This window comes from Planococcus citri, chromosome 2 (assembly GCF_950023065.1).
Source record: "Planococcus citri chromosome 2, ihPlaCitr1.1, whole genome shotgun sequence".
In the NCBI taxonomy this organism is placed as follows: Eukaryota; Metazoa; Arthropoda; class Insecta; order Hemiptera; family Pseudococcidae; genus Planococcus; species Planococcus citri.
This window is the reverse complement of record NC_088678.1, coordinates 82,016,563-82,160,741: the sequence shown is the minus strand read 5'-3', so window position 1 is coordinate 82,160,741 and position 144,179 is coordinate 82,016,563. Positions and strand designations below refer to the sequence as shown.

Below are 144,179 nucleotides of genomic sequence, written 5' to 3'. Positions count from 1 at the left end.
GTACTATTTTACCAAATTACACAAAACCCATCGAGAAAAACGGTATTATTAGACAACAACGAGTACTTCGTGTTTTTGGCGCAATTCGAAATATTTGCTTCGAACAAAAAAAAAAGGAATGCGTAATATTTACTTTCAGCATTACTACTCGTATCAAGAGACACGTGGCTCGTATAATTTAATTGATCGCGGTTATTATCACCGCTAAATGTTGGCTCGCTTCTTCGATATCATATACGCGGACGCGCACATGCGATTTACTCATTAATATCGTCCAGATTATTTGCCGCGTATTTTTTTCGATTTTCGATGCACGCAAAAAGGCAATGAACTCGAGCACGAAGACGACAACAACGTAGTACAATACGTGGACATGACACTCGTATAGTACGAGTACTATACCTAGACCTACTAGTAGACCTGTTGCAATTTTTCAATCAGCCACCAAAATAACTCATTGAGTACATAAGTAGGTACATGTAGAGAGCATATAATATACTGATCATATTTCCAGCATTTAAGTAGAAGTATGCAAATAGATTTTTGTGCATACACTCATACAGGTACCTACATAATATGCACTGTTAATCGAGCCATAGTTTGTACCACGAGTCTCGTCGCATCGTAATATTTTGCGAAAAAACGACGAAAAAACGATAAGATGACGATAAAGCAAGGTGACGCGAAACCTTGGTCGTGGTCTCTTGTCGCAATGTTTGTCACCGCGATGCGATAAGGCGACAATCGACGGCATAAGTTTCGTTTCACATGGACGACAAACCATGTAATACATCTCGTCGTACAAGTACTCGTATAATACGTACACCTTAGATACAAATAGGTAAGTCTAAGTACATGTAATTTAGTCACAGATCTAAATAAACACATCTATTGCCAAATCGTGTTGTCATCGCTGTTTTAAAAATTAACCTCCGAACTGTTCTAAACCGCAGAAAATGACACGAAGCGAAGAATTATCGTCTTCGACACCTCGAATTTGTATTTGAATATGGCGGATTGGCGGTACCATGAGAGAGATAACACATGGCAATTTCGACGCTTCAATAACGTAACCTAATAAGGGGCACGAGTGCCAAAATGTCTGATCTACCTATGCGTGAGCGTTCTCGATAGTAAAATGATTGATATCCCTACGTAATTTTTTCGAAAATCGAGAATGGAATTCCTGAAAAGTATACGTTTTACACAATTCTAGAAATTATCACTAATCACATTTAAACGTATTAAACTCAATTTGCACAAACTTTAATGGCATTAAACCATCTTCAATCGACTCAACATGATGAAATCAAGATCCAAGGTGAATTTTAGATTTTCGAGTTCATTGGATAAAATGTTAATGCAATTTCGAGATGTCCAAAAACTTGTTGGAAGCTCTAAAACTGCTCAAAACAGATCGAAGCCATTCTGTACAGATTCGTCGGGTCCAAAATCTAGCTCATACCAAATTTGAGCTTTCTGAGTCAATTTGGTAACATTTTCAGGGTTCGTACTCAATTTTTTCCAAAAAAAAGTAAATTTTGGTAACCAAAAAAAGTCAAAAAAAAGTAACCAGACATGAGCATTGAGCAAAGCAATTTAACAAAGGAAAAAAACAAAAAATTTCAGTGAAAAATGTAAAAAAAAAACCAAAACTATTAACATTCTAATGAAAATATAATAATGAAAAATTCAGTTGAGACTTGGACTCAAAAGTAGGGCCTTTTTCCCAAATTTTTAATGATAAAGTGAGACTATCAATTATTGGTATATTTCAGACGTGGCAGATTTTGACAGTTTCAACAAAAGGCAGAGCATAATTAATTTGGAAAATTTTTGATAAAAAGCGAAACTTTGAGCAATTTATAGAAAAAATCAGGGTGTCCACTCATTTCTGGAAATGATTTTCCCTGACTTTTCCAGGTTTTCCGGACCATTTTCCCCCACTTTCTATGCATACCCCACACTTTAATAGAAGACATATTTGGGAGGGGGGGTGTAATTTTATTTCATAAACTTCTCTTTGAACTGGATACTTCTTCGGATATAAAAAAAAAACAGATCAACTTCGATAATCAACTTTTTAAATTAAAAATAAATAAATAAATAAATAAAACATGCATCAACTTTGGCCAATTTGTTACAATATTCATATGACTTATGAAAATTTTTCCTTTGTTTTTTTCTTGATTTTTGGAAGCCTAAAAATGTGAAATTTGTTTATTTCAAAATGAGAAACAAATTGGCCCGAGCGAAGTGAGAGCTAGAACATGACTTTTCCCTGACTTTTCCAGGTTTTCCAGTCTTGTGGACACCCTAAAAATTGACATTTTGGAAATTTTGTCAAAACAGCGACCATTTTTATCTAATAATTTTTGACAAAATAGCAAAACTTTTCAATTTTTTGCAAAAAAGTGAGATTTTCGGTCATTTTAGCATTTTTAAGTTTAAAAAAAGAATTATTTTAAAAACTTGGTAAAAGCGAGAATTTTTGCAAATTTTCAACAAAAAGTAAAACTTTTTGGAAATTACTGACCGCTGACGAGATAATGATACTTTTTTGCAACTTTTTGATTAAAAAAGTGCCCTTTTTTTAAAGTGTAGGCAAAAAGAGAGACGTTTACAATTTATAAAGACTCTGCTTCTTTGGCAATTTTTGGCAGTAAAGCAAGACTTTTGAGCAATTTTTGGAAAAAAAATAAGGAAACTTGGAAATTTCCACAAACAAGCAACAATTTTCATCGATTTTTGATTATTTTGACAAAATTTGAGCTTTTTACTTTTGGCAGAATGTTAAAATTCGACAATGTAAGGGAGTTTAGCTGAAATGACTACGGATGAGATATTTTACAGGTTCGCGGGGAAAATAATACATATTATGATCGCCTAAAATTGATGAAAATCAATTTTTAGGACCCTGTAAAGGATCTTAATGTATGATCCCACCTAAAATCTTGGATTGTGAGGGAAGGGTATTATAGCCTTGCTTTTTCTGTATGATGACAAGAAGCCAAATCGAAAGAGCATGCGGAAATACATCATTTGCCAAAATTGTAGGTGCTTGAAAGAATTTTTCGATTATGTATTAGTGAATTTTTGAAAGTCAAATTTGAGCCGATAATGGGAAAAAATCAGAATTCTACTAAATGGACCTTAAAATTTGAATTTGGAATGTACATGTGCAATTTTGGGTTTCCAAATAAAATTGGAGGGTGGAGGATGGTACAGGCATCTTACCGGGTCACTTTTATAGTGACTTGGTCACTTTTTTCTCAAAAAGTCACTTTTGGTTACTTTTTTCATCAAAAAGTCACTATTGGTCACTCTTCTTCTAAAAAAGTCACTTTTTTGATTTTTTTTCGTTTTTTAAACAAAAAAGATCGTTTTTCATCCAAATTATCTTGTTTTAAATTCATTTTCAAAGGATTTTTCTTTATTAAACATTTTAAACATTTTAAAAACACAAATCTTTACTTTTCGAAACATCAATTTTTAAAAGTTGCCCTCGCTTCGCTCGGGCTTGTTTTCTTTTCTTTTTGAAAATAAAGATGGAAATTTATTTTTCATGCCTCTCGAAATACAAATTTTCAAGAGCTTTCGCTTTCAATTAGGCCTGTCTTTATTCATTTTCAAAATCAACTTCCTTCAAAAAAAAACCATTCAAATTCTAAAATTTTAAAAATAAAAAAATGAACTAGGTACTCGTTCTCACATTTTTTTAAACGGATTTTTCGGTGTGGCCATGCGAGAGAATAAAGTAAATAGTTTTTAGGTGAGATATTGAACGTTCTTTTGGTTTTGTTTTTCGATTTTTTGCTCTCCTGAACGCTGGAATTAAAAAAAAATTGGTCACTTTTTTGGTCACTTTTTTCACTGATGAAAGTCACTAAAGTCACTATTTTTTAGAAAAATTTGGGTACGATGCCTGAGGATGGAGAGTAGACTAATTATATTTTTACTTTTTCGACCCCCTTGCACCCTCCCCCCCCCCCAAAATGGACATTCAAGAATTTTGATTGAAGGCCTGTGCCCACTCAAACCATTTTTTTGTTGTAGTAACTTCCAGATAAGATGTTTTCGAAGTTCGAGGAAAAAAATTCTGAAAAGGATTTTATGTGTGGTCTTATACCCAAAATCTTGGAATTGTGAGGGGAGTGAGGTGATATCATTTCTGATGATTTTTAAAAAAATCAAATTCTGACCAAAAGTGAAAAAAAATTCAGGGCTTGTTCTCGGAGTAATTTTTCATTACCTACTTTTTCAACATTTTAGCTGAAATTTTCTTTTTAAAAAAATGATCAAAAACTCAAATTTTCCAATTCTGAGTTGTACCTACTTTTTGAAAAAAATAGAAATGGTACAGTGAATAGTTTACAAAAGTATTCACATTTTTTTTTTTGAACTGGTAACACTGCCTTTGGCTGACTTGGCATTCGAATTGAGGTGTTGAATTTGCGTATACCATTTGGGGGGGGGAGGGGTAGGGTACTGAAGAAGATTAGAAAAATCAAAATAGGAATCAGTAATCGATAATAAATTGAAAGTTCCTAAAAAATCTTGGACCAAACTCCCCCTTTCTCCTCCAGTTTCACGAAATTATGATTTCGTGTCATCGCTATAGAGCTCTCTCCCTCCCCACATAGACCAAAAAGGCCTAAAATTTTGCAAGTACATTCAGAGGCTGTCGTAGATATGCCTCTTGCAGGGTTGAATTTTTCAAACTCCCTCCCCTTTTGCCCCTCTTCGCCACAAAAAGACGATTCATGTCTTTTACAAAATATGATTAAGTAAGTATAGGAAACAAAAAAAATTAAAACTTAAAAACCTGGAAAAACGAAACTAGGTACATAATATGTACAAGGGTTGGGGGCATTTTGAGACGCAGCCACAAACCTTTCAGTCTCGCAGAAAAATTAATTCTGATTTGAATAGTTTTTCGAATTGAAAATTGCACAAAAATACCTACTTCTAAGAAAAAAAATCAAAATTTCTTCGAGAACCCACCAATCAAAGCTCATAGCCTTGAAATTCATAATTCAATTCAACGCCAAACAAACCATTCGAACCCACGAATGAAAATATTCTCCTTTCTGATTTTCTTACAACAAAACAAACCATCTCGAAAAGCCAGAAAATCAATGATCGGCATCGATAAAACCATCACCATGGTCACAAATCAAGACGCCGAATAATATATCGAGTATCGACACAGCCTAGCAAAATAAAATAATCGTTTTTTCTCTTCTTTTATACGTAAACTATAATTTTTATTAAGCACATCCGTGAAAACGATCGCGACGGCAATCAATTAATCATAGTCATACTATCTCGAGCTCGACGAGACTGGACGCGAAGTGAGGCTCGCGTGAAAATGTTGAATGTGAACATTGGGACGAGGGGATGGGGGACCACCCACACACCCAAAAAAATCCGAGATTCTACATACGAGGCGACCGCAATATTTCTATATTGTTAATCGCTGCCATAGAATATACAAAATACTCGAATAATACGTCGATATTTAACGGGTAATTTGTACTCGTATAATCTCTCAAATGGATACTAATAATGCCTATATCTAAAGCTTACGCCTACGCCCATGTTTTACTATAAACTGACCGAGGCGAGCGCTGCATTTAGCATTATTTTCGGTAGCAATGAACGATTATTATGGCAGCAGGAAGACGAAAGCGCGATTTTTAGCGCGTCAAATTAATTAAAGCCGTTCGTGGCGATCGCGCAAACTGGTTGATACCGGGTTTTTGTAGTACTCCTAATGCAATGCTCATTGCTCGTAGAGTGTTGAAAAAATACACACACATCTACGCCAATCCAAGGGAGAGGATACGCAAATCATATGAAATCATCTCTCTAACTATACGACATTCAACACTGCTACGCGATAATCTCGAGTTAATTTTTAGCTATTTAGGGTATCGCAGAATCATCCCCAAATTCGAGATATTGCTCTATAATGCTCTTCAAAACAAATCTTCTTCTAATGAAGACCACAACATGTCGTAAAATCATAAATAAAGACTACACAGAGATCACTAAACTTGACCATTTGAAACCCGAGAATGCCCAATTTGATCATTTCCTCAAATTCTAAAATGAAATTTTGAATGAACGTCAATTTTTCCCAAAAATCTGTTTAACGATGAAGTTACACTCCTTCCCATAATAGGTATACTTACTTGATGAAATTTTTCAATTTTCATCAGTCAGATTCTTCTCGGGTCTCAAAGGGTTAAGGTGTTTCAAGAGTACGGGGGCATTGGGCAATTCGGATGTCAAACGAACAAAAAAATTAATAAAAATTTAATTCGATCGGCCAATTGCCATAAGGAATCCTTGAACAGGTCGTCGTCTAGGCCGCAGTAATAAATACACAGTTGACTATTCGGCTCTATAGCATATCAGCACACACAAGTACACATATAAATATGACCATATTGATCAAAACGACATAAATGGTCGAATTAAATTATTTCATAACCGTCGACGAGGTCATTTTCTATCAACCTATAAGATTACGCGTAAGTACGTACGTAGTAAGGTGAGTTTAAACTAACCCGTCTATTACGTTTAAAAATATGCTACTTTTCCAAGGGACCGAGGGATACATTCTGACCTCAGCGATTCGGCAGCATCGGCATTTCAACTATAAGCAAGCTCGCGGTAGAGTTAAAAGGGCGGTGAGCCAGGGCGCGGGGCGGGCGGCGACTATAGCGAATACGTGAAACAGTTTTTTACGTACCTTATATGACCGCTGGCGCTTTCGCCGGAGCTACTCTGCCTCGAATGAGACATCTTGCTGAGGTGACTGGCGCTGGACGAATTACGCGAATGACAAGCCGAATCGTTGTCTTCTTTCTTAGTCGTTTCTCCACTATCGTTTAGATTACAGCCTTCAATAATCACGTCGGAATTTTGTCCCACCGTCGACGAATCCGAGTTCAGACGGTCTGCAAAAGTTGAACAAAACATACTCATACGTTAGGTACACACCGACAGAACAGTATTTAGAAAAATTGTTCAAAGAAAATCACTGCAAAAAGTAACACGAGCAGTCGAACACTTCAGCAGGTATAATCATGAGGAAAATCGCAAAGCACGCGAAAATTTATATATTTTTTAAAACTTTTTTCTAAAAAATATTGGGTCGAACTGAAGTTTGGAGGCGCCAGATCATTAAAATAATTACTTTATCGTGATCAGCGTCCTCGAAAACCTAACAAACCATATGTCGCACGAATTTTTCAATTTTTGAGAACTATGGAGAGAGCAATGTGAGCTTTGGAAGGGACGAATCTAAAAACTAAGTTGAGATTCGTATTCAGCGCCTCAGAAAACCTAATAAACCATATATCACACGATTTTTTCAATTTTCGGAAAATTTGAGGAGAGGGGGCAATAAGGGGGCGGCGTTGGAGGGGCCGAATCAAAAAAATAAGTAGATATCCGTATTAAATGATCCCAAAAACCATTGAAACGATATGTCACACAGGGTGCCTAACAAAATTTCTCCGAAGAAATGCAGTACTTTTACAGTACCTTTTGCATTACCTTATTTTTTTTTATCCAGCTTACACCGACCCCCCCCAGAAAAAAAATTTTGAACCGGTTGGAATTTGTCGATAAAATTTTTACAAGTATTAATTTAACAAGTGTTGCCATCTTTTAAGGTACAAAATGAACATTTTTTTTTTTTTTTTTTTTTAATTTTCACCAATTAATTTATTTTGAGGTTTTTAAAAAATTTTAAATCAATGATTCTGAGAAAAAATACAGTACTTTTCAGGCAAAATGCAGTACTTTGCAGTACTTGCAGTACCGAGGATTTCAATGCAGTACTTTTACAGTACTTGCAGTACCTGCAGTACCTGTTAGACACCCTGTCACACGACCCTCGATTTCCTTTTACATCTTGACCAAAATTTTGAGGCTTCATAACACCCCCCTCCCCCCTGCCCTAATTCTCTGGGCTCACTATTTCCATCGCGATACTTCAATAGTGGAAATGGGAAAATATTAAAAATAGAGGCTTGCTACTATCAAAATTTGTCAAAATTTTGCAAATTGGGCTCTCCAAAAAAAAAGCTCAACTTCGAACTTTTAGAATTTTTTATTGGTTACTCTACTTTTGAGTTTTGTTTTCAACTCCTTAAAACGACGTGAAGAGACAATAGTAATTTTTCAAATTTCAACGACTTCGATCATCGATGCCAATTTAACAAATTTTTCTCACTTTTTTTCGCAATTTCTCATTTTTTTTCATATTTTTATTACTTATAATAATTTAAGCTCAATTTTGAAAAATTTTGAAAAATTTTTGCTCAATTCAAATATTACTTGCAGCAATTTTTGTGTGATTTTTGACAAATATTACACCAATTTTGATCCTTTTAAACTTTTTGGAATTTTAATACGACTATTTTCCTCCCATTTTTGTATCATTTTCGAGTAATTTGTACTGATTTTTCGCCAATTTGGGTAATTTTTTCGATAGTATTTTTCACAATACTGGACAAAATTTCAGCATTAGAAAAAAATCAACGAGTTTCTTCCAATAATACTTGATGGCTCGTTGACAGAATTATGATTAGTTTTCATGCTGTTTTTCTTCATTTTAAAGGCTGCTTTTATGCGAATTTTTATAAATTTTTCAGCAGTTTTTTCAAAATAAAGTTGATTGGTTTTTTTTTTTGGGGAGGGGGAGGGGGGCAATTTTTCCACACTTTTGTGATACTTGATATTTTTTTCCGATAATTTTTATGCAACTTTTTAGCAGTTTCAAAACAAATTTCACGAACTTTGCAGGATTTTGGTTTTCATTTTATAAACTTTTAACAGCTATTTTCAAATTTTATGCAAATTAGTTTAGTCATTTTCTCGCAAATTTAGCACTTTTTTGTAATCTTTTATCAACGTTTCCATCATTTGTGAACAATTTTAATCAATTTTTTCATAATGTAAGGTAATTTTAGAATTTTCAAGCAAACTCAGTTTTTGTTTTTTTTTTTTGTAATTTATTGCACTATTTTGTAATCTTTTATCGCCGTTTCCATCACCTTTAACGATTTTCAAGCGATTTTATTCAATATTCTGACAGTTTGAAAAAAAATTCTGTAAAACTTACTTAATCGAGTTTTACCACAATTTTATGAACTTTTACGCTACTTTTCAAATGCTCAGTTTTTTTTTGTTTGTAATTTTAGCACAATTTTGTAATATTTTTTCAACGTTTCCATAATTTTCAATAATTTATGACTATATGAGTGATTCTCTTTAATTTTTTGACAATCTTAGGGGATTTCTGAAAACGTTATCAATTTTTACGATATTTGTGGAGGGAGAAATATTCGGAAAACCCCAAAAACTACCATAAAATAAAAAATTAAATTTTTGATTTTGAAGTTTTTGATTTTTCACCAAGAGTTCAAAAATGGAAATTTTTGAATCTTGATTTCTTTGAAGATAAGAAAATATAGACTAATTCAAATCCTCTTTGGCCATCTGGATATCGGATTCATGCACTCTCGTTCTGTTGGAAAAATAGTGATGGAAATATTGGTGATGTCAAAATGATATCTCTCGCGATTCTATAACTAGCTCATCGAGATCTCAGGATCGGACAAATCACGGATGTAAAATGGGTTCCCTCCCCAATATTTACATATTTATAATACGTGGGGTTAAAGTTGGATTAATTGAAGCTTGACCTAAGATATGATTGAACTTTCGACCGAATGATATATTTATGGTAAAGTTGGAAATATTCATTGAATTCTCAAAGTCACGAAAGTTGAATAAAAGTCCAAGACAAATTCACATTTAGGACATTTATTCTTATACTTAAGGGATAAAACATAAACAAATAAAAAGGATCGCAACCCTGGGGAATTTTGGGAATACTTAAACTAGGAGCAACAAAAAGGAAAATAAATATTAAAAAAAGAAAAAAGAAAGGAAGACACCCTGAGCGATGCGTCTGTACTTAAAACTAAAATGCACGTCCTGAGCGATACGTCATTTTCAAACAAAAAAGAAAATAAAGAAAGACAATGTGAGCCAAGGTCTTGAAACTCAAATCTAAAGTTGGAATGTAAACCAAGGCAACTTGTTATTAAAACCTATCTCTGTGCATTTCAAAGAGTGATCTGAGACAGCTGAAGATTCACTAATTGACCCATAGAGACTTAACTTGAGAAACGATGTCATCGCAGATGATGACAAAGTCCGAGGCTGCAGACGCCAAAATTCATCAAAGTCCAATAAATCACAAACTGAAGGAAGCTAAAGCTGGAAACAGTAGGAACTACAGTTGGAAATATTGAGCTAAAGATGGATTTATTGGTCTCTTCTGGCGAATGGGCTCCAGCCCATTTGCGGAGATGGAAGTAAAGTTGGAACTATACTTAGCGGCGTCGATGTCTGCAGTCCTACCTAAATTGTCTCGGATCAGAGCTTATCATCGGCTAAGTGCGAAAGGGTGCCTCGTGCAACTTGTTACTTGATACCTGTGTAAAACTGCCTTTCCACACTGAGCGCCATCTATCAGTCCAAGTTCAAATCTGAAGGCATCTCCCATGATGGGAAGGGTGCCTTGAGGTAACATAACTTTTGGTTTGAACATTTGGACTGATAGATGGTGCTCAGAGTGGAAAGACCACTTTACACAGGTGTCAAGTAACAAATTTCACGAGGCACCTTTTCGCACTTAGCCGACGTTTTATAACTGCGCTTTTTACGAGAAATTGGGCGGGGGAATGTATGCAGTCAGTGGTGCACGCGCTCAACGCTTCTAGCAGCACTATCTTTCGCGGCTGGCGCTAGAATTACATCATGTTTGATTATACTCAGCGATATTCGTGTTGAACTAGTTTTCTATTGGTTGTTATCGCGAGAGTGGTGGACAGCTTGGCGCCACCACCTAAAAAACGATGATGTAATCGAGTATAATCGGCTATGTTCGATAATTTCTTGATTATAATTGGACGTAAGCGCCACCACCACTGAGTAGGAAGTTTAAATTGTCGCGGCTTAGTCACTGACGTCATAATTGGTCACTAAAATGATCGAAAATCTGTCGCTTAGGGGGTAGAAAAATATTCTGCTGCTATGGCAAATGAGAATTTTCCTCCCAATTAGGAGACAGGAAAATTTTCTCCCATTAAGGTGACTGAACTTTTCGTATATAAATTTCTCCCAGTGTAGGTGACAGATAAAAATATTTTTCTCCCACATGAGTGGGAGAACTGGGTGTATTTTTCTCCCACTACATATTTCAGTAATTTTTTCGCAAAATCATCTTTTTGGGTCATTTTTGTACAATTTCAGAACTATTCAAAAAAAAAGTTTTCACAATCTGTAAGGATTTTCAATTGATTTCATTCAAATTTTTGACAATTTTTTACGCAATTTGTGAGTATACAAAATTTTATTAAGTTTTAGTACTGTTTCGCCAATCTTTACAATATTTCAATAATTTTCATGCGAATTCAATTTTTTTTTGTAATTTTTGGATAATTTGGTCTCCAATTTCCTAGTACTTTATGTAAAATTTTACCAAGTTTTGAAACTGTTTCCTAAACTTTCAGCCTATTTTGATGATTTTCCTGCAAAAACTTTTTTTCGAAACTATCGTACTAATTCTGAAATCATCATTTTGATAACGGTTCACCACTTTTATTCACAATTTTGTTCAATTTCTCATGATGCAATCTTACAACTTTTTTTAGAAACTGAACATTGAGAACACGGGTCGATGTGATTTCAAAATTTGGTATTCAGGCTCGCTTTGGCGTTGAATTTGAAGATGGGTGGTTAAACGAAGATAACCTTGACCTAAATTTGTTCGAGTTGATTTTTTGGGAGGGATGAAAGGGGAGGGGCGAAAGTATAACATACTTGCATATTTTTTGTGGAGCTGAAAAAAGTAAAAATCCTGCAAAAAGGTCAAAATTTGTAGAAAAAATGAAAGACTAATTTTTGTGAAAGTTTCAGAATTTTTGGAACACTTCAACCCCCCCCCCTTCCCCCGAAGAACGATAATTTTGATTTTCGAGCACGTATGGGCATATTTCTCAGGTTGAAGGGGGGGGGGGGGTCGACTCAAACAAATATTTTGGTATGGTTTTACATCAAAACTAACATTTTGGGTGAATTTCGTTAAAATTGGAGAAAGTTCGGTATTCGCTATCTTATCCTCAAAGGTTCTTTTCATCGTATTTTCCACTCTAACGAAGAGAGGAGGGGGCGATTTGAACTACTCAGGGTGAAATCAGACTGGAAAAGCAAGTCTTCGGATACCTAAGACGATACAATATAGTAAATTGGTTCCAAAATTTCACAATACTTTGGAGAAAAACAAACTCGAAAAATTTAGTAGATAGCACAGAAAACTGTTTCCCTGAATCTGGCACATAGCATAGTATGGATGGCGTGACCAAAAGAATGTTGGAAAAACAAACGAAGAAAGTTCTGGCGCCAGCACTGCCATTCAGTTATGTCAGCACATATCACCACATTTCCTAGTATTTAAACTGAACGTACTGAATGGTGAACACTTATTATAACGTGTTTTACGTAGAATGAACGCCAAGTATCCAAAGCGCAGGTCAGGTACCTGGCAAAAGTTCGTAATAATCGCGTGATATGATGGTATTTTTTTTTACTACCGACGACGTGCATTACACAGCTCACACGCAATTTGCGACAAATACCTTCACCGGCAGGACTTCAGGAGTATAACATTGTATAATACACGTATTTTATACGTACACGTACGTGTATAAGCTAAATGTGCTAATAGAGTTACTAATCGAGTGACATGTGTTGCAATGCACATGCCAAACGAATGCAGTGTCTGCTCGTATTACAAATTACTCGTACAAACTTGAAACAACTAAAATCCGTAATAAAATAGTGCATAATAATCCACACTTCCTTCTCCAAGAGACTTAGTAGTACGTAGGTAGGTAGGTAAGGTAAGGTACTCGATTATAGGTCAAAGTAGAACTCCGAGTCGAACAACCCACGTGTTTGTTTTGATTTTCGTAAAAGTATCAATTTTTAGATATTAAAATGTACGTTATGCAAACTTACCAAAAAGTGGCGGCCTTTTCTTTGGTAAACTGCCAAAACCGGAACTACCACTGGCGATCGAACCGCCCGGAAAATCTTCGCGGTTCATTCTATCCGGCATAATGATGACGTCATTCTCGATCGGACTCGACGAATGCTTTTGCTTCAACGAAGGCGAAGGGCTGTACAAGATAGGAAATGAAAATATAAAATAACATTTCGTCGATTAATAATACTTAATTTACGAGATCGTATAAATGATCGACTATATACTAGTGAAAAAACTTACACTTTGAATAGTACGTCTCCGGATAACATATTCATATTGATGTTAATCCTTAGCATGGAATTATCTTGCCGATGCTTCGAGTCGTAACCTTCCAATAGACATCTTCTGGTTGTTTCTCCGCAACCGGCGAATTCGGCTAAATTTAAATCGGTGAAACCCAACTTTTGGAAAGATTTGCCACCTTTGAGTTCCTGCGAAAAGCAACGTAAATTTTGTTATAATCGACCTAAATATGTAGGATTATTTCGTCGGTATTAATGGCTAACTGGAGGCTACACATACATCATTCATAATAAATAGATATCATACTCGTAAGTATTCTCTAGAAACACCATTTCGACCAAATGTTAAATTGAATAACCCCGGTAATAATAGGTGAATTGGACCTTGGCCCGGATTTTGAAAATATCCACATGGTACTTTTAGGGCAAAAGAAAGAAATTTTAAAACTAAAAAAATTTCGGCTAGTAAAATAAAATCATTCAATTAAGGTGAAGGCAGATGAAAAAAATTTCAAATAAAAATTACAATTTTCAATGAAATAAACCAGTGAAAAAATGACAATTTCAGGTGGACAAATATGTGTCTATTTTTCGTAGAAAATCGAGAACATTTTTCATTTTAAAGGGAAAAAATTATATTTTTGCTGGAAAATGACAACACGAGAAACAAGCAAGGGACACATCCTGGTAAAAGGGTCTTCCGGATTGTATGAGTTGGAAACACTGTTGAGATACGTCGAAAATCGAGAGTAAAATTGATCTAAAAAAATCGTCACAATTCAATGAAGAAAAAAAATGAGAACATTGGAGAAAAAAACCATTTAGGTACAAAAAAAGACTTGAAATTTGTTAATGAAAAAGAGTTGCTTTTTTAAAGGAGAATGGGACCATCATTGATGAAAAAATGAGAAATTTTCATTTTAGAAAAAAAAACATGTTGTTTAGTAAAAAATTATCATTTTTCGTGAAAATAATAATTATGAAGAAACTTTTGGTGTCTCAGAACAAAATGCGTTATTTTTAGTAAAAAAAAATAAAATGAAAAGGTATCCATCTTAGCAAGAAAATATGATATTTAACAGGAAATTGCCAAGTTACTCGTATTTTCAACATTTTCATTTCAAAATTCAAAATCAGGTACTCATTGTCAGTTGAATTTTTTCTGAAATTAGATTTCTGTAATAAAATTAAATGGAGAAAACGTGCAATAAATTTGACGATGAATCATAATTTCACAATCCACGAATTTTCAAGTGGAGGGCTAAAAGTGGTCTTGAATTTTGAATTCTACATACGAGTCAGTTAGATTCAGAAATTCAATTCATAATTTTCTTTCGGAGGGGGAAAGGGCTAAAAAACTTCAAACGTTACAATGCCCAAAAGTGACAAAACCCTTTTTTTTAAAAAAAAATGACCCTTCTTAGGTGACCTTTGACTCAGTCTTCCGCGGGAGACGACCAACAAAATATACCGTAGATCAGCTGTTAGATACATCCTGTACTGAGGGCTTGTACCAGTCAATTCAAAAAAAAAAAAAAAAAAATCGATAACCAAAAAAGTGGACAAAAAGTAAGCAGAACATTAAATGTAAATAGAAAAAAATTACAAAAAAAAACTAGAATAATCACAACAAATTAAAATGTTCTGATTTCTCATTTTTTTTTTTTAGAAAACTTGAACTATTTTTAAAAAATTTTGGTAATAAAGGGAAAATTTTCGCAATTTTTGGCGAAAAGCAAAACGTTGACAATTTCAACAATAGGAAGGATTTTTTGGGAATTTCTGGCAAAAAGGGAGACTTACAATTTTAGAAAAAAAGTGAGACTTTGTGGAATTTTTTGCAAAAAAATAACACTTTTTAGCGATTTTGCTAAAAAACGACAATTTTTTGATAATTCTAGCAAAAAGTAGGACTTTTTGAAAATCATTGGTAAAAAAAGTGATATTTTAAAACAAGTATTTCTAGCAGAAATGCGACTTTTGATAATCTTTGGGAAAAAAGAGAAAATCTTCAACAATATTGCTGAAAAGCGAGAATTTGTATTTTTGCCAATGAGCAAAAATTCAACAATTTCAGCAAAAATCAGAAACTTTTGGGAATTGCTGGCGAGAAAATTTATCTTTCAAGTAAAAAAAACAAGACTCACAAGGGAACCTCTTGAGGTGTCCGCCTCCGATTTGAACGGGACCGCGATTTTTGGAAAGAGCATGTTCTAAAACCCCCAAATCCAAATTTTCAGCTGCCCAAGTTCATTTTTCGATTTTTGGCGAATTTTTGAAAATCCAAAATTGACTATTTTGGTGATCGATGCTTTTTTTAAAAAAGTACGTACTTGATCAATAAAAATGTTCAAAATAAGTCCTAAAACTGATATTGACCCCCCAAATCCAAATTTCGCCATTTCAAGCCATTCTGGAGCCTCCAGCGCGATTTTTCAATTTCTCCAGAATTTTGAATTTGCTCCAGAAGGCGTGAATATGAAGTTGGGCAGCTAAAAATAGAGTTGTGTGTTATACTAGAACTGTTAAACGAATTTATTCACATTTGAGCTGGTTCTGGAGCGGAAACCTCAAGAGTGGGTTTTTGACCAGCTTTTTTCATAATAATAATATCCAAAAATTAAAGGGAGGCCCAAAAAGGCTGGAAATGGCGAAATTCGCTCTCGTGTGGTTAATTAATGACGAAATACAGCGATTCGCGCAAATTTCAAAAATTTTCTCGCAAACGGGAAATTTTTGATTTTTGAATATTTTTATTTTGAAAAAAAGCTGGTCAAAAAACAACTCTTTGGGTGTCCGCTTCAGAATCGGCTCAAATGTGGATAAATTCGTTAAACAGGTCGAGTATAACACACAACTCTATTTTTAGCTGCCCAACTTCATATTCACGCCTTCTGGAGCCAATTCAAAATTCTGGAGAAATTGAAAAATCGCGCTGGAGGCTCCGGAATGGCTTAAAATGGCGAAATTTGGATTTGGGGGGTCAATATCAGTTTTAGGACTTATTTTGAACATTTTTATTGATCAAGTACGTACTTTTTAAAAAAAAAGCATCGATCACCAAAATAGTCGATTTTGGATTTTCAAAAATTCGCCAAAAATCGAAAAATGACCTTGGGCAGCTGAAAATTTAGATTTGGGGGTTTTAGAACAAATGCTCTTTCCAAAAATCGCGGTCCCGTTCAAATCGAAGGCGGACACCTCAAGAGGTTCCCATGTCAGTAATTTTTGACAATTTTATAGCTAAAAAAGTGAGACTTTTGAGACATTTCAATTGTTAAGAAGCCAGAATTTATGGTAATTTTCGGCAAAAAATACAATTTTTCAACAATTTTGGGCAAAAGTAAGAATTTTTGAAATTTTTGCAAAAAAAGTTTTTTGAAAAAAACAGAGTTTTTGTCAATTTTTGAAATAGCGAGCATTTATGACTGGTAAAAAGCAAGACTGACTATAAATTTTTGCGAAAGATAGAACTCAATACTGGCAAAAAAAAAATTATGCTTTTCCGTAATCTTTGTTGAAACAGCGAGCCTTTTTTCCTACAGTTTTCAATTTTTTAGAAAAAAGATTTGAGACTTTTTGGGATTTTCATCGAAAAAGCGTCAATTTTTAGCGAAAAGCGAAACTATTTCACAATTTTCACAAAAAGTGGAATTTTTGGCTTCAAAATTCATCTATGAAAACAGTAAATTTTTGAAAATTTGAAAAAAAAAGTAACTTCAGAAACCAAAACGTTAAACACAAAACTACTCAAAATTCAGTTCTTTTAATTCTCGACCATAACCAACCACTTCAATTTTTTTCTAAACATCAAAAATACTTTGTATTGAAATCAACATTTTGGCGAAAAATTCCTACTTGGAATGCTTATAAATGGTTCAGAAGGTAGAGAAAAATTGAAAAAAAAAAATCCATGGATTGGTCTTTGGTCCTTTATACGTCATCAAAATTTCAAAATTTTCAGTTAACATTTTCAATGAATAGGATTTTTCACGTGGAAAACACGATTTTTTCGCATGCAGGGCAAGGGACGGGGGATGGACGAAGTTTGTTTGGCTCTGAAATTCTTTTTCGGCCCCTCAAAGATGCCCTGTTGCAAACATTTTCAAAATCCGAATCAGATACCGATTCACCTATCATAACGCGGGAGTGGAGGGGCGAGGGAGGGGGCTGGGTACACCTTCATCCATAAAAAAAAACCGAATTATTGTTGCGAGAGAGGCCGAAAATAAAAAACAATCATTTTCCAAAATGTATTGGGCTAATTAGTTTCTCACGATTTTGTACCAAAGGAACCGTTCACGAAGGACTTGAAAATTTCATCGACCATTCTAAAACTTTCAAAAGCAAAACTAAAATCAAACTGGCCCACTTCGAGTTCAAATTCGAAACCTTATCATTTCCATCACGTTCTTTTCAACAAGCTTTTTCCACCCACTCAGAACTCACCCTGTACAACTTCCCAAAGAGAGAGATAATCTTTTCCCAGCTTATCGTACTCGTGCCAGACATACGTAAAGATAACTCTTACAATTCTTCATTAGAGGCCACAGCAAATACGCGAGTACAAAATATCGAGACAGGTAAGCATAAGCACGCTCGACCGAATTCAAAATTACTACAATATAATACCTATACACGTATCGATTATTTATTTCAAACAATAATAGCCACGCGACCAGGCGACCGGGAAAATAAATAAGGGATGGGCAAAGCAAGAGGCAATGTGTAGCAACAGACAGACGGAATTTAATCAAGAAAACCTGGTGGTATTCGTATATATTTTCCAAGAGACAACGATGACGCCAACAACAACAACAACGATGATATTAAAAACGATGCGAGTATTTTATAATAAATCAAAATTAGCAGCAAACCTAACGGTCAAGTCAAACCTTTTCGACGACGTGTAAAATGTAGCGAAAATGTCACAGATATATACGACTGAAAGAATACCACAGCGTCGCCAAAATTACTACAAAAACTCTCTCGATTGAGCTTTGTGCTGTAAAGCATGAAATTCTTTGAGTAGGTTACGTGTATTTTACAAAGCTCGCCTATATCAACACCGTTAATATTATATGCTGATAAAATGGCAGCAAAGTTTTTCGACGCCTTCGCGAGTACGATTAAAGATCGAGTTGGAGGTTTTTCGCTATGGCTAAAATTTCGTCTCATTTTTCGCTACTCTTTAGCTTCGGAATTAATTCGATTGAGCGAATCGTTACGGCGATATAAGGTTGTAAAACGAGTTCCGTTTGCCGTTGCTAAGCTAGTTAAAAACTTTGTCGTTTAGCGGGTAAATTTTCATTACGGTATTCGTTTTCGTACTTCCTCGAAATTAAATTTGGCGCAAGGTCAACGTTCTTGAAACTTTTCGCTCTGTACGTCATTTTTACGTATGCACATGGATACCTACTCGCTAGTGTACATGTCTCGACTCTCGAGTGTGATTTTTCAAAAATCAGATTTTTTATGTTCTACGTACCTTTGCGCATATGTAATCCGTACAGTTTCAATTAGCTTAATAATATTTTTCTGTTCACTTAGCCCAACGCATGAGACGAATTGCCTTCGAAGAAAATATCAATTTTTATGAAATTTCTACCGAAATACTGTATTCCAAATCCCACGCCATTTCTCGTACAAATATTACCAGAATACCAGAATGCTGCGTAATAAAAATGAAAACCAATCGTGCGAGACAAGCCGGCAATTGAGGCCCAGAGGGAGAGGGTGGATATAAAATGGGTACTAACTTTCAATCTTTCTAATTTGTTGGTAAAAAATTGACGAACCATGCACTAAAATCTAAACGAAGAGCACGCGTAGAATTTTGAACAAATAATTGTATGTAAGTATAGGTCTAACGAAGCAGGTATCTTGACCGAAGGGAAAAATTTTACATCGAAAGAGTACTACGTACTATAAGTAATTTACTAGCTATTTCGGTAGTTACGTTCACTTTTGAGATTATTGAAAAACTTTGTACCAAAAAAAAGGGTAGGTAAGTAACACGTCAAAATTTTACCAAACTGGGCTAGAAAGCTGAAATTTGATGAGTATTTTTGTGTTTTCGACCCTCGATATCGATTAGAAAATTTATTGAGCTATGTTAAGAGATTCTAGAGACTCCAATAGATATTCAGACATTCAAATTTCAGCAAAATTTTACCCCACCATGTTGGAAAGCCGAAAATGAGAGGCTAGACAAGTGGGTCAGTGACCTTGATAGGCAGATGGATGACTTGGAGAGGCTAGACAGGTAGATCAGTGACTTTGAGAGTCCAGGAACACGGGTCAATGACCCTGAGAGGCCACACAGGATGACAGACTACCCTGAGAAGCCAGACAGGCGGGTGAATATGAATAACTTCAAAAGATCAGACAGAAAACCAGACAGACAGATCAATGACCTTTGAAGGTCACACAGAAAGTCAAATAACCTTGAGAAGCCCGATAAAAAAGTTGATGACCTAAAGAGGTCAGACAGAAAGACTACCTCGAGACGCCTAACAGAAAGGTCAATGACCTTAGAACACCAGAATGACCGATTAGTCAGGTAGGTCAGTGACCTTGATATTCCAGAAACCTGGGTCAATGAGCCTTGATTGAGAAGCTGGCCGCACGGGTCAACGACTTTCAAAACACAAGTCAGAAACACTGGCAACCTTGAGAAGTCAAAAAGACAGGTCAACGACCTTGAGAGGCTAGACAGGAAGGAAGTCGACCTTGAGAAGACAAATGGTTTTATGACCTCGAAAGGTCAGACAGAAAGCCAGACAGCTTTGAGAAGCTGGAGAGACAGGTCAATGACTTCTCGGTAATGGGAGGTCTACCGAGGCCCTAGTTGACCGATGTGGTCATAAGTTGTAACGTGGGAGAGCATCCATTGTTGGTTCGCAAATTCGTTGCGACCTATTGCGTACTTAGCCACCAAAAATAATGCCTACAATTTCCCTAAGTTGTAAGGAGACCTGTACCGTACCTTTAGGCCCGGTCTGGATACTTAGGATGAGGCAATTTGTCCGTACCACTAGGCCCGTTCGAATTGCAAAGAGAGAGCGTAATATCTGTACATACCACTAGGCCTGTTCCGATATTGGAATGAGTGTGATAAGTCCGTACCACAGGGCCCGTTCAAATCACAAGGGATTCAGGAAAATATCCATCCGTACCACGTGGCCCGTTCGGATATGTAACTGAGAAAAAGGAGAACTCAGCAGCAACTATACCTGGACCAGCAGGCCTGTGTATAGGTAAGCAAAGTGCGGAGAGAGAAGGAATAAAGGCAACGCACCTGTACAACTACACACGTACCACGAGGCCCACGAGTAGTTGAATGGGTGTAAGAGAGAAGAGAGAGAAGCGAGAGAGAGAAAGAATGCGAGTCAAGAAAGCAACACCAAGTTAACAAGAGAGATGTTATTTGGTTGTAAATATTTACAAGACTAGTTTCTAAGCTGAATACAGCTTATATTTATATAAAAACCCTTATTTCTATTAACCAATAGAAAAGAAGCAAGCCTGTAACCTTTTTTCGATAACGTTGTTTTGTAATGTAGATTGTTCAACCAATCACATTACAGAAAACTGTATAAGAAAAAAGGTTCATTTTAGGTATACTGGCTAGTATTCTTCACCACGGTACTACTTTGTGATACATATACAAAAAGAGCGATTTTTAAATGTATATGTATCACTGTAGTATGTAGAGGGTGGATGTGAATGCATCAGACTCGCGAGAACCGCTTTTAGATACCTGGAATCAATGCGATTACAGATACCCCCACAGACTTAAATAGACGAGCCAGACCAGACGACCCTGGGGTAGTCCAAGAGACCGACAATGAACTTATTAGACCAGATAGATACCTAGACTTTAATAGGCTAGACGGGTAGGTCAGTGACCTTGAGAACCCAAACACACAGATCAATGACCTTTAACAGGTCAAAGAAGACATACAAACAGGTCAATGGTTTAATGACCTCGAAAGGCCAGACAGAAAGCCAGACAGCTTTGAGAAGCTGGACAGACAGGTCAATGACCTAAATATACAAGCCAGACCAGACAACCTTGGGAAGTCCAAGAGATCAACAATGACGTTAGGAGACCAGAAAGACAGACTTTAATAAGGCTAGACAGGTGGGTCAGTGACCTTCAGAGCACAAACACACGTGTAAATGACCTTTAACAAGTCAGAGAAGAAGACAGACATATGGGTCAATGACCTTAAAAGGCATGAACGGCAGATGAGCGACCTTTGGAGTCTAGACAGGTAGGTCAGTGATCTCTAGAGTGTATAGTAATAGTTCGATGACCTCTTAAGAGGCCGGACAGGCAGACATTCTGAAAAAATGAACAATTTTTGGCAAAATAAAGTGAGACTTTGACAATTTTTTCAAAAAAACAAAAAAAAATGCTTTTTGACAAGTACTGGCAAAAAGAAAAACTTTTGGAAAATTCTTTGCAAGAAACCACAATTTTTTAAAATTTTTTTTTGAAGTGAAAATTTTTTGCAATTTTGCTAAAAAGCAAGAATTTTTTCAAAAAATAAAAATTTGAAAATTTTAGCAAAAACCAGTAATTTATGGGAATCATTAACAAAACAATAATAATTTTTACATTTTTTTTTTCAAAAAATAACTTTTTTTTGGCTTTTTGAAACGAAAATTTTCTATCGCTAAAAAACTAGATTTTTTACCAAAAAGCACGGCTTTTGGAAAACTTTTGGAAAAAAGCAAAACTTTTTGGATTTTTTTTTTGCAAAAAAACCGAGAGTTTTCATCAATTTTTTAAGACTAAGTTTTGGTGAAAAGCGAAAGACTGAGAATTTCTGTTTTTTACAATTATTGGCAAAGCAATGATATCTAGTTTTTAGCAACATTTGGACAATTTTTAGAACAAAATGTGTAAAACTTCAAAAAAAAAAATTTTCCAAAAAAAAACAAAAAATTTTTGTCAATTTTTGAATTATGTGAGAATTTTTTGACAATTTTTGGTAAAAAGCAAGACTGACAATTTTAGTAAAAATCAGGACTTTAAGCAATAAAAAAAAAATGATGCTTTTTCGCAATATTTGTTGAAAAAGGGAGATATTTATTTTATTTTTTGTACAAAAAACAAAACTTTTTGACATTTTTTTTTGGGGGGGGGGACAGCGTCAGTTTTTAGTAAGAAAGGATACTATTTGACAATTTTGACAAAAGGTGAGAATTTTTGATACTTTTGAGGCAGAAAGTGAGACCTTGTCAATTTTAGCAAAAGACAAAGCTTTGTAACCGTAACGTTGAAAATTCAGTATTAAAACATTCTCAAATGACTCCCATCTCGTTACAAACTGAGTCGAATTCCCAATAAAAAGAGATACTGGCCATAAACGTTCTTCTGAAAAACACATTACCGTTTCAAACGAAAACAATTCACTATTTTACTGCACGGTTTTCCAAAATTTTCAAATTTAACAAAATTACAGTCTCTTCACAGTCTTCTTTAATGGCTTCGCAACAGATGCGATATTGATCTCGGAGCACGAAACATCATACAAGGGTATCCTAATTTGGTTTAAGGGTGTCCTATGGATGCATAGATAGATGACAAATGGCCATACTTCAGATTTGGCCATACTCGTACTTAACCTTGCATTACTGAGAATGCAAAAAGTTCAACGAAGGCATTACCCACACTTGAAAATTGAAGGGAATCATTCGACATTGTTGCGGAATCTTTCGCACAAAAAATTTGCAATTTATTTCGTCACTCGACATTGCAGCAATTCTTCCCATCCCACTTTCATTCTGTTCGTTCCCAAGAATTCGAAAAATTCACTCGAGAAATTTTCCACTTGACGGCGAATACTTTGATTTGAAACGAAAACGTAATTCGTAAATTTTTTCATCGGCTGAATGATGCCAATTTCAAAATCGCGTAAGTTTACAGTAAGTAAGTAAGTATACACAATTTTACATTCGAATCGAAAAACGAAAAAGAATGAAAATAAAAAAAATAAACGTAAACATTCGACGCAGCGAAACGAGCCATGGTATGGGAGACGTGCAGGACGCACATCTTTTCTCAACGTGACAACGACGACGACGACGTTCAGAGTCAGACGAAGATTTATACTGTAAATATACGATTTGCCTTCGTTTATTTACATTCGGACTCGCAAATAATCCATTTTCACGTATGCAACACTTATTCGCTTAACATTATAATCGTTTACTTAACTTCTTCCACATGAACAAGGAGTCGAAATTTTTTCATACTTGATCGTTTTTTTTCTTTCAACTACTCGCATTCGTCATTGTTCACCGATTAAGTCAATAAGTCAAGGAAAATTGTGTGCCTGAGCGATGAAGGTGAAAAATTCGAATTCAGTTTGTATAGTGAATCGAAATAACTCGCAAGAAAGGTATCTCAACTGGCACAGAAATTTTTGAATCAGACAAAGCTGGATCGAACGATCATGTGAAAATGTATCACCAGGGTGATTCCATGTCAACTCAATTTTTTTTTACAACATTTACCCACCCAGTAAGTAATAACCCCGCAATCAGTTTGGTCCCAGACCCCTCAGGGGGCGGGTGGGGGGCTTCCATTATTTTCACATTGTCTCGAGGTACTCAACTTCAGCAGCCCATTCCTCCAAAACTATGATACTTTGATCAAAACTGATTTCACAGTTCGAAAGGACATTGCATTTAGAACTTTTTAAGCATTTTGAAATTTTCAAAAGTTGAAAGTTTATTTTTCAAATTGAAAGTTCAAATTTCAAAATGGCGCTGTAAGTGGGAGCTACCATTTAAAATTTTGAAAAAATGTCCATAGACGAACCTTTTGATGCTTTTTCGAAATATTCAAGTTTCGAGATGGGATCTCTTAATGAAGGGGGAGCACCCCATCCCCAATTTTGGGCGAAACTTTCGAAAGAAAATCTGGGGCATGTGACATATCGAATTCCATGTTTTTGGTGACGCTGAATACGAATATGACGTCAGATTTTTGATGGGACCCCATCCATGGCCCCAGCATCTCCCCAAAGGGAGTAAAAGTTCAAAAAAGTGTTTTTGTTCGTGCGACACATGGAATAGTATGTTTTTGGTGACGCTGAACACGAATTTGGCGTCAGATTTTTGATAGGACTCCATCCACGGCCCCCAACAATTTTTTTTGACTTTTACCTATTGGAGGAGGTTCTGGAGGCCATGGGTGAGGTCGATTTAAAAAACTATGGCTATATTCGTGTTCAGCGATATCGAAAACATACTATTTCATGTGTCACACGAATGTAACCATGTTTTTGGGTACCCCCTTTGGGGAGGTGCTGGGGGCCGTGGACGGGTCCAATCAAAAATCTGACGTCATATTCGTGTTCAGCGTCACCAAAAACATACTATTCCATGTGTCGCACGAACAAAACACTTTTTTGAACTTTTACCCCTTTTGGGGAGGTGCTGGGGGCCATGGATGGGGTCCTATCAAAAATCAGAAGTCATATTCGTGTTCAGCGTCACCGAAAACATAGAATTTGATATGTCACATGCCCCAGATTTTCTTTCGAAAGTTTCGCCCAAAATTGGGGGTGAGGGTGCTCCCTCACCATTAAGAGATCCCATCTCGAAGCTTGAATATTTCGAAAAAGCATCAAAAGGTACATCTATGGAAATTTTTTCAAAATTTAAAATGGTACCTCCCACTTACAGCGCCATTTTGAAATTTGAACTTTCAATTTTTGAAAATTTCAAAATGATTAAAAAGTTCTAAATGCAATGTCCTTTCGAGCTGTGAAATCAGTTTTGATCAAAAAAATCATAGTTTTGGAGGAATGGGCTGCTGAAGTTGAGTACCTCGAGACAATGTGAAAATAATGGAAGCCCCTCCACCCCCTCCCCCCTGAGGGGGCTGGGACCAAACTGATTGCGGGGTTTATACTTACTGGGTGGGTATATGTTGTAAAAAAAATTTAAGCGAAATCGAAAGACATGACTCAAAATCGTTGGTTGAGTTGACATGGAATGACCCAGCAGCCAGAATTTCAGATGCTCGAGTGAATTTTTTGATTTTGGTGAATTTCTGAAAATCAAATTTGGGAAAATGAGAAAAAATCGAAATTTTACCTAACTAACCAAGAAAGCTAAAATTCAGCATGAACCCTATAATCAAAGAAGCACCAAAAAACCACGGGACCCCCCCTCCCTTATATCACTTCGTCACACCTCTGTTTACACCTGATACAATTTTCTCAAAGCATTATAAAAATGGGCTCACACTCTCAAAGAGGGATGGGGAGGGGCATTTCTTCGAAAAAATTCAAGTTGATAACTCGAGACCAAATCAAATCGAAAGAACATGCAAAGACACAAAAATTTCACGAGTTATTCGATAAGTTTTGAGTTTCGTTATCGATAATATAAATCGACTCCTTGGAGTATTGAATGATTGAAAACATCTTCAACCCTTTACAACGTTCGAGCAAATTTTGACATTTTCAGCCTTTTCCACAGACAGTTTCAAAATGGGCAAAGGTGAACAGTCCTATATATAGGCTTACAATAAAATTTGCAGTTGTATCAAAAAGTTGAAAAAACTTGGTTATACTTTTGATAAATTGTTTTCAGTAAAAAGTTGACGTAGGTATAAATGCGTGCAATTTTCAAATAGAATAACTTTCAAATTCAACTTTCCGCTCATATAACTGATAACGTTCATCAACAAAAAAAGTATAAGAAAAAAAAAATCGATGTTGACGCCGATTGATACTCGCAACTAAAGGCACACAGGCAGGTCGTTCTATTCGTGTTTTTTTTCCTCTTCATTTCAAGCATCTTTTGAATTGCCATACAGAGCAATTTATTTTTCAATTTACTTCGTCTCTCGAGCTCGACTGAGCTGTAAACACGCTTTGAGAATGAGGTTTGCCAATGATGACGACGACGACGTTTAAAAAGTACCTACATATCTCCACCACATCGTCGTGGAAAATTCCAACCTGTCGACGACGTGTACGCATATTTTCATCGACCTTTCTTTCATTCGCTCGTTTTGCGAGGCAATTTTCGATGCGGTGTTAAACCATAAAGATACACCTACGTGGAAAGTGATAAAGATTTTGAAGATATTCACGGTGAATGAAGCAACATTATACATACATGTGATACGTATACCTAATGCCTTTAACTCTATACGTTGAAAAATAAAAGGTCTCGTTACGTTGTGTTGGGGGGAGGGAGGGGGTTCTTCTTCATTCAACATGGCGTTTCTGTATTTGAAAATTTACCTACCAACTCGCTCGTTAACGTGATGTTTTTATAAAATTGAACAAAAATCTAGCAATTTCCTCGGAAGTGAGATTGAATAATATGAAAATCATATCGCGAGTACTACATACATTATAAAGCAGGCGTTTATTGCGTACATGTGGGCAGACAATGATTATCAATCTATCTATGAACGTATTCCTACGCTTTGTCGGCCTAATTACTCGTATATTATAGCAGATGTAGTATTTTTCGTGTTCGCTTTACTTACGACATTCCTTCATTGCTAGTGTTTACCGATTGATGTTTTTTGTATTTTATAAAATATTTAGTATTCGTCAGCAAAATAATTCTTTGTTCGGTTTCTAAGTGATGGCTATACCGATACTGATTGCAAAAAAATATCCCAGAATTTTGACAAAATTCAGTAGACACCTTCGTTTCAAGTTGAAAATCGCCCTGAAAATTTTTTAGACGCCCGGTGTTACTGGAAGGGAGATGTGGATCATCAAAGAAAGAGCATTTTCAGAAACTCGAAACACTAAAAAAAATGCTCACAAATCAATAAAAATATCTAAAAAAAAAATAGGTATGTACTTGGTATAATTCCAGTGAAATTTGGCAAAAATTGCACTAACCCCCTCCCCTCCCCCTCCAATCCCAAAAAACTATAATTAGGGCTTGTACGTATTTTTTTCGGTAGAACGTAATTTTAGTAACCTGAAAGTGACAAAAAAAAAATGATCAAACCATTTTAATGCTTTGCGTCTGAAAAGTGAGATTTTTAGACAAATAATTGAGTGAGTATTTTCGCGATTTCTGGAAAAACTTAAACTTTCAACAATTTCAGAAAAAAATTGGCTTTTTAGCTGTTTTTGGCAAAAAGCAACTTATTGCTTCATTAGGGACAATTTTTTGGAAAAAAGCGAGACTTTTTGGAATTTTTGGCAAAAAAGAACTTTTTAGCAATTTTGATGAAAATCGAGAATTTAAGAAGACATTTTTTTGCAAAAAGCTGGACTTTAGGAAATTTATGCAAAAAATGGTACTTTTTGGCAACTAGGAAAGAATTGAGAATTTTGCTAAAATACAAGCATTTGGGTCAAAAGTGATTATAGTGACTCTTGACAATTTTAGCAAAAAGCAAGACTGCTTGGCAAATTAAAAAATGAAATTTTATCACAATTTTTATCAGAAAATTTGAATTATTCTAATCATTTTAAAGATACTTTCTGTGGTTTTATAACATTTAGTCAAAGTTTACCAACATTTTATTAAAAATATTTTTATGTCATTTTTTAACGTGTCAACGACGTTCAATAAACTTTTACGCTAATTTTTACGAAAGTAGATGAACAACACCCCTTCTATTATTTTCCTCCCCATTTTTAATCATTTTTCACATTTTATTACAGACTCACTCACTACAAAAGGAAGTTGAATCATTTTGGAATTTTTTCATCCATTTCCTACAAAAATATTATCTCATTATTTTGTCACGGTTTTTTTTTCTAGTACCTCGAAAACTATTTAATCACAAAACTGGCATATTTCCAAACAGATGGCAAGATTGATGTAAAAATTGGTGGTGGTATAACATCGTTTTTATTTTTATTTTAATTTACTTTTTTTCTTTTACAGTAGATAATTGAAAAGATTTGTAAATTCGGACAGCTGTCTCAACATGCGGGAGAATTGATTAAGTGACTTGGTAACGACAAGAGACGAGTCGATCAACTATAGTGCTGCTCATTTGCAAATCTAAAAATACAAGACTGCCTCATACCAGTTTGATTTTTGTTCTAAAATGAAGAAATTATATCATTCAATTTCATTGATTTGAGACTGCAATGGTTAAAATTAACTATGTAGTTCGTTTACCTTACCTACAAATTTTATTCTTGACAAAATTGCATTTCGAAATTCAAGAATAATAAAACTCTAATTAACCGTTACCAAAATTAAACGAATCGAAACAAAATTCATCATAATAAAGTTCGTACTTTCTATAAATTTTGAATTCAGATTAACTAATAACGTGTCGCATACAAGTATTGATTAAACGATAAGATAAAAATTGCTATTGATTCGCACATCGGTCATTTTTCAACAAAATATGAATAATTCAGGTAAGTAAATTACTCGTATCTCATCATGGCAGTTCATTAAATCGAGCAAATTGACAATACCACTAAACTCATACCTTTGTGGTGAGACTTTTAGTGGTTGTAAGCTCGATTCAACTTTTGTAATTATTTTGTTTCAGTGCGATCGTTGTTCATCTACATTTTTGGGTTAATTCTATTGGCTGGATTAATCGTTGGAAATGATGGCGCAAAAAAGCAGTGCTTGGCTAAATGTGGAAAAATTTGCGATGATATGTGTACTGATACTGATGGTGGTAAAGTCATCAAAAGCTGTGTAACTAAATGTGGAATAATTTGTAAAATTGTATGTTCAGGAAAACCTCTCAAAAAACTTGCAGACATTGAATACCTGAAGTCCCACTTTCATATGTGAATAAACATGTTGATCGAAACGTATTTCCATTTTTTGAGGTGTTCAAAAAAAAAAAAATATTGAATATTTTTCGAGTTTTGAGTTTAGGACTTTTTTTTTGGAAGTAATCGGTAAAAATGAATTTTGAATACCAATGCGTGGAAATTTTCGTCCTTTAATGCCTTTTTTTTTCAACTAAAATACACATACGTCTGCCTCATACCAGTTTGATTGTTTGCTGTATTTTTTCGAAAATCCCCCCCCCCCCACCAATCAAATTGAGTTCAAAATGACCAAAATTGCACAAAAATGTGCAGCTATTGGATGATGTGTGGAGAAAAGTACATCAAAATTGACAATAATGTTTAACAAAATTATGTGAAAATCGTTAACATTGGAGACAAATCTGATAAAAAAAATTACTAGAAATCTAGGAACTTGCTCCAAGCACGAAAAAAACGAAGTGGTGTTTACAAGGCGAAGGAAGTAGGTTGAAAATTATAAACCTTCAAAATACACAATATGTAGGGCACATTTTGAACGTACATGCCAAATTTTAGCCTTTCAGCGATGGCACAAATGAAAAGCTAATGAAAAGGGGCAGGGGCGGTTGAAAAAGAGGAAACCTTCAAAAAGGCATATCTGAGGACATCCTTTGAAAAAAAGGCACGCTGAATCCAAGACTTTGAAATGAGTAAGGGCGAGGGCATTGTGCTCAAATTCAAAAGAGCCTTCGGCAATGTTGACACTTTGAAGTCAAGGGGCGCAAAAGTCGGGGATGTTGTAGAGATACACACCGAGGGAAACTACATCATATACGCCATTACAAAAGACAGATACCACAATAAACCAACAATTGAAGACTTTGTTTGTATAATGAAGGCGTCAGCCATGAAATGTACAGAACTAGGTATTGAGAAAATTACAGTCCCAAGGCTAGGATGGGGTCTGGATAAACTGGATCGGCCTCTAGTGCAGCAAGCTTTACTAGAGTACTTCAGAGATGGTCCAGTCACGCTGAGAGTCTGCACTCTTCCACCAGGGATGCAAATGTAAAACCTGACTGCGACAAAAGTAAACCCAAACAAGTCACATGTAAGTACAGTGGAGTCTCAATAACTCAAACTCTGTTAACTTGAAAACTCCGGTAACTCGAAGCTAAGTCTGTTTCCCTTCAACTCTCCATAAGACTTAATGAAATATTCACTTATTTACCTCAAAGTAAAGAGTCCAAAACCTCCTATAACTCGAAATGAAAATTTTGAAAAATATAGAAAAAACCTCTGTCAATCGAACGTTACCAACGTTTTGCCTCTATAACTCAAATTTCTTGTTGAAAAAACTTGTAAATTCAAATCTCATTGATGCAAACCTCTTTTACAAACACATCGGATTTACTTATTGTACATTTATGTCCATAAACATGTACATTTCACTCAAATATACAGGTATAATACATGTTTCCACTTCATTCCATGGTAAAAGAAAACCTTCATCTAATTCAAACTTTGTTAACTCAAAATATACCAAAAACAAACTTCCATAACTCGAACTCTGATAACTCCAAGTCAACTCTTTCTCCCTTCAGATTTGAGTTATTGAGACTCCACTGTATATAAAAAAGATAACTGTAAATAAATAAAATTGTTTGTGTAAGAGCTGGTCAGCGTTGAACAGATAATTATACAGAGACACTGTCCAGACTGAATTATAACCATGTTTGTACATAGGGTTTCAACTAAGATTGTAAATAGGCTAATCTATCATTCTTTCTTTTTTCTCTTCTCAAAATTAATAATCTCTTTTCTATTTTTCATTTCTATCTTAATTTATGCATCCAAAAACCAAATTGAAGCCTCAAGATACCTAAGCCAAAAATTTAAGGACTTTGGATAATCAAGAAAATCTCTTAACCCTTTCGCACCGGAGCAACTTTGAACAAATCTGCTGGGAACTTCTGGGACACATTCTTCCCGCAGGCTGGGTCCCATCAGTAAAGTGTCAGGAATCGATTGAGACCACTCGTAATTTTTTCGATCGTGTTATAGCAACAGTAGCAACACTGTGAATTATCTTTTCCGCAAAAACGCATTTTTCAGTAAAAATGTGAAATCTGAGCAACTAGTTGGCAGTAATTAAAAATTAATTGCAAACACAGGGAGTGATTGTGCCCGGCAACGAATTTATATTTGAAAATAGATAGAATAAACTACATTTTGAAGCGCAAGAAAAAATTAGGAGAACGCTATTCACTCGTAAGCAAAGCTAATTCATCAGGCGATCATTTGAATCAACCCTTAGGTTGGCTAAGAGCACTATTCACTCGTAAGTGAACTTCACACAATCCTAAGGGAGGACCTATCTACTTCGTAGATTCGCAAATGTCTGGCGAACTACCGCCTCGCCATTCCCTTTTTGGTAAATAAAAAAAACTTTAAGCACTGCACAGAGTACTGGTAAATCTTATATATTTGAAGAATAAAACAACAAAATATATAAGTCAAAACAAAGAAAAGAAAAGGCAAAAAAACGAAATACAAAAAGGAAACAAAAATAAATCTATGGACTATGGTCTCCTGGGATTATCCCATCGACACCCTACCAATCCTATACCCCTCGGTACCGGGGACGAGAATATCCGAGAGACAGGAGCACCCTCACTCAATACCTACCTACCGAAGTAACTAGGTACTAGGTTGTAATCCCTAAGCCGTAGCTAATGGCTAGGTATTACTTGAGCTGTACATGGACATGCCACTCGTAAGTGCATATACAGACTGAATTTTGACACACAGAGCACTCACGTCGTAAGCTATAGGTATAGCCTACGAGTCCCTACCTAACAACGTCCCTATACATGCCATAGCAGATAGGTACGCGGTCTGTTAGATAGGTGCACGGCTCTCTAAAGAAGCAAAAAACCCATTTTTAGTGTGCGTAGCACACTATTGGTTTCGCTTTGAGAAATGAAATTTCATTGTAACTGAATGTTCTCTTAAGCTATCCAACCATTTTTTATACCTATTGGACACCATTTGAGAATCATTAAGACGGAGGGTATAGATGTATTTTCATTCAATTCGGATGGGTAATTGCTGAGTAATTGCAATTTTAGTTCATTATTTTAATGCATAAATTCCTAAAAAATGGTAAAGGGGACTTATAAACCACCTGCCGCTCATTGTACCCTGCTATACCCCCAGCCTTATCCCTTCATCATTTTATAAACACCTGCGTTGCATTGTACCCTGTTACACCCCCAGTCTGCCAGCTGTGTATTTCAAGTGGGAGTGGCTTGGTGGGGTGGTTCCTTCTAATTTACTTGGTTACCTCCGGCAGTAAAACAAATTGGCAGTTCATTTTATGTGAAACCTTTGTGAAGTATACACCATTCCAGTTAGTATCCTACATAGCTTGTGTCTGTTAAGAATAGTGTTACCTATATTGTTCCTGTGTTGATTTAATGGTTGCAGCTTTTCAGTTCAAATAAACAGGTAATTATTACATCTTCATTATTGTTTTTATTATTATCATTTTTTATTTGGTTGAAAATTATAAATGCATTTTTTATTATCTACATATTTTTTTTTGAATTTTTATTTTTTTTTAGACTAGTTCAAATTGAGTTTCTAATCTGGTGTTATTATTTACTTTTTTTTTAAATTTTTGTTTTTGTTTTTTTTAGACTAGTTCAAATTGAGTTTTTAATCTGGTGCTTTTTTAATTCAAATTTATTTTTTTTTTGAAATTTTTATTTTTGTTTTTTTCAGGCTAGTTCAAATTCCTAATCTGGTGTTTATTATTCATTTTTTTTTTGAAATTTTTGATTTTTGTTTTTTTTGGACTAGTTCAAATTGAGTTTCTAATCTGGTGCTTTTTTAATTCAAATCTATTATTTTTTTTTGAAATTTTTTTTTTGTTTTTTTTAGACTAGTTCAAATTGAGTTTGACGCGCAAGAAAAAATAAATTAAATCTTTTGTCCTAAACAGACCTAATATACCATCTCTCACACGCATTTAAAACAACCCTTAGGTTGACTAAAGACAATCCCAAGGGAAGACCTAGCTATCTAGTAGCTTCGCGAATGTCTGGCGAATTACCGCCTCGCCATTCGCTTTTCGGTGAAATAAAAAAACGTAAGCACTTTTTAAGCACTGGTAAATCCCATATATTTCAGGAATAAAACAAGACAATATATGGGTTAAAACAAAGGAACAAAAAGGCAAAAAATAAGGAACAAAAAGCAAACAAAAATAGTTAACAATGAATGGGATTATCCCAGCGCTACCCTACCAGTCCTATACCCCTCGGTACCGGGCACGAAAGCATCCGAGAGACAGGAGCACCCTCACTCCATACCTACCCAAAAGGTGTAGGTACAAGGTCGGATTCCCTATTCCGTAGCTAGCGGATAGGTAACCCTATGAGCTATGTACTTGCACTCGTAAGCGAAGTACATAGACTGAATTTTGACACGTAGAGCCATCGCGTCGTTAGCCATAATTATAGCCAACGAATCCCTACCTAACAACGTCCCTATACATGCCGTAGCGGATAGGTACGCGGTCTGTTAGGTAGGTGCACTGCTCTAAATTCTAAAAGAAGTTACTTTTCTTCCCCCTTAGAGGAAATAAAAGTTTATTTTTTCTCGCACTACAAGTTTCTAATCTGGTGCTTTTTTAATTCAAATCTATTAATTTTTTTTGTTGAAATTTTCATTTGTTTTTTTTAGGATAGTTCAAATTGAGTTTCTAATCTGGTGCTTTTCACCTCAAATTTATTAATTATCTATTATTATTATTTTTTTTAAAATTTTCGTTTGTATTTTAGACTAGTTCAAATTGAGATTTTAATCTGGTGCTTTTTTAATTCAAATCTATTATATTTTTTTTTTGAAATTTTGGTTTTTTTGTTTTTTTGTGACTATTTGAAATTTTGAGTTTCTAATCTGGTGCTTTTTTGATTCAAATCCATTATTTTTTTTGAAATTTTTTTTTTTCAGGATAGTTCAAATTCAGTTTCTAATCTAGTGCTTACCTAATAGGTTAGAAATTTATCATTTTATTTATTTTTTTTAATTCAAATTTTATTTTTTTAGGCAATTGAGTTTTTAATCTGGTGCTTTTTAAATTCAAATCTAGGTATAATTTTTTTTTGAAATTTTCATTTGTTTTTTTCACTTTTTTAATTCAAATCTATTATTTTTTTTTAAATTTTCATTTGTTTTTTTCAGGCTAGTTCAAATTGAGTTTCTAATTGTGGCATAATAATTGAAGCCAATAAGTAGTGGCAAGTCAATATAATAGGTAGTAGCATAATATAGTCAATATATAGGGACAAATGAAGCCAACAAGTAGTGGCATACCTAATTGAAGCCAATAAGTAGTGGCAATGTAGAGGCAAAATTAAAGTCAATACATAGGGACAAATGAAGTCAACAAGTAGTGGCATACCTAATTGAAGCCGATAAGTAGTGGCGATGTACAGGCAAAATTAAAGTCAATACATAGGGACAAATGAAGCCAACAAGTAGTGGCATACCTAATTGAAGCCAATAAGTAGTGGCAATGTAGAGGCAAAATTAAAGTTAACACATAGGGACAAATGAAGCCAACAAGTAGTGGCATACCTAATTGAAGCCAATAAGTAGTGGCAATGTAGAGGCAAAATTAAAGTCAATACATAGGGACAAATGAAGCCAACAAGTAGTGGCATACCTAATTGAAGCCAATAAGTAGTGGCAATGTAGAGGCAAAATTAAAGTCAATACATAGGCACAAATGAAGCCAAAAAAAATGAATGGCAAAAAAATGTACTTTGATAAAGAAAACTGAAAAAAACCCAAACTGAAAACCAAAATAAATTCTATCAGTTTAGGTTTCGGTTTTACTCACACTGCTTCATTATTTTTGTTATGGTTTTTTACGGTTTTTAAAAAAACCTATGAAATTTCGGTTTTTGTTTTCAGTTAGGATTTGAAAATGGCTAAAATTATGGATCTTGTTTCCTATTTGAGGTTGTTTATTAAAAAAACTTTCATTAGGTTGCTTTCAAGTTTTTCGGATTTCAGTTACAGTTTTTGTTTTTTTGTGGTTATGGTTAGCACCCCTGTATGCATCGGTGAAATATTCTTTGAATTGGTATATTATGTTGATGAAAAATAAACAAACTTTTTCGAAATTATAACATCAAATTTGATATTTATTACGCAGAAATTATACTTTTTTTTTTGAAACAGTTAAACAGGTAAAAGAATTTGCAGATAAAATAATTACAACTATTAATTTTCAGAAAAATGAAGAAATCCTGCTGTACCTACATGGTACGTGGCGTATGGATGACGCCCTCCGTGAGTGGGAGTATTCCCCATCATCCGACCTGTATTAAAAGTAAAGTTAAAAACTTGAAAAAAAAATTAGTTATTAAAATTGGGAAAAAAAAAGAGCTGGAGAATATTTTCATGTTTATGGCACTCAAGTAAACTGTTTTCTTCATGAACATTATTATATTAACAATACAAAATAAATAAAAGAAATATGGTAATTTTTTTTTTTTAAATTGATTGGCAAAAACTCTCTTGTAATCAGCGAATAGCTGATGGCTTGTTTTGCTATAAATTCCAAAAACCTCATTTTCTTTAAAAATTATTGTTCAAAAATCTTATTATTTTCTGTTTTTTGCTAAAATTTAATTCTTATACTGAAGAATGAAGATGAAATTATTGTTCCTAGTACTAGCTTCTTTGCTAATATATTTTACTAAATTTTTGTTTGTGTTTAGAATACAAAGGTTGTTTTTTTCTGTTTATAATTTTTGTTTTTCATATTTTATTCAGTTTTCACAAATAATATATGTATTTACTTTTGTTCACATTTAGCATTAAATAATTATTCTCAGTTTTGTTTTCACATCTTATTCAGTGTTTACAAGTACCAATATGATTATTTTTTGTAAACTATCAGTTAAAACTGTACAACTGTATACAGCTACGCACACTTTGCAGCTAAGCTGTGCTTAGCTGTCTAGTTATTTCTCCTAGAAGAAATAAAAATGTACTTTTTCTCGCCTTACAATTTTGGTATGAAAAAAATTAATGTTGATTAATTTTTGAGGGAGCAAATTCAAAAACAAAAATGTGAATAAGTTTTATTCAATAATTTTTTGATACTTTTGAGCTGTTGGGTGTTATTTTTTCAAGAAATCAAAAAAAGGACGATTTCAGTCTGTCAGGAATGTTTTTCTGCATATTACGTCCCATCAAATTTGATGCATTACTCACAGAGAAATCCTCAGTTAAAGGAAATTGCTGTCTCAATTTTGGTAAAATTTCATAAAAATGTCAATTTTTGAAATTTTGAGATTTTATTAGCAAAAAATTGTTTTTTTTTTAATTTTTTCACATTTGCATCTAAAATACAAATTTTTCACATGACTTTTTGCATACTGAAATGATATTATTGGTATTGCCCCACTTGTCCCAACAATTTTTGCAAATTTCAAACACTGACGGGACAAAATCCACAGCTGGGACATACATGTTCCCACCTCAATATCTCGAGTGTGAGTTGAGGAAAAAATCTGTAACAAACTTATGTTGCTTAGAAATGTCCAAGGAACGATTTAATGTAAAAAAATTGGAGGTGGGATGCAAAACCAATATTTGGCGCGAAGGGTTAAAACAACTGTAAAGTACATATAATAGGTATGTTTAACATAAGAGCAATCTATACATGAGGGCAGTTGGTGAGAAGCCAAAAGCCAGTGCACTGACTGCCCCACAAATGTCCCTATAAATCTTGCAGCAATAACTAGGGGCCCTAACTTGTTAGGATCACCACTAGACAAAATCACTACCCCTTAGAACTTCACTCCGAGACGGGTTGGGGGCTCAGTCGTGATTTAAACAGGCATGCTTGCAAACAAAATCTGGGAAGTAACAACTGGGCCTTAAGCAACCGCCACGCCTAGGGGTTATGGGTCGCGGTGGACAATCCGTCTCACCTCCCCCTTCTCACCCTGCTTAAGCTTGGGGTGAAGCTGTACATTTACTTAGAATAGTTAGTATTACTCTAGTAACCCTAAACTTAAGATTGATTTTCTTTTAATGAATATAAACCCTCAGTGCCTAGTGCAACCGAGGTTTAATTTTTTTTTTAAATCTTTTGTCAATATCTCCCCCCTGGGAGGCCAACAAATTTTGAAAAAATTCACGTGACTAGACTCGAGTCTCCTCTATACATTTTGAAAAAATTCAAAATTTTTTGTTCAAAACTCGTTGAAGTATAATTTTTATCCCGAAAAAACGTTTTTTCGCCATTGCGAGGCAGGGGGCTGGGTGGGGGAAATTTTTTTGGATCCGACATTTCAATGTTTCGTCAAAATTTCGAGAATCCGAGGACACGAGAATTTCACCCATTCCACCCTGGAGCACTCTTTCTTCACTATACGGAACAACGAAGAAATATTAAGTAGTCAACGAGAACAATGCCCCGCAATAAAATTAAATCACTGGAATTCCGTTCTGCTGCGCAAAATAACCCTATAGCGAGACAATTTCAATACTGCGTGAGCTTTTTCGCATCATTTACTACATCGATCGTTGGAAATTAACTCGTATTTACTTCGGTAAGCCGACGAGATGATCAAAATACGCGCAGATAATTCGCTTTTCATATATTCATCCCTGTATACGTAATCTGACGACAAATCCATCCACCTACGTTAAGGCTGAGCTGACGCGAAGAAAAACTCGTCGTCACCCCTTTACAAAGGCGTAAAAGCACACCGGGGAGCGTATTTACAATACTTGCCGAAAGAGAACGAGAGTTTTGTAGCTGTTGAAAGTTGACGCATACGCGGGCGGCGCAGCGTCGTCGGCGTCGGCGGAATTATACGTTCACGATCGGTTCATAGTTGTCATGTTGGTCGGTGAGTACAATGTTTTTTAAAGAAAAAAAATTCATCATCGGGCGTCGAAACACCTACGACACGTTTGGTTGCTGGTTCGGATAATTTCACGTTCGCTCGACGACTCGATTGTTTTTGGAAAAATTACGCTGACGTAATGGTCGACGAAGCAAAGCAAAATATCGTTTAACCCACATTTTTTCTGTTTAAAAAATATCAAGCGCAACCGCACCGTGTGCTTTGAAAGTGTTTCTGTTTACCGATGCTGATAATTTTCGTATGTGCGAAGGTCGTAAAACTTCAAATTGATCATTTTGTTGGAATTACGACCATTTTGAAAAGTACGAAGAAGGGAAGGGCAGAGGAGAGGATGGGAGGGAGGGGTCAAAGCGTTTATTGAAATCGGCGCTTACGAACATGACTTTTGAGACATCTTATGATTTTTAATAATCTGCAGTATGAATAAAACAATCGAGAAAAAATCCAAATACACTCACCTTTCTGACTGATATCCTCACAAAGCACGGCTCGAGAACTCCGGTAGAAGCGTTAGCGCTCATTTTACAAATAAATTCGAATTTCGCTTCCCATCTGACCATATGCTCTCGAACTTCTTCCCTGTATAACATACAAAACGTGTATTAATACAACAGTTGACAGTATTATTACGCTAATTAGTGAATATTTTGTACGATTACACGGATTACGATGATCGAAGTACAAACTAACAAAAAAAATACGAGCTTGGAGTATGATTGGGGGAGGGTGGGTTGAAATTCCGAATCCCCAATTTTATATTCTGTGCTGCGTCTGAACACGTTGTTGGTATGCAGATTATCGAAATACATTTCTTTCAACATTCAACGGTACACGTACGTAAACATTAAATACGTAGACGTAGATATCACGTAATGTATGTACCTTATGATACCCTGATATCCCTGATATGTGAAATACTGCACGATTCTAACTGCATCGTACCCTAATACAGATATCATACTTGCATTAGACTCACGTGCTAAGATGGGATTAATTTGAATATCTTTCCAGTGAGAATAAAAATTATTCCGAATTCGTGAGTTTATTTTCGTATAACATTTTAAAAAAATACCCACTCAGTTTTTGGGATCAAAAAAATACTCATTTTTTTCGAAAAACAGTACATACCTATCTTTGGTAACCAAAAAAGTTCGAAAAAGTCACCAAAAAAGTTACAAAATACGAGGGCAAAACATTGAAATGCATAAAGAATCGACAAAAAAAGAAAAAAAAATGTGAACATTACAAAATTGAAATTAAAAATTGAACTGCATTGCTTACTTATCCAAAGGGTGTAATAATCTAATAAGTAATTAAAAACAGCCCCCCCCCCGTGAAACTTGTCAATTTTTAGCAGCTAAGAGAGAATTTTTGTAATTTTGAGCGAAACAGCAAATTTTTGGCTAAAAACGAAACATAACAATTAGCAAAAGAAAGAGAATTTTGGCGATTTCGGGCAAAAAAAACTACATACAAAAAATAGGGACCTGCTTGGGATTATTTTGGCAGCAAAGTCCGGCATATGATAATAGGAGCGACTTTTTGAAAATTCCTGAAGCCTCCAGCAGATTTTTGAAACTTTAAATTTTCACAAAATTTCATCAAATGGAGATGGAAAGCTGAAATTTACTCTACACTCCAATTTTAACACCCTGAGAAAACGACTTCTGGTAGATTTCAAGCCATTTTAGTGCCTCCAACGACTTTTTTGAAAATCACTGGAGGCTCCAGTAGATTTCTGAAACTTGAAATTTCCCCAAAATTTCATCAAACTAAGATGGAGAGTCGAAATTCATTCTGCAAACTAATTTCAATACGCTAAGAAGTTGACTGCTGGTGAATTTCAAGTCGTTTTGGCGCCTCCAGCAACTCTTTGAAAGGTTGTATGACGTTTTTTTGAAAAATTGAAATTTCCTAAAAGTAGCTGGAAGCTTCAAAACCATTTGAAACCACCATGAAGCCTGCGAAGTAAATTTCAGCTTGACAACTCCATTTGATAAATTAATGTTGGGGAAATTTCAAGTTTCAAGAATCTACTGGAGGCTCCAGTAATTTTCAAAAAAGTCGCTGGAGGCTCCAGAACGACTTGAAATTCACCTGCAGTACTTCGTAGCGTATTGAAATTATTTTTCAGAATAAATTTTAGCTTTACAACTCCAATTTGATGGAATTTTGTGGGAAATTTCGAGTTTCAAAAATTTGATGGAGGCTCCAGTAATTTTCAAAAAAGTCGCTGGAGGCTATAAAATCACTTTTGAATCCACCTGAAGTCGTCTTCAGAGGATGTTAAAATTAGAGTGTAGAGTAAATTTCAGCTTCCCATCTCCATTTGATGAAATTTTGAGAACATTTAAAGATTCAAAAATCCGCTGGAGGCTCCAGTAATTTTCAAAAAAGTCGCTGGAGGCTCTAAAATGACTTGAAATCCGCCAGAAGTCGTATTCAGAGGGTGTTAAAATTGGAGTGTAGAGTAAATTTCAGCTTTCCATTTCCATTTGATGAAATTTTGTGAAAATTTAAAGTTTCAAAAATCTGCTAGAGGCTTCAGGAATTTTCAATAAGTCGCTGGAGGATCCAAAACGACTTGAAATTCACCTGCAGTACTTCGTAGCGTATTGAAATTAGTTTTTAGAATGAATTTTAGCTTTACAACTCCAATTTGATGGAATTTTGTGGGAATTTCGAGTTTCAAAAATCTGCTGGAGGCTTCAGAACTGCTCAAAACGGGTTGAAACGGTTGTACTGTATATCCCAAATTTCAGCTTTCTTGGTCAATGTGGTAACATTTTGATTTTTTCCTCATTTTTGGCCCATATTCGATTTTTAAAAATTCACCAAAAATCGGAAAACCCACTTTAGCACTTGAAATTTTGACAGGTGATAAATTTTTGCATGATCTTTCGATCTACCTTTGTAAAGTTTGTAAAATTTCGTGCAAGTCCTATGTTAAAACGCAAAATCTGCGATTTCGGCTGACCTGTCAATCAAAATGGCCGTCATTTTGTAAGTAAGGCCAACTTTTTTTTGGGCAAGTTTGCTTTAAAATGTTCCTTAGGATGTCCCCTTTAAGAAAAAAGTTGTCCCGGAGGATCGGCGGGGGGGGGGGAGGTGCAATTACTCCTATTATCATATGCTGGACTATATAGCACTTTTTCTGAAAGCAAAAATTTTCATAAATTATAAAACCCAGAATTTTTGACAATTTTTGGCAAAAAAACCGGACTTGGGGGATTATTGGCGATGATAAGTAATACTTTTTGGCAATTTCTGACAAAAAAGTAACACTTTTAGGTAATTTTTCAAAAAAAAAGTCATTAAAGCAATTTTGCTATAAAACAAAAGTGTTTATCTGAAAGCTTGAGTTTGAAAACTTTGGCAAAAAATAGCCATTTTTGAGTCTGATTGGTAACAAAATTACATTTTTTCGCAATTTTTTTTTAAAAAGCAATTTTTTCTTTACATTGTAAAAAAAATGACAAATTTTGCTGATTTTTGGGCAACTTGTGCTAAAAAAAAACTAGACTTAAGTATATCATTTTTGCCCGAAAAAGCGTTAGTTTTTTTTTTTGATTTGTTGGTAAAAAAAGTGAGACTTTTGGCATTTTTCGGCAAAAAGGCGAGACTTAGGTAATTTTGGATAAAAAATCAACTTACAGGGATTTTTAACGAATTAAACGACAAATTTTGGTCAATTTTTGAGAAAGCGAGAATTTTTGCCTTTTTTGACAAAAAATAAGACGAACAATTTCAGCAAAAAGCAGGATTTTTGAAAATTACAGGAAACCGGTAGATACTTTTGAGAAATTTCTGACCAAAAAAGGTAGAATTTTGAGTCAGTTTGAAGTAAAAGCGAGAATTTTTACATTTTTTCGCAATTTTGTCGAAATAGTGAGATTTTATAGTAACTTTTTTGTAAAAAAAAATTAAAAAACGAGACTTTTTTAGCAGGTAGGTAATTATTGACAAATTTTCATCAATTTTTGTCAAAAAACAAAACTTCTACAATCAGCCAGAACATTTGAAATGAAAATTTTAAAAGAAATTACGAAAAAAAAAAAAATTACGAAACAAAAAATATTACTGGACTAAAAATATTTCAAAAGTGTTTAAAAAGGGATTTATAGAAATTTTTGCTTTCTTTGCTGAAATTCAAAACCATTTTAATAGATTACATGATATCTTTTCCGGAAATCTCTCAAATTATTATCCAATTTTGAGCTAAAAACTCTTCTAAAATGCTCAAAAAACATTTTCATGGGAATATTTGTTTTTTTCTCTCGAAATTTCAATCTATTTTGACAGGTCTAAAATGCATTATTCGATTTTCGGTGATTTTTTGAAATTTAAATTAAGCTAAAAGTGAGAAAAAAATCTAAAGTTTACCAAATTGACTCGGAAAGCTGAAATTTGAGGATACACCCTATTTTAGACCTGCCAAAATTAATTGGAAACTGTTTATTAGATACTGCTTTCCAGGTAAATTTGGTAAAATTCTGATTTTTTCCCCTCATTTTTGGCATAAATTTGATTTTCAAAAATTCACCTAAAATCGAAAAACGTACTTTAGCACTTGAAATTCTGATAGGTGAAGAATTTTGGCATGCTCTTTCGATCTAGCTTCAACTAGTGTAAACATTTCTAGCGAGTCCTATGTTAGAAAGCCAAATCTGCGATTTCGCGATTGACCTGTCGATCAAAATGCCTCCATTTTGTTAATAAGGCCAATTTTTTTGGCAAGTTTGCTCTAAAATGTTCCTTAGGATGTCCCAGAGGGTCGTAGGGGGCAGGGGGTGAAATTATTCCTATTGTCATATGCCGGACTATTGACTATCATCGCAGAGTTACCAAAAATCGTCACTTTTTCACTACATAGGTATACTTTCACTACCCAGTATCTGAATCTCGAAAACCCTTTTGCCAGGTTCTCCGAATCTCACTTGTTTTTCAAAGAGAAGACCAGGAAAATGAAAATCAATAAACGAATAATTAATTCGTAGAACGGAACATGTGAATAGTGATTCATCCGTAATGGTAAATTTTTTTACAATTCCTCATTTTTATCAAAATGCGAGAATGACTCGGCTGAAAAATACCTATCGAGGTTATCAATACCGAGAAAACCTTCGTAAACAAGAAAGGAGATGACAATATTCATATTCAACTCCACTTCAACACAAAAATCATCGAATAATTACGTAATTCGTGTTTGACAAACGATTGATTCGCATCCTGCAATCTACATTCCGACAACGAGAATTTTTAAGCAAACAAGTATCAAGTTGTACGTGGGATAAAATTACCAGAGAGGTATATACGATTAAATACTACGACCCCGAACCAATAAGAAGACGAATAATTTTCACAACCGATTATTACATAATTTTGAATTACTTTGATAAGAAACTTTTACAACGGGTCGCGATGAAAATTAATACCCAGCGTTACTATGGAAATGGTAGAGAAACGTTTACAGAACGTGATGAAATTTTCTCCACGTTCGTCAAATGAAAAAAAAAATCTTTTAGAAAAAATATCACTAGAAAGGTCTCGTGAAAACAGAAGCCGAATGTAAATTACGATAAAATATTCCAAATAATTCTAGTTGATGGCGTGAATAGGACCAATAACTCGACTCTCAATTACACAGTCAAACACATCGAATAACCGAACGGCGAACACCGATGATTAAAATTCGAATGAAAATTATCGATTTTTGGAAAACATACGTTGATTTGGGTATTTTGAAGAAATTGTACGTCAATTTGCACGAAAGCTGTACGAATAATGTAAACACGGTTCTGTTTTCAAATTCGTCACGACGAAGACTAAACCAGAATTTCTATTCAAATAAGGTATAGTTATGTTCAAGCTGCGTGAAATTAAATTCATCGCGTTTAAAATAAAATTCAATTCGGCAGTCTCGAGTCGATGCGAATAATTACTTCATCAGTGTGCTCGTAATATTCCAAAAGATGAATTATAATTTACGATATATTATTCTCGTATCATCGCTGCAGCCATCAGTAAGTATTCCTCAACCATCAACGATGCAACTGTAACTGTAGCTCGAATATACAATAAAAGTAAAAATAATCGGTACTAAACCGTACATTTTATAAACTACAACGTGACATTATCGTTAGTATCACAAAATTTTCAATTACATAGATCAGGGCTCACCTGGAAGAAGTTTCGCTGAAATTGCCACCGTCTAATAATCTCACTTTGACGAACAGCACAGCGTTCACGAACGGTACAGCAGTTAGATCTTCGATACATAACTGTACCACGAATTTATACCGCTTCTTCTTCATCATAAATGCCATCGTGAGAGCAGCGAAATCTCAGATCATTCGATCACTTGCAGCAATATTATTCATCGTTTCAAAAGAAACTTGTCATTCTGAAACACATCAGTGTGTGATGATTTAATCGTACATAATACAACGGTCATTCAAGTTGATACACAATTACATCGAGTTCGAGTATTATTATTATTTCATGAGTCATGAAAGCTACTTACTTTTTTGTTGGAGAAGATCATTATGGCTTACTGAAGTGAAACTGAACGATGAGCTGAGTGTCAATTTGCATAGCCTACATAACTTCGACGAACGACATTATTCGCACCTAGAATTTCAAGCGAAAAAATTGCGACGATTTACGAACACGTAATAACAAAAATTTATTCCGAAATGAACACAGAATTTCGTCAACGAACAGACGACGAAAAAATTGACAACTCAAAATTTCAACGAAAACTGACTACGAAAAGTTTGACGAGAAAAAGATAATGGAAAAAATATATGGAAATCAGTGATGACGAAATCGGCCACGTTTTTTCTCAACTGCACTTTCGTAGTAGTGAAACTTTCCGTTAGGAGCGCTAGTGTGATAGGTGATTTTTTTTTTCTTTTTTTTAATCAATTGAAAATTGAAATCTGAATTTGAAATCAAGATTCTTCATTTTATTCAATCAGTTATCAAAATTTAAAAATTAAAATACACCTAAGTAAAGTCTTTGAAGAAAGATGAACACGACTCACAAGTTCACAACTATCGAAGTGTTGATCATTCAATTATGTTACATTGAAATTTATTATGTGAAGTGAAGTAAAAAATAAACGTTCAACGACTCTTATATTTTCATTCTCTCATTCTCTCGCATTCAAAAAGTATCATGTCTGAAATGGAATCGCAAGCGAGTGAAAACTGGAATGGAAATAATCAATAAATGATAGTAGTGATAGTAGTAGATCTTGTCCGAAGCCTTAGAAGTAAGTAGTAACTATGGCTCTCGTGCATTTGAAAAATTTGTGCTCGGAAATTGAAAAAGGCAACATTTCCAGTTCTAATAAGTTTGAATTGATCAAGTTTTATGTTATTGATGCGATCAGTAAGGGATTCGGAATAGTATTCGTTGATTTTAACATTACCTCAGATATTCTTCTGTTCACGTATCTAAACGTCCGATTCACTTTGATGTTTAATCAGCCTGCAAACATTGCCACAGTAGTTGTAAGTATATATTACTATACCTATTTGTAAATTGTAATGACGTGATTTATAATGGTTTCTGCAAAAGTATATTATTATTGTACTCTTTTGTGTTTAGAATTTGAATACTTTATCGACTACATCTATGCCGCTTCCGGATGACATGGGCATCCACGCCACTAAAGACAACGACGACGCGTATACTGTCCATAAATCTGCGAAAACCGAACCAATTTGTCGTAGACTCATGTCACGAATGTGGGAAACGATTTTTACTGAAATGTAAAGTAAAAGTAACAAACTAGGCACATTTTTAATATCAATTGTCATTAATATGCATTATTTTTTATGAATACAGGTTCCATGTGGAGGATGAGATGGTGTCAATGCAACAGCCACAACAAAGAGCGTAATCGTAATCATACGCAGATATCTGGAAATCTCGATCGGCGGTGTAATACCTACCTATTGTAAATGAAACGAGAAGACTGATCAAAATGAAATGATTTGCTCATTCTCTAGTATTATATCCTAAGTAGTATTTTTCTATAGGTGCCAGAATTTTTCGTGATCTCGTAGCTGTTATTTTATTCCTTCGTTACATCGGGATTTTATTGATTATAAATAATTTAATCGTATTAAAATAATTTTGAGATTCAGTCTGATTTTGAGTATTTTTTCTGTTCGCTTCTCCATTCTCTTTGCGCTGGTACCTAGGTAGAAAATTATTGAATGAATTCGCAATATTTCAAATTCCGACATATGGAATAAATCTTTCAGAACAAATCATAAAAAAACAAATATGTACCTAGTACCTACCACTAGCTGTTCAAAAAATTCAAACATTTTGTTAATCATGGCATTTCTCTATGGCTACTCGTAGTACTCGTATTTCATTAGTGAAAACTGAAAATATTAGGTATAGCTTTCAGGTTTTGCCTTTCAGCTTGGCAGCCGAAAGCTATAAGATCTTGGTGTAAAGCTTTCTGCAAGAAAATGAAATAAAAATATGAAACGAATTGTTTTTGTTCTCCATTATTGAATTGATTAAAATTCCTTTTAAAATCAATTGATTCAAAAAATGTAACCTGAACTACAAATAAGAAGAGGTTCAAAAAACGCCCCAATGTACAGAGCTGTTTACCGCTTTAAAATATTTTAATTTTTGGATATTTTTTAAATTAAAACGTTCTCAATTTTGTCTCCTTCTCTATACTTACTCACTTTACCCAGTATTCTACCAAATTGTTTTCCATTCCATTTAGTTTTTCTATGTACTTTAATCTGGAGGAAATTAGTCACTGAAATCAAGCAGGGATGGGACGATACTATATCGATACTTTTGAAAGTATCATGATATTGGATCGATATCATTTGGGTCATAAGAATCACAACATTATGGATAAGTGATTAAACATTGCAAAAATCAAGAATAGTGTCGCAAAAGTGCCTCAAACAACAAAAAAATAAAAAAAATAATGTCAAAGAATAGAATACCAACATTAGGTACTACTTCCATGTTATATAGAGTGTACCTACTTACTTATTGCAAAAATTGCTTAGAGAAAATGTATAAATACTGTAAAGTCGATTAAAAAATCAAAACCAAGACGTATTAAAAAACTGATGAACTTGAAATAAAATTGAACAATCGTAAACAAGAACTACCTACATCTTTGGATGACTTTTTTTTATAAAAACTGATACAACTGATTTTTCATTTTGAGCATATTTAAATTCTAATCAGATGAAAAATCGCAAATGAATCGATTTTTAATCATAATCAGATTTTGATCTGGAGATTTTTATGTAGGTTAATTGTAAATTTATGTTAAATGGAATAATTATTTTATTATCTGTTTCAATTATATTGAAATTAAAATTATTTTTTAACGAGAACTGAAAAAACCACTGTTAACATGAGTAAATTTGAAATTCCCTTCTAATATGTTAGTATTTTCATACTTGCTAATGTTATTATTTTTTCATAAGCTGTGAGCAATTCTTGCAAACATTGCAATAGGTTCATCAACATTTTAATCACTTTTATCGGTGTTCATAACATTTTCAAGCAATTTTTGCAAAATGCTGTTCAGTTTTTGTTTTTGTTTTTGTTGTTTTTTTTTTCAGTTCTCGTTCACATTGTTTGATTTTACTTTAATTTCACCAATCAATTAATTAGGTGCTTCACATACCTACCTTTAGTGATTTTTTTTAATACCAATTTTACAGTAGGTAACTTACTTTGAGTGCCTACATATTTACTCGTATTACAAAGACCTTCATTTTATATGATTTTTGTAGTATTTTAGACTCGATTTTTTTGAAAATTTGATCTGCGCCCTCTGGAGGGCTGAAATTTTGCACAGCTCTTTTTGAGCAGACTACTAGATTTTTTTCGATCTCAAAAATCAAATTCTACCCCTCCATCGGGGGACCAAAAATTTGGACTGGGGCACCTCTCTTGTGAGTAGTAATAAATTAAGTTGTTTGAAAAATCAACAATAGGTATTAAAATTTTCAATAATTTATATTTCTGTGTTTTATAGATTTTTGAAGTGGCGGCCGCTGCATGTGGATGAGGGGGATGTTGTTTATATACATTTCCCCACATTGGAAAAACGATATAGAAATTCGTACATCCACCGAGGTCACACCTGTGTGGGGGGCCCTCAACCCAGCAGTGATAGTTGCCGCAAAAGATAAAGACGAAACCTGTTCAGCATTAATAATGACATCGAACCAGCACCTATCGAAATATTCAAGATTCATGGAAGTTGCCGATAATGTAAAAGGCTATGTAATAACCTCTCCGCGCTGCCGTGTAGACTGTCACCGGATCAGTCACTTCAAAGGAGTGATTGGTCGGGTGGCACCTCATGAGCTGAAACGTTTATTGAACAAAAAAAATGACATCAAAAATGCGTACAGTTACTCGTATAATAATAGGTATCCTTTTTTATAGGCTTGCTATACACTGATTAGATCATTTTTAAATTTTTTCTACTTTTGCGAAATTTCGGCTACAACGGAAAGTTTTTTCGCTTCAGTAAATAATTTTTATCAATTTTATTCAATTATAAGACCCCGTACCATATATATAAATGGAAAAGGCGAATACGAAAGCGTGAATCTACCGCTCATTACCATGTTCACGGTTCCGCATAACAAAGTAGGTATGTGTCCGTGTAGAGGTATATAGAAAAATAATATGAGTTTAAAACAATTCGAGTTTTGAATCATTTGTTCGTTGTTTGTATTACACATAAAATCGGCTAACCCGTTTATAAGAAATTCCGATGAATTGAAGAAACAGCAGGACCAGCCACCACCTCCGCATTCGTCCATAGAAAAGAAAACTGACGATGAAAACATAATCAATTTTCGATTTGGAGATTTTAATGTAGGTGTCTATCTATTTTCAAGGATAAATTAATATTGTCATTTCGAACATGACCAGCATGGGATCAGAAATTAAAATTAGAAAACCCTTTTCTAAGTAACTTAGTACATCTACATATATTCCTATATTGCTAATGTTATTATTTTTTCATACTTTAAATGAGCTGTTTGAAAAAGCTCATTACAATCCACAACACAAAAGTATTGGAAACACTAGGTACTTATGAAACGTAATAATTATACATTTTGTAAAATGTCAATTCGTGTATACTATTCTGTCTCCTCGTAACACCGCAGTTTACTAATATAATTTGCGTGTTTTTATGCTGAAATATGATTTTTTAATTTTTTTTTTCTCGACAGATTCCTGATTTCGACAGCCTAACTATTCAAGTGCAGTTCAGCTTTGCTATTGCAGTGGTAAGATACTAAAGTTTTTTAATAATTTGCCTCTCGAAGTGAGTTTGTGTTATTTTTGGCTCAAATTTGGTTTTAAAAAATTTACCAAAAATCGAAAAATGCGTACTATTATAAATGTAGGTACCAAAATTTTGGCTGTAAGTTGATATTTGTGCAAGTTCTTTCGATTTTTTTTTTTTTTTTTTTTTGTTGGCGGGTGTTTGTAATTACTTGATTATTACACCCATCGTCTGAGATTTAAATTGAGTTGTTAAGGTCAAGTTTTTTAATTAGGACTAAGAATTTTTTAATTTCGGAAGGGTCGTCTGGTATGAATAGGGATCTTTCATCTATTTGTAGGGATAGTCTGTGCTGTTGTAAGGAGGGACAGCGAAATAGTAAGTGTTGGACAGATATAGCCTAAGTTCTGATGTGCAGAACTGGCATGTGGGTTTTGGGACCTTTTCATAGAGGTGATTATGGGTGATTTTTGTGTGGCCAATTCTCAATCTGGTTATAATGATTTCTTCGAGTCTATTTAGTTGAGATAGGTTTTTCCAAGGCTGAGTAGTTTTTTTGTGGTGAAAGAGTTTGTTTGATGTTTGGAGGGACCAAAAGTTTTGCCATTTCTTAAGTGTGTTTTGGGTGAAGATAGATTTAAGGTCGTCAGCTGTGATAATTGTGAGAGGAAAACGAGTAGTGGCGGATTTTGCATTTTTATCTACAATTTCGTTTCCTGTGATTCCAACGTGGCTGGGTACATACATAAACTGTATAAAGAAGTTTGAATTTTGTAAGTCAAATGAAGTTTTATGAATATTTTGAATTAGAAGGTGATCGGAAAAAAGATTTTGGATAGCAGTTAGTGAGCTGAGGGAATCACGTTGAATTAAGAAGGACTTATTTTCTGATTCATAAGTGAATATATCACAGAGGCAGTGGAAAATAGCTGTGAGTTCGGCAGTGTAGATTGAAGAGCAGTTATGGATTTTAAAATTTGAAATTTTATCATTAATAGAGTAGGCATAACCCTGAATGAAGTGTTGGTATTTTTGATCCATCTGTAAAGCAGAGATTGAATTTTTTGTATTCTGATAAGAGTTCAAGATAGTTTTGTTTTATTACTAGTGGAGAATGGCTATTTTTTGGGTAGTTAATAAGTTGTGTATTGACTTGAGGAGGCCTGAGGAGCCAAGGGGGATATGCTATTGGTTGTTGGATGAGTGTTTTAGGATTGATTTGAAGATCATTCAACGTTGTGATGAAATTAGAAATGGGTCCTTCTATATGATCAAAATGTTGGGGGTTGGTGCGAATTTTGCTGAAATTTGTTAATTTTGCCAACATTCTATCAATTTACATATAGTGATTTTCTAATGTTTTTTTAAATTTTAGTTTTTTACACAATTTTAACACTTTTTCGTGCATTTTAGCGAATTTTACTGAAATTTCATTACAGTACATACTTTTAGTTGATTTTAAGAGATTTTTTACTTCATTTTTGAATATATTTACAAAATTTCAGCACGTTTGCAATTTTTTTTTCATGTATATTTGCCAATTTTGTTTTTCTCTCCCCTCTCCTTCCTTTTTTAGGAGTAAATTATTCAAAAATAAACGTTGAGAAAAATTTTCGAACCGGACTAAACTAAGATTCCTCCAGATCTCATTCTCAACTTCAAAGGACACTCTTTAGAATTCAAAACCACTACTAAATTTCTTGGCTTAACTTTTGATAGAAAACTAAATTGGACTCCTCATTTTCTAAAATTAAATCAGATATCATGAAACGCCTAACTGTTGAAAATAATCAAAAACACCAAGTATAATCCATCTCGCAAACTCCTACTTCACTCGTATAAATCTCTAATTCGCAGCAAAATCGAGTATGGAAGCCCATGTTTTGCAAATATCTCAAATAAAACTTCTAATATCCTAAAAACAATTCAAAATTCAGCCCTACCTTATTGTAAATTTGTGGATTTTTTTTTTTTATTATGGATGCCATTTTCAACATCGAAGATGTATGTATTAGGGGACAACGATCTTCCTGCAGAAATGCTGGACGATGAAGTGGATGAGTTGCTGCGACGTAAGTACCAATATTATTGTATTTTTAAAAAAGTAAGTAATTGATGTATGTACATTTTTTTTCATTATTTTGAAACAAAATTTGTGACTCGTTTTTTTTTTTTGTGAAAATAAGCCACAGATGTGGGAAAATTACATATAAATATTCGAATCTGAAGGAAAAAAAATTCATAACTTCGAAAATTGTGTAGGAAAATTTAGCTAGAAAGAGTTGAATACATATGCACCATTTTTGTCAATTATTTTTATGCCTAAAAAAGGTTGTATTTTATTTGGGGGGGGGGGGGGGGAGTGATTTTTAAGAAAAGGGGATCGAATTTTCGTGTTTGAGGGAAAATGTGATTTTCATGAAATTTAGTTGAATTTCATTTTAAAGGGGAATAGGTTGAATTTTGATGCAGATAAAAGTAATGAGTTTTGGATTTAAAAAGAATTGAATTTGGATTTTTGGGGGAAGAGTTTTGAGAAAAAAGAGATTGAATTCTGTTGGGAAAAGAAAGGAAAAATTCGCTATTGTTTTGAAAGAGAAAGAAGATTGACGGAAAAAAGGTGGAATATTGAATTTTAAATGGGGGGGGGGGGATTTTTGATTTTATTTTGTGAGGCGAAAAAAATGGAATTTTCTTCAAATTTCGTATTTGAGTGGCAAATGGATTTAAGTTTAGGAGAAAGAAGAATGGGGGATTGAATTTTTCGTTTGTTTCATTTTTTTCTCAGAAAAAATAGTTCTTTTTTTTGGGGGGGGGGGAAGGTTGATTTTCATTTTTTTTTGTTTTGAGGGGGAAAAAAAGAAAACAGTTGAATTTTAAAACGAATTTTGATTTTGAAGGTGGAGAAGAAAATGTTTGAGTTTTGTTTTTAGAGAGAATGAGAAGAGTTGAATGTTGATTCGAAGAAAAGGAAATTGAATTGTAGGATTGTTTTGGGGGAAAAGTTCTTCAGTGTTTTGAAAATGTGTTGGATTGTTATGAGAAAAAAAGGTAATCGGAGTTTTGAAAAATGAGTTGAGAAATTATTTGAGAACGAATTTCAGCATTTGAATTTTTGGGTGGGGTGGTACTTTTGCGTCTGTTTTGATCTAATTTTCGTTTTAAAAAAATTGAGTTTCTAATTTATAAAAAAAAATTGGATTTTTGTTCGTTTGTTGTTTTCTGTTCAAAACAACAACAAAATACAATTGAACCAAAGACATCTAAAATGAAACTGGATCGCAAAAATTTTTACACCGTGATGAAGTAGGGCCAGTAGGGGTAGTACCCTCAACTCTCAAGTCACCTTTAGTAGCACTTCACCAGATATAAACCTCTAGGAGCTAGAGCAAGTTTTCTAACTTACCCCGAATTCTGACTTCCCCCAGTGCACCTTATAATTTTAAAAAAAGTATATTTATGTAAATACCTAGATTATAATTTTAATTAAGGCTATTGCTATAGAGTAAAGTTATTGCTAAGTTATATAAATTAAAGTTTGTTATCTATGTTTTAAATTATAAAAATAAAGTTTATCAACTTGAAATAAGTATGTAATTCCAATAAAATGAGTTGTGCCTGGAGAAGGGCCTAAACAGAGTAAGTATAATGGGATATAGATTTTCTGATACATATTCCACTTAATGTGAGCCTAATTGTCCAGTGCTTTCAGGTAAAAGATCATGTCCATCAGAAACAAAGAAGATTCTGGAATGGCTGGGAATTTTACCACGAACTTACATACAACCGAAACATTGACTTTCAATCGTGCAAGCTGCAGCTGGTAACAGAAAAAATAAAAGAGAAGTTGCCCACCTTCAGGCCGAATCCCGCCCCTTTGAGGACTTTTGTGTCCTGTAATTTTCCCAGCACGACCTTCCCTAAGTATATGGAGGAGGCGAAGGCAGAACTTGAGTTGTAAACTTTGCTGAACTAATGTGATTTTTTTCAATTTGTTTTGTTGTAAATTTTTATAATTTTGATGCAAATTTACCATTTATTGAATTTTTTGAATTTTAAAAACTTTTTTACATTAATCACATTTGATGAAAAATTTTCTAAATAAACAATTTTTTATTTTGATAATCTGTGATGAATTTTTCTCTGTTTTTCAGTTTTTGGCATTTTAAGTGATTTGATTTCAAATTTTCTCACAAACGTTTGCTTTTTTCAATTGTTTGCATTGCATTGCAACTAATTTTGAAGCAATTATTGAAAAAATCTATACAGTTCAATGTCAGGAATTTAGGATATTTGCGCAGATTTTGCTAATATTTTTCAGAATTTTTATTAAGTATGGGAATCATAGCAAGAAACTGATGGATGACTCATCAATAAGTACATCAGAATCAGACATACGAGTAGGAATACTTAGGTAAGGTATCTCAACATGCCATCCGTTTTTAAGATCTTCATCTCATCGATTCCCATAAACCTACTCCTATACTACCTTAGATATCAAGTAGGTACCAAGTAGCTCTTTTACCGACTAGTCTAGTACTGTCCAGACATGATACACCCAATGTGGTGGCGCGTTGGTGTGTTTTCAAAGCACCACGTTTCTCAACTGAAACTGGCTTCTGTTCTTTGTTGAAACAAAGAAATGAAAACAACAATCTTTTAGTAAGTACCTTTTCTTTCCAGTCTAAAGTTGAATAAAAGACCCCTCAATAGAAAGCTTGCGAAGTGTGGATTTGCAGGCTGTTCTTGAAAGTTTGAAAAGTTTGGGCAAAAGCTGAAAGAGCTCAAGAAATCATTTCTTATATCTTATCTTTTTTTGATCTATTCCTTTGCACCAAATTATTTTTTAGTTACTAGGTAGGTAAATACTTTTTTTTTTCAAGTGCATACTACGTACCCATCACTTGAATTTGCAGTCATCCATCTCTGTGTTAGACAGCTTTATATATTCGTCTTGGTACACCTACTTGGATTTCAGACTATGCTAATAAAACTGATTTGTTTTTACTTCAGGAAAAACAGAGGTCGGTGAAATTGCCATTGGAAGCATTCATTGATATTGGAGAAACTGCGGAGAACCTTTAAATGAAAGTTATCGAGAATGGGCTGCGCCTCTTCCTCACAAAACACTTCGATAAGAAGTATTTTGAATTCATGTTCCTCGATTTTGAGAATCACAAAGTCGTCGCCACTGACAAATCGCATATTGGTTGCCAGAAATTCATCAACGAGATTGAAATTGAAATTAATAACACATCAATATCATTACTAGGTAGTAGGTAAGGTACCTATTTGGTTTTACCCCAAATTAATTATGTAATAAAAAAAATGTCCCACCAGCATGCAAAGACAATTCGATTTCCAATTCTGCAACTTAGGTAGGTAATTGAACTGAAAGAGAAACCACCAAAAATTGGAGCTCCGTCAATCACAAATGGGGATGCTGACGCCACTGCTGGAATTGTCATTTGCTTTACGCCTGATTCCCTCAGGAATGTTTTAGAGTGAATTAATCCTGTTAGGGATTTCCTTCTCTTGAACCTTTCTGTGACAGGTACTAAGGTCTGGCAGGATCAGGGATGAAAAGCCTTAAAATGAAACTTCAGCTTTTGGCTTTTAGCTTGAAATTTCAAAATTGAAACTTTTGGCTTTAGCTTTCGGCTATCTCGATTTTTAAGGCTTGCTTTAGCTAAACTTTCGGCTTCCAATGGCTTTCCTTTAAATTTTCAATTCAACAGCTTTCGGCTATATTTCATTAAGCTTTTTTTAGCTTTAAACTTTTGGCTTTAAGCTTTTGACTTTAAATTTTTAGCTGATACGCCATCAATTTACAAAAAAAGGGAATTGAAAATTGGATTAGGTACATTGATTTCATAATTAGTGATAGTGGAGAATATTCATTGCTAGAATTATTTTCGTTTTTTTTCATTTCACTAAATCGCATTAAAATAAAATTGAATGAAATTTTTTTCATTTTTTCGTTTCTTCTGAATTTAGAAAATTCAATTCTGCAAAAAAGCCTTTGAAAAAAGCCAAAAGAATGAAACTTTCGGCTAGCTTTTGGCTTGGAAAAAATGAAACTTGCAAACTTTTAGCTTTTGGCTAAGTGCGAAAATCTGCTCGGCTTTCAGCTTTCGGCTAGCTTTTCATCCCTGGGCAGGATAAGCAAACCACAGAATACTTTAGAAGAAGCAAAGAAACCCGCTAAAAATGCGACCAAAAGTAGGTAATTTTTAAGTAATAGAGGGGAGAGGATGGAACAGGAGTACAAAAAATGATGTTGATGTAAGTGTTTCTATTATTTACATTTCAAGTTTAACTTATAGGTTAACAGCGAACAGCCAAAGTTGTGAGGTCTCAATTATCTGAGTAAGAATATGAGACTCAAATAACTGTATTACATCAGGAAATGTACGCATTTTAAATTTTGAGGGGGTAGGTCCTTTTTAGGGGAGGAAGGGGTATTGATTATTTTTTAACTACATATAACAATACGACAGTATAGATTTCACCCAGAAATCATGAAAATACACACCACAAGACTGGCTTTTACACCCACTCTAGGCCCTTTTTAAAAATATAATGTTCCCATGTCCCTGAAAAGTATTTATGGGCGACTTTTGGGAGCCCCCTCCCAAGGGGTGAGCCCACTGACTTAGGATTGGGGGGTGATCGTGAATACCCATAAAATACAAACTAACTTTTCAGTCCCTAAAAGCTTTTAAAAAAAGACGATTTCTAGAGCACTTTTCAAAGTACCTATTATGAAACATGAAATACCTAATAGACTACCTGCAATTTCATCAAATTCTGGTAAGGTAATAATCTGTTCATTATTTCTATGAAATTTTATCAATTTTTTAGTGATATTTTCAATGATCCTCATGTAGTGCATCTTTGATATGTGGACATTTTAATAAATAATTTTTAACCATTCATTTTTTTTTTATTTAGGACATTTGAAGAATTTCTTTTCAATTTTATCAATTTTTTATACCTAAATTTTCAACATTTTTTGTTAGGTACTTTAGAAATTTTTGCAATGTTCATTTTTTTCGAATTTTGTGATGTATCAAATTTTAATCACTTTTGTCTGTGTTTACGCAGCATTTTAATTGGCTAATTTTCAAGCAATTTTCGCAAAATTGTGGTAAACTTTGATTATGTTTAAAAATTTTACTTTTTAAAAAATAAAAAAAAAAAGTTTTTAATAATAATTCTTATTGGTACTTATTTTACAGCATTCGTCACATTTCATGGAAGTGACAAATGATATTTCATGAATTGTTTGCAATTTTCAACCATTTTTTCATTATTTGGGGCCGTTTTGCAAAATTTTTCTTGATTTGTAACAGTTTAATAAACTTTTTTTCATTTTTTTACTGTTTTGTGGCATTCTGAAAAAATGTACCTAGCAATTTTTATAAAATTTTGTTTAATTATCTAGGCCACCGTTTATCATTTTTCCAGCAGATGAGTTCCATAGAAGAATTTTTGCAATGTATGCCCTCAGATACGTGAAATTTCTTATGTAAGTTTGTAAGATGTATACCTATGTATTTCACGATAAGTACATACCTACTTTAGTAGGTACGGTGTCCCTTGTTGAAGTTTCGAACTGTTTTAATTTCTATTTGTAAAAATTATCCTCAACTTTTTATAGGTACTACCTACTTAAGTTAACTTGTTCCTCAGTGTTCAGATTTCTGAAATCGAAATATTGGGAACCTTTAAATAAAATGAAGTAAAATGGCAACGCATTTTTTGCGTTGCTCAAGGGTTTTTAGCGCCCAAAAAAATGCATCTAGCATTTATTTAGCATTTTAGCGTATTCACTTTAGCATATTTGACGAAATTTTAGCATAATTCTAAATTCAAAAAATTTGATGTTTTCCTTCATTTTCCCTATTACTTATTTCATTTACTGTGAGAATAAATAGAATAATAAGAAATTGTGAAATTTCAGTGTGGTATTGACAGTATTTATGATGAATGTTCACTTTCAGTTTCAATTCCGTTGATTTTATCATAAAAAATCTGAGAAATTTGGCATAATTTTTAGCATAAATAAAATTTTTGAGCTTTTAGCATTTTTAGCACATTTGAATAGCTGGAAAAAATTGTAAAAATTATTCATTTTTGCAACATCACAGGAATTTTTGGTAAAAAGGTCCTAAAATTCAGGAAAAAACAGTTTTAGCATTTTTAGCATTCATGTTGAAGCATTTATAGCATCAAAAAGCATAATTTCGGACATGATCTAGCATCACACAAAAATTTCATTTGGCAACACTGCAATGAACGAATAGTTTGTTAAGTTTGTTTTACTACTAACTCATCTATTTTGGGACGTTGGATTGATACATAATCACTCAACGTATTGATTTGAGGTATTAGGTGTTTTTTTTTTTAAATTTGAAGTGTCAGCAACAAGTATTGACCATCACCTGCCAAATAATTTATCCACATCTTCGAAAAAAAAATGAGATTTAAAAACATGTAGCTTGCTCTAGGAACAAGATCATGAACTGAAATTCACGCCTTATAGGTAGCTAAGACTTCAAGGAACTCAAATCACCAAAGTGCGGAAAAAGGGCCTCCGGCCGAGGACACCCTTTTTCTATCAGGCCCTTCATTTGTACTCGTAATCATGTGAACAATGTTCCTATTTCCTACCTACTTATACCTAATTTCATAATTCTCATTCTTATAAAAATATAATTCAATTTTTCATCATTAAGTAATGTTTCACTGTGGCGGCGAAATGACCGCTTTTTCATAAATGACCTTTTTTCGGCGGCGGCGAAACAAACAGTTCCCTTGGACCTATTATTCGAGAAGATAGACATTACCAAACTCTCACCATACGTAGCGAAAGGTTGTTACCTAATTACCAAGGGACAATAGTAGCACCACACAACCACTACACTTTTTTATATTTTCATGATTTTTGTTTGCTGAATTTATGCATACCAAAATTTACTCTTTTTTTGAAATTTACCCACCATTCAGCTTATCAATGTTACTTTATTTTTTTAGAGTGCCGGACCCCAGATAACGTTCCCGTAAAATGCGTCGAATTAAGGAGATGCGCGTATTTACGAGAATTGAAACTTAAAAATCAACTGGAGCCTAGTGTTATAGATTTTTTGGAAAAATCTAAATGCGATTTGCCCAAGCACACTTCGCAGAAATGGTGCTGTAGCATTACGGGATCCCTATCTTCACCTTCGATGCTTTTACCTTCAAGGGAGTGTGGGAAATCGTCCAGAAGAAGCAGGAATGTGCTCGGAGGGAATGAGGCACCTCTAGGTGATTTGCCAATGCTACACATTTTAATTTGAAGAAACGAGAAAATGCTTTGCATTGATACTAAACGGTTACTGTTTGACTTTTTAGGTGCATGGCCTTGGATGACGACCGTTTTCCCAATGGTGAAAAATAATAAAGGAACATTCAAATACACAGAAGAGTTTTGCGGCGGTACTCTTATATCAGATAGATGGGTCCTAACCGCAGCGCATTGTATTGCGCATGTAAAACAAGCTTTGTAAGTTTTTTCTGATTTTCATATGTATTATGTATTTCAAGTGAATTTCAATTTGCAAAGGATAATTATTCAAAATTGTACTGATGTAAGTATTTCAATCCTAGCTTGAAGCATTTGAAACAGGAATTTTTAATTGATGTCTATGAAAACATCATGCGCCATCAATCTAAAATTTATGCCACTTCTCTTTATGAAGAGACCTGAGGAGCTGTAAAATAATGCAGCACAATAATATTCAAATTTTGTAAAACCCAAAACAGTAATTTGGAGCATTCACGACATTTTAAATGAAGAATTCTATCCTGCGAGGATAGGGAAATTTTAAGTGATGAAACAACTTCAAAATTTCTTGTAACCACTAACCAGGTAGGTACCTACTTGTTTTCAGAATTTGGGTACTTTGAGACAAACTCTGTTTGAAACATGTTTTTTATTTAACAATATCCTGTTCACTTTTCCATTATTTTATTTACCTATTCCAAACACGTTTTCATACCTATCCGATTAATAATCGCTGATTATTTACATGCAATCGTCCATAATTTATTAAACGAATAATAAGACCTTTGCATAATTTTTTAATTAATTCAATAACACTAGGCAACTTTTTATGATTTTTTTGTGTTTGGGTTGAAAATGGGCTTAGTCGATACTTTAGACTCTAAAACAAAAAACAGAGTGGGGTTTTCCAATTTGAGTTGTTTTTCTAAGGATTAAGCCCATTTTCAATGCGAACACAAATAGATATGTAGTTGCCTAGTGTAATGTTTTGATTTTATGTAATTTGTTATGTGGAGTTTCATATTTACTTTTTCTCTTCAACTCTTTCATGTTTCATTACAATGACTTTTTGAGTAAAAAGATTTAAATGAAAAATTGTCTGTGAATTCAAGCTTGACTGGATATATAACTATTAAGTTGTAAAGCGCCGAGTCATCAGTTATTTTATTTTATTTTTATTTTTTTGAAAAGTATTAATCCATGAAATAGCAATTAGGTAGGTATGTATAATAAGGACAAATTACACTATTTTTATTTCTTTTTTTTTCTTTATCAGATGCACTCTATTGACAAAATTCTGTAGCATTTTTGCCAGCACCTCTGGCACCATTTTGAACACCTTACTAGCTAGCATTTTTTGCTAGTATTATGCTAGCTCATCAGCCATGCTAGCAATTCATTCTAGCTTTTCACTAGTATTATGCTAGCATTTTTCTAGCATTGAAATGTCCAAAAATTTCAAGTCCGACCTTCTTTAAAGTTGAACTTAGAAAATGATCTAATCTTCACGACATTGACTTTTTGTGATTTTCATGGCCACCCACCAGCTACCATTATTCTAGCAACATGATTGGTTGCACCATTTTGAACAGGTGCTACCAAAATCTGCTAACCATGCTACTCTCATGCTAGTTATGCTAGCATTATGCTAGTAAAATTGACAATAGGGATGTTATTATTATTATTACAACCTCCTATAAACTCTACACTTGACGTGGTTTTCTAAAAAAAAAAATTATTGTTACCTATAGGTACTTTACTTACTATAAATTTTTTGATTTTATTTGCCTTTTAAATGAAAATTTTAAGAATCTTGATTCGTGTTTCGGGCTCAGTTTATACAAAATACAATTTGTACGATTATTATTTGTATGCTGGGTGACAGTACAATCTACCAATACCATCAAACCAGACTAACCAAATCAAAAAAGTGTAGATAAATTATGGAATGACATAACATGTACTAGGTACCTACGGGATGCTTATAAAAATAAGTTACGAGATGCTTTTACACAGTATACTCTTCTGAGGTTAGCCAGATCGCAGAAAATGCTCGATTGTTTTCTGAAAATGCCACATTTTTTTCAGAAGTTGTGCATGAACTATGAAGTTCTGGTACACAATAGGTTGATGTTAGAATCCGACACGACATGGTCGTTTGGTGTGTTACTGTGGGAGATGGCAACTTTTGGTTGGACACCATTCAATTGAGGTAAGTTTCAGCATAACATGCGAAAAGCTGTATTTTAAATTAATACCTATACTTAGGCCATCACGAGATGGATTCGGTGCTGTAAATGGGTAGGTACTGGTTTGTCAGCTATTCTCTAGCCCTAGCGATGCATTTTTTTCCTGATAATAATTTAGTATTCGATTATATATGATGGTAGAGCATTGCATCGGATCGGATGCTGTGTGTTGTGTATGTATAGCCTACTGCACACTGCACAGCAAAGCAGTGTGTACTGCTCTCACCATCAGCTAAAAGGTTATTATGTGTGTTTATATGGAACGATTTCATATGTATATACGAAGGGAGGCGCCATGTGCTTAGCCCTATTTCTCGTAAAGGGTACGCGACCAGTGAATAAAAAGCAGAAAATTCGCATCGTCATATAGAAGAAACTGAAGGAATCCAATCAGGAAAAGTAAAAGCTCATAAGCATAATTTTGTGTGGATTGGTTATTTATTAATTCCTGTAGTGGTAGGAGGAGGATATGTTTGGAAATACGGGTGGGAGGATTTTATGTCAGAATTTGTTCCTCTGTTGCTATCTAACGACAAGTACATGAAATTTGTTCTATTTGTAGTAAGTAATTTTTTTTTTTTTTTTTTTTGAAAAAAATCTGTCCTCAAAATCACATGTTTTCTCCCTCAAAGCTCTCAATACAGGTTGGTTTTCATAAATTGTGATCTGCATTGAGATTCCATGAGCGGTAGTCAATGAAATATTGAATATGACAAAGAAGTATGATCAACGTTATAAATAAAGGCTAGAAGTACCCATACTACACTTGTTAAAATACCACTGCCAACCTGAACGGGGAGGGTACCCTCTCTGAAATTTTTCAGAAGTTGAATTACACCCTAAGGTATAACATATAATTTTCCCAGGGTCCCAAAGGTGGGTGCAACATGGTCAAAAAAAAGAAAGTTTGAAAAAAAACACGTATCTCCAGTACTACCGCGCGTTTTGCCAACACGGTTCCACGACAACACCGTGAGAAAACTTCACCTATCGCGCGCTCTCAAACTTGAATTTTTTTTTGAGAACCCTATTGAAATATCAGAATTGCCATCAACGGTTTTTTTGGTGAATATTTTCTAGGGTGGTGTGGTGAACAACAGAGGTACACCTACAAGAATTTTCAACTCCTCCCTTCATATTTACCCCTCAAAATTGCGTTTTTCAACTTATTTTATGCTTTTTACCAACAATGAAATTGCGTGGTACAATGTGTCGGTTCCGCATGATTCGATACCGCTGAGCACAAATATGACGTCAGGTTTTCTGCTAATCTAGCCCCTCCACAGCCTTCGGCACCCCCCCCCCCCAAATTTTCACTAAAAATTTTTGAAATAAAGTCACTTGGATGGTATTATGATGGCGTTTTTATATGGTTCAAACCTCCCGAGCACAAAATATTGCGTCTGCTTTTGTTTTATGCTCATTTCTTTTTCATTAATCACATGTTATTATTATTACCACTGCCTAAGTATACAGTATAAACTCTACACTTGAGGAGGTTTTCTAAAAAAAAATTATTGTTACCCATAGGTAAGTACTTTACTTACTATAAATTTTTTGATTTTATTTGCCTTTTTAATGAAAATTTCAAATATCTTGGTTCGTGTTTCGGGCTCAGTTTATACAAAATACAATTTGTAGGATTATTATTTGTATGCTGGGTGACAGTACAATCTACCAATACCATCGAACCAGACTTACCGAATCAAAAAAGTTTAGATAAATTATTGAATGACATAACATGTAGGTACCTACGAGATGCTTATAAAATTAAGTTATGAGATGCTTTTACACAGTATACAGTTCTGTGGTTAGCCAGATCGCAGAAAATGCTCGATATGATGGTAGAGCATTGCATCGGATCGGATGCTGTGTGTTGTGTGTAGCCTACTGCACAGCAGAGAGCAGAGCAGTGTGTACTGCTCTCATCCATCAGCTGAAAGGTTATTATGTGCGTTTATATGGAACGATTTCGTACGTGTATAATATACAAGGAAGAAAACCCGCCCTTTGGGCGGGAACGGGCATGCAAAATGAGAAAAATAGAATTCTCAAAAAATTTTTAAAAAGTTGAAAAAAATCGAATGAAAAATAGACAAATAAAATTTTTTAAAAAAAAATTAAAACATTGAAAGCATTTAATTTTATGAAAAAATTGAATTTTTAAAAAAAATGAAAAGTTGAAAAAGATTGAATGAGAAATGGACAAATTAAATTTTTTGAAGAATTAATAAAGATTGAAACATTGAAAGAATTTATTTTTTTTTTTAAATAGAAAAAATTAAAAAATTGGCTTTTTTGAAAAATACAATGTACTTAATCTTTGCCTCAAAGAACCGATTTTGCTGAAACTTTCCCAGTACATTTGTACTTGCTTGAAGATGGTTCCTACGAAGTTTCGCTTTGAAAGCTCAATTACTTTCACCGCAATTGAGCTTCAAAGTTTCAAAAATCGCTATGTAGACGTAGTGTCGATGAAATTTAATCGGTGAGACGAAAAATTAAAAAATTGGATTTTTTGCAAAATAAAACGTAATCTTTGCCTCAAATTTAAAGCAAACTCTTCATGATCAATTTATCTCTGAAAAAAATTCAGTTATCAGACTCCCTTAACTTAGTGAAAATGCCCGTTTAATATTAAAATCGGTGAGAAAACTTGAAAAAATGATTTTAAAAAAAGAAAAAGAATAAGCTGATTTTTATTTGAATAGTAAAAAAATCATTTTTTTGAAAAAGGGGAAAAATTTTGATTTTGAAAAAAATTAAAATGTTGAAAAAGATTGAATGAGAAATGGACAAATTAAATTTTTTGAAAATGAATAAAGATTTAAACATTGAGAGCATTTAATTTTTTTGAAGAATAAGAAAAATTGATTTTTTTTTGAAAAATTTTATTGGAAAATTGAATTTTTTGAAAAATAAAACGTAATCTTTGCCAATTTGAAGGAAACTCTTCATGACCAATTCATCTCTTGAAAGAATTCAGTTATCTCAGACTCCCTTAATTTAGTGAAAATGCCCGTTTATTATTAAAACCGGCGAGAAAACTTGAAAAAAAAAATTGAAAAGTTGAAAAGATTGAATGAGAAATGAAATGGACAAAAAAAATAAAACGTAATCTTAGCCAGATTTAAAGCAAACTCTTCAAGACCAATTTATCTCTGAAAAAAATTCAGTCATCTCAAACTCCCTTAATTTAGTGAAAATGCCCATTTATTATTAAAACTGGTGAGAAAACTTGAAAAAACGATTCAAAAAAAAAAATTAAGAAAACTGATTTTTATTTGAATAATCGAAAAAAATTTAATTTTTTGAAAAATCGGAAAAAATTATATTTTTTTAAAAATTGAAAAGTTGAAAAAAATTGAATGAAAAATGAACAAATTAAATTTTTGAAAAATTGAAAAAAAAAATTAAAACGTTGAAAGCATTCAATTTTTTTGAAAAATGAGAAAAATTGAATTTTTTGAAAAATGTAACGTAAATCTTTCACTCTTGAGGACAAATTTATCTCTGAACAAAATCCAGTTATGTATTTCAGACTACCTTAAGTTGGTGAAAGTGCCCGTTAGTCTTCGAAACTCGAAATAAAGAAATTTGGAACCCGAACCTCAACCTCAAATCCAAGGATCCCTACACATCCCTACACCTAACCCTCAAACCCGAGACCTGAAAAAATCATTCAGTTTCCACAGATCTAGTTATGCCTGTGCGGTCAAAAATTACGAAAAAATTTTTAACCAAAGCATGAAAAATTGAGAAGATCCCGGATCCCGCACGCAAGTGAAATAAATGAAGAATAATTCATCTCCGAGGATGTTTATAGCATAAAAAAGTCCCACATGGAAATATGCGAAAAAATTTTTATGCCAAAGTGTGAAAAAATGATAAAAACACATAATTAAACCGATGCACAAATAAATTTAAAAAAAAAAATTAAATAAGTACCGTAAACGGGGGCTATTCGGGAAATTTTTTGCTCTTTTTGCGTTATGGATCGCGAACTATAATACCTACAGAGCTGGTTAAGGTCTCATTTTATTCTCTGAACCTTCCTCTATCATTATCCATTCGTATCAGATTTTTACCCCCTCTCAAAAAAATCCTGGAATTTTTCAAAACAAGCAGGGTCAATTTCCCACAAATGGGGCTATTCGGGAAACACAGACAAGCATTAAAGATATCGATGAAATGAATACGGCATTCGATTCCTGACTAAATTTTACATTAGAAACGATCTTTACTTAATTTTTAGCGCCAAGGTTTCAGTACTTTGCTAAGCACTTGAAAAACAAAAAATTCACATTGCCAAAAAAACAGCACTTTTTTTTCTTTTCGATTTCGCAGATGCAATGTGGAGGCATAGACCACCTTATGGGAGCGCAAAATGTTTGTTACAGTGTTGGCTAGGAAACACAACCTTGAAACGGCAGTTGGCGCTCATCTGCTTTGAACAGTGCTACCACAAAGAGAGAAAAAATCAAGTTTCCCGAATAGCCCCAAACTGTATTTTCTTAAATTGCTTGGCAATCATTAGAGAAATTCGATAAGACGAATACGGCATTCGATTCCTGACTAAATTTTACACAAGAAACAATCTTTACTGAATTTTTAGCGCCCAGGTTTCAATACTCAGCCGAACACTTTTAGAAATAAATTTCACTTTATCAAAAAACAACACTTTTTTCTTTTCAACCTCGCACACATAAAGTGTCGGCACTGAACACGTCACGGGAGTGAAAAATGTTTGTTACAGTGTTGGAAAGAAAATGCGACCTTCAAACGGCAGTTTGCGCTTCCGTGGTGTGAACAGTGTTACCACAAAGAGAGAAAAATGAGCATTTCCCGAATAGCCCCTGGATTCCCGAATAGCCCCCGTTTACGGTATAATAATTTGGTTGTTTGGCATTAAAAAATCTACGCGGAAATATGTAAAAAATTGTTTAAGCCGAAGTGTGAAAAAATGATTAAAACACAATAAATAAAATTGTCACTGACGGGCAAATAAATTTTAAAACAGAAAATATAAATTTTTTTTAATTTTAGAAAATTAAGAAAAAGTGCATTTTTTAAGAAAATTAAAAAAATATAATTGAAAACATCAATAAAAATTTTTAAAAATGAAAAAATTAAAGAAATTGTAAAATCAATAGTGTTGGGCACAATCGATAGTTTCAAACTATCGATAGTTTACTATCGCTAGTTTTATAACATCGATAGTCGGCTATCGATAGTAAAAACTATCGATAGACTATCGATAGTTTTCCGATAGTCTTCAGTAACGTGTTTATAAGCGTTTTTCACAGTTTTCCATCTAGTATAGGGGTTGAAGTGATGCAAAACCTCTCAAAAACACATTAAATGAGACTCACTGTTCAATTTTTTGTCATATTATATTCATTTTAGGCTATTGAAAAAATATTATATTTATCATGTCTCAAACCTGAAAAATAGAAAAAAATTATCCCCACCCCTCCCCAACCACCACCCTCCAAGAAATATGAAATAAATTGATAAAAAATGATCAAAATAATTCAAAACTTTCATAAAATTCAGAAATTTTTAAAAAATTTTCAAAGTTATGAAGTCTTTCTTCGGACCTACTCCCTGAAATGGCTAAATGGCTCAAGAACAAACAACAATACCTCCCTCGAGACCTCGAGAGGTGGGCTATGGAGTAGGTAAGGGACGCAAAGGGCACCATCGCTTCCTCTTGCGAGCGAAAATTCAGAATAAAACATGCAAAAATGGACGTTTTTCCGTTTTTTGAACCCATTTTTTCAAAAAGTTGAGTTTTTACTTTCGCTTCACTCGAGTAGTAATTTATTTTACCTTCATTTACGAAAATGTTTTCAGAAAATTACCTCTAAATTTTCATTTTTTGTGCTTAAAAATCTGAATATAAAATGCTAATCAAAGACCTAAAAATATGATAAAATAATCCACATGGAAAAAGAAAAAAAATATGCTCAAAAAACCAAAAAAATGAGCTTTTACACTATCGAAAAACTACCGATAGTTTTGAAAAACCATCATAGTTTCAAAAAAACCATCGATAGCGGTTTTTCCACTATCGATAGTAATATCGATAGTTTCAACATTAACATCGATTGTGCCCAACACTAAAAATCAAACAATCTAAACATGGAATTTGGAAATAATTGACGCATTGCGCAAGTGATATTGGACCAGCTGGGTAACACTGCGCAGAAAAAAACGCAAGAATGAGAGAGATTGAGATTTTGAAATGATGAATATTACATTCCAGTTGGACCACAGTGGCAACACTGAAGAAACGCGTTCAAGACGCGGAACCAACGAAAACCCAGTACCTCGTCTCACCGATTAAATTTATTTATTTATTTATTTATTTATTTATTTAAACAATTTAGGTCTCTCCAACAGCCAGAAGCCAATTACAGGAGAGACCGATTATAACTATGGGACAATAAAAACTAAATATCACTTTATAAACTGAAAAGAAAAAGAAACAAAAAATACAAAAAAAAAAAAATACAAAAGATAATGAGGTAAAGTGAGAAACTATCAGAAACAAAAGAAAAATATGATACTAACAACAAAAAATAAGTAAGACCATTAATAAGTGGTGGTTCATAAAGAGAAGAAAAATGAAAAAAAAAAAATCAAAGAGAGAGAGAAAAAAAAACATAGAACAAAACAAAAAAAAAAGAAGAAAAATGAAACCAACCAAAAAAATGAAACAAAATAAAAAACAGAAAATAAAGTATAATAATAACAATAATGATAACAATGTAATAACAACGTGACCCACAAGTAACACCCAATGCGCCCATGCCCCCACTGGCCTACTCCCGTGCCACCCTCACCAAACGCCTGAAGGCTGACCTACCCATACTAAAAATGTCAGCATCTGCACATCTACAGAGAAAAGCATCTGAGATGCCCATGATGTTATTCATAGGAGACACCTTCATCCTAGATGTATGGTAATTGCTTAAGGAGAATGTTTTTTTTTGTCTAGAATGGATTTTGGGGGCCCAGAAATTAATTTTTCCCAAAAGGTTACTTTCATTTATATTACCATGGATAACATCATATAGGAACAACAGTGCTATTATTTCTCTCCTTTTTTCTAATGAGTTGATTTCAAATCCTTCCAACAGTTCCTTTTGAGTTAGGTCATGAGGATAATATTTGAAGGTCTTCAAATATAGGTATTTTAGAAACCGGGTTTGAATTTTTTCAAGTTCTTTTATGAATTTTTTGGTATGAGGAAACCAGACTAGTATTCCAAACTCAAGGATTGATCTTATGTATGAGAAATATAAAATCCTAAACGTGTTTATCCTCTTGAAATGAACAGAATTTCTGACCACAAAATATGCCATTCGTCTTGCCTTGACTAACACAGTATTGACATGACACTTGAAGGTAAGCCCCACATCTAGAATCACACCCAGGTCCCTAACTGTTGTTAAGCGAGAAAGTTCTTCCCCATTGGCAGTATATGTGCAACCTATAACATTTTTTTTTCGAGTAAAAGTAATTGTAGAACATTTAGAAACATTCAGGGGAAGTTTGTTTTCAATGCTCCATTCAACAAACCTATCCAAATCTGTCTGAAGTTCTTGGCTATCTTTTACAGTTTGAATTTTCTTATATATTTTTGCATCATCAGCAAAGAGCAGGCTCTCTGAATTTTTTAGCACAGATGGGAGGTCGTTTACAAAAAAATAATAGAAAGAATAGGGGGCCCAAGTTAGAACCCTGAGGGACACCAGATGGACAGGGGTATATACTAGATATTCTGTTTTTGTAAGACACATACTGCACCCTCCCATTCAGATAAGACCAGAATAAACTACACAAGTTGTGAGAGAAACCAAGTTTTCCAAGTTTTAGTATTAGAATTCTATGGTTGACACTATCAAATGCTTTTTTAAAATCAGTATATATTGCATCCACTTGACCACCACCATCAAGGGAGCTCAGACAGAACTCAACAAAGTTGATAAGATTTGTGTTGACTGACCTACCCTCAACAAAACCATGTTGGCTTGGCGAAATGAGATTTTTAATTTTAGGATATAGTTTGCCATATATAATCATTTCAAACAGTTTTGCAGGGATTGGAATTAATGATATTGGTCTGTAGCTAGTGACTTTTTCAAGTGTGCCTTTTTTTGGAACAGGGATGACTTTTGAGCATTTCCAACCAGTTGGAAATTTATTCTTGGAAATTATGAGATTAAATATAAAGGTAAGGGGTTTCAACAAGAATTCTCCCACACCCTTGTATACATAGGAGGGTATGTTATCTGGCCCTAGTGTATGTTTAGCTTTCAGCTTTGAAATAGCTAACTTGACTTCTTTTTCACTAACCTGTCCAATTGATATTATGGAACATACACCCGAGAGGGATGAACCGCACACTGAGTTGTCACTATAAATTTGATCATCTTTCACATAAACTGATTGGAAGAACTCTGCAAATGAGCCAGCAATGTCATCCCCCGCAACGTCTATATAGCGATTTTTGAAACTTTGAAGCTCAATTGCGGCGAAAGTAATTGAGCTTTCAAACCGAAACTTCGTAGGAACCATCTTCGAGCAAGTACAAATGTACCGCGAAAATTTCGGCGAAATCGGTTCGCTAGAAGACGCGTGATGCGATGACAAAAAATGAAGCTGTCCCTTTATAATATAGATGAAGGGAGGCGCCATGTGCGTAGCCCCAGTTCTCGTAAAGGGTACGCAACCAGTGAATAAAAAGCAGAAAATTCGCATCGTCATATAGAAGAAACTGAAGGAATGCGATCAGGAAAAGTAAAAGCTCATGAGCATAATTTTGTATGGATTGGTTATTTATTAATTCCTGTAGCGGTAGGAGGAGGATATGTTTGGAAATACGGGTGGGAGAATTTTACTTTTTTAGTAGGTAATATTATAATTAATCACTTACGCGAAAAATATTTATGAAAAATTCGGTGCTGTAAGTAGGTACTGGTTTGCCAGCTATTCTCTAGCCCTAGCGATGCACTTTTTTCATAATAATAATTTAGTATTCAATTTTTTTTCCCGTCTGTAAGTAACTTCATTATGTGAGGTGTGGGTTGCCATGTTATCAAATGTTGTCTCGGAATTTAATTGTGTTTCTTTTTCATCGGAAAAGTGGGTATTTTTTCAATTCAGGTAAATCAAGCAGAGCGTTTTAGAAACTTCTGAGTACCTAGTTTTTTGAGTTTTAAATAGAAATTTGACAGAAAAAAATCACATTTTTTTGCCTAAATTCAGCAAAATACATAAAAGTATCTGCTAATTTCTGAAAAAGTTTCAAAATGTGCTGCTATTTTTACGTAATAAATTGAAAAGAAGAAGTGCTGCTTAGGCAGAACTTTTTGAAAACTTTTATGAAAAACAGCAATTTTTTTAAAAGCAATTTTAACAGAAGAAACCACAACTTTTTTGGTAGGTATATTAGAAAAGGAAAGCAGCACTTTTATAAATTTATAGGCATAAGAGTGGACATTTTCAAAACTTATATAGGCAAATACGTTAAGTATAATAATGCAGGAATGGTTTTCAAATAAAAAAATATGACGAGAATAATTACATTATTTTTTTAAATTTTAGATAGGATTACCTACTATTAATAATGATATTGTTTTCTTCCACAGTTTGGCTGTGTTGAATCTATTATTTATTTTTGGGATCGAAGGCCATATATAACTCTCAATTTACGATTGATGTATTTCTCCAAGTTTGTTAAGGGTAAAGCATTTTCATGTTGTTTAATTAAGGATTTTACTTTTTTTTCATTTCTTCATACTTATGACCAGTACAGATACATACCCTAAGTATAAGTATAATTGTCTTAATTTGTAAAAGTAAGTAATTACCAAACTCATATGTACTTGCCTAATCCAGCAATAATTTAAAAGTTTGGGCTACTTTTTTTTTTTTTTTGAAAAAATCTGTCCTTAAAATCACATGTTTTCTCACTCAAAGCTCTCAATACAGGTTGGTTTTCAATAATTGTGATGAGTGTTAGTCAATGAAATAAGTATTGAATATGGCAAAGAAGTTTGATCAGAGTTATAAATATAGGCTAGAAGTACCCAAACCTTCTACACATGATTAAAATACCACTATCAATCTGAAATAAACCCAGAGTCGGAATAACACCATCCAGGACCAACGCGGGTCACTCCAGAGATTTGAATTCTGTTATCCTTATTTGAAAAATGTGGAAGGGCTTTTTCTAGATGAAGTAAGTATGGGATTATGCCACATGATTGCGGTCAAGAGAATGAGACTCAGATTGATATCAAAGAATAAGTACCTGATGATTAGCTTATTCACATTAAACCACAGGTTATTCAATTAACCATATTATGTAAAATAGGAGTACATATTGAAAAATATTGTTTAAAAACAATTCTATTGTAAAAAGATAAAACTATCCTAGTTGCTTAATTAAGAATTTTATTTTTTTTTATTTCTTGACATGTATTAATGACCTATGCAGTTACATAAGTATATATAGATACTTGTCTTACTTTGTAGGTACATGGCAAATTGCATTATTTTACTCACTATACCAATACCTATCAATGAAATAAAATTAATCCAGCACAACCGTCATGTCATGTGTTTACATGTATCATTAGGGCCATGAGAATCACAACATTATGGATATGAAATGATAACAGAGTTTTTGACTTATGTGTTATATGCAGAATATAATTAAATTGTCCAAAAATCTTGCTGTTTGCTGAAAATGACCAAAAATTCTAGCTTCTCAACAATCGAAAAGTTTCGCTTCAAATTTTTGGTACAAAACCATTGTTTTTGCAAAATTTAATAATTATTGGACATTTTTGTCTCCCCCCCCCTCCCACCATGAAAAAATTGAACAGCCTCTGCAGTCTGCACGAAGTACCCAATTAACAAAAAACATCATTTTTGCTTTCAGATTGGTTTCGCTGAATACCTGACAAATTTCCAAGAAACTGGCGTTGATGGAGATTTATTATTGAAGGCAATAAACGAAGAAACTTTAAAAGCGGACTTAAACATCAAAAACGGAATGCATAGATTACGGTGAGTTAATTTCATTGTGTATCAATGGACATTTATTAGATTTTTCTTAATGAATTATGTGTATTCTTGAAACAGGTTCCTCAGAGAATTGGAAAACCTGAAGAAAATGATCGACTACAATAGTCTGAACGAGGACGACCTGAATGGGTTCCTCAAAGCAATAAACGCTGAGTATAGCATAAGTTATATACGTACGCTATGCTCAGTGCAGGAGTGCGTAGAAGAAGAAGATTATTGAAGTAAGTAATTCATTAAATTTCAGCCTATGTAATTCACACTCGAAAATAAACAGCATAAAAAAATTCAAGAACCAATAAAGATACACTTTCGATTCATTAAATGGTTCAAATTTGAAATGAATACATTTGGTTTCGTATTCATATCATAAAATTATTTCAAAATTTATTCTCGCCTCTATTCCAAAATTAAAAAACAAAAAAATCGAAAAAAGGCAAATACTCTGAATGAGTATAGAAAATTAGCCAACTAGGAATAAGAATTCAATTCTGACTATGTAAATTCGTATAAAAAATTAAAAAATGCAAGTTATTAAAAATTCAAGTGAAAGCAAATATGTATTATGCATTCGAAATCTTTTATTGCACAATTTGGCATTATGCACAAAACTCTAAAATAAGAAGAGTAGATTTTTATTTCGCTACTCCACAAATTTTTTCGATCACAAAATCAAAATGTAAAGAGTGCTAAGATAGGTAGATTTAAAAAGTGAACTCAAAATTGTTGTAATCTCGCTCGCTATGATAAGTGCTGACGATACTAAACCTTATTTGTTGCCAATTTTCAGTGTAAATTTGGTTGATTCGCATACTCTCAATAAATCGACTAAATTTTTTTAATGTTTTGTTTATTTTTTCTTGTTTCCCGAAATATAGTCAATTTTATCAAGTTTAAAAGTAGAAAACTTGAGCTCTTCATTAATCATTTTATGTTAAAAGAAGACCATACCGCATCGTTTTGCGAAGATAAATATTTTTCTTTGGATAAAAAGAATTAGGTAGGTACTCTTATTTAATTTTTGAGTTTAAAAGTAGAAATCTTGAGCTCTTCATTAATCATTTTATGTTAAAAGAAGACCATACCGCATCGTTTTGCGAAGATAAATATTTTTCTTTGGATAAAAAGAATTAGGTAGGTACTCTTATTTAATTTTTGTCAAAAATCTTTTTGAATCGTCATTAATTGTATCGTCAAGCTATCAATCAGCAAAATAAATCGAGATAAGAGAGGCCACAAATTCTGCCATAGATAGGGCTTTCAAATGTTCACAAAAATTCATCCATTCTATAAATGTTTGTTTTGAAGGTAAAGCATCATTTTTTGTTTAATTGTTTTTCATTTCTTCATAATTATGTACTAATGACCTGTGCAGATACTCGAGTATAATATTGTGTTTTTTTGTACTTGGTGATTGCATCATTTTACTCGCCATCGATGAAATTAAATTAACTCAACTCAACCCACATGTGTATATGCATAAGTATCATTAGGGCCATGAGAATCACAACATTATGGATAAATGATCGATTAAACATTGCAAAAAATCAAGAGAAATGTCGCAAAAATTCCTCAACCAACAAAAGAAATAATGTATCAAAGAATAGAATACCAACGTTATTTGGGTACTATACTTATACTTCCATGAAATATAGGATGTATACCTACTTAGTTACTTAGGTATAGCAAAAATTGCTTAAAGAAAATGTAAAAATAGTGTAAAGTCGATTAAAAATCAAGACCAAGCGTATTAAAAAACTGATGAACTTGAAATAAAATTGAACAATTATAAACAAGAACTACATCTTTGGACGAATTTAAAAAAAAATGATACAATTGAGTTTTCATTTTAAGCATATTTAATTCTATTCAGATGAAAAATCGCACTCTCGCAAAAAGTAGCTGCGACAGCAGGACCAGCCACAGCATTTTAATGTAGGTGCCTATCTATGTTCAGGGATAAATTAATTTTGTTATTTTGAACATGATCAGCATGGGATCAGAAATTGAAAACAAATCAATTTTCGAGGGGAAATCTGACGAGAACTGAAAAAACCATCGTTAACTTGAGTAAATTTGGAAACCCTTTCTAATAAATTAGTATTTTCCTAATAATTGCTAATGTTATTATTTTTTAATAAGCTGCGAGCGTATTCTTGCAAAGTAAAATTCTTATTTCATCAATTTTTCGCATTTTTTAACAATCTATTGTATGTAGGTACCTATCTACTTATGTTTGAGAAATTTTTTGCTGAATGTTTATACTGATTTCTTTCAATTCCCTATTGACAATTTCACTAGCGGAATGCTAGCATGAGAAGATGAACACTAGCATGGAATGAACTAGCAGATTGCCTGCTGGCAAAGTGCCAGCTCATCGCTAGATGATACATACAAACTAGCAAAAAGTGTGCTAGTATAGCAACAGGCTATAGCTACACCCAAGTAGCATAACTACCAAATGAAGCTACATTTCATGCTAGAATAAGTAGATATCTTTTTTTTGGTAGGGGGCATTATCTGCAACAAACTCGGCAAATACAAATGTACAAGAATTTGATGTGAGTTATTCTAGTTTTAGTAAGTAGACATCTTTTTTTGTAGGGGGCATTATCTGCAACAAACTTGGAGACTACAGTTGTGTTGTGTAATAGTTTAATTCCAGCACCATAATTACTGACATGAGTGATGCTAGAATGTAGTTCCTGCATGATGCCATAATATTACTCTAGCATGATATAAATTAGAGTGAAGCTAGCAATTCTCATGTAGCATAATGCTACAGCATTGGTTGTAGCATGACATCAACTGGCAAGAAGTACACTAACAACAGGCTAGTTACATGCTAGCAGCATAACTGCTGAGTGAAGCTAGTAGTTTCTGTCAGTATGATGCCACAATAAATATTGCTAGCATGTCAAAAACTAGCAAAAAGTATGCTAGCAATGTGCCAGTGAAACCCTAGTAGCATAATTGCTGAGTGACAATATCAGTTCTTGCTAGCATGATAATTATAAACTAGCATCAAAATTTGCTAGCAATGGGCTAATGACACACTAGTAGCATAGCCATCGAGTGAATCTAGAAATTCTTGCTAGCAAAATGTAACTATGTTGGTAGTACATGGGTTAAAAACGCTGCTACCTGTGTTAGCATATTTACTAGCATTCCGCCTCTTAAAATATTGTCAATGGGATAAGTTTTCTTTTTCATATTATTTTCAACTGTTTTTATGCAACGTCAACAAATTTAATTCTTAGAATTAGAAACATTGTTGCTCAAGTTTGGTATTTTATTATGTAAATAATTAATTTTTACAATGAATTTCAGTTTTTTTCTGTTTTTGTTTTTGTTTTAAAATATGAATTTGAGTAGGTAAGTAGGTAAGTACTTGATTTGTGGAAAATTAACCTTCATTTCAAACAATTTCAAAAACTTTTTATAGCTTCTTACAATTTTGGGCCTTTTGGCAATATTTACCTATTGCTCTTGGCAACTTTTTAATCACTTTCAATAGTGTTCATAACATTTTTGAACAATTTTTGCAAAGTGCTGTCCATTTTATGTTTTTTTTTCAGTTCTTGTTAACATTGTTTGATTTTGCTGAAATTTCATCAATTTTTTTGTTAGATGCTTGACTTATTTTAGTGATTTTTTATACCAATTTTACAGTACCTACCTATTTACGTGTACAGGGTGCCCAGAAATATCGAGCACCCCTAAGGGTCACAGTGAATGATAATAATGATAGCACATGATTGGTTGTTGGACTGGAGAGATAACATTCCACCAACCATATGCATCTATTTCATGTTGCCAACCCATATTTTTAATGAAAAACTTTCTTAGGGGTGCTCGATATTTCTGGGCACCCTGTATTTATAAAGTACAGTCCTACTTGAGTCTACATTTTAGATGATTTTTGTAATATTTCAAGTTTTGTTGAAAATATTTGTTGAGCTGTTCAGTGTTCACAATTCTCAACTAAGTACATACTTCATTAAGTAATGTAATTAGTAATCATGCTCGTTTTGTTCACTGTTATAGGACAAATTAAACCTGCTGATCGTAAACCTTCACTAATTTTGTTTCAATTATGAGTTCAAGTGTGACTAGTGACATTTTAGTTTAATTGAACTATTTTATGAAACTAATATTTTATGCTGTCTATACTAGTGAACGGAAATTGAATCTAATCGAAAAACTCCCCTCTGCCAGTTTAGATGACAAATTCTCTAGCGCTATGGAAGAAGTAGGTATATGATTTTTCATAATACTTATAGTCTTATTTTTAATTAAGTGATTAATAGGTAAGTCATTAATGTGAAAATTTGGTTTTTACAGTTCAAGCGCAAAAATGCTTTCTTTTCCGTCGACGAAGTACGTCAGAATATCCACCTGAAGGCTCTCTTCAACTTGATTTCGGTTTTTTTGGGGGGGGGAATAAGGTTGAATTTTGATGCAAGATAACGACTAATGACAAAAACATACGAAAATGATCCAAATAAACTTATTCCATAAACTGGCTGAACCCTAAGCAATCCGCTCATGCCTTTACACCAAGGCCAACTCCAGTAAAATATACACACTCAGAAATAACCAGCATCTTATGTACCAAGTCGGATCACTTATTGTCAACACTGCTTTGAAAGCCCCGCACCCAAAAGTTTTCTCACATGTGTCCAATTTTTAGACTTACCTATCGATCTTTTTAATAAGTAGCTTCAATAAGTATTTTTTTCAATTGGTTTTATAATAGATCCATTTATTTCATGTTGGAGAAGGTCAATTTCATTGTAGAAAAATCTACATTTTGTGGTTTTTAATTGAAAATTTAGACCATCTAGCCTAAACGATCTAAGGTACTTTTTCAATTATCTAATGCTATTTGAAATGTTTTGTCAAAGACACAAATATCATCCATGTAAGCTGCAATTTTTTTATACAGTAAGTCCTGAAATTCTGAGTTTATTGAGTTACTAAAGGCTGCAGGGGATACTTATACTCAGTCCCTGAGGTAGTCTAGTAAATTGGTAAAGTTGATTATCAACTATTATTGTGGTTAAATAACGACTACTCTTAGCCAATGGAATTTGATGAAATCCAGAATTGCAATCTAAGTAAAAGAGAGAAAAATGTTGAGCCTTCCAGAGCCATAATTATATTTTCTACTCTAGCCACTGAATTATGGTCTGGGTAGAGGTGATCATTAATTTTTTGAAAATTGCATAGAAATCTATAAGAGCCATCAGATTTCTTCAAAAGAAAAGCATGGTGAACAGCAGTGAGAGGTGGATCTTTCCAAAATTTCATTTTTCAACATGAGTTGAATTTGCATATTTATTTGCCTGCGTGTAGGGCCTCCGTGATCAATCTCACCCTTGAATAGATCAAATGTAAATAGAAGATGATGAAATAAAATGAAAAATGTTGATGAATTTATTTCTCATTAATTAATTATCGATTATGCGACTAATTAAGTTGTTCTTACCGCACGACAATCTAATAGAAAAAAAAAAGTATACTATCCAGAAAAGGTGATGTAAGTATTTCAATCCTAGCTTGAAGCATTTGAAACAGAAATTTTCAATTGATGTCTATGAAAACATCATGCGCCATCAATCTAAAATTTATGCCGCTGCTCTTTATAAAGAGACCCGAGGAGCTGTAAATGCAGTACAATCATTTACAATTGTCCATAATAGATTAGACGATTAATCAGACCATTGCATAGTTTTTTAATTAATTCAATAACACTATAGGCAATTTTTTTGACCTTTTTTTGGTGTTTGGTTTGAAAATGGGCTTTACCGGTCTAATCGAAACTTTAAATCTTAAAACAGAAAACAGAGTGGGGTTTTCCAATTTGAATTGTTTTTCTAAGGATTAAGCCTATTTTCAACACAAACACAAATATGCAGTTGCCTAGTGTAATGTTTTGATTTTAATGTATAATTATTACGTGAAGTTTCATATTCTCTTTTTCTCTTCAATTCTTTCATTACAATGACTTTTTTCAAGTAAAAAAAATTGAAATGAAAAATTGTCTGTGAATGTAGTTAATTCAAGCTTGGCTGGATAGTGGATATATAATTATCTTAAGTTGTAAAACGCCATGTCAACGTTTTTTTTTTTTTTTTTTTTTTTTTTTTTTAAAGTTAAATCCATGAAATAGCAGTTATGTAAGGACAAATTACACTATTTTCATTACTTTTTTTCTCTTTATCACATGTTATTATTATTACAACTGCCTATAAACTCTACACTTGAGGTGGTTTTCTAAAAAAAAAAATGATTGTTACCTATAGGTACTTTACTTACTATAAATTTTTTGATTTTATTTGCCTTTTTAATGAAAATTTTAAGAATCTTGATTCGTGTTTAGGTCTCAGTTTATACAAAATACAATTTGTACGATTATGATTTGTATGCTGGGTGACAGTACAATCTACCTATACCATCGAACCAGACTTACCGAATCAAATAAGTTAAGATAAATTATTGAATGACATAACATGTAGGTACCTCCGGGATGCTTAAGTATAAAACATAAGTTACGAGATGCTTTCACATAGTACTCTTCTGCGGTTAGCCAGATCGCAGAAAATGCTCGATTGTTTTCTGAAAATGCCAGATTTTTTTCAGAAGTTGCGCATGAACTATGAAGTTCTGGTACACAATAGGTTGATGTTAGAATCGGACATATGGTCATTCGGAGTGATACTGTGGGAGATGGCAACTTTTGGATGGATACCATTTAGCCATCTTAGCAACATTGAGGTAAGTTTCGGCTTAACATGGGAAAAGCTGTATGTATTTTAAATAATACTATACATACTTAGGCCATCACGAAATGGATTTGGTGCTGTAAGTAGGTACTGGTTTGTCAGATATTCTCTAGCCCTAGCGATGCACTTTTTTCCTAATAATAATTAGTAGTTATTCGATTTTTTTTGTTGTCTATGTAACGTAACTTCATTATGTGAGGTGTGGGTTGGATTTTAGGAACCATTGAGTATTATTTTCAAAAACTTTTTTAGCATAAAAACATCTGTTTGACCCAAATAAACGTTATGCGAGGTGATTTTTTTACTTCGACCCTCGGGGACAAAAATTGGGGGGTTTCAATTTTTTGAAACTTTTGGAGCTACCATTTTGGACCTACCCCTTCGAACCCCGCTAATGAGCTTTTTACAGTTTATTAGTATCTGAAAGACCTCCATCCTATCAAATTTTGAACTCAGTAAACATTTTCGCTGGTACTCAAAAATCCAATTTTCCAATTTTTCGTAATTTCGATATTTTGGGAACCCCTGGAAAACTAGAAACCTGCGATTTGCGCCAAACGTAACGTTTTGATGTGTATATTCAATTATTTAGATGAAAAAGTTGAATTAAGCTCCCCGTATACTCGTAATTTTGAACTCGTTTTTTTCAGAGCCCCCCATTTTAGGCACCCCTAAAAATGGCGTTTGGGCATATTTTTTCAAATAAATTGAAGAATTTACATTCGAAACACACTAGCAAGTGCTCGATAATTTTTCATTTGATTTTTCCTGTAACTTTCGAAATTGAGCTATTTTGGATCAAATTCTGCGATTCAACTCTTCGAAAAGGCGTTTAAATAGCGTTTTCATGATTTCAACGAAGTAAAAATGCCAGAATTTGACCCAACATAGCTCAATTTTGAAAGTTACTGGAAAAATCAAATGAAAAATTATCGAGGATTTGCTAGTGTGTTTCAAACGTAAATTCTTCAATTCATTTGAAAAAATATGCATAAACGCCTTTTTAGGGGTGCCTAAAGTGGGGAGGGGCTCTAAAAAAAGTTCCAAAATTACAAATATACAAAGAGCTTAATTCAACTTTTTCATCTATATTATTGAATTTACACCTCAAAACGTTACGTATGGCGCAAATCGCAGGTTTCCAGTTTTCCAGGGGTTCCCAAAATATCGAAATTATGAAAAATTGGATTTTTGAGTACCAGTGAAAATTTTTATTGAGCTCAAAATTTGGTAGGATGGAGGTCTTTCAGATACTGATAAGCTGTAAAAAGCTCATTAGCGGGGTTCGAAGGGGTAGGTCCAAAATGGTGGTTCCAAAATTTTCAAAAAATTGAAACCCCCTCATTTCTGCCCCCAGGGGTTGAAAATAGAAAAATCTGCTCGCATAACATTTATCGGGCTCAAACAGATATTTTACGCTAAAAAAGTTTTTGAAAATAATACTTAGTGGTTCCTAAAATCCATTTTTTTATTCGCAACTTTGAGAACCACTGGAGCCCAAAAAATGGTTATTTTGGGTTAACCAACCACGGATTCGTATTTGGGACATTTATTACAACATTTTAAGAGTGGTTGAGTCGAGAACTAGCTGGTGCCAAAAAATGACCTTATCGCAACTCCTCCTTTGACAGAAAAAAAACACATTTTTTTGCCGAAATTCAGCAAAATACATGAAAGTATCTACTAATTTCTGAAAAAAGTTTCAAAATGTGCTGCTATTTTTTACGTATCTAATAAATTGAAAAAAAAGTCCTGCTTAGGGAGAACTTTTTAAAAACTTTTATGAATAACAGCAATTTTTTTAAAAGCAATTTTGACAGAAGAAAGCACAACTTTTTTAGTAGGTTTATTAGAAAAGCAAAGCAGCACTTTTTTTAAATTTATAGGCATAAAAGTGGGCATTTTCAAAACTTCTATAGGCAAATACGTGAAGTACATATAATAAACTATACCCGGTTCAAGTAATGCTGATATATCCAAGTTACTCTCTATCCTATGCGGAAACTTTGATCATGCGGCTTTGCTAATAGCCTATCACACTGACCCTCACTCGCAAATTATAGATGAAGAAAGTGACGAAGAACCTGGTGATGAAGTAAATCCTCCTCTAAGGGGTGTACAGCTGATCCAATTTCGTAATATAGTGGCTTACAATCAAGGCCTTAGAAATCGTTTAATCAACGAAGCGAATTGGGTTACATTACGTAATGGGAATCGTCGTCCTGGTGCCTAATTTTTGCTGAGAATTTTATACCTACCTATACATATTGTTTATAATGTTATTGTGAATTTTTAAGTTTTTGTTTTAAAAAACATTATTCTGTGGCGCGACTAGAGTCGCGGGTTCGTTTTTTTTTTCATTTTTGGCAAAATTGCTAAAAATTGTCTTTTTTTCTACAAAATATTCCAAAACTCTTCAAAAATTTCCTATTTTTGGAATGTTTTTCTTATACTAGTGTGTCGTCTACTTGTGTAGGGGCAAACCCTATTAGGTTTGTTCATGGGGCGGTAGCAGGGATGGAAGAACGAACAGGAACAAAGAACAAAAGAACAACCAATTTTTGAAAGAACGAGCGAACGAAAGAACAAACACCTGGAAAAATCCCAGTGAAGAACATTGAGAACAAAGAACGGACACTTTTATTTGTCTTTGAAAAACAGAAGAACAAGAACCGTTCTTCTGATTTTTGATCTTGTTCCCTTTCTTCTTTTTTTCACTCTGTTTTCAGTATTTTTTCCGTTTTTTTATTTATTTTTCAATCATTTTGGGATATTTTGGGTCAAAACTTGAGAAAAAAGTGCCAAAATTTGGCCAATATGCGAAAAAAAATCGAAAATTACGAGAACAAGAACACTGGGAACGGAGAACCAAAAAATTGCTTGGTAATACAAGTATGTACTATCCACAAAAGGAGATGTAAGTATTTCAATCCTAGCTTGAAGCATTTGGAACAGAGATTTTCAATTGATGTCTATGAAAACATCATGCGCCGTCAATCTAAAATTTATGCTGCTGCTCTTTATAAAGAGACCCGAGGAGCTGTAAATGCAGTACAGTACAGTACAGTACGGTACAATTATACTCAAATTTTGTAAACACCAAAACAGTGTTTTGGAACTAATTACTAGAGACTAAGCATACTTTTCCGCATCGTGTGCTATAAAGTGCTTTCAGCTACGCTTGTTTGACTTAATTCTTTGTAAAATGATTCAAGTCAAGTTCCCTGTTGATGAGTTTTTAATTTTAATTATAATATTTGAATATTACATTAACTTTTACATATTCTTCTTTGTCTTTCTTGTAGAATCAGAATACAAATTTTGTTGCTTAATAATTTATGTAGACTTCGTGTTAAATGCCTGGAGCTCCAGAATGTTGGACCATAGTTTATCCCCCCGAATACACCAGGGGGCAACGACATAATAACTGGGTAAAGCATTTTCATGTTGTTTTATTAAGAATTTTACTTTTTTTTCATTTCTTCGTACTAATGACCAATACAGATACATAGCCCAAGTATAAGTACATATAATAATTGTCTTAATTTGTAAACGCCTTGTACTTATTTAAAAAAAACAATAAAGCGGCTACCCACCAGTTAATTTGTATGAGGCTAAAGTTTTTGGTGCTGAGTGAATAGGAATTTTTTTGCATTAAAAGTGTACATTTTGCATTTTATATTGTAAGTATATACCTAATCACAATTTTAAAGGTAATGAACCTATTTTATATAGGTACAAAATTTCTTATTAATTTGTGAAGTGTAATTTTGTTGACTCTTTCATGTATTTATGTACCTACATAAGTTCTATCTGCCTAATCCAACAATTTGAAAGTTGAGGCTACATTTTTTTTGTTGAAAAAATCTGTGCTCAAAATTACATGTTTTCTCACTCAAAGCTCTCAAATCTCTATACAGGTTGGTTTTCATAAATTGTGATCAACATTGAGATTCCATGAGTGGCAGTCAATGAAATAAGTATTGACTATTGAATAGGGCAAAGAAGTTTGATCAGAGTTATAAATAAAGGCTAGAAGTACCCAAACCTTCTACACTTTATTCAAATACCACTATCAACCTGAAATAATCTCAGAGTTGGAATAACACCATCCAGGACCAACGCGGGTCACTCAAGAGATTTGTGTTCTATTATCCTTATTTGAAAAATGTGGAAGGGCTGTTTCTAGATGAAGTATGGGATTATGCCACATGATTGCGGTCAAGAGAATGAGACACAGATTGATATCAAAGAATAAGTAAGTACCTGATGATTGGCTTATTCACATTAAACCACAGGTTATTCAATTAACTATATTATGTAAAATAGGAGTACAGATTAAAAAATATTGTTTAAAAACAATTCTATGGTACATAAAAAGATAAAACTATCCTAGTTGCTTAATTAAGAATTTTATTTTTTTTATTTCTTGACATGTATTAATGACCTATGCAGTTACATAAGTATAGATAATTGTCTTACTTTGTAGGTACATTACATGGCAATTGCATTATTTTACTCACTATACCAATACCTATCAATGAAATAAAATTAATCCAGCACAATCGTCATGCCATGTGTTTACATGCATCATTAGGGCCATGAGAATCACAACATTATGGATGTGAAATGATAACCGAGTTTTCGACTCATGTGTTATACTCGTATGTAGAATATAATTAAATTATCCAAAAATCTTGCTGTTTGCTGAAAATGACCAAAAATTCTAGCTTCTCAACAATCGAAAAGTTTTGCTTCAAATTTTTGGCACAAAACCATTGTTTTTGCAAAATTTAATAATTATTGGACATTTTTGTCTCCTCCCCCCTCCCACCATGAAGAAATTGAACGGCCTCTGCAGTCTGCACGCAGTACCCAATTAACGAAAAACATCATTTTTGCTTTCAGATTGGTTTCGCTGAATACTTGACAAATTCCAGAGAAAATGGTGTTAATGGAGATTTATTATTGAAGGCAATAAACGAAGAAACTTTGAAAGCAGACTTGAACATGGAAAATGGAATGCATAGATTACAGTGAGTTAATTTCATTGTGTATCTATGGACATTTATTAGATTTTTCTTAACGAATATGTGTATTCTGGAAACAGGTTCATCAGAGAATTGGGAAACTCAAGAAAATGATCAACCACAATAGTCTGGACGAGGATGACCTGAACAGGTTCCTCAAGGCTCAAATCAATAAACTCTGAGTATTAGCATATGTACGTATGCTTTGCTCAGTGCAGGAGTGTGTAGAAGATTATTGAAGTAAATTGCCAACCAGAAATTGGAAGAACACATTGGTATCTGATAATACCAGTACTATCCACAAAAGGTGATGTAAGTATTTCAATCCTAGCTTGAAGCATTTGGAACAGTGATTTTCAATTGATGTCTATGAAAATATCATGTGCCATCAATTTAAAATTTATGCTGATTTGCTCTTTATAAAGAGACCCAAGGAGCTGTAAATGCAGTACAGTACAGTACAGTACAATTATACTTACTCAAATTTTGTAAAAACCAAAACAGTGTTTTGGAGCTAATTCCTAGAGACTAAGCATACTTTTTGGCATCGTGTGCTATCAAGTGCTTTCTGCTACGCTTGTTTGACTTAATTCTTTGTAAAATGATTCAAGTCAAGTTCCCTGTTGATGAGTTATTAATTTTAATTATAATATTTGAATATTATATCAAATTTTACGTATTCTTCTTTGTCTTTCTTGTAGAATTAGAATACAAATTTTGTTGCTTAATAATATATGTAGACTTTGTGTTAAATGCTTGGAGCTCCAGAATGTTGGACCATTGTTTATACCCGTGGTATAGAATTTTAAATTTCTTCTAATTAGGTAATTTGTATTTTACTTACAGTAATTATTTTATAAATATATTAAAACTTTAGCATACACCTGGAGGCAATGACATAATACTACGCGATATATATGAAATTATGGCTATAAAAATTATCATAGCATAATATTTCTCCAAGTTTGTCAAGGGTAAAGCATATATTCTTAGTTGTTTAATAGAGAGTTCCCAAATTGTGGGATTTTTCAAATCCTGTGGGAATCGTGTGGGAAAAAGGGGGAAAGTAGGGATTTTAACGAAATCGACCTAAAAAAGGGGGAAAATATGGGGAATTTTGAGTGTTATCGATACTTTTTCCTTTTTTTCTCTCGTTTTTCCCACGTTGAAAAGTGTTTTTTTTTCAATTTTTTTTACCAATGATCAGTGGTAAATACTGATGTTCTTTGTTTTTTCTTGTTCCTTTCAGTTTTTTAATTTTTTTTTTTCCAAAATCAAGTTTTTACCAGCTTTTAGCAGTTAGGTAGCTCTTAGTGTAGTATTTTCTAATTTTTTTTCCTTATTTTTTATTTTTTTAAAATTTTTTTACATTACCAACCGTTACTCCATTAGTGGTAATGAATAATTATATGCATTTTTATACTGAAACATGAAAATTGAAAATTCGAAATACATAAATAATGGGTAAATAAGTGCATTGCATGCAATTGAAATTATTCAATTATTTTTGTTGAAAGCAGAAAGCAGTTTTGAATTTGAAAAAAAAAAGGTACATAACAACAATTATCTGTTTTTAACATACGAACGTAAAACCATGTCAGTTTCTAAGGTAAAGCATCATTTTTTGTCTAATTATGTTTTTCATTTCTTCATAATTATGTACCTACTAATGACCTGTGCAGACTGCAGATACCTACTCAAGTTAAATTGTTTTTTTGTACCTGGTGATTGCATCATTTTACTCGCCATCATCGACCCAACCCAAATGTGTATAATAAGTATAGGTACCTACATAAGTATCATTAGAGCCTTGAGAATCATAACATTATGGATAAGTGATCGATTAAAACATTGCAAAAATCAAGAGAAATGTCGTAAAAGTGATATTCCCAAGACAAGGAATATGAGAATTATTCTTATTGCGTACACATAAATCCTCAGTATCGATGTGTAATGTGTAACATTTGTTTAATATCATCGTTATATTCGGTTTGGGGGGCAAAACTCCACCGCGAGGAGTCAAAATTAAAAATTATTACGATTTTTGAGTTCAGCGCGAAATTTTATACCATTTTGATGGGTCGCATCGACATTTTCGAATACACAATGCATTATTTAATTCTGTGGTCGGGGGAGTGGTAACAAGCCTATTAGTGCTCATAAAATCGCGTTGTGATCGTATTTTTTCGCCGTTTTTGCGCAGTTGGGCTTCAAATAGCCCCGTCTAACATACGTCCAAGAATCGTTCGGTCCCCAGCGATATCGTGGACATGAGAGCCATTTTACCATCAAAAGTGGCCAAAAATGCACAAAAATCGCATTCAAAGTGCCATAGAATGCAGTTGTGCAGGGTTTCACGGAAAAAAATTACATATATGGCATCGGAGGAAGTCCCCCAACACAACCCCGTCGAGTTTTTTCGGTCCCGACCATGTCCCCAAAATCACCTTTTTGAGGGTCCACCCCCTCGTTGTGCGGGGTAAAAATTTCAAAATTGCACTTTTCTGAATGGGGCAGGTAGTACCTTCATTTTGGCAGCGCATTTTTTTGGTCCCCGAAAAAAAAATACAAAATCAACTTCTAGAGCACTTTTTCGTGTATGGATTATAGTCTAAGTATACTTATCTGAAGTTCAAGAATACCATTTGAAACACTGTTCAGACAAATATTAGGTAGGCACTACCTGTGTCCATAAATAATTAAAACCAATCCTCCGAAACACCTACACACACGCTGCTATTGAGCCAAATAAATTAAGTCTTTAACTCGAACAAGACTTTAGAGAGATTCTTTTGTTTAAATTATACAAAACAAAACGACACACGATGAATATTTTCCATTTAGTAGAATGTGTAATGAGAGTAGTACGAGTGCGAGTACATTACATAGGTGTGCGCGCGTTCGTCTCTTCCTATACCTTCGTTTGGTCGAGTAGACGTGAAAAAACCGTTTTTACCATTTTTTAAATAATATGAGAATTTGATAAAATTGTGTTAAGAGGCTAAAAATCGTTTCATAAGTTATTTACCTACCCCTTTTAAGAAATTTCAAATTGATTGAAACCGGTTTCAAAAGCCGTTATGCACCCCCCGGAAAATTTTTTGGAATTCTCTGTTGAAAAAAAATCTCAAAAAAGACCCAAATTAAATTCATTGCTTGCAAATTTGGATGGCGTTGAAAAATATCATGAAGGGACCTTCCAAATTGGAAAATAAGAGCAAAATTTTCAACAGCTGCATTATCCCAACAATTACTTATGGAGCTCAAACCTGGACCCTGACAAATACCCTAGAAAATAAACTAAAAACAGCACAAAACGCGATGCACCGCTCAATGATAGGAATAAAAAAATCGGACAGAATCCCTACAAAAATAATAAAAAACAGGCTAAAATTTAATAAAAATATTTTGGTAGAAACGAGAAGGAAAATTTGGGATTGGGCAGGTCACATCGCGAGATTTAGGGATGAGCGATGGACCAGGGCCAGGGCGATAAATTACTGGGTACCATATTCAAAATGCAAACACGGCAGGCCAAAGGCCAGATGGAGGGACATAATTTATAATTTCATTTATAACTACCATTACGAAGGGGTAGCTCGTGACCGTACCGAGTGGCAGCGTTTGAGAGAGGCCTTCGCCCATAATATGGGCCTAGAACTGTAAATTATTATTGTAAACTATGTACGTAAGGGTGTTTTTCTCCTTTACTAGAATTGATATTGTAATGTATCTAGTTCTAATAAAGGCTATTTGATTTGATTTGATTTGACTGTTGAATGCTCGAAAGGAGGGTTAAATCTAAAACCCAAGTAAGCTTATCCTTCTTCTAAAACAGTAACGTTAAACGTCGCCATCATCACAGGCGCTAAACAGGTGGCAAAAAAAAATCATCTCGAGAATTTAAGCAGTGAGAGATTGACTTCACTATACCTAATCGATGTTGATAAATTACATCATCGCGATTAATACACCTAACTTACGCTACTTACTCATAAGTACACGTAACTTAACTTACCTATATTGTTTTTTTATTTTCGTCTGGGTCGTTTAGTTAATTTCAAATCATTATTAACAACTCGTGCAATTATTTTACGAGCTAAAATATCTCTAGGCGTGTAATACGTATAAGATGAGATAAACTTACATCCACCGATACATATAGCTATTGAGTTACGTATAATTTTTCACCATCATTGATTTTTACTACCTAAGTATTTAATTAGTTTACTGATTGAGTAATTATGCGATGACCACTGACGAAAAATCTAATTCAAGATGAGGTTGTGTTTCCTTTCTCTCTATGAAAAAACCGCGATCGTACCTATTTTAACCAGGAATACCCTTTATCATATATTATATTTTTTTGAATATTTAGAACTTGCCTTTCTTGCGAGACTGCTTTGTTTTGCAACAGTTAATCATTTTTCGATAGATCGGAGATTCGGCTCACTGAAAATTGAAAAAAATTCATCATCCACATCGCAGAATCAAATTTTGAGCAGAAGAAATTCATTTTTTGATTTTTTATTTTTGGCAAATTTTTGATTGGTATCTCAAGATTAATAAAGCACAATATATGTACCTATTATGAATGGTTGATGAATACTCAAATGCTAAAATAAAATCGTAAAAAGGGCTAACGCTAAACATGCGTAAAAATATGTATTCTACGATGAACGACTGAACGTAATGAATGGTTGTTACGCATACCGCGTTCAATAAAAAAAATACGCAAAAAGATACGCAATACGCATCATGATTGCGCAACATGCAATGTCAATGTCACAGAAATTTGAAAATGTTCAGTGGCGTAGCCAGGATTTTCTCAAGGAGGGGACAACACCAGATTTTTAGGAATGAAAAATCGAAATGAGGGGTAATTTTCTGGAAACCTTCGTGATGTGTGGTGAATTAATGAAAACGAAGGCAAAATTACTGCTAGAGCGAAGCGAGAGCTAAATTTTGTAGAAAAAATGGATACAAACGACAAAAACACGCCCATTTTTGCATGTTTTCTTTCAAATTTTCGCTCGCAAGAGGGTGGGGCGTGGCCCCCTTCGCCCCCCCCCCCCTTGGCTACGCCACTGAAAATGTTGCGCAATATACATATGTGTCGATGTGGCAAAGAGCTAACATTCGACGTATTCGTTTGCAGAGCGTATTTTGAGTAATCATTGTACGGTATCGTTTTCAAATTTCTATAGTACCTACTGTTAGTTGATTTGCTGTCCCCTGTTTCTCAATCGTTTAGAAATGATCGCGTTACTTGATTAGATTCAGTAAGTGGCATTTAAAGTACTTTTAGTAATAATTTAAGCTATACATACGGGTATGCTGTTAAACCTGGTACACACGAACACACGACCCATATATTTGACAAACCAGGTTTGTCAAATTGATAAAATTTATCAAAATATATTTGCGTCATTCCGCGGTAAAAGGTCCCACTTTGAAATTTACTGATTTTCGAGAAAAATGGATTTTAGTCAGATTAGGTCAAAGTGGGACCTTTTGTGTTAATGTCATTTTTGGGTCGTTAGACATCTCTAATTAGCTTGTTTTTAAATTTTCATGTAAATACATAGCCTTTTTCTGCAAATTTTAATTTAATTTTGATTGAAAACGTTTTTCAGCAGCATATTGCAAAATATGATGAAAAGAACGATCACAGTTCTTGAAAAATTTGTCAGTTTCTTTCATAAGGTAGAGTGGGGTAATTGCAAAAACGGGGTAATTGCAAAATTGTGACCTCATGCAAACAAATATCAATTTTCTGGTTGTGCCACCTAGGGGGTGTCGAAGCAACGACTCTTACCAACATATTCACCTGGTCACAACTCGCGGGGTTCAACTTGTTGCTTCGTAGCAAACACTTTTATCAAAGCATGTTGAAACCACTCATAAGTAAAGTGAGAGGTGTTTTTTAAAAAAATGCATGTGAAATAGAAAAAACTGTCGATTTATCTGGAATTTTCGCGATTTAGGGTCATGAAGGAATAAAGTTTAAGGTAAGATATCGAAATTTGAATTTTTTTTTTTTATTTTGGCCGTAAATTGCGTTTTTGCAATTACCCCAGAAAAAATCGACTCGGGGTAATTGCAAAAACGATTTTTTTTTTCATTTTTGCACTTACCACAAATATTTTTTTGCTCCAAATAACTTGAAAATGGTTCGAAATAACAAAAAAAATAAACTTCCGCGATCACATGATGAGTTACACGTTAGAGAAGTGATTACCAGTTTTACTGAATTTTTAAATTAATGCTCTTTTTTCATGTTCTACTGATATATTTGACGAAAAATGTATTTCTATGACGAGTTTTTTACATAAAAAACATCAGAAATGACCAATAGTTGATTTTTTGTTCATTTTAGCGAGTTTTTAAAAAAATAATTTTTCAACATTTTTTCACTCCCCTAAAATTTTTTTTGGGAAGTGGAAAACTTATCGAATTTTTTACCGAATCAAGACCACGAATACATCAAAAGTTAGCAAATGACACGTAGAATACAGTGAGTGTGTTGAAAATGCAAAAAAATACAAAAATAAAAAAAATATTGCCCACTTTTGCATTTACCCCAACATGGGGTAAATGCAAAAGTCGATTTTCAAATTTTCAAATTGAAATTTTCTCCACGATTTGTGGACCAAATTGTACCAAAATTTTACCATTGATAGAGAACTCCCTGAAGTATATGTGGTACAAATTTCAGCTTCATCCGTGCAATAGTCTTCTCTCAGCGCCCTCTCAAAGTGTCACTAATCAAAAAGTGCTTTGCAATTACCCCACTCTACCTTACCTATTTGACATCATTTTTATTTGAGAAAAAAAATGGAAAATGATGTTTTTATAAATCTCAAATTCAAAAAAGAAATCAAAAATCTTCAATTTTTGCAACGAATTACTCGAAACTCTGTCTACTTTGTCAAGTTTATTCCCCCCCCCCTCCCACCACCAAATCAAATGTCACCATTTTTTGAGCTTAGGTTAAGCTTTCAACAAAAGTTCAAAGCAATAAAATGGAAAAATTATGTTTTTACAAATCTCAAATTCAAAAGAAAAATTGAGAATCGTCAATTTTTGCAACGAATTAACTGAATTAAGTATTCGAAAATTCAAAGCGATGAAAAAATGGAGAATGATGTTTTTACAAAGGTTGACTCTGTGTTGTTGCCTTGCCTTCCCTAGATTATGATGGACCTCAAAAAAAATGGGAAAATTGCGGGTATCACTTTCACTGCATTCGGACTTCCTAAGTTGCATTTCAACAGGAAAAAAAATGAAAATTTTTCCAAAAAAAAAAATAACCGTAACCGAAATAAAATGAATTGGTTACGGTTATGGTTAAAAAAATTAATGCCAATAATTTTGGTTAAGGTTATGGTTAAAAAATTTGAAATCTATAATTTCGGTTACGGTAGTGGTTATGGTTACAAATTTTGCCTCATTTTAGGGGTTAAAATTCATTACGGTTAAAAATTTCGGTTACGGTTTCCATCCCTGGCTTTTCGGTTTGGGTTTTTTCAGTTTTTTCAATTTTTTGGGGGTGATTTTTTCACATTTTTGACTTTTGAGACTCGAAATCCAGGGAAATTGATAAATTTAATGAACCTATCGAATTGGGTCCTTGGTTGTTGACTTCATGACTTGTTGCTTTTTGGGTTGTTGAATGCCAAAATGCTGAATGCTGATTTCAGGGCAGTGAACATAAACAGGGAAAAGGCTCGGAAGAATAAAAGAATCATTTTGCCCACCTAAAGGCTACATTTGAGATTTGTTACGCATACCCATACCCCGTTCAATTAAAAAAATCGCTTTGTTTTTTAAGATTGAGAAATTTTGAAGAAATTTTTAAAAAAATACATATGTAAAACCGAAAAAAACCGAAAACCGAAACCAAAACCGAAATTTTTGTAAATAAAACCGAAACCCAAACCAAAACTGAAATTTTGAATTTCAAAACCAAAACCGAAAAATGTCAACGAAAAAATTGGAGTGAAACCGTAACCTTAATTAAAATAATTAAGGTTAGCACCCCTGAAAACCCGCAGTAGTTCGTGCAGGTTGCTCCATTTTGCGCAGTGATGGCAAAACTTTTTCATTTCAGTTCAAGTTTTTAGTTTTTAGTTACAGTTTTATTTTTTTCAGTTCAAGTTTTCAGTTTTAAGTTTCAGTTTGATTTTTTTCAGTTCAAGTTTTCAGTTTTAAGTTTCAGTTTTACTTTTTTCTTTTTCAGTTCAAGTTTTTAGTTTCAGTTTTCAGTTTTGCTTTTTTCAGTTCAAGTTTTTATTTCAGTTTTTCTATTTCAGTTTCAGTTTTCAAAATTTTGCTTAAAGTTCAAGAGGAAATGAAAAAAAAAATTATTTTCTTTCATGAATTTTTTCATACATTAATCTAATTTGCTACTTGGCTACAAAAACTTCAAATTTCAAATTCAAACATTTAAAACTCAAAAATTATGAATAAATATGCACGGCTGTGCAGAGAAAATCCGGGCCTGAGGGGGCCGAAGAAAAGACAAGTTATGCTATAGTTACTTGGGAGGAAGATCGCATGGTCCTTTTGCCAACAAAAAATTGTTATTTTGCCACAATAATCAAAATTTTAATTAACATGCTGAGTAGTGAGCACTGTATAGTATCAAAAAACTTTGAAAATCCAGTAGTTCTGTTCTGTTCAGAAAAAGTGAAAAATTTGCATTTTTTGTACACCTACTTACAAGTGGGTCATTCCATATCAACTCAACCAAAAAAAGGCGATTTTGAAAGTCATGCTTTCGATTTCGCTCAATTTTATTTTACAATATCTACCCACCTAGTAAGTGAGAAAGCCGCAATCAGTTTGGCCCCAGCCCCCTCAGGGGGCGGGTGGGGGGAGGGCTTCCACTATTTTCACATTGTCTCGAGGTACTCAACTTCAGCAGCCCATTCCTCCAAAACTATGATATTTTGATCAAAACTGATTTCACAGTTCGAAAGGGCATTGAATTTTGAACTGTTTAAGTATTTTGAAATTTTCAAAAGATGAAAGTTGAACTTTGAATTTGAAAGTTCAAATTTCAAAATGGTGCTGTAAGTGGGAGCTACCATTTAAAATTTTGAAAAAATTTCCATAGATGTACATTTTGATACTTTTTCGAAATATTCAAGTTTCGAGATGGCACTCGTTGACGGAGGGGGAGCACCCCCAACCCCAATTTTGGGTGAAACGTTTGAAAGAAAATCTGGGGCATGTCATATATCAAATTGTATGTTTTTGGCGACGCTGAACACGAATATGACGTTAGATTTTTTATAGGACCCCATCCACGGCCCCCAGCACCTCCCCAAAGGGGGTAAAAGTTCAAAAAAGGGTTTTGTTCATGCGACACATGGAATAATATGTTTTTGGTGACGCTGAACACGAATATGACGTAAGATTTTTGATTGGGCCTCATCCACGGCCCCCCAACTTTTTTTTTGGACTTTTACCTATTGGGGAAGGTTCTGGGGGCCATAGGTGAGGTCGATTTCAAAAACTATGGCTATATTCGTGTTCAGCGATATCGAAAACATACTATTTCATGTGTCACACGAATGTTACCAGTTTTTTTGGGTTACCCGCTCAGGGGGAGGTGCAGGGGGCCGTGGACGGGTCAAATAAAAAATCTGACGTCGTATTCGTGTTCAGCGTCACCAAAAACATATTATTCCACGTGTCACACGAACAAAACGCATTTTTGTTTTGAACTTTCACCCCCTTTGAGGAGGTGCTGGGGGCGTGGATGGGGTTCTATCAAAAATCTGACGTCATATTCGTGTTCAGCGTCGCCGAAAACATACAATTCGATATATCACATGCCCCAGATTTTCTTTCGAACGTTTCACCCAAAATTGGGGGTGGGGATGCTCCCCCTCCGTCAAGGAGTGCCATCTCGAAACCTAAATATTTCGAAAAAGTATCAAAATGTACATCTATGGAAATTTTTTCAAAATTTTAAATGGTAGCTCCCACTTACAGCGTCATTTTGAAATTTGAACTTTCAAATTGAAAGTTCAACTTTCAACTTTTGAAAATTTTAACATACGTACTTGAAAAGTTCTAAATTCAATGCTTTTTCGAACTGTGAAATCAGTTTTGATCAAAGTATTGAAAATAATAGAAGCCCCTCCATCCGCCCCCTGAGGGGGCTGGGACCAAACTGATTGCGGCTTTCTTACTTACTGAGTGGGTAGATATTGTAAAAAAAATTTGAGCGAAATCGAAGGACATGACCCAAAAACGTTGCCAACGTTGGTTGAGTTGACATGGAATGACCCAAAAGTAGCATCTTGAATGGCCCCAGCGAAGCAAGGGCAAAAGTTTTCAGCTTTGGAAAATTTGTGATTTAAAAAGTAGAACGACATCAATCGATTTTAATGAAAAAAAAAATGGGTTTTTCTTTTTGGTTTTTCTGATCTCAACATTTTTCAAATTCAATAGGTTTCTTCAAATTGTAACTCTGACTTTTGAGAAGAGTATCAAATTGACCCATGCAAAGCGAGGGCAAAAGATTGGATAATTTGTAGTTCAAAAAGTAGAACAATATCAATTTTAAATGAGAGAATTCGCCATTCTGTTTTTCTGATTTCAACTTTTTCTAAATTTCATATTTTTCATCAATGTGTTTTTTGGAAAAAAAGATTCAAATTGGCCCGAGCGAAGCGAGGGCAAAATTTTTTGAAAAAAATAAGAATTTTGAGAATAAATTGATGATTTTGTCGACAAAATTCAGTGAATGGCAAAACTTTTACATTTCAGTTCAAGTTTTTAGTTTTTAGTTTCAGTTTCATTTTTTTCAGTTCAAGTTTTCAGTTTTTAGTTTCAGTTTTATTTTTTTCAGTTCAAGTTTTCAGTTTTCAGTTTAAGTTTTTCTCATTTCAGTTCTAGTTTCAGTTTTAGTTTCAGTTTCTCCATTTCAGTTCAAGTTTTTAACCAGTTTCAGTTTCAGTTTCAGTTTCAGTTTTCCATCACTGATTTTGCGTTTTAGACGAAACCGTGCAGTGTGTGCAGGTCGCCCGAATTTAGCTTATAATTTTAATTTTTCATTTTTAAAAAACAAAATTTTAAAAATTTAAAATTTAAAAAATTAAATTCACTGTAATCATGACTGTAATATTTTCACCGCACGTAACGTTCACCGTAACGTTAACGATTGAATCGATAACACCGAAAACGTGAGTGTGACTTGTTAACGAATCATCGAAATCCAACCATTGACTTTATACCTCTTTGATATGGACGGCTAATGTACGGTAAGCAGGCAAAGACCTATGTGTGAATGAAGTTGACTATAGCCATATCTAAGGCAGAACGGCAGAAGATATTGCCTTTTGTATTACATACGTGTATTACGTATTACTTAAACAATTTATTTAGATAGGTATAATGGATAGCCAATTAATCACAATTCACAGGTAGTGGCAATCAAGCAAATTAAGTGGAGTTGAATTATTTTTATTACCTTGCACGGCTTGCAGTGTGCAGTCACTTACAAATAATATTGTGACGTCCTGACAATGAATATTTTTATTTTTGATAAACATTACTTTTAAAAAAGTGAAAAATGGCGAATGATAATTTTTCAATTTGTTCCTCATTTTTAAAAAAGGTATCAAATATTTTGTTCTCTTTTTCAATTTTTAATGAGTAATGCGTGATGTTTTTTTATTATTTTAAATAGGTGATCCCGATTTCTATTCAAGTACATATTTATTAACTGGGGAAAACAGTAATTTCTTAGGGGCGGGTTTTCCAAGTAAAACTCGTTATTCAACGTTGAAGAAATATTTAGACCAAAAATGCACTTTTCACCTGAAAAACATAGTTTTTTACTTCTTGAAACAAACTTTTGTCCTCACTTTACTCGAGTCTGTTTTACATTTTCAAAATTTTTTAAAACATTGATTTTTCACCTCTCGAAACACAAATTTTTGTAAGCATTTTCCCTTTCTTCGCACGGCACGGCACAATTCCTATCTCTAAACTGAAAAAGAAAAAAGAAGGTATTCGTTTCCTTTCTATTCTGTTTTATGTTATTTTATTTATTATGCGACCATCCAAGACCCACGAGAACATCTTTTTTTTTTTTAATTGTGTAAGCTAGGTTATTGTGAATATGTAGTATTGGTATGCAACTTCATTCATCCCTTACCATTCCTTACACCCGCCACCCAAGCAGAAAGGCGCCTAGCTGATTGAATGTCCTATGTACAAGACAGTTGCCTGCTATTTTTGTGAAATAGGTACAGAAAACATTCGTTTGACAGTTTGGCGCTAAATAAATCTGCTCGGCTCGAAATAATTAAGCGAGTGTAATGATGCATGTAGCCTACTGAAATTGTGGGAGTAGGCATGAAACTATGTAACACTGAAAAGAATTTCAGGAGTAGATACTTTTTACTGAAGATAAATTGAATAAATTAGATAGGTACTATTTTCAGTGCCGCATTAAGGGTTTCGTGGGCCCTAGCCCCCAATTCCAAAAATTTTGTATACCCCTCCCAAAAAAAAACAAAGAAGCATTTATGTGACCCGCTCTGACAAAATAGCGACCGTTTCGACGAAAAAAAGTTCCCAAAATAATGACGTCTAAAATAAATTTTAAAGGTCAAAAGATCAGATTTAAAATTTTTTTTTTTGAAATTTAGTCGAAAATTTGTCACAGTGGGTCACGAATTGCTTGAAGGACGATTTGGTTTCATGACTGATTTTTGTTCCTTTTACGTTTTTACTAATTTTCAGCAGGTACCTGTACCATGTTACCGTATTCGAGTAGGTACCTTACAAGGGAACCTCTTGAGGTGTCACACTCAGATTTGAACGGGACCGCGATTTTTGGAAAGAGCATAGTCTAAAACCCCCAAAACCAAATTTTCAGCTGCCTTAGTTTATTTTTCGATTTTTGGCGAATTTTTGAAAATTCAAAATTGACAAGTACATTACATGATCAGTAAAAATGGTTAAAATAAGTCCCAAAACTAATATTAATTACCCAAATCCAAGTTTCACCATTTCCAGCCATTCTGGAGCCTCCAGCGCGATTTTTCAATTTCTCCAGAATTTTGAATTTGCTCCAGAAGGCGTGAATATGAAGTTGGGCAGCTACAAATCGAGTTGTATATTACACTCGAACTGTTTAACGAGTTTATCCACATTTGAGCCGATTTTGAAAGTGACACCTCAAAAGCGGCTTTTTGACCAGCTTTTTTCAAAATTAAAAAATCCAAAAAATCGAAAGTTTCCCGTTTGTATGGAAATTTTTGAAATTCACGCGAATCGCTGTATTTTTGTCCAAAACTAACCCCCCAAATCCAAATTTCACAATTTCCTGTCATTCTGGAGCCTCCAGCCCCAGTACGATTTTTCAATTTCTCCAGAATTTCGGATTTGCTCCAAAAGGTGTGAATATGCAGTTGAGTAGCTAAAAATTGAGTTGTGTATTATACTCGACCTGTGTAACGAGTTTATCTACATTTGAGCCGCTTTTGGGAGTGACACCTCAAAAGTGGCTTTTTGAACAGCTTTTTTCAAAATTAAAAAATCCAAAAAAACAAAAGATAACCGTTTATGAGAAAATTTTTGAAATTTTCATTTTCTTTTAGGGAGAGAGAGAGAGAAGAGAGGTATATTGACTTTTTCTTTTTTACAATCATGATTACAAATATCCACACACCAATGCGTCTAAGACGCGAACGGCGGGGGTCTCTCTATAACATACAATAATATATCAATAGATTACGTAACTGACACAAACATAGAAAAATATAAGCAAATATATAGGTATAAAAAAATAAATAAATTCAAATTTAAACTTGGGGTTCAAAAACAAGGCTAGAATATATAATATAGTGACAATAGTAAGCAGGTTTTAAGCAATCATTAAAAAAAAGAAATAAATAAATAAATAAATAAATAAATAAATAAATATAAATAAATAAATAAATAAATAAATAAATAAATAAATAAAATAAAAATAAAATAAAATAAAATAAATAGAAATTTTCTGAACCAAATAGGGCTATTTTTACAAACACAACAATAATAAGCAGGTTATAAGTGATCATCAGCAGTCTTGACCAGTATGGGGATATTTTCACAAACACAATATAATGGGCTATCACCAGAAAGCAGGAAAGGAACCAGTTGCAGGATCGAGTAGTTTCAAGTCTATCATTATTCATGAACTCTAGCCTATCCCTTCACGCCTGTTCTGAACAAGCCATTCTGCTAATTTCTTTCGAAATTTATTACGACTAGCTTGCCTCAATTCTGCTGGTAATGAGTTATATACCGATGGGGCCCTAACTAGAATTTGCATATTTGCTCTCGTAGTTTCCATGAGCGGAGGTCTAGCCCTAATGACTGTTCCAACTCCAAAAGCATCTCTGTTTTCATGCACATATGCTGCCTACACCTGCACATAAATTTGATCAAGATTTAAGATTTTCAAATTTTTAAAAGCCTCAACAGTCGAATCTCTTCTCTCCAAACCAGTTATGTTTCTGATTGCATGCTTCTGCAGTCGTCTAATTGGCTCAAGGTATCTCTGTGAAGCTCCCCCCCCCATGCTAAAATCCCATACCTCAAAACTGAATCGAACAAAGCATAATAAATTTTTTTCATATGGAAAGAGGAAAAAAATCCAGCCAAATAATAAATCAACCCGTTTAATTTTCTTAATTTTGACTGCAGAACTCGTGTATGTTCCCCCCACATCAATTTTGAATCCAGGACAACTCCCAGATATTTCACAGTTTCAACCTGACTGATTGGGCTACAGTGGCAACTAACACCTCCACATTCATGCAGGAAGCAACTACCACTCAGATCTGGGACCTCTCTAGACCTCTCTAAACGCATAGGGGACAATACTCGTTTTATCGAGATTTGGTGTTAATTTATGAGCTTCAAACCATTTAGCAAGTATATTTAATGAAGAGTTTATCAAATTTATTAGGCTTTTTATAGCGCCAGCATGAAAGATTACTGAGATATCGTCAGCAAATGCAAACAAGGTACCAGTGAGATTCAGTTTGAAAATATCATTGATGTATATGAGGAAGAGCAAGGGGCCAAGAACGCTTCCTTGAGGAACTCCTCTCTTAATGGGCCTACATTTACTGAATACTTTGCCAACCTTTACCCTCTGCTTGCGCCCCTCAAGGTAAGACTTTAACCAGTCATACATTAGCCCCCGAAAACCACAATCATATAATTTACTGAGCAGGATATCTATGTCTACCATATCAAATGCCTTCGAGAGATCTATATAGGTAGCAGCCACCATTTTACCCTGTTCCAAAAGTGTCGTGATTTCGCTGATTTGGTTATATAAGGCATTATTTACACTCTTATGCGGCAGAAAACCATATTGCCTGTCTGCAAAATATGAAAAACTTTGTAAGAAACGCAGCATTCTCTCCTTCATAACTCTCTCAAAGACCTTGCCGATTACTGAGAGCAGACTCACTGGCCTATAATTACCCATCTCCTTTTTGTTCCCAGCCTTGTATACTGGCACAATTACTGAACTCTTAAGCGCCTTTGGGAAAGCACCATTTTTTAGGGAGTGATTGAACAAATCTGTAAGTGGAGGTGCCAACTGCTGCGCATTCTCACGAAGAACACATGCAGGAATATTGACTAGGCCAGTTGATGGTTTATTGGGCAGGTTCATAATGTGCCTAAATGTCTCTGCTACAGTAACCTCATGTATAGCAAAACTATTTGTTATGCTTGTTTTGGGAAAAGAATTGTGGCTGTTATTAGTAGCAAACTTTTTTGACAAATTTTCTACATTTTTCAAAAAGTACTCTCCAAACCCCTCTGCTATTAACTCTGGTTCATTTTCAATATTACACTCTCGATCATCAACAATTATAGTTTTCAGCTCTTCTTTTCTGTCGCCTTTGAGTCTTTTTATATGAGCCCAATATTTTTTGCTATCACCCTCATAGCTTTCTACAATCTTGGAGTGGTACTCTCGATTTTCAAAACGACTCACAGTGGTCCGAAATGAAGAAGTAGCGGCCAAAAATCAAATTTTAAAGCAAAATCCGCAAAATTTCGGATATGGGGGTTTTTTTGATCGCTGAAGTCGATTTTGGCATTTATTTTACCCCTAATCTCAAAATGAGCCCTCAAAGGGGGGCAGGGGTGGTGCAAAATCGAATTTCAGAGCAAAATTCGTAAAATTTTGGATATGGGGTTTTTTTAGGTCGCTGAAGTCGATTTTGGCATTTATTTTACCCCTAACCTCAAAATGAACCCTCAAAGGTGGGAGGGGGCAGTGCAAAACATGAAATTTCGATTAATTCGAGGTGGGCAATCGAAATAATGTATTTTTTTAGATCGCTATAGGATTTGGGGTTTTTTTAGGTCGCTGAAGTCGATTTTGGCATTTATTTTACCCCTAACCTCAAAACGAGCCCTCAAAGGAGGGAGAGGGTGGTCCAAAACATGAAATGTTGAAAAATTCGTGAGGGTATCGAAATATGTTTTTTTTGGGTCACTAAAGTCAATTTTAGTATTCATATTCCTGTAGTAATTTTTTACTTGAAAATGTTTTTAAAAAAATAAGAAAAACAGCATTTATGCAACTTTACAAAGCAATTTTTTCAAATGGGGCAGGTTGGGGCAGCCAATTTTTCAGGGATGTTTTTCTTTACATGCCATAGTACCCCAGGGATGTGATATTTCACCTTGAGTCAGCTTGGTTTTTTTTTAAAAAAACTTTTACCTTGAAAATAGCAAAAAAAATGAGATTTTTTGTGACGAGCATGCTAGAAACCAAAATATTTTTGAAAAAATGGAATCAACGATTTTTATACTCAAAAATGTCCATATTTTGATATAAACCCATAAAGTATTGAAAAAAATTAAAATTGACATGCTTTACAGCATTTTGAAGTTAGCAGTTTTTTGACTATTTTGAGGTACTTCAATTCATTCATTTCCGTAGGCAAGCAAAATAATGGAAAAGTGTTTGAAATCACAGAAAGGGACGTGGAATATAATGTAGAAAACTGCTACATATTCGTAATCAACTTTTGAGACTTGTTCAATCTGAGGATTTTTTGAATTTTGGCCGCTACTTCTTCATTTTGGACCACTGTGCGACTTTGGCTAACAACTAGTTTTGAGACACTTTTGTACTTGGCCAATAGCTCAGTGTTATCTTTATGCTTCTTAACCAATTTGAATAGCCTACTTTTTTCAGCGGAAAGGGATACCAACCTAGACAACGCCCATGGCTTACCAGCTCTTTTTTTTTTTTTTTTTTTTTTGGCTCCCCATAGTAGCGCACCTTGTTTTATTTTCAATCGCTAACTATGGTTCATCGCTGCTCTTCTTATATACAACTTAACTTAACATAACTTTAATAAACTCAAACTTAACAATCTTCTTTCGTAACTTAAAAACTTAAACTAAGGTAACTTTAACTTTCCGGTATTTGGCAGCTCGGTTTCCTCTTCGTCCACTCCGCTGCCGGCTTCCTCTTCGTTGGTTCTGGTTCTGACTGGATCGGTGGTGTTGACATTATCGGGTATTTGCAAGCTCCGCTTCCTCTTCGTCCGCTTCGCTGCCTGGTGACGTCTTCGGATTTGGTGTTGACTGCTAGCTTGGCTTCCTCTTCGTCCGCTTCGCTGCTTGGATCTTCTTCGCTTGGTTCGATGATTCGCAAGTCGGGGTTAGCATGCCTGGCCCACGCGCCTATAGACATGAGTGTCCTTGATTGGCCAGATCTCACTACTAGCTAGCTCCTGCTGCGTTCGGATTACTTGATCCTGCAACCTCGCTTTCGCTCAGCTGGCGTGTCTTCACGGTCAATGCTTCACTGGCGAAGACTGAGAATGGTCTGCCTCCCTGTCCGAGCAGTTCGGGCAGTTCGCAGGGCCATTCGTCTAACATCAGGGCCTGCTTAAGTCGATCGCGAGCTTCATCGTGTCTTGGACATCTCCACACTATGTGAAGGGTGTCTTCTGCTTCACCAGTTTTGCATCTTAAGCAGGTGGGGTTAAGTCTCTTCTTGGCCTTTTCGAATAGATACTGACCTATGTCCCCGTGTTCCATCAGCAACTGCGTCACATACGTGTTGACTACCAGTCCGTTACGGAGTCTATCCCTGATGTTAGGTATAAAACGTTTTGTCTTAAGCGCTTCAGAATCTGTCCAGTCCGCCTGCCATTTATCGATTGCGAGATTGAGTAGATACTCTTTCCGCTTTCTCTTTACGGCCTTCGGTGTGGCGGCTGGCAGTAACGCATACTGTCTTCGCCAGTCTATCTCCAGTTCGATTGGCATGACGCCAGCGATGACGTGACAGGACTCATGTCGAGACTGCCTGTACGCACCGATGACAGTCATTAACGCCTTTTGTTGGCTGGATCTTAGCGCGTCGCGGTCTCCTTTTACCAAGTCTCTGGGCCAGCAGGCCGCTGGGTAGCTGACAATGGGGACGTACACCCCCCGGTAGATCGAAATCAACTGGGTAGGCTTTAGACCCCATTCATGAACCGTAAGTCGTCTTAACTTTTGGAACATGGCATCTGCCTTTTTGGTGACGTGCTTGACGTGCATCGACACCGTTCTTGTCGTTGAGATAACTCGGCCTAAGTACTTAACTTCGCTCTCGAACTGAAGTCTGGTATCTCCTAGGTATACTGGTACCAGGGCCTGATTGAGGCTCCCTTTCATCAGCAACATCTGACATTTGTCAGGGGCGAACTTCAGTCTGACACGTAGAGCCCAAGCGTTGATGGTCCGCATGGCTTCGTTTGCTGTTTCGATGAGCGAGGCGCGAGAATCTGCTTCAACTGACAAGTGGGCATCATCAGCGAAAGCTACCCTTCGACATCCTCTAGGCAAAGGTAATTTCAGGAAGCCGTCGAACAAGACAAGCCACAAGATGGGCCCCAGGACGGAGCCTTGGGGACACCCCATTGTGGCTGCCCGTCCGCACGACTGTGTCTCTCCTTCCATATTTACCGCGCGGTCGTCCAGATAGCTGCAGAGTAGCCTGAGCGTATCTTCACGACAACCGAGTCTCGCTAGTTCAACTAGTATCATTGACCACCACGCTCTGTCAAAGGCTCCCATTATGTCCAGGAAGATTCCGAGTACGTACTTACAGCCACTAATATTTGGGATGCTAAGAACCCGCGTAATAGCCTGCTGAGTTGACTTTCCTTTGGTGAAGCCGTATTGGTCCGAGGACAAATTTGGCATCACCTCAGTCTTAATGCGTTCGACTATGCACCTCTCCAATAGCTTTCCTAGGTTATCTAGTAGGCATATTGGACGCATATTTGACGTATCTGCAAAACTCTTACCTGGACTCTTGGGTATTACGACTAGATTGCTTATTTGAATTTTGCCCCACTATCTCTGTGGCCTCTCCCATGAGGCCTTGTATTTTTTTAGTAAAGGCTTCAAAGGCCTCATTTACATCAACCCGATCTAACTCTATGTCCCAACTAGTTGAGCTAATCTTATCATTTAATTTAGCATAGCGAATATGTTCATTGGACCCCCTCTTATACAGACTTTTTGACATCTCCACACCTATCAACACTGCTCTATGGTCTGAGACATTTGGATTCTTGATTTTACACTCTACATTGACTAACATACTACTTGGGTTATATCTACCCTTAAAAAACACATGGTTAATACATGATTTCTGACTACCAAAGTACCTCGTTGGTTTATTGATCAAACACTCATAGCCCATTGACTCAAGTAAACTTAGGTAGTTCATATTATCCCCCCTTCCCTTAAAATATCAATGTTTAAATCCCCAGTTAATAGGACAATATCATCTAAACCAAACAAGATATCTTCTAGCTCCTACAAGAAAGTTGGTTCAGGCACCTTGCAAAATTTATATACACCCAGAATACTCAATTTTTGGTCTGGCATTTTAATCAATAACGAGTTAAAAGTTTTATTTGAAAATCCCACAACGTCACATAATAGTGAATTTTTTACAAAGGAGACTACCCCACCTGCCTAAACTGAAGCTCTCTCCTCAATAAACGATTTGTACCCATTTAATTCGAAATTTTTCAACTCGCTACTCTTGATCCACGACTCTGTAGGGTGGTTGCGGGTTAGATGCCGGTGCGGGTTAGATGCCGGTGTGGTCACCAATCACTCCCTATCAACTCTTTCTGAAAACTGATTAGCACAGATTAAACCTTAAGGTGAACATAGTTTGTGTTAAAGTTTTGATCTGTGACGGTTATTGTTAACCTGGTTTGATTTGCAAATGAAAAAATTTATGTAGGTAAAACAGGTGATATTTTTTTCACGTAATTTTTGAAACGCATTTTTGCTCCAGAAAAAGTTTTCCAAAATGGCATGTAAGTATCTCACGCATAAGTATATACCTTGAACTAACATATTCACGCAAATTTACAAAAATTTGTTTTGATTCTGGTGTGAAAATTGACCTCGCTATCTGATCCATCATTTCGGGATAGATGCCGGTTTTTGTGATCGGGATAGATGCCCCATAGTAATTAAATGAGAGTGAGGAAGGTGAAATTTTTTTTTGTCAATACTGCGGCAAAAAGTCCAAAAATGATGGTGGTTTGAATATTTTCAACTGGCGTGGTCAATTTTTGGAATTACATTCATTTTTAACACATATTGTCAATTCTTAAAAACACCTTTTTTTATTTTTTGATTAATTAAACTTCCATTTTGAATTTTTGATGTTCATTTGATTTGTTGTGCATGAAATAAAAGGATTTCATGGAATTCAATCTTCCAAGAGCCTTTTTTGGGGAGGTTTTGGGTAGAGGCATCTAACCCACACCAAATCGGCATCTAACCCGCACTGGGGGGATAGATGCCAGTAGGTGCGGGTTAGATGCCGGTCAAAAAGTGACCTTGTTTTTTTTTCAAATTGCAAAAAAACTACTGGATAAAAAAAATTACGCTTTTAGTATAATATAGAGGAATAATTGCTCTACCGATTCGCGCAAATTTGAAATCATTTCGATGAAAATTATGGCCGTGAGGCTCGAAAAACCGCGACACACCGGCATCTAACCCCCGACTATGGGCATCTAACCCGTAACCACCCTAAGTATCAGAATATCAAAATTTGTTTTCCCATCACTTAAAAAGTTGCATAATTTACCAAAATTTGCCCTCAATGACCTTACATTCAAGTTTAAAACATTAATACAAGTTGACATAAAATAAATAAGTATAAAAAGTAAAAACTAGACTAAGCTAACAAAGATAAGTATAGGGTGAGCTTTAGCGAGAGCCACTTGACTCCGCACTTAGCAATGCTCCGATCTGTGCGCGATTTGTTATTGTAATCTTTGGCGATCTGCTATCCCCCTGCACATATACCATTCCATTTACACATTAGATGTGTTGATAAGATGACTTCAACTTTTTTGCTTCTCTGAAGAGGTGTGCAGTAAACGGCGCCAAATGATCGTTGGCATAAACTTTGATATTTCTGTCACCTCCCAGTGACTCAGCATTCGGTTTAACTCTTCGATACCCCTGTATTACATTCCTTTTGACATCGCGGTTCACAAATTTAACTATACATGCAGGCGCCTCGGACGGATTTCCATTTTGAGGCAGTCTATGGCAATCAACAATGTCACGATGATCGATATCCAAATTAACAATCTTGGCAGCTCTAATAGCAACTTCAAATGGGTCCTCCTCATCTGTCAGAGGAATACCAGTGAATACCCCGTTTTCTCTTCGTGAGTAGTTTTGTAGCGCCTCCAGTTGCTGAAAATTTGCCCACGTATCTCGTTCTACACTGCCAATTCGATTTTTCAGACCATTACAGGCAGCACACCCATCATTTTCCAATTTATCGACACGATTGGTGACCTCGATGAGCTTTTTCTCATTTGATTAGACTAGTTTTGTCAAATCGGCGAGTCCTTTGGTGATAGGATCGAGTTTCTCGTCAAGAAGTTTGGAGAAGGTTTGAACATCGATTACAGACCCTTGAACCGTTTTTCGAATTTTATTCACAGCTCCGTCCTCGTCGGAATCATCATCATCATCATCCTCTCGATTTCTTTTATTTGAACGGCATCCGGAGCAACGCCATTTCAACTTATTATCCGGCGTTTTCTTATACCAAGCTGATGTTGTTACTGAAGAGCACCCAACCTCCTTATCATGGAATCCTTTTCCACATGAGCCACAAACGATCAAATAATTATTCTCATCGACCAGAGGCTCGTTGCAAGTACCACATGGATCGCCTTTTTTAACCATTTTTAGCAAAATATCCGCAAAGGTAGTCAAACTGTATAATTCCAAGCAGATAACCAAATATCGGTCGATAACAATTCTGCTAATCACCACACAATCCTAGGTTACTTGTAGATGAGGTCGCTTTTACTTCAAACTGTGCGATGACGTCATATAAACCAGTTCAACTTGGTACCACTAGCGCTCAAAGTTCAATGAGGCGAGAGATGTAAGCTTAAAAGTTTTTTCGTCCAGGTAACCTCAACCTTGCGTGTATCTTCATTTATGGACTGATAACAGCTAATAATACGATTTCCATTAAAATTTCACCATAAAAAAACAAATTCGTGCCACAAATTCGATCGAAAACAGTGACAAACAACTTGCCGAGTCACAAAAATTCTTCTTCACTCATGAGCTACGATATTTATGCGAAATATTTACACTGATTACAGAGCACGCCATTGTTATCGCCACCGAACATCAGTCACAATATTTTACGAATTATTACGCCAACAGTGAATTTAAATCGTGAGATTAATTATAAATCAATACAGCGACACCCAATGGACCAATAACACATACATTTATACCCAAAAATACACTATTTCGCAAAAAAACGACACTTATTTGCGGAGGTGTTGTGCGCGCTACAAGAGAAAGAGAGAGTGATCTGAGGTTTATTGACTGAATATTGTATGTTACAAAGTTTCTGAATAAATAGATAAGTAATACACATTTTTGTACAATACACTAATGCGCCACCGCCATGGCGCGAGCGGCATAAGGGCTCTCATTAGTTATTACAATAATAGATTAACATAAAAAGTATGAAAGATCACAGACATAACAGCAGCATAAAATAAATAAAGATCAAAATAAAAAAGTAAAAAAACACCATAGGAGAATAAATAGCGAATTAATAGCTTAATATAACCAATAATCACAGTTACATCATAATTGAGACATGAACAGGAATAGATCAAAATAAGTTAAAACTACCAGGAACTATTGACAGGTTATCAAGATATACAATGACATCAAATAACCTTACTCAAGACTTCAAACTAAAATTACTACAGTTCATTATTTTAAACCACAACATATTGTAGCAAAAGCACACAAAAAATTTACGTAATATGGCACCAGAACATTTACAAGATGGGAGAAAGTGCTCTTTAAGAACTACAAAAAATTGAAAAAAAAAAATTAAAAAATTAAAAAAAACAATGACATCAAGATATATGGGAGGCATCGGACATACCAAAATTCTAACCAGGAGCTATTGTTTTTACCTATCAGAGCGAACTCTTGAAAAGATTTTTGTTACCCTTTTCAAGCAGGTGAAATCAGACCATCGCCTCGCCGTCCCATCATGCTCCAGGAATTCTTTAAGAACTTTTCTAAATGTTTTTACCTTACTTCTTTTGCGTATGTCAGATGGCATATGGTTGTAGATCTCAGGAAATCTATAAGGGGCTTGCATTCTTATTCTTTCAATTCTCGAGTTAGGCACTTCAGCAATATTCTCCCTTTTTCTCAATCCAGCTCGTCAACAGTGACCAACACTAAACTTATCTTTATTTCTATGAACATATGAGGCTGCCAAAACAGAATGCAACTTTCTCAGAGGGAGTATTTTTAATCTTTTAAATTCACCTACTGTAGAATCTCTTCTTTCTAGTCCCACAATATTTCTGATTGCCCATTTTTGCAGAGTAACTATTGGCTTGAGGTGCATATCAGCTGCCCCTCCCCAGACAATGATGCCCATACTACCTCATCACAGAATCAAAAAGAGCGTAATAAATTTTTTTAAGATGGAATTCGCCAAAGAACCCAGCCAGGTAGTAAAGTAGGAAATTGAGTTTACGTAGTTTAGCCTGCAGATATTCAGAGTGCATATTCCAAATCAATTTTGAGTCGAAAACAATACCCAGATATTTAATTGAGGCACACTGTTCAAGAGGTTTACACCTGCAATTAATCTCACACAACACTTTCTCATGTAGGAAACATCTGTTTTCAATATTTGGCACATCCCTTAGTCCATATGCGACAATTTTTGTTTTATTTAAATTAGGGGTAAGTTTATGTAGTGATAACCAGAGTCTTATAACTTTTAAACCAGCATTTATAGCATTAACTAGACTGTTTATGGCATTTGCCTGAAAAACAATAGCAAGGTCATCCGCAAAGGCATAAATAGAACCTCCAATGTTCAGCTTGAAAATATCATTAATAAAAATCAAGAAAAGCAAAGGTCCGAGAACGCTACCTTGAGGTACCCCTATATTTACTCCTCTAGAGTCTCCAAAGACACCATCCACTTTCACTGTTTGTTCATATCCACTCAAGTATGAGCTGAACCACCTATGTGCAATACCACGAATACCACAGTTATAGAGTTTATCCAACAAAATATGATGATCGACTGTATCGAATGCCTTTTTTAAATCTACGTATACGACCGCAACTTTTTTCCCCTGCTCCAAGTAACCTGTTATCTCAGAAATCTGATCATAGAGGGCGTCATCAGTGCTTCGATGGGGTAAAAAACCATACTGCTTATCAGCCAGTGATGCTAAGTTACCGGTAATTTATAATTGGGTAACTTACTGGTAACTTACCGGTAAGTTACCGGTAATTTAAGTAACTTATAAAGTTTCACCAAAATGGTTCAGAAGATCAGAATTGAGATGATGGTTACCTTAAAATCATCCAAAACTCCCAACAACTGACAGAAATGGCTAGGGACTTGAGCAGATTTCCCAATTTCCCAATTCTGCTCATTTGGGCTAGGGCAGAATAAAAATTTCTGCATTCTGCCCCTCCCACTCATTTTTCAAAAAATTCCTAATCACAAATCACAACGCACCCCAACAATACTTTTCAAAAAAAAAAAAAATGATTATTGATGATTTCTCAAATTTTTTTCAAAATGAAAATTCCTTCACATTTAAAAATTAAAAATGAAAAAATAAAAATGAATTTAAAAAAAACAAGTAAAATATGATGCTTGATTTAATTTTGCTCAATTTCTGGAATTCCTTCACTTCTTTGAGTTCTTTTTTAGTTTAGCAATTTTTTCATCTTAAAAAACCTAGGAAAATTTGATAGCTCATAGCTGTGGATGCGGAAACTTTTCAATTTAAAAAGTAAACTAAAATCAGTCATGACTCATGAATCATGATGTGAGATTGTGAGATACTGAAATTTGAATTTCAAACCACAGTTTTTCAGGAACTCCTCACAAGTAAAACCTAAACAGCCAAATTCAAGAACAAAATTATAGGTACGGCAAAGAAATCAAATTTTCTCAACATCAATTGTCTCTCAAGTTCAAGTTCAAACCACACAGACACAGCATTCAAAAAGAAAAAAACACAACTTTTAAAGATTTTTTTGTAATATGTACCTTGGTACCTACCTATTTATTTACACATGGAAAAATTGTAACTTGTTGTATCTAGACAGCTATAGGAGCACATGCAAATGTCCAAAATTACCCTTGTCAACATTTCTGTTGAAAATTTATAAATTACCGCGGTAACTTATGGTAATTTATGTCGTGGTAACTTACCGGTAACTTACCGGTAAGTTCTCGGGTAAGTTACCGCGGTAAGTTTCCATGCATCACTGTTATCAGCAAAGTATTTGTGTTTTTGCAAAAATTTAAGCAACCTTGATTTCATCATTTTTTCAAAAACTTTAGAAGGAACCGGAAGTAATGAAATGGGTCTATAATTTTCTATCAATTTAGGAATTCCAGATTTAAGCACTGGTGTTATGGACGAGTTTTTTAGAACTTTTGGAAAAACTCCTTCATGGAAGGACATATTGAATAGGTCAGTGATTGGAATTGCCAATGTCACAGCATTCTCTTTGAATACCCTCGCAGAAAGACCATCTAAACCAGTGGAAGACTTGCTGGGTAAGCTCATAATGTGTCTGAATGTTTCTGCTGAGTCAGTGTCAAATAATTGGAAACTTTTCACTATGGTTGTTTTTGGTAATGTATCAGGACAGTTTTCCACTTCCAAATTCTTGGACAAACTCTCGACAATGTCAGCAAAATAATCCCCAAATATGTTTGCAATTTTCATCGCATCTACTTGGACATCAAACACAGTACCACTAACCTCAATTTTTTGAATTTTTTTACCATTTTCCCCCCCTTTAACACTCTTAATATGTGCCCAGTATTTTTTGGGGTCCTGGCCGATACTGTCCAGTACTCTGGTGTGGTAATCTCTACGTTCAAGTCAACTCTGCTGAACAACCTGCCTCAAAACCTCCTTATACCAGTCTCTAAGGTTAGTTTTGTCCCCTCTTTTACTTTTTTTTAATAGTTTATATAATCGTGATTTTTCTTGGGAAAGGTACACCAGCCTCTGCGAAGCCCATGGCTTACGAGCATTTCCAACAAATGTCATGTTTTTATCAATAGTACACTCATTAACTATATTTTTTATTTTCTCGGTAAAGCCATTGAACGCCTCTTCAACATCATCCACCTCAATTTCCCAATTTTCACTTTCAATTTTTCTTTTTACTTCACCATAACGCGTTATTTTCCCTTGACAAGTAGGAACATCCACTCTCAACAACTGAACATTAATCATAACAGCTCTGTGATCGGATACATTTGGGTTTTCAATTTTACACGTCACCTCAACTTATCCACCTCAATTTCCCAATTTTCACTTTCAATTTTTCTTTTTACTTCACCATAACGCGTTATTTTCCCTTGACAAGTAGGAACATCCACTCTCAACAACTGAACATTAATCATAACAGCTCTGTGATCGGATACATTTGGGTTTTCAATTTTACACGTCACCTCAACTTCTACATTAGCTGGACTATATTGCCCCTTCAAAAATACGTGATCAATACAAGACTTCAAATTCAAGAAATACCTGGTTGGCTCACTGTGAAGGCACTCATACCCTCTTGACTCGAGTAGATTTAGATAGTTTGCATTTGCAGGATTTTTTTCAAGGATGTCAATATTTAGATCACCTGTCAGCAACACTAAGCCATCCAGCTTCCAGCCCCTTTAATAAGTTGTCCAATTCAGAAAGAAAAACATTTTCAGGCGCTTTACAGAATTTGTACAAGCATACTACGTTGAGTCCAATTTTATCAAGTTTAACAAGCAACGAGTTATAGGAACCACCTGAAACACCAATCACACTAAATTCCAGTGTATCTCAAACATAGAAAACTACCCCCCCCCCCCCTAGCACATTAACACGTTCTTCTGAAAATGACTTATAACCACCAATTTCATAATTCCTGAGTTCCGCATTTTTTACCCATGTCTCTGTCAATACGATTACATCAAAATTATTATTTTCTAAAAAAGCAAGTACCTTTGAAAAATTTGACTTCATAGAAGGTACGTTTAAATTTAAAATCTGGATGTCCGACACCATCACCACAACTTAACTCAGAATTTCAGGGAACTTTCAAGCATTGACCAAAATCAAGTTTCTAAAAATAATGAAACAATACGAAGAAAAATAACCTAAAAAACTCGATTTAAAAACTTATAATTCAAATATAACCACGATGTCCCACAGTAAAAATTCTGAAAAAATCTCAGTTTTAGTCTTTTTTATGTAGAATAACATCATATCAAATTTTTTTTATTTTCGAGAAAAAAAATTACAAGTTTCATTTTTATTGCAAAAGTAGGTACCATCAGAAACCTAAAAAATGAAAATTTTTGCATTTTTGAAATATTTCATCATTGTGTGGACGAATATGTGAAAAAAATCCCCCTCACTCCAATTTGTCAACGGCGGCGTCATTTTTTCAATATATTTCACTCTTAAAATAAAATTATAGCACGAAAAATTGCATTTCTCATCAATTCGTTGAAAAATTGGGTGGGAGAGGGATTTTTTTTACATATTCGTCTACACATTGGTAAAATATTTTAAAAATGCAAAAATTTTCAATTTTTAGGTTTCTGATGGTACTTTTGCAACAATTGTAAAACTTGTAATTTTTTTTCTCGAAAATGAAAAAAAAGGCCCCTCCAATTTTTTTATATGTTATTCTACATAAAAAGGACTAAAACTGAGAATTTTTTCAGAATTTTTACTGGGGGATATCGTGGTTATATTTAAATTATAAGTTTTTAAATCGATTTTTTTAGGTTTTTGAAAGTGGTAATTCTGATTTTGACATCATTCGTCAATTACCCTCTCAAAGTACTACAATTTGAAAAAAAAGTTGAAAATTCTATACCACGTACAACCGGAGCAATTTGCAACTGAAATTTTCCATTTTCGGCCATTTTGCAGAACTTTGAAGCCCCACAGCTCCGTCAAAAAAATCGAAAAAATGTCCGGTTTGTGTCATTCGTCATCGTTTGATGACCTCTACACATGATCTGAATTTGAAAAAATCTAAGACCCCTCGTGCAAAAATCCTCCAATTTGGGAAGGACCATTTGTTTTGCGAATATACGCATAAAAAAGGAAGAAAAACTCATACAAGCTGACTTGCTTTATATTTTACATGTATACATTACAACGGATAAAAGTGGACTGTTACAGAGACAGATAAGAATTTACATATGAGGAGAAATGGTAACTAAAACGATAGAGAGCGCAAATAGTATCTATACAAATATTTTCTGGTAGGAAAATTTAGAAAAGAGATTTTGATGATTTTGTCATTTGGCTATCAAGTACATAACTTAGTTAACTGAAGATAATACTTTTAATATCGCGCAAAAAATGCAAATTCTCCTTAAAAGCCGAATCGTATACGTTGTCTTTTTTTACTTTTAGTATTATCTTTAATCAAGTATTTTAATTCATATAACTCTTTAACTGAAGATTATTTTTCAGTTTCCTAGTAACGAAAATGAATATTCAATGCGGAAACTTCTGAATCGTATGCAGAATAAGAAAGTATACTCGTACCTAAGCTATCACATTTTAAAATCATTAGAAACCCAAAGACCTGCCTAATGTAGGTTCTTGAAAATTAAAATAGGTACCCCAGGATCCCTTACTACTGTGCATTTATAAAGAAACACCTAAGCCCTAGCATAATCAAGTACCTTGATCAAAGATGTATGCTGTGAGTGTGATTTACTAGCTAATCTGAGTAGGAAGGCAGTGGTACAGCTGGATATGCTCACTATTGAAAATATCGTGCCAAATGCGATCACTAAAATGAATAATAACATTGAATGAAGCAACAAAAACACAAACCTATGTGAAAAACGTTTTAAAAATGTCTGTTTGTACAACGTAGGTGCCTACTTATTTACAAGTACATATTAGGTACTTACAGAAATTAGGAGCTATTACGCTGAAATTGGGAATTGAATTCATCAACATAAGAAGGGAAATAACGAGCATTAGCAGAGATAATATTGGATGCCAGTTTGACTCCGCTTTCTGGTGATATCAAAAACGATGGAAGAAGCACCAAACTAACGGCTGTAAAATGGGTTCGTAGTTAATTCCTTTTTTCTCTCTCTGAAAAAGTTAAAACAAAGCGAGTGGTTCACCAAACTAACCAACTACTATTTGGAATTAATTTTGAGTATAAGCGAAAATAGTACCACACAAATTACAAACCTATAAGTGTCAAACACGAATCAATTTGTAAGGAACGGCTTTCCATTTTTAAGGTTAGCTCAAATATCCCATTTCTTTTTTGACACCAGTGATACTCCATAATGATTGCAATCCCGGTATATTGTCCAATCGCTTTAAATTTATAATCTCAAGTTACACGTACTCGTATTATGATACTCGTACTTTCAAACCAAGGCTATGGTTTTACAACTCAAAATATGCGCCTTAAAACATGATACTTATTGCATGAGTAGACCTATTCAAGGAGTGTGATCCCAGTTAGTTTACCTATTGGAAAGAAAGAACCGCGTGTTTTTGAAAGGAACACACGCTCGAGGAAAAAAATAAAAATTCGTTAAAATAGACTACCTGGTGTATGGCGGCGGTGCCCACCGATATAAAATAAAACTTACCCCAGAGAAAATGAAATCAATTTCTGGTGTATCGATTGTGAAATTGAGGATACACTTTTGCGGATCCCATGGCCAACTATTTGACCCTATTTTACTACACCTTGTGTGTAAATCCACTGGCGAAATCCAATGCAAGAAGCCATCTGACTGAATTATCAAGTGGCCAGGTCCGAAATAATTGTTGTATCTGGAGTCAACGAACCAATCAGGGACTTGCTACATTCCCGGACTTCCACGGGGAACTTCGAAAATCGTTCGCTGAATCATTCGTCGTTCGTTCTTTCGTTAAACCCAACTCGGTAAAGGTAAACAACGGCGAAGTGAAGTGATGAAAAAAAAATGATCTTTGCCTTTTCAAAAACCAGATAGATATACGAATAATTTCGTATAGTTTCTTTAATTAATCAATTTATAATAAAGGATTCTTTCAGTTTATTTATAATATGAGAAATGTCCGCCGTGTTTTAATGTGAAGAGGTAGTATGCAAAAGTGTTGAGAGGTTTGTAAAAGATGATTTCGACTACACGCAGCATATGAGTATAGAATAATGAAATGCAATACTTTTATTCCAAGTCCAACAAAGGGAAATGAAAGCAAGAATAAGGAATAATAAGGGTAAGGTACCCGAATATCGACCACCATTTTGATTTTTCAATTTACTCAGCCCCAAATTTATGTAGAAACCCCATTGATGGCTCAAAATGACTGTCAATTATTGTAGTTTTATTCCCCAAAATTTGAACCCGCAATTTTTTTTCGTTCGATGTTTGCCGATCAATTTTCTAAAAAGTGGGAAATTTAGATACTGAAAAAAAGTGCTCCTAATATCGACCACCTATAAAATGGATAAAAAGGACTATGTGATTATGAAAAAAAAAACGGTTTTAATTGATTAAACGAGTTCAAATTAATTAAAGCAATTTACCACAAATATTAAAATTAATTTAAACAATATGAGCACACGTATTTTTTTTATTTGAGGCCTCCTCAACAGCGGTATCACAGACCTTGTGAGCCCAGGAAAAGCACTTCGTACACTTGATCCAGATTTGGTCATTTTGGTCGTTTGAATAACGCCACCCACAGAAAGGGACCATTTTTGCCGAGTTTTAGGTTCTTTCGGCATAACTGATGGATAAAGGCAAATAAAAAAAATTTTTGCATAATGATTAGCGGTGGTGGTCGGATTTAGGAGACTCTTTAAAAAAAAGTTTGAAAAAAATTTACGAATACCTGCACGAAATTGTTTTCCAAATCGATGAAGTGTCTTCAAAATATGGAATCTTCTTTCTTAATTGAAGGGTTTAATTCCAAGTCGGCCTAAGTCCATTTTTATCATTTTTGAGTTAGCAGCGCCATCTGGTGGTACAGGTCGGTTAACACCTTTATCACCTTGTCCCAACACCTGGCGTTACTTTTTTCGCTCAGGAGCGCTGTTTTGCCGGCTCAAAAAAACAGCTGATAATTCCAAAGTGGCCTAAATCATACATTTTTTAAGAGTATTTGTATACAAGTGCGGTTGTGCCGGTTTTTTTTCAAGTTTTTCAACGATTTTCGAGAGACGAAATTTGAAGGTGCTTCGAATGAAATTGTTTCAGAAATGTATTAAATTGATGATTCGTGAATTTTTTTTTGAAAAAACGCGTTTTTCAGCTCTTTTTCGAAATTTTTAACATCAGATAATTCCAAATGGGCCTAAGTCCACTTTTTCTGACTGTTTGACGCGCTCTGGAGCTGAAAATACGCAAAATTAAAAAAATACCAATACGGTACTTTAAAGCAGAAAGATCAAGCTTCACAACCATATAATCACATCATTTATTATTGAAGCGGAAGGGCGAGAAAAACACTTATTTGTGTTTTTCTCGAAACGGAAAAAATGGACTTAGGCCGACTTGGAATTAAACCCTTCAATTGCAATTTACAGCATTTAATTACATATAACTGGTAAAATTTAATGAAGAATTGAAAAAACACTCTCAACTTTTTTTTGACTTCTCGAAAACGTTTTTTGTGAATACCTTTGCGAATTTTGGTTTCAGAGCATTGATTTTGGTCTCAATCGATTTGTCTGCGAAAAATACACCAGGAAATATTTTTTCCGCGGAAGTCTAGCCATTTGGGGCCAAAATCGGCTGGTGGTCGATATTAGGGCACCTTACCCTTACAGTAATAAACCAACACACTCCGACCAGCTTAAATTATAGAATCAAAACTAATCAACGGTGAATTACGATACAACATCTGAAAGAATTTTACTTAAGTACTATCAAGTTGCGAAGTTACCGAAGTAAAAAACTAGATACTAATCACGCAAACGGTCATTCTCAAGTGAATTTCACTCTAATTGCTCATTTTGATAGGGTTTATGTTTTAGTATTTGCAATTTTAGTAAACACTTCACAATCAAATTCATACAAATATGAAATAATTGTTGTAACTCGTAGCTACGTTGGATGATTGGAATATTGAACATTGCATTCCAAACTTCTTGATAATCACACAATCAAGTAGGTATCTAGTTTGAAAAATGTCTCACAACTCACACTTTTCCTCATTTTAGTTTAAATTATTACCGGAATTTGGGATCATATTCTTTGAATTTTAAACGTACATTCAACTTCAACAGTTATCAACAATTCAACACTCATCAAACAACGGATGGGAGTAGTATGAGCGATCATCATCAATCAAAACATGATCAAAACTTCAAAACATAAATATGAAATGAAAAATGATTTTTGCTCATTTTTCAATCTTTTACTAGTAACTACTTATTTTTTTCTAGTAGGTATTCAAAATGTTATGAATATGATAATTGATAACAAGACTGAATGAACCAGGAATCGAACATCAAACGAATCCTGTGAATGAGCAAATGACTCTTTCCCCGTGGAAGTCCGGGAATGTAGCAAGTCCCAACAAATCACTGAAATTTTGTACCACGTTAGATATTTGGTTTTTCGAGTGCAATAAGTATAGGTAAGGTACTAAGTAGGTAATGGTTGATTGATTTGTTGATAGTGAGAAATTGTTCATACTTGTTCAATTTTATACTCGGCCTCCATACTGAATCAGCCTTAATGCCTTCTACCTTTGCAAATTTCTTATTGTTCCACTTTGTTCGTTGATCAAGCCACATGCTGCCGAATGCGTAGGTACAAAATAATGTAGGTAGGTATTAGATTACAGTCACATCAACGCAAAGGTCAATCCATGAAAAAATTCATTACTTACCATAAAATAAATATACTCCCGATCAATTTTTTTTCTCGTATCCGGTCGACATGCCTAAATTAACATGAAAACCCCAATCTGAATCTTAATCTAAGGTGCACCGAGGGAAGTCAGAACGTTTTTTCACAATTTCAACTTTGATCAGCTGGTACTCTCGTACTAATGAACCAATATGGCTGAAATTTGGTATGTAGGTTCCCATGAGGGTTCTTAACCTATGGTAAAAATTTCAGCACGATTGTCACAGTAGTTTTCGCACAATCGAATAAAATGTAACTTCTTCTGACTTACCCCGCTTTGGGGTAAGTCAGAAAATCTACGAAATTAATTGGTGATATTAGGATTCGACTCTGATCGATGCGCAATATGTCGAATAATATGTTTTCGAGGTCGTAGAATCCGAATCTGGAGTCATTTTTTTTGTAGGAGAGGGAAGTGAGGCGTGGGGAGAGGTAATATATCAAATTTTTCCTACACTATTGTGTAATATGTTGAATAATATGTTTTCGAGGTCGTAGAATCCGAATCTAGAGTTATTTTTTTGTAGGGGTGGGGGTGAGTCAAGGGGAGAGAGAGTAAATTACAAATGTTGCCTATATTAATGTGTAATATGTCGATTGATAAGTTTTTGAGATCGTATAATTCGAATCTGGGGTTATTTTTTCGCAGGGGTAGGAGGCGAGGCAAGGGGAGAGGAGAAATTTCAAATTTTGCCTATAATATCGCACCTCGGGAGTAATAAGGTCACATCTCAAAAAAAATCGATTTTGATGTTTTTGCATTTTTGGGGTTTGCATGACCCCCTGCAACCAAAAATAACACTTTGAGTCGGGTATGCTGCTTAGATCATGTAAAAAATGCAAAGGGCCTAACTCAAAATTTCTACAACATTGCAAGTTGTTTGGAGTTATAAGGTTACATCTCAAATAACTCCTCTTTCTTTGAGTAAAATTCGCACATACAAAGTGTCAGAAAATAGTTTCGATAGTTTTGAACGTTTTTAAGATGTAAAATAATCACAAGGAGTGTATTTTTTGTAGGTTTGTTCCAAAACATAAAATTTTTAAAATAGAACATTTTTCAGAAAAATTAATTTGCATATATTGAAATTTTAGTTTTTTGAGAAAAACTCAAAAACTAAGCACTCTAGAAAAAAAACTAACGACATTATGTCGATTGGAAATTTAATTCTCTACAAGTTTGTTATAATGAAATTTTTTTTGGACGCTTTTTTTCGTCTCCAGATCACTTTTTATGAAAGGTTATAACTCAAAATGTTTTCCAAACATTGAAATATTTCCTCTTTAAGAGTTTATTTTTCAAAATATTCTTATGCTAAATGAAGGTAGGATACCCAATCTTCAAAATAACATGCTATTCATTCCTCACAATTGATTATAAGTTGATGAAAATAATGAATCAAGTTTTTAAAAAAAATAAAATCACTCTCCTGTAAAATTTCACTTTTTTGAGATGTGACCTTATTACTCCCGAGGTGCGATATTGTGTAACATGTTGATTGATATGTGTTCAAGGTCGCAGAATTCGAATCTTGAGCTAGTTTTTAGGGTCGAGTGCTATCCAAGTATCACCGTTTGGGGAGAGGGGGGTTGTGGCCTACTGTGCCCTGTGGAAGTTGGAACAGTAATGAAATGAGCTGACTAATGATTATTTGAAATACCTTCCGCTCAAAAACACGGATGTGTATGAAAATGGCGATTTGTAGAAATCTCCCCCTCCTGCCGATTGATTCCCCCATAGTGGCATTTTGGCTGTCTTTGTGGTAACTTCAGAAAAACAGTTCATCTGACAATTTATTGTAGAGTACAAAAATGTATTTGTAAAAAATTAAAAAACTCATATAAGGAGAAAAAATAATCATCTTCTGAGAAAACAAAACGAAAAATCCCCAAAACATAGTAACACCACACCAAAATACACATCTGACATCATCCTGCAGAAAAGAACACATGATATTGCCTGATTGTATAGCATTTTTTTTTTTTTTTCAAAACATGTTCTGAATTCTGATTTTATATAAAAAACTGTCAACTTTGAACATCAGTGGTATAAGAAAACATTGAGATAAATAAGAACCAAATTTGGAATTTTTTACTTTCCTCATTCTACCAAAAAACCAACTCCAGATTCAAACTCTACAACCTCGAAAACATCAATCGACGTATTACACCATAATATAAGCAAAATTTGAAATTCCCCACCCATACGAACCTACGACTCACCTTCCACCTTCACCACAAAAAATGACTCCGGATTCGAGTTCTACGACCTCGAAAACATATTATTCGACATATTACACAATAATGTAGGAAAAATTTGAAATATTCCCCCTCCCCACGCCTCCTACAAAAAAATAACTCTAAATTCGGATTCTACGGCCTTGAAATTATATTATTCGACATATTACACAAAAATGTGTGAAAAATTTGAAATTTTCTCCTCCCCACGCCTCAAACCCCACTCCTACAAAAAAAATAACTCCAGATTCGGATTCTACGACCTTGAAAACATATCATTCCACGTATTACACATCCATGAAGTCGAATCCTAATTATCAATGTTCACTTTTCTGACTTACCCCATAGCACTAATTTAGGGGGTAAGTCAGAAAAAGCGATATAAATAATGAACAATTGAAAATTTAAAAAAATTGAATACTTGGGGTTTTACATTATTGTTTTAGGAATACTTTCACTTATAATATAACTTTTTCTGATCATTTCTTCTGAGGTAAAAAGCAGTTTGAAAAACACTGGTTACAATTTGAAATCAAATTCAAAACAGCAACTAAAAAAGAACCAATAAAAAGCCTGTAAAATGAAACTGGGTCGCGAAGTTTTTTATGCTGTGATGAAGTAGGGGTAGTACCCTCAAGTTACCCCTGGGTAGCGCTTCGGCAGATATAAGCCTCTAAGAGCTAGAGCAGTTTTTCTGACTTACCCCGAATTCGGACTTCCCCCGGTGCACCTTATGAATTTTGATTTTTTTCAAATTTTTTTTTTTTGCTCCATAAAGGTCTTCTTTAATTGAAAAAATGATAATTACACAAGTAGTTGTTCAGGATGCCAAGTACTTGTGCAAAACAAGAGGTTTATTCAAAATAGGTAATGTTAATTACCTACTCTTGTCTACCTATCTTCCTACCAAGTTGGGTAGGAAAATTAAAGTGGGAAATAAACACTCGAAACTCACGTATTCCATTGGTAATTGACATGCTGAAGAACGTTTGTTATCATCATTTTTTTGATTAAACGGTTCTTTCACTTAAAATAAGTAGATGAAAAAAGAATTTTGACAAAAATCAAAATTCATCAATTTTGAGCGTAATATGGCCGGAAAATTATCGCGAAACATGCCTTCCCACTAATTTGAGGTTGCTGAACACGAATTTTTATTCAATTTCAACACAACTGTACAGTGTACACCCTGCACCCCCCCCCCAATCCAGCCAGGCCGCCAATTATATTTCACCACAAATTCCACCCCCCCCCCCCACCCATGAGACCGCGGGATAATCAATGATGTTCTGATTGAGCCATATACCAATTTTCAGCTTGTTCGGATCGTTTTTGGCCAAAATAACCCTAAAAAACACATTTTTAGTTCGTTTCTCGCCTAAGCAAGAAATATCCACTGTAGGAGTATGAGCTATACTCGACTTTTCATCGCAATCTAAAACTCGAGCACGAGCAAAAATAGTGAAAAAAATTCATTTCCTGGGGTTGTAAATATCAGAACAAGCTGAAATTTAGTGTATGACTGTTTCAGTAGAGCATTGATATGTTTGTACACAAATTTTTCAAAAAAATAAATTTTAGGAGGTGAGGGGTGGATTTTGGGACGAACTTGATGGTGAGGGTTTTTGGTTCAAAGTTGGGCTAAAATAGAATCAAAATTCGAGTTCAGCGACCTTGAATTAGTGAGGAAACGTGTTTCGCGATAATTTTTTGGCCATATCTGACTCAAAATTGACAAATTTCAATTTTTTCAAAATGCTGTTTTACTCAATTACAAGAAAATGGCTGTCTTAATCAAAAAAAATCCTATGACAAAACTTGTTTAGCATGCCAAGTACTAGTGGGATATGAGGGTTTCGAGTGTTAATTTCCTATTTTCATTTACCTACACAACTTGGTGGGAAGTAGGTACACAAAAGTAGGTAATAATCATTTGAAACCCATGTATTTCATTAGAAAACGACATGCCAAACAACTTTTGTGATCATCATTTTTTTGATTAAACGATCCTTTCGCTTTTTTCATTTACCAAAAAAAAAATAGGTATTAGGTACCAAAGATTTTTCTTTCTCATTTATGTATCTTCATCTTTGTCAAAATTTCAAAAAGAAAGCATAAAGTGATAAAATGTTATTGAAATATTAGTTTCAATTAAGCAAAGCTTGCAAAAAATATCGTCACAACTTGTTAAAAATCAATTTAAAAATTAAAACCCTTGAAAAATATACTATAAAATTTGAGCAAAGCCTCGTAAAAAATTAAAAATTTCTTTCATTATCCAGGAGCACGCTTGTGCTCCACCCCGCCCTCCTTCAAAACATTGGAAATTCCCAAACGAACATTTCTTAGTGTTCAAAATGGTAGCACTGACACGAAATAGTTTGACTAAAGCTCAGTTTGACGACTTGTGGCTAGGGATAACCCCGGCACCGGTCACTAAATGCTCGCCACCCGGAGTATTGTTGTGTCTTATGTAAGTTTCATCTTGTGAGCAGGTTGTTTACGAGTTATTTTAATTTTATTAATTCATTTTCGCTTGAATTATGCTGTTTTATTTAATATATTGGACGGAAACATTTCTGGGGGCTTCGCCCAGGGCTGGCATTTTTCATTTTCCCGCCCAGTGCAAACTCTATGTTCATAATTTGGTGAAAAGTGTGAATCACTTTTGTACGAGGGGGGGGGGTAAACAAAAAGCACAAAAATCTTGTCAACGATTAGCTGTGATGAAAGGAAAGGAGGTAAGATTGCAGCAGTACCACTGCGTTTTTTATACAAACACCTGAGCATGGAAAGAAAACTGAAAATGTTTCTATTGTTTTGATTTTTCAAATTCTGATATGGATTGAACAAAATTTCGAATTGAACTTCAGAATTTCTTTTGAGCTGAAAAAAATCGATTGATCCCTTAATTTTTAATGAATTTTCGAAAGGTCTAAAAATGATCAGGTTTTTGGAAACATATTCCATGCATATTCTGGATCATTAATCAACTGTTTTTTTATGCAGTTTTTTCCACTTTGGAATTATTTAATACAAAATATAGCTTCAAACTCCCCATCTTCCAAAATTGGTTTTTGAGATTAGCCCAATTTTTTCACAATTTTCTCAAGTACATATGCATGAGGGACGTTTCAAAAATATAAAAAATTACATAATATTTGTAGATTAGATTGCATTCAACAGGTTTTTCCAAGTTCGAAAAAATTCAATAGGCAGGAACTCAGGGTCAATTTTCAACAAGAATTGAATGATTTTTAAAAGAAGAGAATGATGAAAACTGGAACTCCAAAAAAATATTGTGAGCTACCTTTAACTACGTACCGTAAACTGGGGTAACATTGAAGGATTTTTCAGTATTTTTTATGTTTAGAGGTATAAATGGCGGAGGTAGGGGAAATGTGTGTGGTGCTTTTGATAAAGCTATGTCAGCACTACGTTTTGGCGGTTACAGAAGTTGCCTACCTTTTTCCTGTCAAGCGCAAGAGCCAAAAGAAGTGCCCTTCAAAGTTACCCAGCGTTTGGGGTAACTTTGAAGACCCCTTGAAATGTGCTTCAATCAAGGTCAAAAATTATCAAAAACATGAGTATTCACTTTTTGGTCACTTTATACGCGTCAAGCACTTACAAAATGATCCATATTCACAATTGAATTTATGAAAGAGTGCTCCAAAATGTTAATTTGGAATTTTTCTAGTTTTCAGGCGTTTTTCATGCATTTTGGCCAATTTGACCAAATTTTATGATTTTTTAATGATTTCAGAGCTGTTTTTCAAGTTTTCACATCGTTTTTAACAAGTTTACAAGCATTTTCATGCATTTTTGTCCAATTTTACCAAAATTTCATGATTTTTTTATAGACTTCAAAGTTACCCCAGTTTGAATATTATTTTTTTACTCCTCAGGGAACAACTTTGGCACATGAACAAATGCGCTAATTTATAGTCGGGAGATGTACCAACACATCTATAATGTCACTTGACTCGTTCTTTGAAAATTCAAAATTCCAGACACCAAGCTTTTCATGTTAATTAAAATTGATAAAAACAGCACTTTTTTTCGCTTGCTTTTTCACTGGTGTTGGAACCACTAGTTGAAAATGATAACATAGGAAAAATAATCGCCAAAGTGTACTCTATCCATTCCCGGTGTCAGAATTGTTCCATACTTCATAGTTCCACCGCCATGGAGCATAATATGATGAAAAACCGCACCCTTCAATGTTACCCCGCGATTTCAATGTTACCCCAGTTTACGGTAATCAAAAAAGTATAATTCGAATCATCGCATCAGTTTTGGCCTTTTTTTGGGGGAGGGTTTGTATAAAAGCTTGTGTATTTTTTTTTAAAACAAAGGACCTCATTTTCTGAGTAATCTCCCACCCCTTTCGTCGCCAATTTTTCGTAAAAATTCAGGATATTATTTTTCGTTTTACCTACTACTTCTTTACATGACAGAGAGGTCAGCTATGCAATCTATGCAACAGACATGAAACTTCCATTTTTTTTAAAATTGAAATAATTTCAATTTGAGGGGTGAATTTTGATTTCTTCTGAAATTTTTATGCAAGAAATAGCCTAGGGTTATTTTTGGAAATGTTTTGCTATATTTTTTTTTAATTGAAATATTTTTTAAATTTGAGGGATTTTGATTTGATTTGTATACAAAAAATAGGTTTAATTTTATTACTATCCGATTATTTATTCACTAAAAAATATTCGAATAATTTCGAGTATTTTTTGGCGATTAATCGAATAATATTCGCCCAACACTGCAGCACAGTACAGCTGTTCGGCAAGTGACGTCACTGTGACGTTTCATAAAAATTCTATTGTTATTCTGCACCAAAGATGGCCGAAAAGATGGCCACCGATTTCACATGAGTGAAGCTATAGTGCCTTACTTTACTTCGATCTTCAATTTGCCATAAGCCAAAGCCATAATAAAAATAAAAACTTATCCACGTGGGGGGTGAAGTCAGGAAATACCACTTAGACGGAATAAATATACCACTATTATTGTCTTTAGCACTTGAAATTCTATGACAAATAAACAAAAAAAACTCATTTTTCAGAAATTTAGAAAATCGGTGTAAACGAAGTGTAAACTGTAAAGCAAACACCGGTTGTACCCGTGAAAATTACGCTCGTTTTTTGTTAAAAAATAGAAGTACTCTTGATTTAATCTTCATTATCCATCATGGAAAAGAAATCTGTGAGTATCTCAATCCTTCACTTCATTAGTTCATTACTACAGATTTGTGAGTAATCATCATTTTGCTGATGATTACGATAAGGTTCATCAGTTTCTCTCACGACAAAACCTATTCATTCTCATTTGCATTCTACTTACAGAAGAATCAAAGTACAGAACATAAGGAACGACAGAAGAAAGAAAGCATAGTTGACCTATCGAGATACCATGAGAAAGTAATCAGAGTCAAATTTGCAGGTGGCAGGGAAGTCTCCGGAATATTGAAAGGATATGACCCATTAGTCAACTTAGTGCTGGATAATACGACGGAGTATTTGAGAGGTAAATTGAATTGATGATCAAAGGTAAAAGGAACCTTTTAGCGAGAAGTTTGTTAGATTAGGAAAAAATAACTCTTGCTTCTCAGTTTTTACTATTTATTAGTGCAAAGCTTTTCAAACACCAAGTGTTCATCATCAGGCTTAAATCACTATTGAACAAAATAACCAAGTCTACAAGCTTATATACTAGTGTACAAGGGTGTGGCAGTACAAGGGTGTGGTCATGTGGAAGAGGGTGTGGTTGTAGGTGAGGATGTAGTAGGGGTCATGTCTTCAAGTTTAGTTTTAATAACAGAAAGTAAGATATTTTCCAAGGGTTTTAAATCATTATTTAGTAAATTTGTTTTGTTTTTCTTCATGGCTATTGCTTCCCTAATATTTAATTGAGATGGTTTGTTTATTTTTTGTATGAGGTTCAGGTTTTCAAAGCAAGTAGTGTGGTTGGTGGCAATGAGATGATCTGAGAAAGCAGTTAGCAGACTTATTTTCATATTTGTATTTAGCATAATAAAGATGTTCCTTGAACCTCTTTTTGATGTTTCTTTTAGTTTGCCCTATATAAATTCCTTGGCAATCTTTGCATTTGATTTTGTAGATGCCACTACAGTCTTCAGGTTTGTCTTTGTCTTTAGTGTTACCAAGAAGGTTTTTAATTTTGTTGGCATTGGTGAAAATAGGTTGTATGTTGTGTTTTCTGAAGACTGTTTTCATTTTGTTTGTGAGGTGGGGATAGTAACTGATCCTAACTCTTTTGACATCATCTTTTTCAGCAATCAGACATTCTGACCACCTTGAATTTGATATCTATAGAAAAACCCACTCACACCAATAACTACATCCCTTCTGATTCTTTTCAGCCTTGGAACCAAAAATTTGCTGCTTTCAACAGCATGATACACAGGTGTTTGAATCTCCCCCTAAATAAAAACAACCAAAATAAAGAAATTAAAAACATCATGGCCATTGCTTCCAACCTTGGCTATACAAAAAAATCTATCCAAAAACTTATAAGAAAACATGAAAATAAAAAACTAATCAGAGATGCCACAACTTTTATTGCTGAAAAAGATGATGTCAAAAGAGTTAGGATCAGTTACTATCCCCACCTCACAAACAAAATGAAAACAGTCTTCAGAAAACACAACATACAACCTATTTTCACCAATGCCAACAAAATTAAAAACCTTCTTGGTAACACTAAAGACAAAGACAAACCTGAAGACTGTAGTGGCATCTACAAAATCAAATGCAAAGATTGCCAAGGAATTTATATAGGGCAAACTAAAAGAAACATCAAAAAGAGGTTCAAGGAACATCTTTATTATGCTAAATACAAATATGAAAATAAGTCTGCTAACTGCTTTCTCAGATCATCTCATTGCCACCAACCACACTACTTGCTTTGAAAACCTGAACCTCATACAAAAAATAAACAAACCATCTCAATTAAATATTAGGGAAGCAATAGCCATGAAGAAAAACAAAACAAATTTACTAAATAATGATTTAAAACCCTTGGAAAATATCTTACTTTCTGTTATTAAAACTAAACTTGAAGACATGACCCCTACTACATCCTCACCTACAACCACACCCTCTTCCACATGACCACACCCTTGTACTGCCACACCCTTTACTGTCAAACAACCACACCCTTGTACACTAGTATATAAGCTTGTAGACTTGGTTATTTTGTTCAATAGTGATTTAAGCCTGATGATGAACACTTGGTGTTTGAAAAGCTTTGCACTAATAAATAGTAAAAACTGAGAAGCAAGAGTTATTTTTTCCTAATTGAATTGATGATGCTGTTCTTATGTTGGTCAGTCTCGTGACTAGATTTCTTTAATTTTTGTGTAGATCCAGAAGATCTTTTCAAATTGGGTAATAATAATAATAGGCAATTGGGATTGGTTGTTTGTCGTGGAACTGCAGTGAGTCTAGTATGTCCTATGGACGGCACGGAACAGATAGCAAACCCATTTGTTGCCCAATAACCTTCTGTGAAGCGGATTAGACAAGAACGTTATAGTTTTGTAAAATAACTGGTTGTATCAGTTTAATTTTGGTTTTTATATCTTGTAATCGCGAATCCGCTTCAATTAGTTCTGTATTCTACGAAGTGCTTAAAGTAATTGTTCAGATAACTCGATCATTAATAAACATATGTAACGTGTTATGTGTGAATTTCTTTATTTTGTACAATAGGGTGTGCAGGGTAAATCGTTATGTTATTTACAGGTAATTGTTCTGTAGTTGGGTGGGGGGGGGGCTCGGGTTGATCTGGTTCCCTGTTTGTATGATTTCTAATTTCTATACTTTATGTTCCACTTGTGATCTTCCCTCATTTTATGTAATTCACTTTATTAACAGCCATTGATTTTACCATTGATTTTAAAGTTTTATGATGACACAGTTCAGTCTGCATTTTCTGTAACTCTGTAAGGCTTCTGTACCTGAATGTTTTGACTGAGAATATCTATGTTTATCAATTATCATTTAGTAATGTGAATTTTCTATTTAATGGAATTAAGTGATTCTTTATTGTCAATTGCCACTTATGGGTATGTCAATTAGTAGACTAAAAGAAGTTTTATTAAAGGCTGAAGGAGACAGAAATCGCGGCCCTCAGCAGGCGCGACTCACTCACAATGATAATCCGAGGAACAAGAGACTCCAAGAAGACCAAAACATATGGCGCGGACCCCGAGGTGGACAGAACAGGTATAACAAAAACTGCTATAATTGCTCAGACAGCACACACATTGCAAAAGACTGCCAGCATTATCATAAGGGAACCTGATGCTCTCAATGCAAGAAGTTTGGGCACACAGGATTTGAATGTTATTTTAGAAACCCAGAACGTCAACACAGAGGATTGTCTTGTCAAGGTAATCCAAATTTTAATAGTTATAGACCCTGAGGAAATTATCATCCGAGAGGTAACTACACTCCGAAATAGTATTTGAAAATTGTCGCCAGCGGTCGTGTAGCTGCGCTAGTTACTGACGCTAATTCACTCTGCCCATGTAACCCGACCCTTGGCTGTTTAGTTCCCAACTTCCCGAGTACCTGAATGTAGCGAGGCCTCTCCACACACTTGCTGTTTGTTCTTTGAATGTGTACGTTGTACTCGTAAATGTAATTATTGTGTTTTTGTTTGTTGGAGTAATTTTAGAGTGTTTATTGTTTTGTTTTAATGAGAATATATTTGTGACCTCTCAAGCGTAAGGGTACCACAAGTCGGATTTTTGAAAATTGATTTTATCACGTATTTAGATACTAGAAACTGTCCTCTTTCGAATGAGACCGACCCCAGCCACCTACATTCAAAATTCGCGACGTGACAGGCATTTGAACTTGAAGTTTAAGAAAAGCTCATTCCGAGAAAAATGCATTTAAAGAAAAAGTAAGAAAATCTATTCATTTAAATTTTTTTATATGGTCAAAGTGGGGGGTTAAAAATACCATCAAGTGAAAACAGTTACAAATCACGGTTTTATAATATAATTTATGAAAATTTTCATAAAAATTATGAAAAAAACATGAAAAACAAACAATAAAGTCTTAAAAATAATTTTAAAAATCAATTTTTTTGAGAAAAAATTTCATGTTTTGAATAATTTTAAGTTAGATTTGCTTTAAAACGATTATTTTGAAATAAAATTTACTGAAATTTTCGTAAAATTTGTGAAAAAAACATGCAAAACAAACAATAAAAGTCTAAAAAAAATTTTAAATCAATTTTTTGGAAGAAAATCATTTTTTTTTGTTTTGAATTTCAAGGCAGATTTGCTTTAAAACGATTATTTTGAAATAAAATTTACTGAAATTTTCGTAAAATTTGTGAAAAAAACATGGAAAACAAACAATAAATGTCTAAAAAAAAATTTTAAAATCAATTTTTTAGAAAAAAAAAACATTTTTTTTTTTGGGTTTGACTTTAAAGTCAGGTTAGCTTTGAAAGCTGAAATTCGGGATTTCTGCCACTTTCCGGTCGATTTTTTATCTGTGACTTCGGGGTAACGTAGTACACTTGTCAACTCACCAGATTCCGCTAAAAAACGATTTTTCGATTTTTTGACCTGAAATCACGTTATTGCCTCTAACTCGAAAACTTGTTTTCCCGACTTGTGGTACCCTTACGCTTGAGAGGTCACATTTGTTATAAATTCTCTTTATCATGTTCTGTTTTATTTCGATTTCATCAAAGTATTTTGGTTGCTGTCAAAAATGTGATATTTTGATATTTTTTGTTTCCTGTTAAAACTTGTACACAATACTGCTCCAAAGGTACATGATAGAAATTAATTTAAATGTAATAACTTGTGAACTTGTAGAGAGGGAGTGTTAGCATATGTTGTATGGTAGCATCGACAGACCCAGAGGTAGAGACTCTGAAGTCGAGGTTTCGTCAGAAAACCCGCACCTAAATTCACTAGGTCAACCGATGCAAACAGAGCGGCTGAAAACCCCTGAGGTGATTCGAGAAAACCTGAGCAAATCAGCCGAGATTCATACCAAGGAACAGTGAGACAACTCCATTCCCAAAGGTGAAATTCCCTCTCACCGCATACGAGCCGACTACTATTCAGTCCATTTTGAAACAATTCAAGAAGTCGCAACGGCAAACCTTGCCGTCCTAAGATCAATCCAAGAAAAGTTGGATGGTAAAATGCTAGCAGACAAGTTGGAAACCGGTGTAGTAGTTTTAACCGACCCCAAACAAGCCCTGATTACGCAAGAGCTGATTGTGTTGGACATGGAGATCGTAGCAGTTTCCTGAGCCAGTCAAGGTAAAAATATTGTATTTACAATTGTGTATACGGGAGCAACATCCCATTTCATAAATAAGTCTGAGTTTCTAACCCAATCATACAAGCATACCCACACAATTCAAGGCACGAATTGTGACCCAGGAGCAATGCTACAGTCTGATCAGAGAGGCATGATAATAGGTACGAGTGAGGTGTGTAATTCTGATGTTTACCTGAGTGATGTTATGCCAGTTCCTAGATTAACCAAAAACCTTCTTTCTTTACAAAAATTTGTTGACATGGGGTATGAGATTCTATTGACCAACAAAATAGCCAAAAATAATGGAAGAAACTGAAGAAGAACAAAAGATCACAACCTATGATTACTTCAGCTATCCCGAGTACATCTACAGAGAAACTGAAACAAAAGAAGATTAAGCCCAGTAGAAAACCAAAAGTTAAGGAATCTTCTGCAAGTGATCCTTCAAACTGGAGGGAGAGTTCTTCCAAAATGAGGGAGTCTTCACCCGAAAGGAGGGAGAGTGAGCTGATAACTAGTGAACTCGTAGAGAGGTAGTGTTAGCGTATTTTGTATGGTACTTAGCTACTCGTTCCCTTGGTATATCCGCTACTACACATAGCGGATGAATCCCTGTGGTACATGTACCATCGGAAGGTGGCGCTACGGCGCACTTTGACTTTATGTTTTGTTCTAAGCGTACCTACAACATAATAATTTTGTGTTAGCTCTGCGAGTGTATTTAATGTTTGACAAGCAAACCCGTTAATCGCGCATACTGCGCGATTCTTCAAAACGTAAATAGATATTATTTTAAAAATTCAGTAACTAATATCTACTTACAGTTAGAATGATCACATTTTTTTCACGGTTATTCATTTTTTAAAATTAGTGCAAATGAAAGATAATGTGCCTTTTTCAAAATTGAAAGAAAAAGTTTGTTTTATCGCAAAAAATACCTATAGGTAGGTACTTAATTTTAACTTTTATCATCAAAAATTACTCTGAAGCATCACTTTTTCTCCAAATACGCATTCTAAAAACACTCAATAACTCTCATCAAAAATCAGAATAATATCCCATTTTTCAATAAAAATTTCAAAAAAGTATTACCTTTCTTTACAAAAATTGGCTAAAAGTCCTGGTTTCATTTTTTCACGTTTACAAAAATGTTCACTTTTTGGCAACATTGCAAACTCTTACCAAAAATACCAAAAAAAACTTGTTTTTTACCCTATAGTTTTACCTAATGAAAGCGACAAAAATAAGTACAAAAAAAGTACATAATTTTTTTTGTTGATAACTACCAAAATTGCTACTTTTTGCTAAAATTGACAATCTTTCTTGTTTTTCACCAAATCAACAATCTTGTTTTTTTTTTAATTTACAAAAATTGTTTGTTTTTTAATTTTAAAAAAAATCATTTTTTTTATCAGAAATCACCAAAAATCTTGGTAATTTTTTTTGCTGTTTGCTAAGATTGTGAAAGCCTCGACTAAAATGATTCAATCTGCTGCACCATCTACATAAAAGTTGGGAAAATGTATTACATATCACTCTTTCCAACAATTGGCGAAAAGTTCTGGTTTCATTTCTTAAAAAGTCTAAAAAAATGATGACTTTTTGGCAACATTGCAAACTCTCACCAAAAATAGGTATCAAAAAAAAACTTGTTTTTTACACTATAGTTTTACCTAATAAAAGCAACAAAAATAATTGCAAAAAATGTAAACTACATAATTTTTTTTGTCGATAACTACCAAACTTGCTACTTTTTGCTAAAATTGAGAGTTTCTTTTTTTTTTTACCAAATCAACAATCTTGTTTCTTTTAAATTTACAAAAATGTTTTGTTTTTTAGTTTTAAAAATCATTTTTTATCAGAAATTACCAAAAATTTCAGTAGTTCTTTTTCTGTTTGCTAAGATTATCATGGTCTCGACTCAAATGACTCAATCTGCTGCACCCTCTGCATAAATTGGTGAAAACTTTCAACCTTGCATATATGTATGTATATGACTTGATCTGGTCAAACATCTCATGTCAAGAAATTTTGAGGTTTTACTCAACTTTTACCATCAACTTTTGAAAATTTCTTTAAAAAAGCTTAGCGAAAGCTCAAAACTTCTTGACATGTGGTATTTGACCTAAAATAACAACCTCTCAGTAAAAAGACTTTGAAGTGTAGATGTGCAAGCTTATGTTGAAAGTACAAAAAATTGTGTAGTAAGCTGAAAAAACATTTGATGGGCAGACAAAAATACTTATGCTGTACCCTGAAAGATCTAAGTTGAAAAGCAATTTTTAACAGAAAAAAACTCTCAAAAGTTTATGGTAAAAGTTCAATGAAAGCTTTAAAGTTCATGACATGAGGTAATGTTGACGATGCACCCTGAATGTTTTTTTATTTTAAAATCAACTTTTTGTCATAACTTCGTTTCACATTTCCAAATTTAGTAAATGGTTTTCAAGCTTTTTTTAGCTTATGGTGAAAATTGTTGAACTTTCAACATAAACCTGCATATCTATGTACTATTCAAAACCTTTCTATCAAGCGGCTGTTTATCAAAATCGGTTCAGCTTTTGCAGAGATCTTGCTGTGACAAAAAACCAACTCATAATGAACTTTTAAACTTTTGCTCTTTCAACTTTGTTTAGAGAGACAGGAACGTTATAATTTTGTAAAAAAAAACTGGCTGTATCGGTTTAATTTTGGTTTTTATATCTTGTAATCGTGAATCCGCTTCAATTAGTTCTGTATAGAGGTCTGCGCCGCCGACTCACGCCGCCGCCGCCGACCAATTTTACCCATTACGCCGCCGCCGCTGTTTTTCCGTCAGCGCAGACCTCTAGTTCTGTATTGTACAAAGTGCCTAAAGTAATTGTTCAGATAATTGTGGGCATACCTAAGTGTAGTATGATGCTATCCCCAAAGGTCACTTTGGAAGTACACGGGTACACGCCTCAGTATTAAAATTGAAAAAAACTATTTATAAAATAAACTCTATTATATCTTTTTTTGTTTTATAAAAATTAAATAAAATTTTTTAAATAAAATGTCATATTAACCAATCCCATGTGTTCTGAACCAACACAATGCTTGGCAGTTCTTTATCCTATAAGGTGTTTGTTCATAATTGTTTTGCTAAGAATTGAAATTGATAGGGAACGAAAAACTTTGTTGGGACCACAAAGTTTGAAAAAATAATGTCATACAAAATAATGAAAAATATTAATTCCCCCCCTCTCCTCTCTTTTATTCAGATTTCTTTAGATGCGGAAACCGAACGAAGACAGAATAGTTTTGAATGGAAATGGTAGAATCGACTTTCACAATCACAATAGCATGGCCCGTGGCAAGGTACCCTCAAAGTTACTTATATCTCTATTAATCACCTACTGGGGGTATGATTTACTAAAGGTGAAAATAATGACGGAAAGCGAAAAGAAAAGAACTTCGCCGAACTCGTGAATCGCATGTCTAAAGATTTTTTCTGATGAAGAGTAATTTAGTATCTGAGCGGCACGGTAGTGCCGCCCCCCCCGCCCTCCCGTTCTGAGATTTCCATGGAAATCCGCGGAAAAGGCCGAGATTATCCGATATAGGGCCGAGCGTGCATGCTTATATATTCTGTAATCATTTAGAAATTTATTTAAAAAATTATGTATCTTGTAAATGGTATGGTTTTAATGAAAATTGAAATTGTACCCAGGCTTATTTTCACGAGCTCTATCTAGGTACACCAAAACCAATATTGTATGTTGAATAGTTCTTTAGATACGAAATCACATTTTGCATTTACTCTAAATTTATTGTAGAATTTTTAGTAAGCGGTTTTATGGCAAAACTGCTGAACGGATTTTGATGAAATTTTGAATACTGTTATGAATCGTCTCAATGAAGGCATTGTCGTCGAGAAAATTCTAAAATTCTCAATTTTCACTCTTTTTTCCCCTTTTTGACCCCCTAAAAATGTTAAAAATTTCCTGAAAATAACAAAAGGCACTAGTCCTATACTCAAAGTACCTATGTTTAAAATTTCAGCTTTCTACAGCTTGTAGCTTTCTCTGTAGCCTTGTCCAAAGAATACATTTCGTATGAAATCAGTGTTGTTTTATTTGTAATTAAAATATCTCTACAACATTTGCTGAATCTACCCCCTTGCTAGGCATTTGATTAAAAATTGAAATAAATCTATAGGGAATTTCATTATCTTAAGATTAAATATATTGGTATAGCTGAAAATTCACTGTGCAATTTTCCGACTTTTTGAATAATTATGTTTATTCTATTATTAATTTTGAAACGATCGTTTATTCATAAACGATGATTCAGCTGACTAGAAGTTTATTTTACACCTCGTCTCGTGTTGAAATTTACTCTATACACTCCAATTTTAACACCCTCTGAAGACGACTTCAGGTGGGTTCAAATCACTTATTGTTTTTTTAGTCTAGTCAGTTGTCAAATGTTACTTATTATTTTTTTTGTTTTTTGTTAAATTTGTTCATTTTATTGAGATGAATCAGAAAGTGAAATCTAACCGTAAAGTAGTTAACAAAAATACGCCGAAAAGTGTCCATTGGATTGAAAAAAATCAAAAAATCGATTATCCGACTTTTCCCACAAAATTTCACGAAAATGGATTTGGAAAGCTCCAATTTATTTGAAAAAATATGCATAAACACCTTTTTTAGGGGTGCCTAAAGTGGGGGGCTTCAAAAAAAGGGTTCAAAATTACGATTATGCAGGGAGCCTAATTAAACTTTTTCATCTGGATAGTTGATTGTATACCTCAAAACGTTACGTTTGGCGCAAATCGCTGGTTTCTAGCTTTCCAGGGGTTCCCAAAATATCGAAATTACGAAAAATGGGAAAATTGGATTTTTGAGTACCAGCGGAAAATTTTATTGAGCTCAAAATTTGGTAGGATGGAGGTCTTTCAGATACTAATAAACTGTAAAAAGCTTTTTAGCGGGGTTCAAAGGGGTAGGTTCAAAATGGTGGTTCCAAAATTTTCCAAAAATCAAAACCCCCCAATTTCTGCTCCCGAGCGTCAAAAATAAAAAAATCACCTCGCATAACGTTTATAGGGTTCAAAAAGATATTTTACGCTATAAAAGGTTTTTGAAATTGATTGTCAGTGGTTCCCAAAGTTCTTTTCTTATTCACAACTTTGGGAACCCCTGGAGCCCAAAAATTGTCATTTTGGGGTTAACTGACCACGGATTTGTATTTGGGACATTTATTACAACATTTTAAGAGTGGTTGAGTCGATAACTGTCCGGGCCCAAAAAACGGCCTTATCGAGACTCCTCCTTTTGTAAAAATTTCTCATTCAACCTATGAATAAGACAAAACTGCCCCCTTAAATCAAAAAAAATAAAATAAAATAGAAAAAATTGAAGCACTTCAATGTTTTCTTTTCTCTATTCTGAAAAAATCTAAATATCAACACAAGGGCCTTTATCCTAAAACCAGTTCCATATATATAACAAAATATAGAAATATGAATCAGTAGGTAATGTGAATTTGAGAAACTATAAAACAAAATATAGGAATATGAATGTGTAGGTAATGTGAATATGAGAATTGGGTTATCAGATGCATTAAAAAAATTATCTGATATCCGCAAAAAATCTTTGGCAAAGAATTCTAACCCCCCGCCCTCCCTCCAAGGAAAGTTATTACAATTATGAAAATAGAGGTTGGAAATGAAAAATTATTTTAAATAAAATTAATAATAATAGTATCAAAATTTATTGATATAAATAGAGTAAATCCCCGCCATTCAATACATTACTGCATAATTTAAGTATGAATGTACATTTTGAAAATGTGGTTCAGTTAAAAAACAATTGTAAAAATGATGCATTAAGTAACTGTCAATGGAGATAAGATATTTTAGAGATGAAAAATTATTGAAAAAAATAATGATAATTAAAGTAACAAAATTTAATGATATTGGGACGTAGAATAGGTATGGAGCGCTAGTGTGCATATTGTTGAGTAGGTAACGAAAAGGTGAACAACAAACGTCGACAACCAATCACAACATTGTTTCATTCAGAAATAAATGGTTCCGATTATAGATTTACTTTATTTTTTAACATTCATCAGTAGTTATCAGTGATAATAAAATTATTATCACGTATCGGAGGTTTGTTGTTCACCTTTTCATGCCTTTTCGATTTCACCGCTAGAGTTCAGCCACTCCGCGTTCTACGTTCGAATAGATAGAGTAAATCCCCGCCATTCAAAATATTACTCAATGATTTGAGTATGAATCAAGATTTTGAAAATGAAGTTTGAAGAAAATGAAATATTTTATATAATTTGACTGAGAAATGCATATGATTGAAAATGGTAATGCTTTAAGAAATTTGCAGTAATATTCTCTTGGCAAAAAAAAGGGCGGACAAAACCTGTTTCTAAATTTTTTTTACTCATCATAATAAATTGCTTCCCTTTCATTATGAATTATAATTTAAGAAATTTGTGGTTTTGTCCGCCCTTTTTTTTGCCAAGAGAATATTACTGCAAATTTCTTAAAGCATTACCATTTTCAATCATATGCATTTCTCAGTCAAATTATATAAAATATTTCATTTTCTTCAAACTTCATTTTCAAAATCTTGATTCATACTCAAATCATTGAGTAATATTTTGAATGGCGGGGATTTACTCTATCTATATCATTAAATTTTGTTACTTTAATTATCATTATTTTTTTCAATAATTTTTCATCTCTAAAATATCTTATCTCCATTGACAGTTACTTAATGCATCATTTTTACAATTGTTTTTTAACTGAACCACATTTTCAAAATGTACATTCATACTTAAATTATGCAGTAATGTATTGAATGGCGGGGATTTACTCTATTTATATCAATAAATTTTGATACTATTATTATTAATTTTATTTAAAATAATTTTTCATTTCCAACCTCTATTTTCATAATTGTAACAACTTTCCTTGGAGGGAGGGCGGGGGGTTAGAATTCTTTGCCAAAGATTTTTTGCGGATTAATTTTTTTTATGTTCGTCATCGTCTTTTGTATCTCTATTTTCCTTATATTTTTGATAAGAATAAATAGGTACGTTAATAAATACGAGTAGTACTATATACATACAGAGTGTCTACTAAAATCAAAAAGCGAATTTCTCGCTTTTTTCTTGCTTCCAAAAATGAAATTTCTTACCCCTCTATCTCCCCCTCAACAAAATTTCTCAGAAATTCATTCTTCAAAGCAGAGACGTGAATTCATTTCTCAAATGAACAAATGAAGAACTCTATTCCAAAGTGGGTCAAGTCATTTTTTCCTACAAAAAATGCGTTTAAAGTTTTTGATGCTGAAATTTGTTCAGTTTCCAAAGGTCGGTGCACCTTTCCTTTCTTTGGACATGCAAAATTTTTGGAAAATTTTTAATTCGAAAAGTAGAACAACATCAATTTTTAACAAAATAAAAACTTGAGATTTTGGTGGGATAACTTGAATTTTTCAGAGATTTTTGATGTGAATTCTTGGAAATTTTCTTGCTTTTCGAAGGAATTTCTATACTATTTTCTAACTTTCTAACTTTCTTGCCACCCACGCGAATTTCTCGCCTTTTTCTTGCCAGTAGACACTCTGACATATGTATAATTACAATCTAAAAAATGTGATTGAAAAATGAATTCTTATTCCATTTCAGGTTTTCATGGCAATTGTTATCACTATTCTCATTTTGTTAATTTTATACCCTTTCTCGAAAAAAACAGAGCTCGATGTCACCGCAATGGCCCGGGTTATCAATTTTCTAACATACATGCTCATAGCTATGATTGTACTATTCATGTATCTCCCGGTATTAAGTACGTTGAATATCCCTCTAGCGGCAGCAGGGATATTTGAATTCACTTTATTTTTAATACATAACTTTCAAATGCTGATAGGCGGAAATCGCCGATTTACTTGGAATCCTGAGCAATACGAATTCTCCGTTTTTGCAATATATTTAGATATTTGCAACATTTTTTTTTATCTCTTAAAAATAATTGATTCCACACTAAAATTATTTTAGTAGGTAGGGAAATTTTGTAAATATGTTTACCAAATTTAAATTCATACTGCAACACAAGAGTTGATTTTATTGCTAAGTATATTTTAGATTAATGTTCGATGGTTATGCGTAAGGTGTTATGGAAGTATTCGGTGGTCAAGATTTTCCTGTTGAAAAAAAAATAAACTTGGGATTTTAAAAACCACGCAATTTGGAATCAAACAGTGGAAATGAATTTCGGAAAAATTCCATTTGAGTCGATTTGTTGATCCGTTGTGAGCGATCAGGTACTCGGAGTCTCAACACGTGAACATTATTCATTGCCTATCATTCTAAAAGATTAATTAGGCTCTCTTAGGTTAATTTGATCTTGCTGATTCGAATTTCTTTACACTGCGGTGTTCCATTTGTAAGTATATGAAGACATGAAGACCACGTGATGCACTCTTGTGTTGTTAAATTCATTAAAAAACATTTTTAAAATAGTATATTGAGGTCAATGGTAACCATTTCACAATATAATTAAATAAAAGATATTAAATATGAAAAAAAATTCGCTTTTCAAAGTCAATTTTTTATCATTTTTTCAAAAATTACCACACTCAAATTGGTTTTAAAAAATTTTAGACTACAGCATCGGATTCTACGTGTAAAATTACTCCAGAAAACGTGTCATTTCACGTTATTGTGTGATGAAAAAAAATATTTAAAATATTATTTTCATAAAAATCTAGGAGTTTGTTTATAGATTGTGTACCGATTTATAATAATCTAACCAACGAGTACTTGTACATAGCAGTTAGCAGAGTAGGTAAATTTTTTGTACCAGTAAAAAAGATCTGCTTATATCACCAATCGAAGAAGTTTTAATCCTTTATTTAGAAGGAATCATGCTACTTGCAGATGCGGCTACGAGCAAGAGACAGCAGAACATCTACTAACTGTATGTGAAAGGTTTACAGAAGGCCGCCCAGGGACTCCCTTGACTCCTTTAAATCCTGATCACATAGGCTACATGAGATCCGTGATTTGTCAGCTATGGGAAGAAGAGAGGCTCTTGCCATATTAGGTAGCTGATTCCTTGACACCTTGAAGGCCCCGTCACAGGGGTGAAGAAGCCTCCAAGGCTGGGGCATTTCCCAGGATCAAGAGGGCAGAAGAGCCCGCCCCCAACAAGATCACATGAAGGCCCCGTCACAGGGGTGAAGAAGCCTCCAAGGCTGGGGCACTTTCATGGATGAAGAGGGTAGAAGAGCCCGCCCCCAACGATCCTTCAAGTTCCTGTTAGGTGAGTATGGGTAGGGTATATTAATATAGGTATAATCACTTTATTACTAAGATGTGTAATATATATCTATAGTAAGATATCCTTAGTATCTCTAGTTTAATTAGAGTTAGTACTAATGTTAAGTTGTTTTGGCATCATTTAGATGTGTAGTATAAGATACCTTTAGTATCTTTAGTTCTAAGTTATTTAGAGCTAGTTCTATTGTTAAGTTTTGTCTTGGTATTACTAAGATGTGTAGAGTACCTATACAATAAGATATCTTTAGTATCTTTAGTTCTAAGATATTTAGCTTTAGTACTATTGTTGAGTTGTTTTGTCCTAGTTTATTAGATTTGTGTACCCTATTATTTAAAAACCTAAGTGTAAAAATATGTGATATTCCCTAATAAACTTGCCCCACCCCGCCGTAAGGTTGGGGACTGGGGACCCCAGAAAAAAAAAAAAAAAAAAAAAAAGATAAGGTCACCTATTGTGACCCCAGACTGACAGTGTGGGAGGATACAAGACTGCAGATCAGGACTCAAATACAATCTAATCAAGATCAGAACTCAGAATGCTCCGATTACCAATTGAGTATGCCAGAAGTAATCAAATTGAACGAGTTGCTTTTCAAACGCGCCTTGGAATATCAGCTTACATACAACCTTCTCAAAATGAACTTTTTCAATATGTCAACTTCAAAATTGAATTATTCCGCGAATTTTTGAGTGAGGTTTGGCTTAAAATGTTTATAAGAATGATGCCCTGCATCTGTGGTGTGAATATCTCCGATTTCATGTTTCGCGACTTATTGTACCTTGAGTACTAGGTACACTTCCACTTCCAAAATTTGTTTCTCAAGTAGGTAGGTAGGTAGGTAGGTACATAATCGTTTCGACTATTTATTGGTTGTGTTTAGTTGTGTTGACTGATTAGTATTAGTATGATGATATCAGTGTTTTGTTCCAAGCACATTGTTGATAGCATTTCAAGAGCTCATTTTTGCTTATAATAGATGCCACCTGAAAATTGATCTGACAACTCGTAAATGGATAACACAAAGACTGACAAAGAGTGCATTTTCTAAACAATCATCTTGAAAACTACCTACCTACCTAGTCATTAATAATAATATTGCGTATTAACATGTTTCAATATGTTTCCTATATTTTTTCATTTCAGACATAAGTTATTGCCGTAAAACAAAAGAGACAAACGTGAATAAGCCTGCTCTTGTGCCGATGACAGAGTTTGTAAACGACACCTTGGACTTTCTGATGAAGGGAAAAGCGGGGAACATTACATTCTTGCAACGGGGATTCAACCCCATGAGTGTGGATAACGAACCCGGCTTCACAATCGAGTTTGGACTCGATAGTATTAGTATGTTTAATCATTCTAATATTATGGTGCCCAATCTAGTGAATGGAAGCATCATAAATGAGCACGAATATACAGGTTTCAAAATTTATCTCAATAGATCCAAAGGGTCTATTGAGATATCAGATAGATGGGTCCTAACCGCAGCGCATTGTATTGCGCATGTAAAACAAGCTTTGTAAGTTTTTTCTGATTTTCATATGTATTATGTATTTTAAGTGAATTTCAATTTGCAAAGGATAATTATTCAAAATTGTACTGATGTGAGTATTTCAATCCTAGCTTGAAGCATTTGAAACAGGAATTTTTAATTGATGTCTATGAAAACATCATGCGCCATCAATCTAAAATTTATGGCGCTTCTCTTTATGAAGAGACCAGAGGAGCTGTAAAATAATGCAGCACAATAATATTCAAATTTTGTAAAAACCAAAACAGTAATTTGGAGCATTCACAACATTTTAAATGAAGAATTCTATCCTGCGAGGGTAGGGAAATTTTAAGTGATGAAACAACTTCAGAATATCAGCTTACATACTACAGATAGGTAAAATGAATTTTTAGTAGCGGAAAAGTAGTTTCTTTAACTAGAAAAAATGCGTCATTTTTTTATTTTGGATTTCAGTATACCTGCCAATTTTGCAATAGAACAATTAGCTTTTTTTGTACTTGTAAAAGAGTATTGACATTGACGTAAGCTATCGTTTTTGAAAATTTCAAATTATTCAACATTTATGCTTTCAACTCCTACTTCCAAAATATGTTCAAACCTCATATGCTTAATTGTATGTAGCTGGAAAACACGGATGAAGGGAGGGAGAAATTATTAATTAATATCAAATGAAATTTTTCAGTCCCACTGTCCCAACCATAAGTATAAATTTTGCATGCGCGTGATTTCACGCAGATGACAAATTACCTATATATTAGTTGGCAGAAATTCATCAATGAGTTTGAAATTTAAATTAATAACACACTAACATCATTTTTTGGTTTTACCCCAATAAACCCTGGGGCACTGATAAAAAAAATGCCCCATCACTCATCAGCAAAGACGCGGATTCTATTTCCAATTCAAGTTAATTGAACTGAAAAGAGAAACTAGCAAAAATTAGAGCTCCGTTAATCACATTGACGGAATGAAAACTCAATCCAAAAGTTGATTTAATTTGGGATCAGGATGGTACACAGGTGTGACTGCGGACTCACAATGATCATGCTAAACAAATGGGGATGCTGACGCCTCTTCGCCTGATTCCCTCGGGAATATTTTAGAGTAAATTAATCCTGCTGGGGATTTCCTTCACCTGAACCTTCTGTGACGGGTACTAGGTCTGGCAGGATAGGCAAACCAGTCGTCGTTTGTTTCAGTTTTAAATAGATTAAAAAGATGTATTTTTTTAAAATTAATTGTTTACATACTGTGCATATACGTATGTAGTACAGGTACCTAAGGGTATAACCTCAATTACAAGATAGAACGTACCTATGTACTTACAAAAAGTATACCTACTCTAACTCGTAATTGGAGGCATTTAACGAAATGCTTGGCGGAAAAGTTTTGCCTCAGCCTTTTCCCACAGCACATAGAAAATTCAATTTATCAAAGGTCATTAATTCATTATTGATGTTTGTATGTAAGTACATATGTTTCATTTTTTTTCCAAAATGAAATCGAGTTATCGACATTGAATATAAATCATACCTACAGAAATTTTGCATGTATTACGTATTTGTTAAATACATGCAGTCACAAACAAAAATATTAAGTAAGTAATCATTATCTCTTGGAATTTTTCTCTCAAAATTGCAAAAGAAGCGTAATTTTTCCAAAAATTTTCACTTTCATTAGAAAAAAATATTTTTATGTTCATTTCAGCTTGAGTAAAATATACCTAAGGTTATGGAACTCGAAGCTTTGATTATTCGCAGTCTTTCGCCTTTATTTTCCAGCTACGAGCCGAAGAAACAGGACAAAGATGACATCGTATGCGAGTTCCTCAGCATTATCTCATCAGTTATCACTTATCACCGTTCGATGAGATCAACGAAGCGATAAGGCATAAGGGCCATTCCATATTGTCAATTCGACCAAAAAAATGCGATTTTGAAAGTCATGTCTTTCGATTTCGCTCAAAATTTTTTACAATGTCTACCCACCCAGTAAGTAAGAAAGCCGCAATCAGCTTGGTCCCAGCCCCCTCAGAGGTCGGATGGGGGGGGGGTCTTCCATTATTTTCACATTGTCTCGAGGTACTCAACTTCAGCGCAGCGCATTCCTCCAAAACTATGATACTTTGATCAAAACTGATTTCACAGTTCGAAAGGGTATTGAATTTTGAACTTTTTCAGCATTTTGAAATTTTCAAAATTTGAAAGTTGAACTTTTAAATTGAAAGTTCAAATTACAAAATGGCGCTGTAAGTGGGGGTTACCATTTAAAATTCTGAAAAAATTTCCATACATGTACCTTTTGATGCTTTTTTGAAATATTCACGTTTCAAAATCGGATCTCTTAATGGAGGGGGAGCACCCCCACCCCCAATTTTGAGCAAAACTTTCAAAAAAAATCTGGGGCATGTGATACATCGAATTGTATGTTTTTGGTGACGCTGAACACGAATATGACATTGGATTTTTGATTGGACCTCATCCACGGCGCCCCAGCAACTCCCCAAATGAGGTAAAAGTTCAAAATAGGAGTTTTTTCGTGCGACACATCAAATAGTATGTTTTTGGTGATGCTGAAAACGAATATGACGTCAAATTTTCGATTGGATCCATCCACGCCTCCCAGCACCTTCCCAAATTGGTGTAACCCAAAAAAAAATAGTTTCAATCGTGTGACACATGAAATAGTATGTTATCGATATCGCTGAACACGAATATAGCCTTAGTTTTTCAAATTGACCTCACCCATGGCTCCCAGAACCTCCCCGAATTGGTAAAAGTTTAAAAAATTTGTTGGAGGTCGTGGATGTGGTCCAATCGAAAACCTAACGTCATATTCGTGTTCAGAGTCACCAAAAACATACTGTTTGATGTGTCGCACGAAAAAACCCCTATTTCAAACATTTACCCCATTTGGGGAGGTGCTGGCGGCCGTGGATGGGGTCCAATCAAAAATCTAATGCCATATTCGTGTTCAGCGTTACCAAAAACATACAATTCGATGTATCACATGCCCCAGATTTTTTTTTGAATGTTTTTCTCAAAATTGAGGGTGGGGGTGCTCCCCTTCCATTAAGAGATCCCATTTCAAAACTTGAATATTTTGAAAAAACATCAAAAGGTACATCTATGGAAATTTTTTCAGAATTTTAAATGGTATCTCCCACTTACAGCACCATTTTGAAATTTGAACTTCAATTTAAAAGTTCAACTTTCGAATTTTAAAAATTTCAAAATGCTCAAAAAGTTCAAAATTCAATACCCTTTCGAATTGTGAAATCAGTTTTGATCAAAGTATCATAGTTTTGGAGG

General features: G+C 34.2%; 3 protein-coding genes and 1 long non-coding RNA gene across 7 annotated transcripts in view; 3 read left to right on the top strand and 1 right to left on the bottom strand.

Annotated features, from left to right (window-relative positions):
* The window catches only part of LOC135838048 (early estrogen-induced gene 1 protein), a 61,595-nt gene extending 16,604 nt beyond the window's left edge, over positions 1 to 44,991 (bottom strand). Inside the window, exons 1-6 of one of the 4 annotated variants that reach the window (XM_065353575.1) lie at positions 44,610 to 44,991; positions 44,267 to 44,489; positions 38,545 to 38,665; positions 13,379 to 13,569; positions 13,111 to 13,271; positions 6,761 to 6,968 (exon numbers count right to left, since the gene is read on the bottom strand). In XM_065353575.1, coding sequence (XP_065209647.1) covers positions 6,761 to 6,968; positions 13,111 to 13,271; positions 13,379 to 13,569; positions 38,545 to 38,665; positions 44,267 to 44,412 — 827 coding nt within the window. In that variant the 5' untranslated portion in view covers positions 44,413 to 44,489; positions 44,610 to 44,991. The remainder of the gene's footprint in view (positions 1 to 6,760; positions 6,969 to 13,110; positions 13,272 to 13,378; positions 13,570 to 38,544; positions 38,666 to 44,266; positions 44,490 to 44,609) is intronic. The other 3 variants (XM_065353576.1, XM_065353577.1, XM_065353578.1) reach the window with 3 other exon arrangements.
* LOC135838052 (uncharacterized) lies at positions 28,241 to 29,179 on the top strand. Its single transcript, XR_010557301.1, has 2 exons — positions 28,241 to 28,769; positions 28,907 to 29,179. It is a non-coding gene; the product is annotated as an uncharacterized LOC135838052 (long non-coding RNA).
* A 93-nt stretch (positions 44,992 to 45,084) lies between the features above and the next one.
* Positions 45,085 to 46,242, top strand: LOC135838051 (uncharacterized). The gene is made up of 3 exons (XM_065353583.1): positions 45,085 to 45,604; positions 45,702 to 45,865; positions 45,942 to 46,242. The coding sequence occupies exons 1-3, from the start codon at positions 45,377 to 45,379 to the stop codon at positions 45,994 to 45,996; spliced, it is 447 nt and encodes a 148-aa protein (XP_065209655.1). The 5' UTR covers positions 45,085 to 45,376; the 3' UTR covers positions 45,997 to 46,242.
* Positions 46,243 to 89,027: 42,785 nt separating this feature from the next.
* Positions 89,028 to 127,406, top strand: LOC135838047 (U6 snRNA-associated Sm-like protein LSm7). The gene is made up of 4 exons (XM_065353574.1): positions 89,028 to 89,184; positions 124,768 to 124,907; positions 125,048 to 125,228; positions 127,088 to 127,406. Exons 2-4 carry the CDS (start codon positions 124,893 to 124,895, stop codon positions 127,222 to 127,224), a joined length of 333 nt encoding a protein of 110 aa, XP_065209646.1. The 5' UTR covers positions 89,028 to 89,184; positions 124,768 to 124,892; the 3' UTR covers positions 127,225 to 127,406.
* Positions 127,407 to 144,179: the final 16,773 nt, after the last annotated feature.

Excerpts from the sequence above, each read along its gene's own strand:
- LOC135838051 (XM_065353583.1), top strand. The coding sequence starts at position 45,377 with ATGGCTCTCGTGCATTTGAAAAATTTGTGCTCGGAAATTGAAAAAGGC. Across the intron at positions 45,605-45,701 it reads CAAACATTGCCACAGTAGTT|AATTTGAATACTTTATCGAC; the intron begins GTAAGTATATAT and ends TTTTGTGTTTAG. Across the intron at positions 45,866-45,941 it reads GAAACGATTTTTACTGAAAT|GTTCCATGTGGAGGATGAGA; the intron begins GTAAAGTAAAAG and ends TTATGAATACAG.
- LOC135838047 (XM_065353574.1), top strand. Across the intron at positions 125,229-127,087 it reads TACGACGGAGTATTTGAGAG|ATCCAGAAGATCTTTTCAAA; the intron begins GTAAATTGAATT and ends ATTTTTGTGTAG.